Source organism: Rana temporaria, chromosome 13 (genome assembly GCF_905171775.1).
Source record: "Rana temporaria chromosome 13, aRanTem1.1, whole genome shotgun sequence".
Taxonomy (NCBI): Eukaryota; Metazoa; Chordata; class Amphibia; order Anura; family Ranidae; genus Rana; species Rana temporaria.
This window is the reverse complement of record NC_053501.1, coordinates 95,896,259-96,002,769: the sequence shown is the minus strand read 5'-3', so window position 1 is coordinate 96,002,769 and position 106,511 is coordinate 95,896,259. Positions and strand designations below refer to the sequence as shown.

Below are 106,511 nucleotides of genomic sequence, written 5' to 3'. Positions count from 1 at the left end.
TAGCCCCACTCTACAAGTGTGCAAAGTTTGTTATCCGAGGGACCTACAGCCGGGGAGCACCTATTTTTCAAAGCCGGGCACCCCTTCCATAGACTCCCATGTAAACAGTCATTACTCTGGTGACTTTGGGGACCTGGTACCAGCTGGTCATAGGTCCCCTGGACCCGAAACACACACTTGTAGCCCCATTTCTCCTCTACAAGTGAGCAAAGTTTGTTGTCTGGGGGACCTACGGCTGGGGAGCACCGATTTTTCAAATTTGGGCACCCCTTTCATAGACTTCCATGTTAAACGTCAGTCTAGTATAGTGAGGCATGCACACATTGAGGCATGGACATGGACACAGTGAGGAAAAGTGAGGCACAGTGAGGCATGCAGATGGACACCCTAGGTTTCTTCTCGAGTCAATAAGTTTTCCCAGTTTTTTGTGGTAAAATTAGGTGATTCGGCTTATATTTGGGTCATCCTATACTCGAGTATATACAGTATTTCTTTAAATGGAAAAACATCAAAGTATTTAAAAATAAAAATGGTGTTCCCAACTAGATACCAGCTTGGGACAGCAACATGTTAACTGCCTGGTATCACAGTGGCAGCAAGTGTGCAACCACATTCATCTCAATACTGCCCATATTGAAGCTTGCTTTGAAAAGGGTCCACTACCAAAGCACTGGGACTAGTTTTGGTGGACTTGGGCTCTTCAGGACCACGCTGGTCCAATACAAGGAGTATGCTGACATGTGGTGTGGGCTTGTGTCCCATTTTCCTGCCTACCCCTCCCTTGGCTGTAATTACACAGCTGGTCCATCTGTGATGTACTAATGGAAGAGGTCATTGATCCAGAATAAGGTCCATAACCAGTTCACCATGACTGCATGTTGTTGGGCTTCACTTTTGTAGAATATGTTATCGGAGAGAGCTGAAACTTGAGGATATGTCCCTCAGTCTGAGCAGTTGTGTAACAGGAAACTTTTATTCTTCTCGATTTGTAAAAGTCATATCACCTTCACATGGCCGACCTGTAAAGAAGATATTTAGAGCGTTACTCTTTAGAAGACCCAATGTGTGTGTATTCAATAGTACTACATATTTTGCTAGTTCAGATTTCCTTACTGTAGATGAGTCATTCAGAATCCATGCTTTTTTACCACTTCAATACTGGGCACTTTCACCCCCCTCTTGGTCACGCCACAATGTACCCAAATTTAATTTTCATATTTTTTTTGAGACAGATAGAGCTTTCTTTTGGTGGCATTTAATCACTACAGTTTGTTTTTTTTGCTAAACAAACGAAAAAAAAAGCAATTAAAAAAAGGGAGGGACACAGCTCACCACCAACCGCCGCTCTGTGCACCAAGAATGGGATGACGTTATATGATGTCCACCAAAAAAAAGAGTGTCACACTCATAGTAAAATAAACCGGGTGGGAACCGGTTAAACAAGTAAATGGGGTTGATTTATTTAAACCGGAGAGCGCAAAATCTGGTGCAGCTGGTGTAGCCAATCAGATTCTAACTTCATCTTGTTCAATTAAGCCTTAAAAAAAAAAAAAAAAAAATGGAAGCCGATTAATTTAGATTAGATCAGAGATCTCCAAACTTTCTAAACAAAGGGCCAGTTTACTGTCCTTCAGACTTTACAGGGTCGGACTGTGGACATCATGAGTCGAAATTGTCCCAGCGTCAGTAAACAATGCCCCATTTTTTGTGTCAGTGAGAGCAATAGTGCCCCGTTGTTCAGGTCATTGGGGGGAACTGTGCCCCATTGTTGGTGTCATTGGGAGGAACAGTGCCTGATCTTCGGTATCATTGGGAGGAACTGTGCCCCATCATTGGGAGGAATGGTCCCCCATCATTGGTATCATCGGGCCTCATTGTTGGTGTCATTGGGAGGAATGGTCCCCCATCATTGGTATCATCGGGCCTCATTGTTGGTGTTGTTGGAAGGAATGGTCCCCTTTCATTGGTATCATCGGGCCTCATTGTTGGTGTCATTGGAAGGAATTGTCCCCCATCATTGGTATCATCGGGCCTCATTGTTGGTGTCATTGAAAGGAATGGTCCCCCATCATTGGTATCATCGAGCCTCATTGTTGGTGTCGTTGGAAGGAATGGTCCCCTATCATTGGTATTAATGGACCTCATTGTTGGTGTCATTGGAAGGAATGGTCCCCCATCATTGGTATCATCGGGCCTCATTGTTGGTGTCATTGGAAGGAATGGTCCCCCAGCATTGGTATCATCGCCCTCATTGTTGGTGTCATTGGAAGGAATGGTCCCCCATCATTGGTATCATCGGGCCTCATTGTTGGTGTCGTTGGAAGGAATGGTCCCCTATCATTGGTATTATTGGACCTCATTGTTGGTGTCATTGGAAGGAATGGTCCCCCAGCATTGGTATCATCGCCCTCATTGTTGGTGTCATTGGAAGGAATGGTCCCCCATCATTGGTATTATTGAGCCTCATTGTTGGTGTCATTGGAAGGAATGGTCCCCCATCATTGGTATCATCGGGCCTCATTGTTGGTGTCATTGGAAGGAATGGTCCCCCATCATTGGTATTATTGGGCCACATTGTTGTGTCATTGGGAGGAACTGTGCCCCTTCGTCTGTGTCAGTGAAAAAAATACTGCCCCAAGGGCCTGACAAAAACAAGCAAAGGGTCGCATTTGGCCCCCTGGCCATAGTTTGGAGACCACTGGATTAGATAAACAAGGCAATGGGGTTAATTTACTAAAACTGGACATTGCAAAAAAAAAAAAAATCTTCAACATTTTCAGTAATTTTTTCATTTTTGTTAGCAAAAAGTTAAAACCCCAGTGGTGATTAAATACCACCAAAAGAAAGCTTTATCTGTCTATTTTTTTTTTATATAAAATTCCATATGGCTACAGTGATACACGAAGCCGCAATTTTTAATTTGAAGTGCGATAGCGCTGAAAGCTGAAAATTGGCCTGGGCAGAAAGGGGGTAAAAGTGCCCTGTACGGAAGTGGTTCATATTTTATTTAGAATTGCATATCCACTATTAGGTGCTAAAAATTATTTTATAAGTACTTACTTTTATTCTGGTTTCCTCCTGTTCAGTAAACACAGAAAAGGCAGAGATAATGACAGAATAATCAGAATGGGTATGTAGATGTACAATTGTATCCAACAGGTTAGATCTGTAATAAGACAAAAAGGATTCTCTGTAGAATTAAACTTGTTATGTACTTAACCAAGAACACAGATATAGACTTAAAGTGTTTGTAAAGTAAAAAATAAAAAATAAAGAAGAAACGTGTTATACTTACCTGCCCTGTGCAATAGTCATCCTTCTCTTTTCAGGTCCCCTGCTGGTGCTTTGGGTCCCTCCCCTTTGCCAAGTGCCATAAGACACAGAGAGTATGGTCCAGTCCTGCCCTGATCCCTTCCCACTGGCTGTGATTGACAACAGCATCTCAGCCAATGAGGAGGGAGATACCTGGGAGAGCCACTGCTCTCATGCACATCGCTGGATCGAGATTGGGCTTAGGTCAGTATTAGGCTGGATTCACACCTATGCAATTGTAATACTTTTTGCAGAATTGCACTACCGAACATGTTCCATAGGAAACCATGTTAAATGGACTGTAGTGCAAATCTGCAAAATGCAAAAAGAGCTAAAAATGCATAGATGTGAATCCAGCCTAAGGGGGGCTGAGCATGGATCTGCACAATGAAGGTTTTTTACCTTCATGCATATAATGCATATGTAACCCCCTGTCATCTGTGTCCATTGGGGGATTTGGGGAGATTTCCCTTCATTTCCTGTCCATGAGCCAAAATAGAAAGTGAGAGGTAAACACTCCAAAGTGGAAGAATCCCCGGGCTGTCACCTGAATTAGTGTCCCCATTTAATGATTTCCCCTCAATCCCTGTTCTGGTGACAACTTAATTATTTTTTTTTACTTTTACTTTTGGTGATAACAAGCTCCAGGACAAATAGAGCAGGTGACTCTACACAGACAGTACTAAAAACCTTGACAGGTGTTCAAATCTTTCTCCACTTTAACCAAAACTAAAAAAAAAAAGTTTTGCCTTTAGTTATACAATAAAGTGGCCCTTCACTCCCCTGAGTTACTAAGATCTAAGGGAGACAGACATTTAGCTGGATTCAGAGACGCCGCCGCAACTTTAAGGCGGCATAGCGTATCGTATTTACGCTACGCCGCCTTAAGTCAGAGAGGCAAGTACTGTATTCACAAAGTACTTGCCTCCTCACTTACGGCGGCGTAGCATAAATAGGGCTGGCGTAAGCGCGCCTTATTCAAATGAGGATGAGGGGGCGTGTTTTATGTTAATGGGGGGTGACCTGACGTGACTGACGTTTTTTACGAACAGTGCATGCGCCGTCCGTGTACATATCCCAGTGTGCATTGCGCCAAAGTACGCCGCAAGGACGTATTGGTTTCGACGTGAACGTAAATTACGTCCAGCCCTATTCACGGACGACTTACGCAAAATTTTCAAATTTCGACGCGGGAACGACGGCCATACTTAACATTAACTACGCCTCCTAGGGGACAGCTTTATCTTTACGCGGCGTATCTCTTACGGAAACGGCGTATCTTTACTGCGACGGGCGCACGTACGTTCGTGAATCGGCGTATCTAGTCATTTACATATTCTACGCCGAACTCAACGGAAGTGCCACCTAGCGACCAGCCTAAAAATTACACTTTAAGATACGACGGCGTAGGAGACTTACGCCGCTCGTATCTTAGCCTAATTTAAGCGTATCTGGTTTCCAGAATACGCCGAAATTAACGCCGGCATAGATTCAGAGTTACAAGGGCGTAACTCTCTATGAATCTGGCTAATTGTTTGTGTGTGGTGAGCATTACATACCATAAGCACATATTAACCGCTTAAGGACCGCCCCACGTACATATACTGTGGCAGGGCGGCCCTTAAGCGCAAAATCACATACCTGTACGTGATCCCTTTTTTTGACTCTGGGGTGTGCGCGCCGCTGGAGCTCAGCTCCCGATGTGATTGGACACAGCGGGAGCCAATCAGTGGATCCAGCGGACCCAATGTCCACCTTAAACCCGGCGATCATTGGGAGAGAGGCAGAACGGCGGTCTGCCTATGTAAACAAGGCAGATCGTCGTCCTGCTAGTAAGAAAGACAGACATTTTTTTGTATTTCTGCTAAGCAGGAACACTGATCGCTGTCTTTCTTTAGTTAAGCCATCCCCCTAACAGTTAGTAAGCAAACCCAGGGAACACATTTAACTCTTTGAACACCCTTTACAGTGACAGTGCATTTTTTTTACCATTGATCACTGTATTGGTGTCCCTGGTCACCAAAGAGTGTCACTTAGTGTCAGATTTGTCCGCTGCAATGTCGCAGTTCCGGTAAAAATCGATGATCGACGCCATTACTAGTAAAAAGAAGGGGATAAAACCTTACGGAGCTCAAGTGGTTATGTAATTCTATTTATGTTTTATCATTTACTGGTATTATGTATGGCCACCATTGACTGTAGTTGAATGTACTGTATGCATCACTGGGTCTCATTTATCAATCTTAAACTATGATGGTTTGGGTTTAGCTGATACCTGATTAAAGTTTTTAAGCCTTTAAAAGATCAATTTTTTTTTACTAATTATATAAAAAAAATATTTTACAGATAAAAGTTTAGAATTGGAGTGCCACTATCTAAGCAAAGGTTTCCTTTCAGACTCTCTCTCTGGTTAAAATTCTACAAATAAACAGGCAGTGAGATGGGAATGAGTCTCTGTAAAAATTTCAGCTTGAACTATGGAGCTCTGTAGACAAACATTTTCTATACAACAGAACAACTAATAATAGATATAATATACGAATCTAGAGCCCCACCTGCTGGGTGTATTTATTAATCTAACATATTCATATGTGATAGTTCATAGTTACCTGGCAAAAAAAAAACAATATTTTTATTATTTCTTCTTTTAAGTCTGAGCATAGAAAGGAAATAAGATAGAATCAGAAACACATCTTTAAAAAAACATAAACAAAAAAACTGTCTCAGAGCAACCAATAAGGTTTCATCCCGCAGTTGTACAACTGTTATATTCCTGTGCAGCAGTGGCGTACTAAGTGGGCGACTGAAGCGAAGACAGCGGGCGTGTTTAAGCAGTGGCACCTCAGCTGTGGCACCAGGAAGAACACACACGGTGATGGAAAGCCTGTAGTGGCTTTGCAAGGGGGGTGCAAGCCGTACCCGAGTGACACCGGGACCCGCAACGATCCACCTTCTCTCGTGGCAGCGGCTCTGATCAGTCTCGGCTGTCTTACACAGCTGAGCAGAGTGAAGCCGCCTCCCCCTCCTCCTTTATGTCTACACAGGGGGAGGGGACCCATCACCCGACCAGTTCTGTCACTGTGAATGTCCCGCACTGATCATCTGGAGGTGCATTATGGGTCTGAAGAGGGGGTCTATACTGTAGGGGGGTCTGTACTGTAGGGGTGGGTCCAGAGGTGCAGGGTGTAGTGTAATGTAAAGGGGTCCAGAGGTACAAGGGCTGTGTAATGTAAAGGGGTTCAGAGGTGTAGGGTGCTGTGTAATGTAAAGGGGTCCAGAGGTGCAGGCGGCTGTGTAATGTAAAGAAGTCCAGAGGTGCAGGGTGCTGTGTAATGTAAAGAGGTCCAGAGGTGTAGGGTGTTGTGTAATGTAAAGGGGTCCAGAGGTGCAGGCGGCTGTGTAATGTAAAGAAGTCCAGAGGTGCAGGGTGTTGTGTAATGTAAAGGGGTCCAGAGGTGCAGGTGGCTGTGTAATGTAAAGGGGTGCAGGGTGCAGTGTAATGTAAAGAGGTCCTTAGGTGCAAGGTGGTGTGTAATGTAAAGGGGTCCAGAGGTACAAGGGCTGTGTAATGTAAAGGGGTCCAGAGGTGTAGGATGCTGTGTAATGTAAAGGGGTCCAGAGGTGCAAGGTGCTGTGTAATGTAAAGAGGTGTAGGGTGCTGTGTAATGTAAAGGTGTCCATGGTGCAGGGTGCAGTGTAATGTAAAGGGGTCCAGAGGTGTAGGGTGCTGTGTGATGTAAAGGGGTCCAGAGGTGTAGGGTGCTGTGTAATGTAAAGGGGTCCTGAGGTGCAGGGTGCTGTGTAATGTAAAGGGGTCCAGAGGTACAAGGGCTGTGTAATGTGAAGGTGTCCAGAGGTGCAAGGTGGTGTGTAATGTAAAGGGGTCCATAGGTGCAGGGTGCAGTGTAATGTAAAGGGGTCCAGAGGTACAAGGGCTGTGTTATGTGAAGGGGTCCAGAGGTGTAGGGTGCTGTGAAATGGAAAGGGGTCCAGAGGTGCAGGCGGCTGTGTAATGTAAAGGGGTCCAGAGGTACAAGGGTTGTTTAATGTAAAGGGATAACGACGTGCAGGGTGTAGTGTAATGTAAAGGGGTCCAGAGGTACAAGGGCTGTGTAATGTAAAGGGGTCCAGAGGTGCAGGGTGCAGTGTAATGTAAAGAGGTCCTTAGGTGCAAGGTGGTGTGTAATGTAAAGGGGTGCAGGGTGCAGTGTAATGTAAAGGGGTCCAGAGGTGTAGGGTGCTGTGTAATGTAAAAGGGTCCAGAGGTGCAGGGGGCTGTGTAATGTAAAGGGGTCCAGAGGTGCAAAATGGCTGATAAGCCATCATGGTGTGCAGTGAACAGATCTTCTAATTATTGTTGTATAGGATGAAGCAGCTGTGTGTGTAATAGTAGACATGTGCATTCGTTTTTGTTAGAATGCATTTTCGTCCGAAAATCTTTTTTTTTCGTTATCGTTTTAACAAACGATAACGAAAGTGCAAGAAATGAAAACCGAAAGATCCGACATAAAAAATGCTTTATTTTCGTTTTCGTTGCGGTAAAAATTCGATATAGAGAGATTCGACATTATAGGGAAAAGATTCAAAATCATAGAGAAAAGATTTGACATTACAGAAAATGGATTTCGATTTATGAGAAAATAGATTTGACATTATAGAGAATAGATTCGTAATTAATACTAGTCATACAACATTAGAATTCTTGTAGGCGGAATATTCGAACGGAAATGTACGATTCGACGTTCCGTCGAATATTCTTTTGACCATTCGACAGAAACCAAAAAGATTCGACGTTCCGGCGAATATTCTTTTGACCATTCGACAGAAACCAAAAAGATTCGACGTTCCGGCGAATATTCTTTTGACCATCCGACAGAAACCAAGTAGTATTGGATTTTCGGACGAAAGCTTTTCCCCAACGAAAAACGAAATAAATCAAAACGATTTTCGGGAGTAACTAAATAAATTTATTTTCCGAACGAAAACGAAACAAAATATTCCAGTCTGCACATGTCTATGTAATAGTGATATATTCTGCCTCCCGAAGTTGTTTACATTTAAATTGGAGGATGTCCAATGAGCTCAATCCTGCCCAGATCCACCCAAGCACACACACATAGAATTTTCATCACAAACCCAGTTTTCCTTAGGGTCCTGTAACTGTTGCAAAAAGTCAGGGAATAGATTTATTATTACCCAATTTACCTCCAGCACTTTTGACGTTCACACTATGATCCAGGCAGAGATTACGTAGAGAAATATTTTTCATGTCAGCCTGGTTGTGTATGATACACAGGACCTCCATCTCCCTGGACTCCGCTTGCAGTGACATCTGGATTGTGTCTCCAGAATTCTTATACAGCTGATAATCAGAGCCTCCATGTCTGTATTTCCAGGTATAGGATAATGACGATTTGTTTGTTGGGACCGAACAACGAAGAGTCACATTGCACCAATCAGGGCTGTCCTTCCTCTCTTCAGCTACTATGGACGGGGTAGGAACAGGTTCTGTAGGAAAGAACACACATTTATGTTAGATGCCTTTTATGTATTATTAACCACTTCAGCCCCTGACCATTTGGCTGGCCAAAGACCAGGCCACATTTTGTGATTTGGCACTGCATCGCTTTAACTGACAATTGCGCGGTCGTGTGTCTCGGCTCCCAAACAAAATTGACGTCCTTTTTTTTCCCACAAATAGAGCTTTCTTTTGGTGGTATTTGATCACCTCTGCGGTTTTTATTTTTTGCGCTATAAACAAAAAGAGCGACAATTTTGAAAAAAAAAAACAATATTTTTAACTTTTTGCTGTAATAAATATCCCCCCAAAAATATATAATTTTATTTTGCTCAGTTTAGGCATTACACAGCACCCTACACCTCTGGACCCCTTTACATTACACTGCACCTAAACTTTAAACTGTAGTTTCTAAATAGTGTTATAAATATTGTAAATTTTTAAATGGTAACTCCACTTTTGTTGAAAAAAAAAAAAAACTCTCTGGAATGTACATTGTAGGGATTTTAACTAATTTTGTTACATAGTCCTTCCTTTTATAGCTGTTTGTTTCTATTTCCATATACAAAGTGAATCTGTATGGGAGTGTTTTTATGATTATGTATCAATCAGCTGCTGCACTTGCAGGGTTCTGATGAGGAAAGTGGCAGGGTCTACATCCAATTAGATGTGATTTTCCTTTTGGAGTATCTCGCCAAAAATGAAATTTTTTGTTGCAGGGGATGCTAAAAATCTGACTTGTATCATAGTGCAGACTTCTGGGAAACTCAGTGAGCCAATCACACAAGCAGGAAATTATATTTTTTGGGGGGGGGGGGGGTTGCGTTTTCTACACGCCTACAGTTAGCCATATTGCACTGGATTTTACAAAAAATTACAGCGCTGCAGATTGAAAAGGAAAGGTAATTTTTAACATTCAATTACAATATGATTTATGTAGAAATTGTATACGCTATATTATTTTTTATATTTGCTATTTTTTTACCCTTTAACCACTTGCTTACTGGGCACTTATACCCCCTTCCTGCCCAGGCCAATATTCTCACCCTTTGAATGACAATTTGCGTGGTCATGCAACACTGTAGAGCTTTCTTTTGGTGGTATTTAATCACCACTGGGGTTTTTATGTTTTTCTAAACAAAAACAAGTCCGAAAATTTAGAAAAAATATAGTTTTAAAATTTTAAAATGTTCTCCTCCATAGGCGGCATGGAGAGGTAGCACTAAAAGGCGGCACTGATAGGTGCGGCACTAATGGGCACTGATGAGGCGGCACTGGTGGCACTGATCGGGAGGCACTCATGAGGATGCACGGATGGGTGACACTGATGGGCACTGATAGGCGGCATGGAGAGGTGGCACTGATAGGCGGCACTGATGGACACAGATAAGCACTAATTGTGTGCGAAACGCGTCGGCTGTCCCCTTATGTGACTGTATTTTTGGATGTACATGTCTTACTTTTATTAATAAAGACAACTTCTTCAAGTTTATCTGGAGTGCGGCTGTCCATCGATTTCCATGTTTTCCATGATGGGCACTGATAGGCGGCACTGGTAGGCACTGATGAGGCACTGGTGGGTACCGATTGGCAACACTGATGGGCAATAATATGTGGCACTGGTGGGCACTGATAGGTGGCACTGGTGGACACTGATTAGCAGCATTGATGGGCACTGATTTGTAGCACTGGTGATCACTAAGGGGACCGATGTCCCTCTAACACAGTGGTTCTCAATCTTTCTAATGCTGTGACCCCTTGATAAAATGTACCAAGTTGTGGGTACCCCTAACAAGTACAAGACAAGTAATTTTGCGCCCCTAATCCACAGACATTTAGAACTCCCTGAGTCCCTTCCACTCGTGCTGTATTAAAACCCCTTATGGTACATTTTTGGATGTACTACTCTCTCTTTGTTCTCCTTTCTTTCCCTTTTATCTCTCTATTCTAATTTCTTGTTTTTTTCCCCATCCCTCTCTCTAGTCGTCTTTCTTTTTCTTTCTCTCCCTTTTTCTTTGTCCCTCCCCCTTTTTTCCTCTCCCTTTTATGTCTTCTCTCTTATTTTTTTCCTTCTCTTACTCCTTGGTGGGGGGAATGGGATGAGTGTCAGTGCTGGCAGGGAGTTTGGATATTCAGATGGGAGGTGAAGATGACAGGTAAGGGCCACAGTACCCCTCACCTGGAGCTTCTATAATTTGGCCTGTCAGAGATCAGGAACTTGTCACTCTCCACCTCCTCCCTGTAGGTCCAGGCCAGTCCCAGGGGCAGGAGCAGCAAGAGGTAGGTTAGGCACAGGCAGATCCTCTGGGCACCTCTCTCACACATTGGCTCCTGCACTGTTCCTGCCTGCTGGGTGAAGTCCTGCGCTGAACGTGCTACAGGGGGTGCTTGGGAGGCCGCTGGGCTGACCTGTCTGGGTTCGGGGCATCGCTGAGTTGGACGGCAGAGGAGGATCAGCCAGTGTATTAGGCTGGAGGTAGAGGGGTGCTGACAAACTGGCCCGACACCCCTAAGCAGCGCCGGTGTTCTGTCAAAATAGCTAATTCATAAAGATCTCCAATGACATCACTTCCGGTTACTGTAAACCAGGGGTAGGCAACCTGGGGCTCTCTAACTGTTGCAGAGCTACAAGTCTCATCATACCTCTGGGAGTGATTGTAACTGCCAGCCTTGCAATGCTTCATTAATTGGACATTTTTCGATGACTTGCCGTTTTGACACAACACCGGCAAGCGTGTAGACTCCGGTATAGACCTGTTTTGACACAACAGCAGGTAACGAGGTGGAAGTTGTCTCCACCGCGGAGGTGGCCATTTTGTTGGTTAGTATCAGAGCGGACTAACAATATCCGCTCATAATACCATGTAACGAAGAGTATGCGGTTGCAGGTGTTGTGTCAAAACAGCAAGACGTCCGAATCTCCAATACAGTGACGTAACTGGAGATCTTGATGGATTGGCTATTTTGACGGAACACCAGCCTGACATCTCCCCAATGTGTGGCACTTAGGGTGGACCGCTCCCCATTGGTACACCACTGGTGACAGCCAACCCCCTGATGGCCTACAAGAAGAAGATGATAGAACAGACTTGCACAAGGAGAGCAGTGTGGGAGAACAGGACAAAGCTGAATCTGCTGGGCTGGTAAGTATATTTAAGGCCTCGTACACATGATAGGTTAACCAGAGGACAACGGTCTGATTGACCGGTCCAAACCGATCGTGTGTGGGCCCCATAGGTTAAAAGAAAAACAACTTGCTTTAAATTTAACCTATGGATTCCTAACCGATGGGAAAAAAACGATCGTTAGTAGGCACAACCATCAGTTAAAAATCCACGCATGCTTTTCTTGTAAAAAAAAAAAAATCCACGCATGCTCAGAATCAAGTCGACGCATGCTTGGAAGCATTGAACTTAGTTTTTTTCAGCACGTCGTTGTAATTTACGTCACCGCATTCTGACACGATCGTTTTTTTAACCGATGGTGTGTAGGCACGACGGACCATCAGTCAGCTTCATCGGTTAACCTATGGCAACGGTCCATCAGACCGTTCTCATCGGATGGACTGATCGTGTGTACGCGGCTTAATGCCGCGTACACAGGGTTGTTTTTCGGCATGAAAAAAAATAAGACATTTTTCAGCATGTCCAAAAAATGAAGTTTTTACAACTTCATCATTAAAAACGATGTTGCCCACACACACCATCGTTTTTTAAAAATGATGAACAAAGCGCGGTGACGTACAACACGTATGACAGCACTCTGAAGGGGAAGTTCTATTCGCCTTTGGGCTGCTTTTAGCTGATTCCTTGTTAGTAAAAGACGATTCGCGCTTTTTTTGTCTGTTACAGCGTGATGAATGTGCTTACTCCATTACAAATGGTAGTTTTACCTGAACGAGCGCTCCCGTCTCATAACTTGCTTCTGGGCATGCGCGGGTTTAAAACGTTGTTTTAGCCCACACACCATCATTTTTTACAACCCGAAAAACGACATTTTAAAAAACGACATTAAAAAATGCAGCATGTTTGAATTTTTTTTTTGTTGTTTTTCAGAAGCCGAAAAACGATGTGAAGCCCACACACCATCATTTTAAATGACGTTTTTAAAAATGTCATTTTTTTTTATGCCGAAAAACTACCGTGTGTACGCGGCATTACAGTACCATATGTAGACAGCTCAGGATTTTTTTTTTTCAAACTTCCCATTAAATAAGTATAGTTAAACAAAAATGTAAATATATGCAATGTAGAACATTTGTTCCCCAAAATATGTAGAGGTTTTGCAAGCTGAACTTTTTTAGACTAATGTTAAGACATACATGTCTAGCATCAACCACAATGCAGACAACCAAAAGCATAGCATAAAAACCGGAAGCTTGTTTCACTGGCAGTAGGTTGAGAGAAAGGACAATATTAAAAATGAATATAATATGTCAAAACAAATACCGTATTTATCGGCGTATACCGCGCACTTTTTTGCCCTGAAATTCAGGGCAAAATCGTGGGTGCGCGATATACGCCGATACCCGCTTCCCGCGCCGAGTTTGAATTACTGCGCCGGCATATACCGAGCGCATTACCGTCGTGTATAGTCGGACAGGCTCTGCTTCTCTCGCAGTTACGTCCTGGATGTACAGGACGCACAGGACGTGACCGCGAGAGGAGCCGAGCCTGCCCGACTATACACAAGTGTACTGCGCTATGTTATATGGTATAACGACGCCGGACCCGACGAGGAGGACACCACCGAAGCCGCAGACGGACGCCGGACCCGACAAGGCGCCGATAGACGCCGCGCAAGACACAAAAAACTGTAAGTACTAAAATCTTTTTTTTACAGGAATTGCGGGTCCACTTTAGGGGTGCGCGCTATACGCCGGAGCGCGCAATACCCCGATAAATACGGTATGTTTTACTTGTACTAAGAATGTTGCCCATTACAATAATTTAGTAAAAATGACCCATGCGCACTGAAATTTCAAGAAATATAATTAAAAAACGAATTTAAAAATATTTAAAATTAAACGAAAGAAAAATAAATAAAAACATCAATACATACTGTAGATGTTTACCATAAATAAAAAAAAAACAATAGCACAAAATGTAAAGAATACAAATAATTTTCAGGACACATTGGTTCCTGAGAATTTGTCCATCTTCCTATAGGGTAATGGGTAAATAATACACAGACTAAATGGGGCTATCTTATATACTTGTGGCCTTACTAAATAGATGTGAGCTTTTAAATACATTGATGATGTTAACATCTGTGTTCTCCACAAAGAGATTGGAAATCAATGATAACATTTCAGCCAGTTAAACAAAAGAATACTCAGGTGATCACTTACCATACACAGTGAGGTTGTAGACTTTCTGATAGTTTGCGTTGTTGGTAAAAATTATAGTTGCAGTATACAGTCCACTGTCCTCCAGTCTCAGATGTCCAATCCTCAGCACTTTCCCATCATTCAGGATCTCCAGTCTTCCTCTAAACTTTTCATCTATACCAATAATCTGATTATTTGTGTAAGTCACCAATAGGGTTGTTTTGAAGTTCCAGCTTACTAGACGTACAGGATCTGATGGACCTCCACTCAGTGACATTGGGATGGATTGGTTTATAAGACCATTCAGTATGACAGGGACATCCTCTCCTCCTGTATACACAAAAAGGGTAGAAGTGTAAAGGTGACCATTCTATCCTGGATCTTGGATGGTAGATGATAACAGGCTTTACTAATTAAAACTAGAAAATGTAAAAAGTAAATTCCCTGCCATAACCCATGAGTGTAAGAACCATTGGCTGTGACCCCTTAGGGATTTCCCCTCACTTCCTGCTCTTGAAACAACAGTGAAGGCAAGATTAAATCTACTTAATGCAAGTGTAAATTTCAGATGTCCCCCTTTACCCATCACTTTCTATACTGTTACCTGAAAGTAAGGGGAAAGCTCCCCAAAGGGGACACATGTAGGCAGGCTTGGTGCTGCACAGGCGGTCAAGCCATATATTTCACCTTTATTGCCACAAAACGGCTATATGCCGCGGCATGACCACCTGGGCATAGATTATCTGGCATCTGTTCCATGTGTTATTGTGCTTTTTTGTTTTTTGTCCATGTCCATTGTGGTGTGTGTTGCCCTATCCATTGGCTATTTAGCACATTTTGTGCTTATCAATTTACCTCCAATGGAGGATGTCACAAGAATTTTATATTGTATATATATTTTTTAAATGCAAGAAATGTTGGTACCTGGATTGGACTTGTTTTTAGGTTTTTATAATCCATGGTACAGCAGAGCTCAAACTGGGAGAAGGAGAAACAGCACAAAGTGCCAATCACTACAGGGTGCATGAGCTAGTGGGAGTAACCGCTACATTAGGCAGGAGGAGCAGATATTTAACACCTTCACGCCGACCAAGCACAAATCAGCACAAATCACCCCGGTAGCGTTTTTTAGAGCAAACAGACGGCTTTCTTGTGCCAACCACCGATGTGGCTAAAAGCCTCCCACCTTCCTTGCCCGGGCTCTCCCGTCCCACCAGAAGGCACGAGCGACCAGCCGGCACGTCCGCCAGCTGGCCAGAGACCTGAACGAAGCCAGAACCGGCTTTGATTGGGTCTCGATTCTAGTAACCTGGAAGCCATTACATGACCTCACTTTCGGTTTACAGAAGACTTAAAAGGTGCCAAATTTAAAAAAATGACAGCATTCAAAACTGCCAAACTTGCCTGTAAATGCTTTTAAGTGCAAAGAAGGGATTTGGGGTCTTATAGACCTCAGATTCCTCCATAAAGAGTACCCGTCACTGACTATTTGTCACGGTCTGGGGTCAGGCTCAGAGGCCAGTAGCTATAGCAGCTGAGCAGGTCACCCTGGCTGATGACACGGGGTCACCTGAGGTGCGGAATCTAAGCGCTAACCGGTATTCACCAGAGCTCCTGAAGGTGGAGATGGATTTTGCTGCGTGTTAGCGCCAGGTCGCGGTCCTCAGGATTGCCCCACCAGGAGGTGAGAAAGCCGGGGTACAATAGCAGATAAGCAGGTAAGGATCAAACAGAAGCGTGGTCGGTAAACAAGCCAAAAGGTCAGTAATGAGTATTTGTAGATTGGGATCAGGCAGAAGCGTAGTCGATAACAAGCCAAGGGTCGATAACGAGTATTTGTAGGTTGGGATCAGGCAGAAGCGTAGTCGATAACAAGCCAAGGGTCGATAACGAGCAGTAGCAAATATGGACGGCAGCAGAGAAGACAGGAGCGAGATACAGGCTGGAGATAGCACAATATTCTGGCAAGGAGGAAGTGCAGAGACATGGCTTATATCAGGAAGTTGGTGGGAGGAGCAAGGGGTTCAAGGTTCAAGACAATCAAGACACAAGGCAGGAATGTTCAATGGATCAGATGGGTTTGTCCAGCAGATCAGACAGGGAGCTATCCAGCATCCCAGATAGCTCAGTGAGAAGTTTCACTGCCAGACACAGCTGAGGTCCCAGGTTCGAATCCAGGTCCTGACAGTACTCCCCTCCTCCCAGGACGTCCACTGGACGTCTTAGGGCCAGGTTTCTGAGGGAACCTCTGGTGAAATTCCCTTGTTAATCTAGGGGCATGGACATTCTTTGCAGGCTCCCAAGAATTTTCTTCTGGCCCATAGCCTTCCCATTGAACCAAATATTGCAGTTTGTTCCTAGAGATCCTGGAGTCAAGAATTTTTTCCACTACAAATTCTTCTTCACCCTGTACCTCAACCAGGGGAGGGCTGGCAGCCTTAAGCCTGGGGGGCAAGTCGAGTCGGGTGGCCCATTGTGCCACGAATCATCTCACCATCCATGCCCTCCGGGTTTTATAACGGATATTGATGTTATGAAGCAAGACAAATATGACACAGCAATGACAGCATGACCCTGATCTTGGTAAATAGCCGATGACACTGCTCTTTACCCATGTGATTGGCTGTGTCCAATAACAGCCAATCACATGTAAATGACAGCCTGTGAGGAGCGCCGATTAGGGGCATCTCCTCACAGGGGACACCGTACAAATAATTAGGGCATTGATTACAGTGCAGCCCCAACAGTGCCCAGCAAATGACACCAATCTGTTCTGCTTTTTAGTGCCACCCATTAATGCCCATCATTGCTACCCATCAGTACCGCCTATCTGTGCCCCCCATCAGTGAACTTCAGTGAAGGAGAAAAATGACTTACAGTGCCCTGAAAAAGTATTTATACCCCTTGAAATTTCCCACATTTTGTCATGTTACAACCAGAAAAATAAATGTATTTTATTAGGATTTTATGAATACTTTTTCAAGGCACTGTATTTACAAAAAAAAAAAACATACATTTTTTTTATTTTTTCCATGTTTTAGCAAAAAATAAAAAACCCCAATTGTTATTAAATACCACCAAAACGAAAACTCCATTTGTGTGAAAAAAAAGAACAATGTAATATGGTACAGTGTTGCTTGACTGCGCAATTGTCATTCGGAGCCCAGGTTCACACTGACATCGGGAATGAAATCGTGTGAGTTGAAGCTGAATTGAACGATTTCATACTCGCATTTCAGTCCCGACTTTGGAGTGCGATTTCAGAGACATCTGTGCGGGTTCCTGTACAAATCTCTATTGAAATCGCTCCCCGAAGTTGCCAAAAGTAGTACAGAAACTACTTTTGGGAATCGGTGCACCACCACAAATGGAATCGATGCAACGTTGCATCGATTCGAATGGTGCCATCGCTGGCAATTGTCACCGTTTTGGCATGCGATTTGACATGTCAGATTGCATGCCAAATCGCTCCAATGTGAACCTGGGCTTAGTGTAAGGGCTCTTTCACACGGAGCGGACCGCTTCTGTGTTCGCTCCGTGTGTCCGCCAAAGCTCAGCGGGGATCCCCGCTGAGCTGTCGGCGGATAGGGCGGTCCCCACACACTGTGCAGAGACCGCCCGGTCTCTGCTCCGCTCTCCCCTATGGGGGATCAGATGCAGACGGACCGTCTGTCCGTCTGCATCCGGTCCGTTCCGCCGAATGGAAGAAAAAGTGTTTCTTCCATTCGGAAAAGCGGATCCCGACTGACGCGGACGCTAGCGGATGCTCCATCCGCTAACGGACGCGTTCCCATAGGGATTCATTACAAGTCCGTTAACAGACTTGTAATGAACGGACGAACGGTCCGCTGGTGTGAAAGGACCCTAAGAGAACTGAAAATTGTACTGGGCAGGAAGGGAGTGAAAGTGCCTGGCAGGCAAGAGGTTAAATGATAAGGCTCAAGGGAGAGAGGAGTAGGAAAAGAGGGGGGAGGGGAGAGGCTGGTTACAGCTCACCCACTTGCACAGTCCTAGCAGGAGGCTCACTGTCACTGGCTCACTCAGCTTCTTCATGTTTAGAATATGATGACACTGTGGCTGCCGACTTCAAAGTTTCCCACCGGAATTTCTGCTTCACAGAAGACATGGTCTGCATCGAGTGTGTCGGTGTGGGCAGGCATAGGGAGAGAGGGGCGGGAGGAGACAGTGCTGATCGTTCTCCCATTAGTGGAGACTGAGGAGGGGGAGGGATGTACTCTGCAAGACGGAATACACTCACACTCACTGAGCCCTGTGCAGCTAACATTCTTGTCACAGGACACAGCACAGCTGCAGCACAGGCTGGATGGAGTGTGATCTTTCACTGCAATTCGGCCGCTAATTCACGATCCAGGGCCAGTGCAGGCTCTCTCTCAGACTCACTGATATTTCTCTGCAGGCAGCCCCAGCCAGCCCACGAGTCACAGATGTACGGCGCTCGTGCCTTAACTCTCCCCTGACGTGCCACATGACCTAAACTTCCTACAACTCCCACAATGCAGCACGGCAGCAGCCAGCCAATCGGCGGCCGCCGCTGACGATTTTTAGCAAAAAAAAAAAAACAGCGCTGCGGCCCTTTTTAAACATAATGTGAGCGGCCTGGGGGGCAATGTCCTCTTTTCCACCTGGGCCAGTCCGCCCCTGACCTCAACAGGTGGAGGAGGAGGATGAATTCTTCCAGAAAAGGCATTTTCATGAAAATGTTTGAGTAGTGATATATGAAAAACAGGGTGAATCTTCATATTGTCAGGAAGTTTTAGGCGAAAAGTGACAGGGTTGATTTGAGCAGAAATCTCAAAAGGTCCAATAAACTTTTGACCCAACTTAGCACATGGAACCTGAACCTTTAAATTTTTGGTAGATAACCAAACCTTGTCACCTACCTGAAAGGTGGGAATAGACCTACGGTGTCTGTCAGCAGCCTTCTTGTAATATTCCTGCGCCTCCTTCAATGTATCGGTCAATTTCTCCTGGATCTCATGTAATGAAGTTAGTCTGTTGGTAACAGCAGGAATTGAAGTTGGGATAGGGAGATCAGGAATAAAAACTGGATGATACCCGGTGTTTAGGAAAAAAGGGCTTTGGGAAGTGGAGCTATGTTTAGAATTATTATAAGCAAACTCAGCCGTAGGAAGGTAGTCCACCCAGTCGTCCTGGAGATAACTCACGAAACATCGAAGGTATTGCTCCAGAGTTTGATTGGTCCTCTCGGTTTGACCATTAGACTGTGGATGAAAAGCTGAGGACAGATTAATTGTTACACCCAAAGCTGAGCAAAAACTTTTCCAAAATTTTGAGGTAAACTGTACCCCTCTGTCAGACACCACATCATCAGGAATTCCATGAAGTTTAAAAACTTCTCTAACCATTACCTCAGCAGTATGTTCGGCAGAGGGTACCCCCTTCACTGGAATAAAATGAGCCATCTTAGTGAGACGGTCAACGACTACTAGAATGGTGGTCATTCCTTTCGAAAGAGGAAGGTCAACCACAAAGTCCATAGAAATTGACCCCCATGGTCTTGATGGAACAGGCAGTGGTAGAAGTAACCCCAGAGAAGAAGATCGGGGTGTCTTATTGCGAGCACAGGTTAGACATGAAGCCACATATCTCTTTACATCTTTCTTGTACCCAGGCCACCAAAAGGAACGTGATAAGAGTTCTTCTGTCTTAGAAACCCCAAAATGACCAGCAAGTTTAGAGTCGTGTACCAACCTGAGGGCTTCTACCCGAACTGATTCAGGTACATAGAGGCAATGTGATTGAGTCCAAAAACCATTGTTGTACTTGAGGTTAATGTCTTTAGGAGGATTATTAAGAAGTTGGTCATTCTCATACCCCTCCTTGAGGAGATTAAGAAATGTCTTTGAACTTGTGGCCCCTAGAAAGTTCTTTTGAGGCAGGATTGTACATTCAGAGTTTCTTTCCTGGAGGGGCCCAGGCAACATCCGTGATAGGGCATCAGCCTTACCATTCCTTGACCCTGGGCGGTACGAGATAACAAAATTGAACCTAGAGAAGAAAAGGGTCCAACGTGCTTGTCTAGATGACAACCTTTTAGCAGACCTAATAAATTCTAAATTTCTATGATCGGTGAGAACGGTTACAGGATGCTTAGCCCCTTCCAACAGATGCCTCCACTCAGAAAATGCTTCCTTAATTGCCAGCAGCTCCTTGTTTCCAATGTCATAATTCCTCTCGGCAGGAGACATCAGTCGAGAGAAATAAGCGCAAGGATGAAGCTGCATTTTTTCTCCAATTCGCTGAGAAAGGATAGCTCCCACAGCAGAATTAGAAGCATCAACTTCTACGATGAAAGGTAGTTCTGGATCTGGATGTACCAGGATTGGCGCAGAAGTGAAGAGAGTTTTAAGTTTATTAAAGGCAGTCTGTGCCTCAGGTGACCACAAAAGGGGCATCCCTTTCTTTGTCAGCTGTGTAATTGGAGCAATTACCTTGGAGAAATTCCTTATAAATCTTCTGTAAAAGTTGGCAAATCCAACAAATCGCTGTATCTCCTTAACAGTTCTAGGGACAGGCCAATCCACCACTGCTTTGATCTTATCAGGATCCATGCTTACCCCTTCAGAAGAGATTATGTATCCCAAGAACTGGATCTGAGTTTGTTCAAACTCGCACTTTTCTAGTTTGATGTAAAGTTTATTCCGCCTTAATCTCTCGAAAACAATACAGACATGTTTGCGGTGTTCTTCCAAAGTATCAGAGAAAATGAGAATGTCATCCAAGTATGCTATTACAAACTGATCAAGCAAATCTCGAAAAACATCATTAATAAAATGTTGAAAAGTTGCGGGAGCATTGCAAAGCCCAAAGGGCATGACCAAAGACTCAAAATGTCCATATCTGGTTCTGAAAGCAGTTTTATATTCATCCCCGGGACGAATGCGGACAAGGTTGTATGCCCCCCGTAAATCTAATTTGGTAAAGAGTTTGGCGGAGCGGAGTCTCTCAAGCATTTCTGGAATGAGCGGGAGTGGATAGCGATTCTAAATTGTGATCCTATTTAAATCTCTGTAGTCAATACACGGACGCAGGGTGGAGTCCTTCTTTACCACAAAGAATAAGGCTGCCCCAGCAGGAGAGGTTGAGTGTCTGATAAAACCCTTCTCTAGATTCTCATTAATCCACTCTTTAAGCACCTTCAGTTCAGTTTCTGATAAAGAATAAAGGCGCCCAAATGGTATTTCTGCCCCTGGAAGCAATTCAATGGGACAATCATAAGAGCGATGAGGAGGCAGCTGATCTGCACCCTTTTTATCACAAACGTCCCGAAACTCAAGATATTGTGGAGGTAGCTTGTCGTATGACTTAATGGTTGCCAAAGCTGCTTGTAAATCCTGGGTTGGTGAAGGGCTTATTTGATAAGATTCTTTGCAATGTCTTTTGCAGTGGTCAGATGTAAAGCTTAAAGAACGTGTCTCCCAGTTGATGGAGGGATTATGGATAGAGAACCAAGGAATGCCTAGGATAATAGGGAATTTGGGTGATGTGATCAGCTCAAAGCTGATGGTCTCCTGATGGTCAGTCTCAATTAAGAGCTTCAGTGGGATGGTCTCGTGGGTAACTGGTCCTGAAGACAAAGGTGAGCCATCCACAGTTTCCATATTAATAGGGGCGAGTTTATTTCTTATTAGAATGTTATTACTTTGGGCAAATTCTATGTCCATGAAGTTTCCCCCGGCCCCTGAGTCCAGCATAGCAGAGCAAGGTATTTCATTGCTTTCAACGATAAGCCTTATTGGGATAACAAAATGAGTTGATACGGAATTAACTTTATTTGCTTCCTGAATCAAAGGTGAGACGGACTGAGAAATTAAGTTTATTTGTTCAGATACTGTTACATCCGTTGCTGCAATTGTTCTTTTAAATTTATTGGGACAATTAACTGCATAATGTCCGGAGTCTCCACAATACAGACATAAGTTCTCTGAACGTCGTCTATCTTTCTCCTGAGTAGTAATAGACCTTTTAATAGCATCCACCTGCATAGGTTCAGGAGCGTCAGAATCAGGAAAAACTCTTGGACCCTTAGGCGAATACTGAGTAGTAGAAAAACGCATGCCACCATTACTGCCTAAGATTCCCAGTCTCTCCTTTCTCCTTTCAGTAAGTCTCTGATCAATTCGAATACATAATTTAATGAAAGCCTCAAGGTCGTCAGGACTTTCTACTCTGGCAAGCTCATCTTTTACTTGTTCTGAGAGTCCTTGACGGAACTGACTCTTTTGTGCTGCTGGATTCCAATTGGTATCTGAGATCCAGCGTCGAAATTCAGTTGTGTACTCTGCAACAGAGCGTCTACCCTGCCGTAAATTGTGCAATTTAGCCTCAGCAGTAGCGCAGCGGTTAGGATCATCAAAAACTTGGTTCATCGCAGTCACAAAAGAATTGAAATCATCCAGGACGACATCATCTTTCTCCACATAAGGGGAGGCCCAGGCTAAAGCTTCCTCAGTCAGGAGGTTGATAATAAACAGCACCTTTTTCCTTTCAGAAGTAAATGCAGCAGGTTGCATCTGAAAGTATATACGACATTGATTAAGGAACCCTCTATAATTGCGGCGGTCTCCGTTAAACTTAAGTGGTAGGGGCATTCGTGCATTAGAATCTACAGCAGCAGTATCTCGGGCACGAAAATCACGCAATTGTTTATTCAGATCAAGGATTTCCTCCTGTAGCGCTTTCAGTTCAATTTGTAACTCTGAAATCTTTTCCTGGGAGTTAACAGCATACGTCTGCAACTCACCGATTTGCATTCTGAGAGGGGCTACTGCAGCTGCTACAACGGCCTCCATGTTTTGGGCCAGAATATTCTGTCACGGTCTGGGGTCAGGCTCAGAGGCCAGTAGCTATAGCAGCTGAGCAGGTCACCCTGGCTGATGACACGGGGTCACCTGAGGTGCGGAATCTAAGCGCTAACCGGTATTCACCAGAGCTCCTGAAGGTGGAGATGGATTTTGCTGCGTGTTAGCGCCAGGTCGCGGTCCTCAGGATTGCCCCACCAGGAGGTGAGAAAGCCGGGGTACAATAGCAGATAAGCAGGTAAGGATCAAACAGAAGCGTGGTCGGTAAACAAGCCAAAAGGTCGGTAATGAGTATTTGTAGATTGGGATCAGGCAGAAGCGTAGTCGATAACAAGCCAAGGGTCGATAACGAGTATTTGTAGGTTGGGATCAGGCAGAAGCGTAGTCGATAACAAGCCAAGGGTCGATAACGAGCAGTAGCAAATATGGACGGCAGCAGAGAAGACAGGAGCGAGATACAGGCTGGAGATAGCACAATATTCTGGCAAGGAGGAAGTGCAGAGACATGGCTTATATCAGGAAGTTGGTGGGAGGAGCAAGGGGTTCAAGGTTCAAGACAATCAAGACACAAGGCAGGAATGTTCAATGGATCAGATGGGTTTGTCCAGCAGATCAGACAGGGAGCTATCCAGCATCCCAGATAGCTCAGTGAGAAGTTTCACTGCCAGACACAGCTGAGGTCCCAGGTTCGAATCCAGGTCCTGACACTATTACTGTCACAAGGGATGTTTACATTCCTCCTAACAGCAATAAAAGTTATCTGTGTAAAAATAAGAAAAAATGTATAAAAATTTAAAGCACCCGTCCCTCCGTACACATACGTAAGTCACGCCAGAAAATGTAAACAGTGTTCAAACCACACATGTGAGGTATGGCCACAATCGTTAGAGTGAGAGCAATTATTCTAGCACAATACCTCCTCTGTAACTCTAGACTAGTAACTAGTGTTGAGCGGAATACGCCATATTCGATTTCACGATATATCACGAATATATAGGCGAATATTCGTGAAATATTCGCTAAAATCGAATATTCGTGATATTTTATCAAAACATTTTTTGGGCGAAATTTCGCTAATGCGAATGCGAAATTGATTGCGAAATTCTGAAACATTCAATTTCACCTGCCCTTTGGAAAAAGTGTGGTTTTACGTAATGGACCCTGCAACTAACAACAAGGTATTAATAAAATAAATACATTATTATATAGATTTGAGGGTTTACTTTGACCAATTTGTATATTGATTAGTTTAATAAATATTGAATAACCATAGATTTGGAAAATACAGATCTCTCCTCTAGACTGACCTGTATTGAGTTAGGTAAAGATCAACTGCACACTGGGGCCCCTGATTCTGTTGAGTTAAAAAAAAGCCAAGTAAACCGTTTACGTTGACATCTCTTAAATGTCTTTATGTTAAACAGTTATTCTCATTAAAGAGGTGAAATGCAAATGATGACACGGGACAAAAGATGGAAAATTCTTTGAAGATGTGATACACTGGAAAAACGCACAGAAACACTCCACTCTCTCTAGCCACCTTGTGAATCTGCACTGAAATACTGCTGGGAGTGATCTTATATACTGGTCATGCAGGCAGGTTCCTATTGGTAGCTATGGACAACTGTGGTAGGAGAACTCTGATTGGCTCTGATGCAAAAGAAGGGCAGAGAAAGTATTCGCGAATAATCGTAATACGAATATTCGCGATAGCGAATATTCGTCAACATAAAAGGATCGCCTTAGCTTAGCTACTCGGCCCAGGGTCTCTAATCATACCAGCAATGCTTTTAGACGTCGATGGAGATCACTAGGATGTGATCTGTTTTAAAAATACATTTGAAAAAATGTGAATATTCGTAATAGCGAATTTTGGCCGCGATATTCGAGTTATTCGCGAATAATCGAATATGCAATATTCGCAATACGAATATTCGTGAGCAACACTACTAGTAACCTGTAGAATTTTTTTCTATGGAGATTTTTAAGTCCTGTAGTTTTCAATTGTGTGTGCAATTTCAAAGCATGACTTGTTAGGTATTTATTTACTCGGCATAACATCATCTTTCACATTATACAAAAAAAAAAAAAATTGGGATAACTTTAGTGTTTTTTATTTTTCTTAATTCATTAAGGTGTATTTTTTTCCCCAAAAAAATTGCATTTGAAAGACCGCTTCGCAAATACTGTGTGACATAAAATATTGCAACGACATTTTATTCTCTAGGATCTCTGCCAATTAAATATATATATATGTGTGTGTGTGTGTGTGTGTGTAGCACGCTATATTTAAATTTAGTGTTATCTGAGCTGTAGTTAGCTCAGAATGATTACTTAAATTTCTGGTTTCTGTGTTAGTTCAGCTGTGCGGTGTAATTTTTCCACTTGACCCAGTGCTAATTTTAAAGGCTTATATGCAAGTTATTGTCATAAAGTGTTTGAGGACCTGGGTCCTGTCCCAGGGGACATGTATCAATGCAAAAAAAAGTTTTAAAAACGGCCGATTTTAATAATGCTTAAAGTGAAACAATAAAAGTGAAATATTCCTTTAAATTTGTTTCCCATGCTTAGAACTGTCCCTGCACAAAGTGTCATTTCTGAAGAAAAAAAAGTAATTTAAAATCACTCGCGGCTATAATGAATTATCGGCTTCCGGCAATACAGAGAAAAAGCGAAAGTCATTGATAAAAACACCGTTGGGAAAGTCCTTTATTAAAAAAAAAAAAAAAGATTCCAGCGGTGGTAATCCACTCTCGGTCTCCACTCCAACGCTGTCGGTATCCTGCGATGGGTGATCTCCTCTTCATCCAGGTCCAGGATCCAACGATAAAAATGTCCGCAGCGCAGTGCATCCTGTCTCCACCGGAGACACCCCGAGAATGATGCGTTAGAGGAGCCAGTGACAGCTCTTATGTATCTGAGGGCGGGGCCACTCGTCACGTGACCCTGTCCCCCTTTGACGCAAAGGGAAACCCAGACTTTCCCAGTGACAAGAGGGTAACCCCGCCCCCTCTGAGGCAACGGGAAACCTGCGTTACATGGACGAAGAGGAGATCATCTCATTGCTGGACCTTGGAGAGGAGATCACCCATCGCAGGATACCGACAGCGTTGGAGCAGAGACCGAGAGTGTATTACCACCACTGGAATCTTTTTTTTAGTTTTATTTTTTCATTTTTAGGAACTTTCCTAACTGTGTGTGTTTTTTTACAATTTGTTACACTTTCTTTGTGAAATGGTAGAGGTACAATGTACCCCAATACCAATTCACATAGGGGGGGGGGGCAGGGGTCTTCCAGATTTCGATAAGCCCCCCGCCGGCAGACAACCCATAACCACCGGGCAAGGGTTGTGGGGATGAGGCCTTTGTCCCCATCAACATGGGGACATAGTGCTTTGAGGGGTCACAGACCCCCAAAGCCTCCTCCCCATGTTGAGGGCATGTGGCCTGGTACGGTTCAGGAGGGGGGGCATTCTCGCCCCCCTTTTTTCCTGCTGCCTGCCAGGTTGCGTGCTCGGATAAAGGGTCTGGTGTGGATTTTTGGGGGGAAACTCTACGCAATATTTTTTTTAAATTTGGGGTGAAGTTCCCCTTAAAATCCACACCAGACCTGAAGGGTCTGGTATGGATATTTGGGGGAAACCCCACATAATTTTTTTTTATTTGGGGTGGAGTTCCCCTTAATATCCATACCAGACCTGAAGGGCCTGGTAATTGAATTTGGGGGGGGGACCCCCACGCATTTTTTTTTTATCAATGACTTTCAATGCCTTTTCTCTGTATTGCCGGGAGCCGACAATTCATTATAGCTGCGAGTGATTTTAAATGACTTTTTTTCCTTCAGAAATGACACTTTGTGAAGGGACAGTTCTAAGCATGGGAAACAAGCGCTACTTTACAGGCATACTTTACCCACCCCCTAGGTAAGAAATTTAAAGGAATATTTCACTTTTATTGTTTCACTATATTGTTACAATAAACATTATTAAAATCACTGCTCCCAAAAAAATGCAGTTTTTAAAACTTTTGATTTTGCGTTGATACGTGTCCCCTGGGGCAGGACCCAGGTCCCCAAACACTTTTTATGACAATAGCTTGCATATTAGCCTTTAAAATTAGCACTTTAGATTTTTCATGTTCGAGTCCCATAGACTTTAACAGTGTTTGGATGTTCGAACAAATTTATTGCCTGTTCGCATGTTCTGATGCGAACCGAACTGGGGGGTGTTCGGCTCATCCCTACTGATGTCACAACGCTACTGGATGTGCCAGCCTCCAGAGGTGAGAGGAGAATGATGAGTGATCCCAGTTCCATAACAGCAAGTAGCAGAAGCATACCTCCCAACATTTTGAGATGGGAATGAGGGACACCTACTTGCAAACGTATGTAGGCATAGAACACGCCCCCTGACACACACCCTTAAGGAGAATTAACCAAAATAAAGCTTAATTAAATCCACAAGGACTTTTTTTTTACCACTCCTATTCCTTTATATTGGCTTTTAAAATGTACAAATGCAACAATTTAGAAATTAAATGAAAGGTTTAGCACTGGGAAATACCTGACCAAAATGAGGGGCAAAGAGGGACAGTTCCTCGAAATCAGGGACAGTTGGTAGCATGCAGAAGTGTTATGTTTCCTTTCAACTTGGATAGATATAATATCATGTAAGTGCTTTTAATCTTGTGTCCTAATAAATAGTTTTTTTTTAAACAGAAAGTGGTATGAGTATCTCTGATGTTTATTTTGGAGCTCACTTGCACCAATGACATTAAGTTGCATTAAGGGAATTTGAGATTAACCCCTAATGGGAAAGAGTGATTTTTGGACCTATGCGTTAGTGGGACCCATTTATAACTGTGAGAGCAAATCAGCAGAGCGGTGCATAAAGAAGTTGTAGTTTTGGGTGGAGTTCATCACTAAAGATTGATGGTGAAGTTGAAAGCGTGGAAGATAAATTGTTTGCTGCACTAAAAGATTATATTATTTATGCACTGGATATTTTTGCTGCAGTAGGGAACGAGAAACAAAAGATCCACACAGCATCTTTCCAAAATAACTGTTCTGTATATTCGGTGCAATTGAAGTTTTTTATACACGTGATTACGTAGGTGTCCCATTAATATTATAATTGTACTCTTATCGTAACAAGGGGTGTAACATAGGTAGGCTAAATTCTAATCAGGACTTGAAAGAATGCAATATGTAATGAAAACATTATTAGTGCAGTGTGCAATACATACAAAATAGAATACAATAATATACAGAATCTACAAATTTCATTTACAGTATTAAAGTGATTGTAAAGCTTCACATTTTTTTTTAATAACAAACATGTTATTATTACCTGCTCTGTGTAATGGTTTTTCTAGGGGGGGGGGGGATCCTCATTACAAAGATTTTTACCTTAAAGTGATTGTAAACCTTGTTTTTTTCTCTAATTAAAATAAAAAACATGTTATCTTTACCTGCTCTGTGCAATGGTTTTGCACAGAGCACCCCCCGATCCTTCTCTTTTGGGGTCCCCTGACAGTACTCCAGGCTCCACCACCCCACTGAGTGCCACCCCTTGCTGTGTAATGTGCAGGGGGCCAGAGATGGGGGGCTGTGTAACATGCAGGGGTCCAGAGATGTAGGGGTGCTGTGTAATGTAAAGGGTCTAGAGTGTAATGTAAAGGGTCTAGAGCTGCAGGGGCGTTATGTAATGTGCAGGGGCCCAGAACTGGGGGACTGTGTAATGTGCAGGGGTCCAGAGCTGCAGGGGGGTCTGTGTAACATGCAGGGGTCCATAACTGTGGGGGGTCTATGTAATGTGCAGGGGTCCATAGCTGCAGGGAGGGGCTGTGTAATGTAAAGGGGTCTAGAGGTGCGATGGGGTGTGTAATGTAAAGAGGTGCAGGGGGCTGTGTAATGTAAAGGGGTCCAGAGCTGTGGGGGGCAGTGTAATGTAAAGGGGTCCAGAGGTGTAGTTGTGGAGAGAGGGTACACAGTAGTGACAAACAGATATTGGGGGTGCAGAGGTACGCAGGGGGCACAGTGGGGTGTTTTTACATTTTAAAGTTGGGGGGGTGCCAGATATAGAATCCACCCCAGGTGCCAAATGTTTTACGTACACCTCTGCACAGAACGAGGCTCGGCCCCTTGTTACTGGCTCTAATTGACAGCAGCAGGAACCAATGGCTCCTGCTGCTGTATCTGAGCCAATGAGGTGCAAGATAGCCGAGTAAGCCTCAGCTCTCATGCACATTGCTGGATTGAGATTAGGCTCAGGTCTTCAGTTAGGGAGGCTGGGGGAAGATGCTCACAGAAGTTGTTTTACCTTTCTGCACAGAATGCAGTAAGGTAAAAAAAATCTTCTGCTTTTACAACCCCTTTGTGAAGGACTTTTTGCCTATATGCTTCAGTTTAATTCTCCCTGCTAGTAATGCTGTGTGTGTTAGAGGTAAAAGGTGATTTCATGTGTGACTCATTCTTCTGTGTAACAGACTGTTGAAATGTTAATGTCCCTTCCCCAGCCAGCTCCCTATTTTAAAGGCTAATTGATCTATTGTGTGTGTGTGAAGAAGACCTTTGTTTACCCTTAAGAAATGTGTCTACAGGGTCAGCTCCGAAGTGTCTGCCTATAATCTGTATGGGAGCCCCCACTGTGTGAGGGGGGGCAGAGATTGTCATTGTAACAGTTTTGTAACTACATATAAGCTAGGTGTTGTACCATTAAAGTCTCTCTGGTTCCAGCAGTAAGCTTGGCTCATGTGTGGATTATTGGGCGATCCCAGGAATATTCCTCCTCGTGGAATATTGGGTGATTTTCTTTATGGGAAGAAGGGAATGTTTGACGGGGATATCATTCTACTACCGTCACAACTGGTTGTCAGCAGCGGGATTTTCCCTTCTACTATCCTTTACACCAGGATTCCAAGCAGACACTGGGAACAGTGAATGGAAGGCTGGTACACCCTGCTTAAAAGAAATACACTGGAAGAACTACTGGAAGTTCGTGGAAGGATTGCTAGCAACAAAACCAAGCGGGTCATCAAAGCAGAATTAATGGAGCTAGACCAGGAGAACTTGGTTGCAGCAATGCCAGCAGTACAAGAGATGGAGACACCAGTGATTCAGGAAGAGGAATCACCAGCCAACAAGCTAATGAGAGAGAAGCTAGCATGGTTCGGTCCGAACCCAACGGCGGATGTGGTGCTGAAAGTGATGGACCTGTTAGCGGAGGAGGCTAAACAAATAAGAGACGCAGAGCTACAGGAGGCTAAACAAATAAGAGACGCAGAGCTACAGTTAAAACTGGCTGCAGTCCAACAAGCAGCATTCTCCAAACAGTGAGTACAGCACAGCAGACACAAGGAAGATTCCGTTTAGCGCTTTTAAAGCTTTTGATGAAAAAGACTGTGAAATTGATAACTACCTGGCAGATTTTGAGAGACAATGTAACCTGCACCGAATAGCTAGAGGAGAGTGGGTTGCAATATTGTCAGGCAAACTGTCAGGCAAAGCTTCTGATGCTTTCCGGACCGTGCCAGATCAGGATATCCATAGCTACGCCAGGGTTAAAGAAGTGCTCCTGGCTCGTTATGCAGTAACCCCAGAGTCCCACCGACAGAAGTTCAGGGACTCACGCAAAACCACGAAAGACTCTTACGTGGAATGGGCATGCCAGTTATCCCTGTCGGCCTCTAACTGGGTTAACAGCAGCCAGGCCACCACCGCAGAGGACATTTTGCAACTAATGCTCCTGGAGCAATTTTACAATCACATCCAGACGGATGTCAAAGACTGGGTAAGAGATCGCAGGCCCATGACTCTACCAGAGGCCGCTAAGTTGGCGGATGAATATGCGGATACTCGCAAGATGAACCAGGTCACACCACGGGTACAACCTCCACGACCAACAGCGCCCTCACACCCACCAGCTGCTAGATACCAACCTCCTAACAGACCGGTGACATCTAGCCCTCGCTATCCAAGCCAGGAGGACAACGAATAACGCTGCTTCCGGTGCAAACAGCTGGGTCACTTCAAGCAGAATTGCCCCATGAACGACAACACCAGGTCAAATTGGTCTCAACCTGGGTACCGCCCACCAGCATCAGCCCATTGTGTAGACTCAGCTTGGGATCCCCAGGAGCTGGGTCAGGAAGAACCATGGGGCACCCCTTACGAAGCCCTCATGGTACAATCTGTTATTACGGACAACAGGGAACACCATTGTCAGCTGGTCATGGGTAATGGAAAAACCGCCCGGGGATTAAGAGACAGCTGGGTGGGCGACAGCCATGAGCTGGAGGGGCCCTGGAGGGAGCTGGGCAGAAAGAGGCACCGCCGGCTACCCTCCAAGAAGAAGATGTCCTGGAAGCCGTATAACAAGCTGACCTGGGAGGAGAAGAAGCGACTGGAGGAGAGGGAGTTGCAGCGGGCGTCCAAGATGCGGGCCGAGATGTTCGCCAAGGGCCCACCGGTGGCCCCTTATACCACCACCCAGTTCCTGATGATGAAGTACCACGTGGAGAGCCTGCAGGACATGAGCAAGCAGGAGCTGATCCGTGAGTACATGGAGCTGGAGGAGTGCATAAGCCGCATGGAGGAGGAGAACAACCGCCTGAGGTCACAGCAGGCCGTCCCCCCCAGGCTCCATGAACTGGAGATGGAGCTGGAGAAGCTCAAAGAGGAGAACCGGCGGCTGCGGAGGGAGCAGGGGGTGGCTGACCCTATGGGGCACTGAAATCCAAAAAACCTTCAGGCTTGAAAACCACTTTAATGTAATACACTTGCCCACTGCCCTACTATATATGTATACAGTATATAAAAGGACATGTGCATGCAGTATATTCTAATTGGGTCCTAGTTCTTCTCCTCCATCTCTGTGAGTGCCACTAAGCACAGTATGACAGGAGATAGATATCAGGACAGATTCAGGTACTAATTCTGGCTGTATGTACAATACATAATAATATCTAAACACAAAAGCAATATTTACCAGCTCTGAGTACTGGAGTGTACTGGGGGGCTCTGTGTATTGGGTGGGGACTCTGTGTATTGGGGGATCTGTGTACTGGGAAGGCTCTATATACTGGGGGGAACTCTCTGTAATGGGGGCTCTGTGTACTGGGGGGGGGACTATGTACTGTGAGTTTGAGTACTGGAGGAGCTCTGTATACTGGGGGAGCGCTATCTACTAGGGGCACTATATACTGGGGGACTCTGAGTACTGGGGAGAAGGAGGGAGGAGTAGCTATGTACTGCTGGGTGGGTAGAAGGGGGACTCTGTGTACTGGGGAGAAGGAGGGAGGAGTATCTCTGTACTGCTGGGGGGGGTAGAGGGAGGTGGGGGAAACACTGTGTACTGAGGGGTGGAGGGGATGCTCTGTACTAAGGGGACGTGAGCTTTGTAGTGAGGAAGGGGGGGTCAGGGTTGAGTGAAGAGCTCTATACGGTGTACTGACCTGTAAGAAGTAGAGAAGGAAATATTGAAAGGACCAAGAAGCATTCAGGTAGATGTTTCATCATTGTCTGTAGAATGGAGTGTGATACTGAAGGACACAAAGCAAGAGAAACTACTGCAAAATTTAGAGCCGTGCATGGAAACCGCAGTTTCTGCACAGATGAATATATTTTAGAAGAAGTGTGAAACCACAACTACTGATATCTTAGGAGGAGTGGACTGTGTGTATCATAAACAGATATTTTAATCAGTAATCAACAAAACTCATTTGACTAGATGCAGTCTTTAAAGTGGTTGTATAGGGTGTTTTTTTACTTTTACCTACAGGTATGCCTATAATAAGGCTTACCTGTAGGTAAAAAAGAATATCTCCTAAACCTTTACGGTTTAGGAGATATTCCCCTCGCAACTAGCCGCTGAATGCGCGGGAGTGACGACATCGCGGCTCCAGCCACTCACAGAAGAAACGCCAAGGGGAAATGTCATCTCCCTCGGCATGGACCGGCAGCGGTAACAACGCCTCGTTCCAATTTAAGTATTTCATAATGAGCTAGTATGCAGTGCATACTAGCTCATTATGCTTTTTTCTTTACAGGTGCCAGGAAAAGGAAAAAAAAAATTGCCTATACAACCGCTTTAATTCTTCAGATTTCAACATTTTCTTATAGTCCGAAAATGTCAACTGTAATCTAAGTTTGGCTGGCGATGGGCTTTTAAAGTATGAATGAAAAGTAAATATAGAACAAGAAACAAAAAAAATAGCCATTTAACCACTTCAGCCCCGTACCATTTTGCAGCTAAAGGACCAGGCCACTTTTTGCGATTCGGCACTGTGCCGCTTTAACTCACAATTGCGCGGTCGGGCGACGTGGTTCCCAAACAAAATTGGCGTCCTTTTTTCCCCACAAATAGAGCTTTCTTTTGGTGGTATTTGATCACCTCTGCGGTTTTTATTTTTTGCGCTATAAACAAAAATAGAGCGACAATTTTGAAAAAAAAATAATATTTTTTACTTTTTGCTATAATAAATATCCCCCAAAAATATATAACAAAAGTGTTTTTTTCCTCAGTTTAGGCCGATACGTATTCTTCTACATATTTTTGGTAAAACAATGTTTTATTGATCGGTTTGCGCAAAAGTTATAGCGTCTACAAAATAGGGGATAGTTTTATGACATTTTTATTAATAATTTTTTTTTTACTAGTAATGGCGGCGATCAGTGATTTATTTATTTTTTATTGTGACTGCGACATTATGGTGGACACATAGGACACTTTTGGCACATTTTTGTGGCCATTGTCATTTTTACAGCGATCAGTGCTATAAAAATGCACTGGTTACTGTGAAAATGACACTGGCAGTGAAGGGGTTAACCACTAGGTAGCGCTGTAGGGGTTAAGTTTTCCCTATTGAGTGTTTCTTACCGTAGGGGGGATTGGGCTGTGTGTCACATGACACTGATCTCCCCTCCGAGTACACGGAGCGGAGATCAGTGTCATTGTCACTACGCAAACCAAGGAAATGCATTTTTACACAAGCATCTCCCTGCTCTATACCTCCATGAGACGATGGCGGGAATCCCTGCGGCGATCGAATCCGTGATGAAGGAGGCAGATTTCGAGGGACCGCATAGCAACAGCCATTTACAGAGTAAAAAAAAAATATATATATATACATCCAAATGTTTTTTTTTTTTATTTATTTCATGCACATTAATGGCATTTTTTTTTTAGGGCTCCACTTTAATGTTCATTTTCATCTCTATTAAAGCTAAACAAAAAAGTTTCCTGCCATGCGGTGGGGCTGTGCCCGCTATGCATGGGTGAACTGCTAGGTTTTGTCTACGGGATTGGAGAGCAGAGATATACTCACCTGATCCTCCCAGCACAAGACCAGTCCTTGTGGCTCCCCCCCCCCCCAGGGTTTAGAGGCCTTGTGCAGTGGACTGTTCCTGACGTCATCACTCCCATATACCAGCTCTGGATGTGAAGACATCATTCATAAATAGTCCACCGTTGGACATGGGGAGCACTGTTTTCTGAAGGATAGAAGGATCAGGTAAGTATAAGCGCTGTGTTCACCCCCAGACAAAATGAGAAGTTAACCCATGCAGTGTGAGTACAGCCCCACTGCACGGGAAACAACATTTTCAAACATTTTCAACATTTTTGGGCTTTAAAGCGGAGGTTCACCCAAATAACATGTATATAAGATCATATTCTTTATACTTCCACCATGTACAGTATGCCCTTTTTTTTGTCTCTACATACCTTACTATGGTTATTTTTCCACCCGGCTTCCGGGTACTGACTCCCACGGGAGTAGGCGTTTCTATGCAGAGGCGCAATGTCACCTGGGACTTCGCCCAGATCATTGACGTCCTTGAGAAAAAGTTCCCCCCCACGCCCACCTGTTTCGTAGGCGCGTCACAAGAGTCACAGAGTTTCCGAAAGTAGCTGAACTGCGAGTCAGCTCTATACGGCGCCTGCGCAGTCAGCTCTACACGGCTCCTAGTCGGTGCCCAGGGGCCGTGTAGAGCTGATTCGCAGTTCGGTTACTTTTGGAAACTCCGTGACTCTCGTGACGCGCCTACGCGGGGGGAACTTTTTCTCAAGGACGTCAATCATCTGGGCGAAGTCCCAGGTGACATTGCGGAAGCCGGGTGGAAAATAGCCATATTAAGGTATGTAGAGACAAAAAAAAAAGGGCATTCTGTACATGGTGGAAGTATAAAGAATATGATCTTATATACATGTTATTTGGGTGAACCTCCGCTTTAGGTTAAACTACAGATACAGTTTGTGTTCTAGGATTGAGCCAAATGAAAACATATGACTTCATTGGAAACGGGAGAATCTGGTGCCAGGATCCCAATGGTGGGAAGGGGTGTTTGTTAGGGGAAGAGGAACCTAAAGCAGGACAGGTGAGTATGCAAACAAGGAGTTTACATAAGGGATGGTTAGTGTGAGGATTAGTGTTAGGCCCCATACACACGGGAGGATTTATCCGCGGATACGGTCCAGCGGACCGTTTCCACGGATAAATCCTCTCGAGGATTTCCGCGGATTTCCATGCGATGGAGTGTACTCACCATCGCATGGAAATCCGCGCTGAAATCCTCTGGCGATGACGTGTCGCGCCGTCGCCGCGACTATGACGCGGCGACGTGCGCGACGCTGTCATATAAGGAATTCCACGCATGCGTCGAATCATTACGACGCATGCGGGGGATCCCTTCGGACGGATGGATCCGGTGAGTCTATACAGACCAGCGGATAGATTTGAGCAGATAGATTTGATAGCATGTCATCGAATATTTATCCGCTGGAAATCCATCCCAGGGGATAAAAATCCGCGGAAACAGATCCGCTGGATTGTACACACCATAGAATCTATCCGCTGAAACCGATCCGCTGAGATTTTTCAGCGGATGGATTCTATCGTGTGTACGGGGCCTTAGTGTTTGAGTTATAGGGAGGCTGTACTGGGTTACAGGAAGGGCTTTTGCTAAGGATACAGACAGGGTAAGTGTTAAAGTAACAGGTAATGACTAATGTTAGGGTTACAGGAAGGGTTAGTGTGGAGGTTGAGGTTACAGGAAGTTTTGTGTGACCGTGTATATGCAACACAAGTTTGAGCCAACATTCCGTAGGAAAAAAATCCACGGTTTTCTTGTCGGAATTTCTGATTGTGTGTATGTGGCATTAGATTTACAGGGAGGGTTAGTATTGGTTAACGGGAAAGTAAATGTGAGAGTTAGTATTACAGGGAAGGATAGTGTGAGACTTACATACATACAAGTGATGCCGCGTACACACGATCATTTTTCAGCATGAAAAAAACTTTGTTTTTCAAAAACGTCATTTAAAATGATCGTGTGTGGGCTTCACATCATTTTTCAGGTTCTGAAAAACGACAAAAAAAAAATCGAACATGCTGCATTTTTTAACGTCGTTTTAAACAATGTCGTTTTTGGGTTGTAAAAAATGATCGTGTGTGGGCTAAAACGACGAAAAATACCCGCGCATGCTCAGAAGCAAGTTATGAGACGGGAGCGCTCGTTATGGTAAAACTACCGTTCATAGAGGAGTAAGCACATTCATCAAGCTTTAACAGACAAAAAAGCGCGAATCGTCTTTTACTAACACGGAATCAGCTAAAGCAGCCCAAAGGCAAATGGAACTTCCCCTTTAACCTCCCTGGCAGTATGATTATTTCAGAAAAAAGGTGCTGAAAGCGGTACCATTATTTGCAAGGAAATTTGGCGTTTTATACTGTAGGCCTGTAATTCTTAGGAATAACTCACTTAAATCTGACCCAGATATGAAATTTTTTTTAAAAACAAAATTATAAATTATAATATAATAAATAATTATAACAAATAATAATATAATTATAATAAAAATTATTCAATAATGTAATCAACTCAAATAAAAAAAAAAAAAAAAAAAAAAAAAAAAAAAAATCACTGAAATTTGCTCAGTTGCAGAATTGTCGCTGTCATTACTTTTATTTTTTTATGACGAATTTCCCCACAAATCGCTATCGCACAATGCTGCAAGTGATTATAATTTATTATCGTTGTTTTCTAGCTGCTCTAAAACCATTTTTGACATAAAGGGACACTTTTGGTTGCTATGGACAATCTACAGTTTGCAGGGAGAAAGAAAGGTTTTTATTATATAAAATAACATGTAGGGCACTGGGCAGACCACTAGGGACAAGGGGGTGTGTATTTTTACATACAGTACTGTAATCTATAAGATTACAGTATACTGTATGTAATGTGTTTGTTTACGTTTTTGAATTTGGCGCCGTTCTCCGCTCCCGTGCGTCATAACGTCGCAGGGAACGGAGATCGGCGGCACAGGAGGACACTGTGTGAATCGAGCGAGGTCCTGCTCGCTCACACAGCGCGGTGGCATCACTGGATCCAGGGACAAGGTAAGTAACTTTGTCTGTGGCTACAGCGAGGCGAGCCCGAGTCTGACTCGGGGTTACCGGTTTTGGTATAAAAATCTCACCCCGAGTCAGACTCGGGAATACCGCCAGGGGGGTTAAAGTGCCGTTGTATGTGTTGTACGTCACCGCGCTTTGCTAGATAATTTTTTAAAAACGATTGTGTGGGCAACATCGTTTTAATGATGAAGTTGGGAAAACGTTGTTTTTTAGACATGCTGAAAAATGATCGTGTGTACGCGGCATAAGGCTTAGCATTCTGATTGAGCCTCTAGGGGAGTTGAGTGCGAGTGTTACAAGGAGGGTTAATGTTAGGATTACAGGTAGAGGGGATTTTGATTGGCCATTGGTCAGTATTACAAGGAGGGCTATGCCCCATACACACGATCAAAATTTTCGATGGAAAAAGTCAGACAGACTTTTTCCATCGAAAATTCCTACCGCGTGTATGCCCCATCGTATTATTTCCATCGGAAATTTAGAGGAATACCGTCGGAGTTTAGATAGAGAACATGTTCTCTTTTACTCCAATGGAATTCTGTCGGAATTCCGATGTGATTTTGGTCAAACAAAGGTCCGACCGTGCGTACGGGGCTTTAGTGTTAGGATTACAGAATGAAGGGCCTTATGATTGGCCATTGCTCAGAGTGCAGAACTGAAAGTTAATGTATTGCACTTTACTTGAACTGTGGTGTGCTCACGCAGTCTTTTCTTCGAGTCATTTTCAGTTTGCATGGAAATCCCCTTATAGTCCAACACATGCTCAGAATTGAATTCTTATCTCATTCACTTCCTGAGTCCTTAATTCCTCAGATTTCAGGAGAAAAAAAATATTAAGTGCTTCTTAGATAAGCATGTAAAAAGTATCTTAATACTTACAGAAATAAGTTAATTGTATGAAGCGTCATAAAGATATAAAATACACACTGCTTCTATGTTTTATACAAAGCAGCTGGTGTTCATGTAACTGATAAGGGTACTTAGCTTAACAACGGACCAAACCACATTTGTCTCTCGTTAAAAAAAAAAGAAATCACCAGAAATGTTCTAAAAAAACATCATAAAAAAGTCACCCAGTGATGGATCACCCAAAAACAAGCCTACATTCTCGTGGATATCCAGTAGCCCAGGTACAACTTTCATGCTCCTGCATACACTTCTTCAGGCAGTAGAGGGCACTATGTACATACAAGGAATTTTCCATTGATATTAGAGCAGACTTTCTCAACCTTTTCAACACGGAGGAACCCTTGAAATAACCTTTCGGTCTCAGGAAACCCCTGTTAAAAATGGCTATATCTACAAGTCATGATACATTAGTGGTATGGTCAGTGGAAGCGTGCTCCTTACATCTGTGGTCTTGGGGAAGAATTTCCTCCCTACAGATAGATAAAAAGATCATTGGTGTCACTGGTGTAGCGCCCTGCTCCCATTGAGTGGGCGCTATGTGTTAAATTATAGTTGCCTGAGCAATAGTTTTGGCTCAGAACAATTATTCTAAATTGTTGGCTCTGTTCAGTTCAGCTGGGTTGCACAAGTTTCCCCCCTGACGGTGGGTGTCACTGTCACCGCAGGTCACGGTTGGAAAGGCAACAGGCTTGATGTATTGGGTATCTCTCTCTCAGAAGTGGCTCAGGGGGCGTGGTCAACCCGCTGTGCATTCTGCCGTTTAGCGGGGTTCGTCTTCCGTTCTTGACCTGATGGCCCTCCTGGCCTCAGGGATGTTGAGCTGTTTTGTAGCCTTGGGGCCGGCTGGCAGGAGTTTCTGGGGCCTACTGACCCAGGGATGGTCCTTCGCTACCTTATCTATGGAAGGAAGCTGAACCAGTGGGATTCAATTGATGGACGTACCCTGGCGGATTGACCTCACTGTGCTGCCGGTCCGGCTGAAAGATTCTTGGCACCGTGAGTTGTGTAACATTTGTTGGCACTATATCGAGTGTGCAGTTGGTTACACGATCTTGTGGCAGAAGATTGTGGGACGGCCTGACACTTATCAAGTCTGTGGCAGAGACTTTGACAAGCTTCGCACCAGCTCCTAGGCCAGTGAGAGTAGGCCTATCTGGTGGTTGCTGAAATCCAGTGTGGAGCCGAGTTAATCCTCTGGATCTAAGTGGAACCCTGTGATCCGCAAAGCAAAAGTACCTGAGTATTTCCCTGTCCCTCTACCCCTCTGTTGGAGAACTTTGTTTAACAAAACCCTTGAAAGAGACTTTGGGCCGGATTCAGAAAGAGATACGACGGCGTATCTCCTGATACGCCGTCGTATCTCTGAGCCTGGCCGGTCGTATCTATGCGACTGATTCAGAGAATCAGGTTACGCATAGATATCCTTAAAGCGGAGTTCCACCCAAATTTGGAACTTCCACTTATCCCACTCCTCACCCCCTTACATGCCACATTTGGCATGTAATTTTTTTGGGGAGGGAGTGGGGGCTTCAGGAGGAGTGGGACTTCCTGTCCCACTTCCTCCTTCCGGGTAGACGATTAAGCCTAATCGCCTAGGCGATTAAGCTTAATCACCTACAGGAAGGGGTTGCTGTAGGCGATCGCCTGTCCAATCAGACGGCGCCGCGCCGCTCGCGCATGCGCAGTTGGTGCCTGCCCGTGAAGCCGAAAGCTGTCACGGCCGGGTGCCCACACTGAGCATGAAGACGCCGGCCGGCGAGGGGGGGCGAGGAGCGGAGCCGTGGAGCAGGTAAGTGTCGGTTTATTAAAAGCCAGCAGCTACACTTTTTGTAGCTGCTGACTTTTAATAAACTTACAAAATGGGTGGAAAACCCCTTTAAGATCCGCCAGGTGTAAGTGTCTTACACCGTCAGATCTTAGGCTGCAATTTCAGGCTGGCCGCTAGGTGGCGCTTCAGTATTTTTACGCGAGGAATATGCAAATGAGTATTTACGCCGATTCAGAAACGAACGACCGCCCGGCGCTTTTTTTTTACGTCGTTTGCATTTGGCTTTTTCCGGCGTATAGTTACCCCTGCTATTTGAGGGGTAGCTAATGTTAGGTATGGCTGTCGTTCCCCGCGGGCGAGTTTTGAATTTTTTATGTCGTTTGCGTAAGTCGTTCGCAAATACGGCTGGACGTAATTTACGTTCACGTCGAAACCATCCTTGCGACGTCATTTAGAGCAATGCACACTGGGATATTTTACGTACGGCGCATGCGCCGTTCCAAAAAAACAAAAAACGTAAAAAACGCGGGGTCAAGACACATTTAAATAAAACACACCCCCTACATCGCCATTTGAATTACGCGGCCTTACGCCGCAACACATACGTTACGCCGCCGTAACTAAGGGCGCAAGTTTTTTCTGAATATAGAACTCCCGCCCAAAGTTAGAGCGGCGTAACGTATCTCAGATACGTTACGCCGGGCGAACAGATACGCCAATGTATCTGAATCCAGCCCTTTGTGTTTGGTGCGTACATGCTTATGGGCAACTCTTCAAGGACAACTCCTGGAACGAGCGTATGGAACAGTAAGGTAACAGCAGCTCCTTCGGGGGTAGTGCTATACTGGGAACTTATTCGAGAGGCAAACATTGGTCATTGCTCAACCATTGTTGAAAAACCTTGTATTAGAGCAATAGCACTGCCTGAGTTGCAGGTCATACAATGCTTCAGACAGAAGAGGGCACTGTTCATCCATAAGGGACTTTACAATAGTAATATATAAAGCACTTATATATAACAGAATGCCAGGGAGCCCTTTCCTTATGTAGCACTACATCCGGAGGAGCTGCTGGTTTGTTTTGGGTGGCATGTTACCTCATGGCTCCTCCGCTGTCTTAGGAGTATATGGTGCATATAGCAGTAGTAAAGGAATGTCCACGACAGGTGTCTTTTGCTGTGCTCTTTATTACCCAGCCGGGTAATAACAATAAAACTTGTGGTGAGGAAGGTAGAGTTGAAAGGAGAAGAAGAATAGCAAATTCAGGCGTAGCAATAGGGAAACAGTCCTGCTCTCACGTGTAACACTTCTTGCGCCACTCCTGCTTGAGTGGGAATAGCGTACCCGGACAGGCCTCTCTCACTGACCTGGCAGCCAGAGTATCGCTCGAACCTTTAAGGAAAAGTCTCTGCCACGGACCCTCCTGGAATGAATTGGAACCTTTTGGGAGAAGTCTCTGCCACAGACCCTCCTGGAATGGATTCAGTGAGAAACCTCTGCCACAGGCCCTCCTGATTGTGGTTACGGAGATGAACCTCCTTGGTTGAATTACACCTGGATCTCCTTCAAGTTACTTTCAGGTACCGACTGACAGGTGACCAGCCTCTCAGTGTCTGGATACCTCGATCCCCAGTGGATTGTCGAGACCCTATTGGATCGTCAGCCTCTCATTGGCTCTCCTCAGATGGACTCCTCACCGAACAGCTATACCGCTTGGAATCTTCAGGATTGGAAACCCAGTCGACAACTGGGCTCCCTGCCACAGCTCAATTGTTCTGGACCAACTTGCTCCCGGAACCAGGAACACCGTGTGGCACGCACGCCCCGGCCCGGTAGGCCATAACGCCGCGGCGCCCTAAAGATGAATGCCGCACTTGAAGAAGACCCAGAACTAATGGCGTCTGCCCCATAAATACCTTCCCCCAGCATGCACAGCGAGGCTCAACCCTCCTGATTGGCTGCTGGGGAAGAGCACCCAAGTCTTGACTCTACTGCTGCCACCTACTGTCCCGGGGTGGGAAGAACACCCCAGCAACAACAGAATAAGCCCACAGCACAGCCAAGCTGAGACAGAGACCCAAATTTGAACACATTAACCAGATCAGAGTTTAACTAACACTCTGATTAACACTCTGATCTCCCTCTAAATTTAAATAGCACCGGTACTTCGAAGTAACCAGGCGCTGTTATATCTAGTTCACACTAAGATCCTAAAATGTCCTTGCAGATATACAGCTGCCAGCGGGAGAATGTTCCAGGAAGCTGACAGAGGAGACACCCTGTAAGGGTAATGTACTCTTACCCTCCTTGACGTGTACCCCCAATACAAACACGCACCCACTCATCCAGGTAAGCCCGAACTACAGGACTTCTATTACTGGCATGAAAGGGTGCCCAACTCGCCACTGCATTAAACAAATGAAAAATCTGGACAGCTGCACTTCTACGATCTTCAGAACATTGCTTGTATTTGTAGCAAAATATATCCATAAATGCAGCCAAATTACATGCTGGTCACCGACTGCCCTACCACTAAGTACCATCCTGCTGCTGCATGTGCTCTTCGTAGCTCTGCACTGCTATTTCTTACTGCTCTGCACTGCATGTTTACTTTTGTACTTCTTTAGCCCCATTAGTTCAGCTCTCTTATACAAGCTTAATTGTGTGGCACTAGATAAATGATAGGCTTCTTGCAAAACCATGCCCCTTTTAAAAATAAGGCTCCACCCCTAATTAACCACTTTCCGCCCGGTCAATAGTCAATTGACGTCCGGGAAGTGGTTTTGAAATCCTGACTGGACGTCTATTGACGTCCTGCAGGATTACATGCCAGGCGATCGGTGATGCGGGGTGTCAGTCTGATACCCTGCATCTCCGATCTCGGTAAAGAGCTTCCGGCGGAGGCTCTTTACCACGTGATCAGCCGTGTCCAATCACGGCTGATCACAATGTAAACAGGAAGAGCCGTTGATCGGCTCTTCTTCACTCGCATCTGACAGACGCAAGTAGAGGAGAACCGATGCGCTGATTGTTTATTAGAGCAGCCCCCCCTCGGATGCCCACACTGGACCACCAGGGAGTGCCCCCTGTGCTCAATAGAGATAAATAGGCAAAAAAACAAACAAAAAAAATCGAACACAAACGATGCCAATCAGTGCCCACAAATGGGCACTGACTGGCAACATGGGCACTGACTGAAATGATGCCCAGCAATGCCATCAGTGCCACCCCTCAGTGTCCATCAGTGCCACCTCTCAGTGCCCATCTATGCCCAGTGCCCACCTATCAGTGCCCATCTGTGTCACCCATAAGTACCCATCAGTGCCACCCATAAGTGCCGCCCATAAGTGCCCATCAGTGCCGCCAAAGAGTGCCCAGTGTCGCCTATAAGTGCCCAGTGCCGCAAAAGAGTGCTCATCAGTGCCGCCTATGAGTTCCCATCAGTGCCGCCTATGAGTGCCCATCAGTGTCGCCAAAGAGTGCCCAGTGCCACCTATGAGTGCCCATCAGTGCCGCCTATGAGAGCCCATCAGTGTAGCATACCAGCGCCGCCTATCAGTGCCCATCAGTGCCACCTCATCGGTGCCCAACAGTGCCACCTCATCGGTGCCCATCAGTGCCGCCATATCAGTGACCATCAGTGCCCGTAATTGAAGAAGAAAAAGTGCTTACCGTATTTATTGGCATATAATGCGCACTATTTCCCCCTTAAAATCAGGGGGAAATCGTGGGTGTCGGCTGTCTCAGAGCGCAGCCGACAAAGACCGAACCGAGCCGAGTGTACTGGGCACTCGGCTAGGCTCGGCCACACTCGGCTCCGCCCGCAACCACGTTAGAGGAGCCGAGAGAAGCCGAGTAGAGCCGAACACCGGAAATCCGGCTCTGCACAGCTCGACCGAGGCGCCAAACTCAAACAGACGGACTCCGGACAAGGCCGCTGATGGACGCCGGGCAAGACGGCAGACGGACACCGACAAGGCTGGACGGACCCCGTGCAAGGCCGCAGACGGACGCCGGACAAGGCCGCCGATGGACGCCGGGCAAGACAGCAGACGGACACCGACAATGCAGGACGGACCCCGCGCAAGGCCGCAGACGGACGCCGGACAAGGCCGCCGATGGACGCCGGGCAAGACAGCAGACGGACACCGACAATGCAGGACGGACCCCGCGCAAGGCCGCAGACGGACGCCGGACAAGGCCGCTGAAGGAAGCCCGGCAAGACATCCAAAATGTACGTTTTTTCCCTTAAAATTCCCTTCTGAACATGGGGTGTGTGTTATACTCCGGTGCACACTATACCCCGATAAATACGGTATTTACAAAAATATATAATAAAAAAAAATTAAAACTTAATTTTTTTCAAAAATTTCGGTCTTTTTTTTAGTTGTTGCGCAAAAAATAAAAATTGCATTACCACCAAAAGAAAGCTCTATTTGTGGGAACAAAATTATAAAAATGTAATTTGGATACAGTGTAGCATGACCGTGCAATTGTCATTCAAATTGCGACAGTGCTGAAAGCTGAAAATTGGCTTGGGCAGGAAGGTGCGCAAATGCCTGGTATGGAAGTGGTTAAAGTAATTATCCTCTTGCAAAGGCTTGCTGAACACAAATGAAAAAAAGGTGTCCCCTGGGTCTGCAACATATGTAGTGCTATTGATGTAATATTACCATTGGAAAGTCTCTTGTGGATGAACAATGCCCTCTACTGCCTGAAGATGTGTATTATCTTTAACATATGTGGTGCAAATGCTGTAAATGAGGAGGCAATATAATGCACAGATCACTCTTCAGTAGCCAATAACAGTGGTGGCCCGTCCATAGGGACGCATGGACGCATGGGCGCCGCCCCCCCCCCCCTCCCCCCCACAGTCACAAAAAAAAAAAACGGGCCCTTTAAGAACTTTTATTCGGTTAAAATTTTGACATTTTAACCGCAGTTCTGGTGGCCGTCTATAGAGGGCGCTGCAGCGCCACCCCCTCTCGCAAATAACACACATTCGTGCATAAATGCACGAATGTATGTTATTGTTGGTTGCCAGCTGCCTGGTCTATTCATATAACCAGACGTGGGTCGCGGGTTACCCGAATAGCGGCAACTGGTTGGCTGAGGGGAACTGCCTATCAAAGCCAGTGGCTCTGATAGGCTTTTCCAGTACCGCCCTCCGGCTCTCGGGTGTCTATACTCGGATCGCAGGCAATCTGCGGTCCTTGCATAAGACAAACGGCCGTTTCAGCCAATCAGGTTCCCGGATTCTGGTTATCAGGAACCTGATTGGCTGAAGCTTTACAACCGCGGCAGAAGACATCGAGGGAGGACATGGAAGCTTCAGGTAAGTGCTTTTTACAGGGAAAGGGGCGACAATGGGCACAGTGGCATCATGGGGCACAGTGGCATCATGGGGCACAGTGGTAACAAAGGGCATAGAGGTGACAATTGGCACAGTGGCCTCATGGGGCACAGTGGTGACAATGGGCACAGTGGCATCATGGGGCACAGTGGTGACAATGGGCACAGTGGCATCATGGGGCACAGTGGTGACAATGGGCACAGTGGCATCATGGGGCACAGTGGTGACAATTAAAGGGCACAGTGGTGACAATTGGCACAGTGGCAACAATTGAGGGGCACAGTGGCTGCGTTTGATGGCATGACACAGTGACTGCATTTGATGGCATGGCACAGTGGTGACAATTGATGGCACAGTGGCTGCGTTTGATGGCATGGCACAGTGGTGACAATTGATGGCACAGTTGCTGTTTGATGGCATGGCACAGTGGTGACAATTGATGGCACAGTGACTGCATTTGATGGCATGGCACAGTGGTGACAATTGATGGCACAGTTGCTGTGTTGCATGGCACAGTGGTGACAATTGATGGCACAGTGACTGCATTTGATGGCATGGCACAGTGGTGACAATTGATGGCACAGTTGCTGTGTTTGATGGCATGGCACAGTGGTGACAATTGATGGCACAGTGGCTGCATTTGGTGGCATGGCACAGTGGTGACAATTGATGGCACAATGGTGACAATTGATGGCACAGTTGCTGTGTTGCATGGCACAGTGGTAACAATTGATGGCACAGTGGCTGCGTTTGATGGCATGGCACAGTGGTGACAATTGATGGCACAGTTGCTGTGTTGCATGGCACAGTGGTGACAATTGATGGCACAGTGACTGCATTTGATGGCATGGCACAGTGGTGACAATTGATGGCACAGTTGCTGTTTGATGGCATGGCACAGTGGTGACAATTGATGGCACAGTGACTGCATTTGATGGCATGGCACAGTGGTGACAATTGATGGCACAGTTGCTGCGTTTGATGGCATGGCACAGTGGTGACAATTGATGGCACAGTGACTGCATTTGATGGCATGGCACAGTGGTGACAATTGATGGCACAGTTTCTGTGTTTGATGGCATGGCACAGTGGTGACAATTGATGGCACAGTGGCTGCATTTGGTGGCATGGCACAGTGGCTGCATGTGATGGGCACAGTGAGGCTGCAATTTTTTTTCTTCGTTTGCGCCCCCAAAAATGTTGAGCACCAGCCGCCACTGCAATACAATTGTATATGAGGCCCAACTTACACCAGGTGCCTTGTATAAAACTAAAATGATCAAGGGGTTAAAAAAGGGGAAAAAAAACTGCGCTAATCTGGAAATATAAAGTAAGCAGCTACACAAGCAATATGACAAAAATTGAAATGGAAACAGTGAAAAAAAAATATGCAGCGCTGAAAATTCTTACAAAGATACAAATTATGCGTCAATGTGATAGGATCACAGTGACCTGTGAATAAGTGTCCATTTGAAATGAAAAACACAAAAGAAAACATAAAACAAAAAGTCCATCAATAGGGGGTGTATGACCACATCCTCATCATTGGAAAAACTTTCTGCACGATAAAATCAGGAGTAGATGGAATACTCTTACCAGAAGACGTGGATCTGCTTGTCAGCGACAACAGATCGTAAACGCATGGAAGGACTCCACTCGAATCTGCTCGGCTGGACGATGGCACAATGGTAGACTCACCACGGGGTATCCTGATGGATGGCTGTAAGCCTGGACTGGAACCTCACCGTAGGTGTACTTGCTCCAACTCCGATTCGTGAACAGGAACGGAAGGTCAGCTTCTTTCAAGCGACAAATGATGATATGAACAGTGGTGTCCACTGATGCAAGGTGCACACAGACATGGAGTTTGAAAAACTTTGTATCCAAGCAGGTCATGCAGGGGAAAGAAAGAAAACAATGCTCCGGATGGTGCAGGTAAAAGATGATAGGTTTTATTGTAATAAAACCAAAAACATAAAAGTGATCACTTCAGTATAAAAAGAGAATAAAATCAATATGGGGTGCAGGTATAGCAAGCCCGACGCGTTTCGTCCAAGTGGACTTCAACTGGGGCATCTGATCACTTTTATGTTTTTGGTTTTATTACAATAAAACCTATCCTCTTTTACCTGCACCATCCGGAGCATTGTTTTCTTTCTTTCCCCTGCATGACCCGCTTGGATACAAAGTTTTTCAAACTCCATGTCTGTGTGCACCTTGCATCAGTGGACACCACTGTTCATATCATCATTTGTCGCTTGAAAGAAGCTGACCTTCCGTTCCTGTTCACGAATCGGAGTTGGAGCAAGTACACCTACGGTGAGGTTCCAGTCCAGGCTTACAGCCATCCATCAGGATACCCCGTGGTGAGTCTACCATTGTGCCATCGTCCAGCCGAGCAGATTCGAGTGGAGTCCTTCCATGCGTTTACGATCTGTTGTCGCTGACAAGCAGATCCACGTCTTCTGGTAAGAGTATTCCATCTACTCCTGATTTTATCGTGCAGAAAGTTTTTCCAATGATGAGGATGTGGTCATACACCCCCTATTGATGGACTTTTTGTTTTATGTTTTCTTTTGTGTTTTTCATTTCAAATGGACACTTATTCACAGGTCACTGTGATCCTATCACATTGACGCATAATTTGTATCTTTGTAAGAATTTTCAGCGCTGCATATTTTTTTTTCACTGATCAAGGGGTTAACTGTGTGTTCCCTCAGTGTGTTCTGAATGTGTAGGGATGGGAGTGACCAGTAGAGGAGACATATAGTTTTTCCTACTTAGTAGGAACAAACGATACATTTCCTCTTCCCTGAGTGCCGGTCCACACAGGGGCGACCTGGGATCCGACTTCAGGTCGCCCCAGGTCGCCCCTAGTCTTCTCAAGTCGCGCTGTATGAAGAAATGAATGTAAGTGAATGGAGCCGTCTTAATGTATACTACTGCAGTCGCTCCGACTTGAAAAAAAGTTCCTGTACTATTTGAATCCGACTTGTAGGTGACTTGTACCCATTGATTTCAATGGAAGTCGCCTCCAAGTCAGATCCCCATTCGTAGTGAGGCAACTTTACAGGAAGTCGCCCCAGTGTGAACCTGTTCTAAGGAAAGCCCCTCCCTCCCACAGGGGAACTCCACGCCAAATTTTATATAAAATAACTGCATGGGTTCCCCCTCCAGGGGCATACCAGGTCCTTAGGTCTGGTATGGATTTCAGGGGGAACCCCTACGCCGAAAAAACGGTGTGGGGGTCCCCCCCAAATCCATATCAGACCTTTATCCGAGCATGCAGACCGGCCGGTCAGGAAAGGGGGTGGGGACGAGCGAGCGCCCCACCCTCCTGAACCGTACCAGGCGGCATGCCCTCAACTTCGGGTGTGTGTGCTTTGGGGCAGGGGGGCGCCCTGCGGCCCCCCCACCCCAAAGAACCTTGTCCTAATGTTGATGGAGACAAGGGCCTCTTCCCGACAACCCTGGCCTTTGGTTTTTTCGGGGTCTGCGGGGGGGGGGTCGCTTATCAGAATCTGGGAGCCCCCTTTAATAATACCCCTACCCATTCACTTGTGGAATAAAAATGTCAATAAAAAAAAACACTACACAGGTTTTTAAAGTAGTTTATTAGACAGCTCCGGGGGTCTTCTTCCGATTTTGGGGGTCTTCTGACTTCTCCCTTCTGCCGGGCAGCACCGCTGTCTTCTTTCAGCTCTTTCACCAGCGGGAGCCCGGTCTTCTGCGTCGCCTTCTTCTCTTTTTCGATGTTGACTCGACGCTCCCTCCCGCTGTAATGGCGGGTGTGCGGTGCGCAACGATTTATATTGGCCTCTTATGATGTCACAGTCCCAGCATGCTCCGGGTGGTGACATAAGGGGGCGGGGTAACTATAATGTGCAGTGGGTGCGCGTGCGAAAAAAAGAGAAGGTTGTACCCGTACGGGATTTTGCAGAGAGGAGCCATTCTGCTGCAGTATATCTGCATGAGTCGGTGCCTTAGCTTTGTGCTGGTGTGTGGCCAATCATTTCCCTTTTGCCCTTAGCAGCTACATGTCCATGAGGGCCTCCAGGCTCTAGACCCTAGGCAGGAACCTTGATAAGGCTCCAATCACCCACCCCATAAAGGGGGTGATCCTCCAGCAGAGTAACCAGCTACATTTTGGCATAAATTCCCCAGGCCAAACTCCAAGGGCCCCTTTAATCTTGGTTGACTGCTAAGAGACGGTAGATCCCCACGCATGCGATACCAGGAAGAAACCCCCATTATCCCATTCACAAAAATGGCACGCTCAGTGCGCCTTCGCCGTTGTCTACGGCGTGCATGCGTCGTAGACATCGGTGCAGTGTTTTTGTGCAAATATCTCTTTAACTGTGTAGGTTAACCACTTCAGCCCCGGACCATTCTGTGGCTCAATGACCAGGCCACTTTTTGTGATTCGGCACTGCGTCGCTTTAACTGACAATTGCGCGGTCGTGCGACGTCGCTCCCAAATAAAATTGGCGTCCTTTTTTCCCCACAAATAGAGCTTTCTTTTGGTGGTATTTCATCACCTCTGCGGTTTTTATTTTTTGCGCTATAAACAAATATATAGCGACAATTTTTGAAAAAAAAAAGAATATTTTTTACTTTTTGCTATAATAAATATCCCCCAAAAATATATATAAAAAAATATTTTTCCTCAGTTTAGGCCGATACGTATTCTACATATTTTGTCGGAAAGAAAAACGCAATAACCGTTTATTGATTGGTTTGCGCAAAAGTTAGTCTACAAAATAGGGGATAGTTTTATGGCATTTTTATTAATTTTTTTTTTTTTACTAGTAATGGCGGCGATCAGCAATTTTAATTGGTACTGCAACCTTATGGCGGACACTTCAGACACTTTTGACACATTTTTGGGACCATTGGCATTTTTATAGCGATCAGCAGGGCTTTTTTTCAGGGGGAACTTGGGGGAACTCAGTTCCACCACCTCTGGCTCAGACCCTTTGGAGCCCACAATCACTTGTAAACACAGAAGTCTGGTTTCTGTGTTTACAAGTGACAGCTCTGCACTCTGTGTGTAACCCCCTGAACTCTGCACTCTGTATGTAATGCAATCCTGGTATTTAATGCCCCTTTAAGACCTTTCTACTGTTTGTGAAATCTGAACGTGGTCATGGTTGAGTTCCTGCACCTATTTTCTGAGAAAAAAAGCTCTGGCGATCAGTGCATTGATTACTGTAAAAATTTCACTGGCAGGCAAGGGGTTAACACTAGGGGGCGAGGAAGGGGTTAATTATGTTCCCTGTGTGTGTTCTAACTGAAGGAGGGGTGGGACTAACTGACAGGGGGAGAAAGACAGCTCCCGGTTCTCGCTCTGTAACAAGCGATCGCGGGTGCCCAGCGGTGATCGCGCCTGCCGTGCACGCGCCCCTATTGGCTGGAATGCAAAATGACATATAGCTACGTGATTTTTGTGCAGCCTAGCCGACCTGCCGCAGCATAACTGCGGCGGCTGGTCGGCTAGTGGTTTAGGAGATATTTCTTGCACCTACAGGTAAGCCTTAATCTAGGCTTACCTGTAGGTGCAAGTTGTGTGGTTGGGTTTACAACCACTTTAATGCCGCCATTATTTACATATTAATGCAAGTTATTTACATGTAAACACAGGGTCTGCAGGTGAGTCATCTGTACACGGCAATGGGCATAGTTGAGCAATATTAGTATCAGAACGTCACACTGAGATATCGGGACACAGCACGGGATTAAAACTTCAAGGGACAAGGGTATTGGTACTGGGATAGTTGAGGCAGCTGCTTTGGGCTGCACAATAATGATGGGGCCCAGGGCAGATTCCCCTTTTGCACTGCCTTAGGCTGCATTCACACCTTGGCGTACAAAATCGCAGCGTTTTGTCTTGCAAATTGCGGCGACAAATCGCTGCGATTGTGAATGCAGCCTTACCCCCTCTATGGAGATGGTTCACATCTCCCATCTCCTATGCCGAACGCCGAAAACCGCCTGAAAAAAAGGTCCGGGACTTGTTTTCAGGCGGCAGGCGTACGGCGTTCGGCGTGGAGATGTGAACCATCTCCATAGAGGGCAATGTGAAATCATCCCTCCAGCGTCTCAGGGGCGGCTGCGGCGACGCACTACAGGCGTATATACGCCTAGGTGTGAACGGGGGCACAAAGACAGCTCTGCCTATAGTCATGATGTGATGGAAGGAGTTCCTTTGGTTGTGGAGGTTTCCTTGTGAGGGAAACTCATCTGCCTTAAACAGCCTAATGTGAAGACTGCGAGTAGTTGCTAGGGGAACCCAATTCTTGCAAGGATCTGGAGACTCCATCTGGGCTTTTACATTGGTTAAAAATCCTGCACTGTTGAATAGTGGCCACCTGATTCCAACTAGGATGCTGACATCTATAAAAGCATGACAGAGGTTCTAACGCTTCCCCATTCTATCCACAATTAAAGAGAAACCATTTTGGTTGGAGTAACACTTTAAATTAAAATGCCAAAACCACCACTGCTAATTTCTTAACAATAGCTGCAGAAGTTTTTAAAAACATATACCGGTATATTTTTTTTTAAGTATTCAACCTTTTCTCCAACCTCGGGGCCCTGACCACACATATGACATACTTACTTAATGTGTAATAGTTTCCTAGCCCACGTGGAACAGCTACCTTACATCTCTCTGCAAAAATGAGTTGTGGTTTAACCATATTTAAAAAAATACTTCTTTGCACATCTAAATTACGGTCAGCTTCTCTATCAGCCATACGCCTCCTACATCATTCTGGGTTTGTAGGTGTTAACCAGATTACAAAAAGGCAAAATACTGTTCTGTTAGTACATGTAACACATTCAGAGCTGAAGGTACATTAAACCCACAGTGCATTTACAGTCCTTTTCTCTATAATAGTCTGTACCAAGGTATGTGTTCCATTATTATTTATTTGTACAGCACCATCATTTTTCTTCATGCCGTGCTAAATACATTGAAATCAATGTATGAATAATGCTGATAATCGATACAAGCTACAAAAAACATTTCTATAAAATATAATTATAATCATTTTTTTCCAAAAGTAATGGAAAATCTCTTGCTGTAACTACCCACAAAATATTAGTTGGAGTTGGGCTTTAATTTGCTTGTTTAGGTTCCATTCACACTTGTGCGACTCCAAAGTTTCGCCGACCTTGGAGTGCAACTTTGGTGCAACTTTATAAACCAAAAACTGGTAAAGCGCTACTTATTAATAAGGTAAATAAATAAAAAAATCTTCAAATATATTAAAACTAGTGCATAACCCACAGCTATCACTGATTATGAACACATAACCTCAGGGTATCAATTTGTGCAAATATACAAATATGTAAACAAATAATATGTGCAACAAAGCAAATAAATTCTAATTATATTTAATAAATCAATCCAGTGCAAGATATATATATATATATATGTAGCACTACCCCCGAAGGAGCTGCTGGTTTAGATTTAGGCCTGCCGTTACCTCACTGTTCCATACGTTCGTCTCAGGGGTTCTTTTAGAAATGTCTGCAACAAACACAAAGGGCCAGATTCACCAAAGAGATACGACGGCATTTCTCCTGATACGCCGTCATATCTCTGTTTCTATCTATGCGACTGATTCATAGAATCAGTTACGCATAGATATCCATAAGATCCGACAGGTGTAATTGTTTTACACTGTTTTACACTGTCGGATCTTAGGATGCAGTACCGCGGCCGCCGCTGGGGGGAGTTTGCGTCGTTAATCAGCGTCGGTATGCAAATTAGGAGTTGCGGCAATTCCCGACGGATTTTCGCGTTTGCTACGTCGCTGCTAGTCTAGTTTCCCGTCGCAAAGTTAGTCGTCGTTTGACCTGCCCTAACTTTACTCAGCAATCGTGTTGCTGTTTAAAGTATGGCCGTCGTTCCCGCGTCGAAATTAAAAATTTAACGTTGTTTGCGTAACACGTCCGGGAATACGGAAGTACGCTACGCGCGTCGCCGTTCGAAAAAATGACGTCACGGCGCGCAAAGCACAACGGGAATTGCGAAACTGAGCATGCGCAGTAGGTCCGGCGCGGGAGCGCGCCTCATTTAAATGGCACACGTCCATTTGAATTGGCCCGCCTTGCGCCGGAGGCCGCCGGCGTAGGTTTTCATTGCAAGTGCTCTGTGAATCAGGCACTTGCGATGAAAACTTGCGGTGGTGTAACGTATCTACAATACGTTACGCCGCCGCTCACCTACGTGAATCTGGTCCAAAGTCTCTTTCAAGGTTTTTATTGAACAAAGATTTCCAACAGAGTGGTAGAGGGATAGGGAGACTCAGGTACCTTTGCTTTGAGGATGAGGATGACGGGTACAAACCTAGATCCAGAGGATTAACTTGATTCCACGCTGGATTCCAGCAACCACCAGATAGGCCTACTCTCACTGGCCTAGCAACTGGTGCGAAGCTCGCTAAAGTCTTTGCGGGTCGCCCCACGATCTTCTGCCACAAGATCGTGCGACTACTCACGCACTTTGTAGAAATCTCTATAGAGTACACGACTCACAGTGCCAAGAATCTTTCAGCCAATCCGGCAGCACAGTGAGGTAACGCTGACAGGATAAGTCCTTCAAATGAAACCCAGTGGTTCAGCTCCCTTGACGTAGGTGAGACAGTAAAGGACCTTCCTTGGACTAATAGGCCCCGGCAGCCTTCGGGCCTACTCTCAGTTACGAAGCCTCGGGCCAGCCGGCCCTGAGACCATACACAGTTCACACATACCTAAGACCAGGAGGGCCATCAGGTCAGGATCGGAAGACCCCGCCAAAACGGTGTCCGTTCCTTAAGTTACCTCTCCCAGAATGCACAGCGGGTTGACCACGCCACTTCTGGAAAGAGGTAACCAATGCATCCAGCCTGTTGCCTTTCCAACCTTGACCTGCGGTGACAGCAACACCCACTGAACTGAACTGAAACAGAACCATCAATTTAACAGAATCCTTCTGAGCCAAACTACTGCTCAGACAACTATAATTTAACACGTAGCACCCCCTCAATGGGAGAAAGGCGCTACACACACACACACACATATATATATATATATATATATATATATATATATAGTGCAAAAAATGAAGTCCAATTCATGGAAAAAAAATATAAAGTGCATCCATATACAGTAGATTTCATGCAATAAATATATAAGGTATTTAAATTCCCATCAGAAATGGTAGTTGTGTGTATAATCCCACACACCACACAGCCTCTTCATTAATCCACCTCAGGGCTCCACGATCCCCTTTTGGATGGCCTCTCACCTGTTAAGGCCTGTACACACCAACCGAAAATCGGATGGAAAAATTCGTACAACGAGCTGTCTGCCGATTTGCGGATAGTTAGTACAGTGCTTTCGACAGCCGATTTGTTTTTTTTTTGTCAGACAACAGCTGAATTTGCGGACTATAACATTTTTGTAGAATGAACATAACGTCCGATTTTTGTTTCATAGTACGGTGTTCGTAGGAAAAAAGTCGTAAGAGCAAGACTACACATGTTCAGAAACGAAAGAATACATACAAAACTATTCAACGCATTACATCACTTCTGACGCTGTATTCAGTCCTATGAACATTTTCATATTGTGAGTAACCTCTTCACTTTCTACATGAGACTAGCATGCCACAAAAAACAGACGTTCGGTCGTCCTAAAATCTATGCGTGTGTACGAGGCTTTAGAATGGACCTCACCCAACAGGAAAGGTCATACAAGCATTTTATGTGAGGATCAATGAGCACACCACTTTTACTCCTGCAGCTCTAGTCTTCAACTCCTCAGCCCAGGGACACAGCATAGGAACACATATATGAGAGGCAAAAGGAAAATCTAATAGGAGCCTACACCTTTGAGGAAGCCTGGGAGGCACAACATGTGAAGTGGGCGATGATGGTATCATGCTAGGTGGAGCTGGGGCTGTGTCTCGATGCTACACTGACATGCTGTTTTGATACTGCCGAAATTTGAGTCTGTTTTTACTTCAATACATTTATATCTTGAGCGATCTATACTATTGGATCTTCTTTTTGCCTCCCATATATGTGTTCCTATGCTGTGTCCCTGGGCTGAGGAGTTGAAGACTAGAGCTGCAGGAGTAAAAGTGGAGTGCCCATTGATCCTCACATGAAATGCTTGCATGACCTTTCCTGTTGGGTGAGGTCCATTCTAAAGCCTCGTACACACGCATAGATTTTAGGACGACCGAACGTCTGTTTTGAGGTCCATTCTGACCCAAAAGTAAAAACAGACAGTTGTTCCACTTTTTTACACCCCCCTCCCCGCCGCCAAGTGGACATGGCAGCCAAATGGGTCTCTATATATGGCATGGTTGCAACAAATTTAACTTGGCTTGCCAAGTCTGACAGGCAGTACTACCTGTCAAATTCACCCATTTATGTCAAATGTTTGGCTTACGTTTGTGGAACTGTATTTAACCCCTTCCTTACCGAGTCATTGTAAAATGACATCGGCAGGAACCCTAACTCCGGGTGGACGTCATATGACGTCCTGGGCTTCCCAAGCGGCTAGGGCTAGGGACCCGGTGCGCGTGCGCGGCAGCTGCAATGTCCGCCGGGCACTCGCGATTGCCCACAATCACGGCAGGACCAGGGATCTGTGTGTGTAAACACACAGATCCATGTCCTGTCAGAGAATAGGCGACCGATGTGTGTTCCCAGTACAGAGGAACACATATCGGTCTCCTCCCCTTGTGAGTCCCCGCCCCCTACAGTTAGAGTCACTCATTAGGGAACATATTAACCCCTTGATCGCCCCTGGTGTTAACCCCTTCCCTGCCAGTCACATTTACACAGCGATCAGTGCAGTTTTATAGCACTGTAAAAATGTGAACGGTCCCAAAAGCGTGTCAAAAGTGTCCGATCTGTCCGTTGCAATGTCACGGTCACAATAAAAATTGCTCCTTAAAATAAAAAAAAATTAGCTCCTTTCTCTCCTCTATGTTATTGTGAGCTGCTGTAAGGAGGCTGGCCGTGTTTGGAGGTGTAGATCTGTGGGTTATTGGATCACATCAGGAACTTGTGTGTGTAAGCCTGCTGTGCATGTGAAATCAGGAGCTGGGACAGCAATGAGAAGAGAGCAGTAATCAGTCCTAAAGAGATATTGCAGCAAGGCTTTTATTTTAGCCTATTTAGGTGAGAGGCTGGGGGAAACTGTTTTTAGCACCTGCACTTTTGTAATCACCGTGATCCTATGAAGATTGCTTGCTTGCACTTTTGGAGTTTATTGCACATCAGTATGAAATATGAACTTTTTTGAAGACTTTTCCACTTTTGCACTTTTATACACATAGGGCCAGATTCACAAAAGAGATACGACGGCGTATCTCCTGATACGCCGTCGTATCTCTGTGATCCGCCCATCCTAACTATGCGGTTGATTCATAGAATCAGTTCCGCATAGATACCCCCAAGATCCGACAGGTGTAATTGACTTACACTGTCGGATCTTAGGATGCAATTCTATGCCGGCCGCTAGGTGGCGAGGCCATTGCGGTTGGCGTAGAATATGCAAATGACTAGTTATGGCGATCCACGAACGTCCGCGTTACCCGTCGCTCTAACTTTACGTTGTTTCCGTCGAGATACGCGTCGTAAAATTAGGGCTGAGCCCTAGGTGTTCTAAGCAATGTTAAGTATGGCCGTCGTTCCCGCGTTGAAATTTTAAAAATCACGTTGTTTGCGTAAGTCGTCCGTGAATGGCGCTGGACGCCATTTACGTTAACGTCTTAACAAATGACGTCCATGCGACGTCATTTAGCGCAATGCACGTCGGGTAATTTTCCCAACGGAGCATGCGCAGTACGTTCGGCGCTAGAACGCGCCTAATTTAAATGGTGCCCGCCCCATTTGAATTAGGCGGGCTTGCGCCAAGCGAATTTACGTTACACCGCCGCAAGTTTACAGGTAAGAGCTTTGTGAATCAGGCACTTACGCTGTAAACCTGCGGCGGTGTAACGTAAATGGGATACGTTACGCTGCCGTGGAGCAACGTAAATGTATCTGAATCTGGCCCATAGATTGTTGTCAGTTGCACATACCGTATTTATCGGCGTATAACGCGCGCCGGCGTATAACGCGCGCCCCAATTTTAAGAGGGAATTTTCTGGAAAAACTAATTTTTTAAGTCCAAATAGTAAATGCAGTTAAAATTAAATATAAGATAAGCAGCAATGTATAATGCATGGTTTACCACTGTCACTACCAGTTAAGCCTTTCCCCTTTACAAATATAAAATACAATCAAATATAGCAACTCAGAGAGCAGCTCCTATGTTCAAGGAGATTCAGATACACAGTACCTTAGCAGGCAGCGCTGACCGGGACTGAAGCGCGGCTTGGGGCTTCTATATGTTCAGCAGTCTGTGGTGAAGGGGAGGGTGAGGAAACCCTTAAACGCGGGCAGCGCTGGCTGAGACTGTAGCGTGTACCTATGGCATACCTCGGAAGGGAAGGAGGGGGACGAGCGCCTGCCGTAAATCACCACCGGAAATCACTGAGCTGTCATCTCCACTCGGCTGTCACGTCACACACACACAGTCCCGCCTCCGCCATCGGCATTAGACCATCTCCTGTGACAGACAGAACACTGGTTCAATGCTGGTGGCGAAGGCGGGACTGTGCGTGTGTGACGTGACAGCCGAGTGAGAGCCGAGAGGAGATGACGGCTCGGTGATTTTCCACCTATTTTCAGGGGAAAAAAGTGCGCGGTATACACCGATAAATACGGTATATATATTTATTTATTTATTTATTTATTTATTTATTTATTTACTGGATTTTTATCGACCTTATATGGGTTACTGATTGCCTATTTCACCTCTTTTTTTCACTTGTCCACTTGCACTGGAATTGCATGTTTTGATGTGTTTGGTTATTTTATGAATTGATCAGTTTTTATTTTATCAATTATCCTACTGCTCACCCATTAAGTTACATAGGGGAAGATTCACAGAGCAAGTCCGCCGGCGTATCTACTGATACGCCGGCGTACTTTCAAATTTCCCACGTCGTATCTTTAGTTTGAATCCTCAAACCAAGATACGACGGCATCTGGGTAAGATCCGACAGGCGTACGGCTGCGTACGCCTTCGGATCGCAGATGCAATACTTTGGCGTCCGCTGGGTGGAGTTTGCGTTGTTTTCCGCGTCGGGTATGCAAATGAGCTTTTTCCGACAATCCACGAACGTACGCGCGGTCGTCGCATTCTCTTACGTCGTCTGTAGTCGGCTTTTTCCGGCGTGTAGTTAAAGCTGCTATTTTGTGGCGTATAGATATACTTGCCATGTTAAAGTATGGGCGTCGTTCCCGCGTCAAAATAATTTTTTTTTTTTTTTGCGTAAGTCGTCCGTGAATAGGGATGGACGTAAGTCACGTCTAAGTTAAAAAAATTACGGCGTTGCGACGTCATTTAGAGCAATGCACGGCGGGAAATTTAGGAACGACGCATTTAAATGAAACCCGCCCCAACCGCCCAATTTCAAATACGCCGCCAGAAATACACTACGCCGCCGTAACTTATGGCACGAATTGTTCCTGGATTCGAATTTAAGCCAGGTAAGATATGGCGGCGTAGCGTATCTCTGATAAGCTGCGCCTGTCCAATTGTATGTGAATCTGCCCCTTAGTTCTTCAGTCAGTGAGCGCCCCCTACCTTCTTCTTTTTAATAAAAATCGTAGATCACCGCCATTACTAGTAAAAACAAAATATTAACAAAAATGCCATAAAACTATCCCCTATTTTGTAGATGCTATAACTTTTGCGCAAACCAATCAATAAACGCATATTGCGATTTTTTTTTTTTTTTTTTACCAAAAATATGTAGAAGAATACGTATCCGTCTAAACTGAGGACATTTTTTTTTTTTTTTAAATTGTGATATTTATTAAATAAAAAAATTGTCACTCTTCTTTTGTTTATAGCGCAAAAAATAAAAACCGCAGTGGTGATCAAATACCACCAAACGAAAGCTCTATTTGTGGGGAAAAATAAAAAAAGATTTAATTTGGGTACAGTGTTGCATGACCACGCAAATGTCATTTAATAGTGCGACAGCACTTAAAACTAAAAATTGGTCTGGGCAGGAAGGAGGTGAAAATTTAAGCGGTTAAATACAAAATCCCCCTTGGTATTGAAAACCAAAAAGAGGCAAAAAAAAAAAAAACACAAGCCTGGAAGCTGCTGCTCTATCTCTCTTGATAACACAGGCGTAATTGGCACATTTGTTGGGCTGAGTGTTCCTGCAAGAAAGTATGACATGTTCATTTAAACTTTTTTCATAAAAAAAAAAACAGAAGTTCAAGTGAAAGTAAAACCATACATAAAGAGATAATAAATTGGTGAGTCTGCGGCAACCACTTCCTAGGATGCTGGGTTATTACGTAAATCAGGTGTGAAGACATCAACCGCTAAAACTTTGATTTCAGGTATTGTTAATGTATTGAAGAATTAAAGCATCATGCGGTCGTTTTTTGTCTTGGAAAATAACGTTGTTTTTTATCATGAAAAAAAACGACGTTTTTCAAACTTCATTTTAAAAAACGACGTTGCCTACACACCATCGTTTTTTCAAAAAGCTCTGGCAAAGCGCGGTTACGTACAACACGTACGACGGCACTCTGTTCCATTCAAGCTCGCGTCATAACTTGCTTCTGAGCATGCGCGGGTTTAAAAACGTTGTTTTAAACATTGTTTTAGCCCACACACGGTAATTTTTTATGACACAAAAAACGACGTTTTGAAAAACGACATAAAAAATTGAAGCATGTTTGAATTTTTTTTTGGTCGTTTTTTAGAAGACAAAAAACGATGTTTTGCACACACATGATCATTTTAAATGACGTTTTTAAAAATGTTGTTTTTTTTCATCACAAAAAACGACCATGTGTACGCGGCATCACTCTGCAAAATTTAAGATACACAATTTATGTCATTTTAAATGGAAAAACAGAGAGAGCAACCGCGCTAATATATTAGATAGTAGACAAATCAATGCTACTGAAATGATGCTCATATGTGATTGGGTGAAGCTGCACCTTACTGCATACATAAAACAGTGATAACATAAAGGAAAAAACAAGATGCGCTACACTTAAGTGAAGTGAAAAATTATCCAAAAAACAAATAAAACTAATAAATGTCCATGAATAGTAGAATTGTGCATATGGAAAAATAAAATGTCCAAAGTCCTTGGAAGACAGAAGATCCTTTCACCAGTGAATGAAAAAATAAAAAGTCCAAATTAATTAACATAAATAGACGTGATAATCCAATAGAGAAGATCCTCCACCAAACGAGTAATGAATCTGCTTACCAGATTCCCAGTGGTCTCTTAGTTAAAAGAGGACCCCAGGTAGCGTGTGGACCTGGTTTCGCGAAAATTCGCTTCATCTGGGGCACCGTGCCCCAGATGAAGCGAATTTTCGCAAAACCAGGTCGGGCGAAACGTGTATTCACAGCGGCATCACCCCCCGTTGACTGCACCTATTCCACACCATTGATGGGTTGTCTGGTCTGCTTCCGGCCGGAGCTCCAGCTTGACAAGCCTTTCAAAACTACTATTTTGTAAGTGTGTTTTTGTCTTTATTTTTAATAAATATTTTATACGGTTTTACACTATTGCGGCTTCCTATGTGTCTTTCATGTGGTACGGTTACCGAGTCTTCCACTACGGGAATGTTACAGTGATCAACTTCTGGATATGCCTATACAGACTCTAAATCATCTACATTATTAAACCACACGCTACCTGGGGTCCTCTTTTAACTAAGAGACCACTGGGCATCTGGTAAACAGATTCATTACTCGTTTGGTGGAGGATCTTCTCTATTGGATTATCACGTCTATTTATGTTAATTAATTTGGACTTTTTCTTTTTTCGTTCACTGGTGAAAGGATCTTCTGTCTTCCAAGGACTTTGGACATTTTATTTTTCCATATGGACAATTCTACTATTCATGGACATTTATTAGTTTTATTTGTTTGTTGGATAATTTTTCACTTCACTTAAGTGTAGCGCATCTTGTTTTTTCCTTTATGTCATTTTAAATCCCCACAAAAAATCTATTAAATTAAATCAATACAAGTCTCAAAATATATTTTAAAATACAGTTAGTATAATTGTACAAAAATGTGTCTTTATATTAGCTTCCTGTTTCGTGGTTAAGCGGAGTGGTCCTATAACATCTGAGGCAGTTGCCAGACATCATATTTTCAAAGCATTAAAAGCAGGCAGAGGGTTACAGTGCCTTGCAAAAGTATTCACCCCCTTGGCATTTTTCATGTTTTGTTGCCTCACATCCTGGAATTAACATGGATTGTTTGATGATATGCATCATTTAATTTAGAACACGCCCACAACTTTGAAGATGCTTTTTTTTATTGTGAAGCAAACAACAAATAGGACAAAATAGCAGAAAAAGTCAATGTGCATAACTATTCACCCCCTCTAAAGTCAATACTTTGTAGAGTCACTTTTTGTGGCTATCACAGCTCCAAGTCGAATTGGATAAGTCTCTATGAGCTTGCCACATCTTACCACTGGGATTTTTACCCATTCCTCCTTGCAAAACTGCTCCAGCTCCTTGAAGTTGGATGGTTTGCGCTTGTGAACAGCAATCTAAGTCTGACCACAGATTTTCTATTGGATTGAGGTCTGGGCTTTGATTAAGCCATTGCAACACATTTACTTGTTTCCCCTTAAACCACTCAAGTGTTGCTTTAGCAGTGTGTTTGGGGTCATTGTCCTGCTGGAAGGGGAACCTCCGTCCTAGCCTCAAATCACACACAGAATGGTACAGGTTTTGCTCAAGAATATCCCTGTATTTAGCACCATCCATCTTTCCCTCAACTCTGACCAGTTTTCCAATCCCGACTACTGAAAAACATCCCCACAGCATGATGCTGTCACCACCATGTTTCACAGTGGGGATGGTGTTCTTTGGATGATGTGATGTGTTGGGTTTGCGCCAGACATAGTGTTTTCTGTGATGGCCAAAAAGTCAAATTTTAGTCTCAGACCAGAGAACCGTCCTCCATACATTTTGGGAATCTCCTACGTGCCTTTTCGCAAACTCAAAACTTGTAATTTTGTTTTTTGTTGAAAGTAATGGCTTTCTTCTGGCCACTCTGCCATAAAGGCCAACTCTATGGAGCGCACGGCTTATTGTTGTCCTATGTACAGATACTGTCTAGAAATGTGCACTACTGAAAAATTCTTTTTTTTTTGTTTCGTTTTATTAGTTTCTTTGCTTTTTTTCAGAAATTCGAAAATTCGTAATTGGGAAATTCAAAAATTTGGAAATTCAAAAAATTCGGAGATTAGAAAATTCGAAAATCCAATTTTCCAAATTTCCCATTTTCGAATTTTAGATTTTCGAATTTTGGAATTTCGCATTTTTGAAAATCTAAAACAAATAAAATAAAATCAGTAAAGTTTTAAATAATAACTAACTAATAATATAAAATTTAAATACAGGTATTGGAATTTCCTTTCAAATTTGGCTGTTAGTGAATGTAACAAATACAAATTTATCTAAAGATACAAATTATCCGAAATAACTAATGGAATGGAACAAATTAATAATAAATAATAATAATAATACATTCTTTTATTATTATTTTTATTATTATTTATTATTATTAGATCGTTACGTTCCATTTGTTATTTTGGATAATTCATAACTTCGGATAAATTCGTATTCGTTATGTTCACTAACAGCTAAATCTGAAGGGAAATTTCAATACCTAATCTCCAAAATATAGAATTTAGAATTTCCAAAATTTGGAATTTCCTAATTTTCAAAATTACCAAAATTTCGGTATTCCGACTTGTTCATTCCCAGACTTAGTTGGGGTGGGCGGTAAACTTTGGTGGGGTGGGTCAGCCAATAAAACTGCGGTGGCTGGTCGGCAAGTGGTTAAATCACCTTTGGCTTATTAAAAACAGCATTATTTCCAAATGGTACTCTATTAACACACATAGGGCCAGATTCGTGTTTTATGTAAATGTACTGTGACCCAACGTGATTGACGTTTTTCACGAACGGCGCATGCGCCGTCCGTGGAAATCTCCCAGTGTGCATTGCTCCTAATACGCCGCAAGGACGTATTGGTTTTGACGTGAACGTAAATTACTTCCAGCTCCATTCATGGACGAGTTATGCAAACTATGTAAAATTTTCAAATTTCGTCGCGGGAACGACGGCCATACTTAACATTGGTACGCCGCACTTATGCCACCATATAGCAGGGGTAACTATACAGTACGCCGGGAAAAGCCTAACGTAAACGGCGTAACTTTACTGCGTCGGACGGGCATTCGCGTATCTAGCTGATTTACATATTTTGACGCGTAAATCAGCGTACACGCCCCTAGCGGCCAGCGTAAAAATCCAGTTACGATCCGACGGCGTAAGAGATTTACGCCTGTCGGATCTAACAGATATCTATGCGTAACTGATTCTAAGAATCAGGCGCATAGATACGACGGCACAACGCAGAGATACGACGGCGTATCTGGAGATACGCCGTCGTATCTCAGTTGTGAATCTGGGCCATAGTCTTTGATTTCAGCATTATGTGTAGTTAGAATTTGACTGGAGTTCAATGTAAAATTCGATTAGAATTGCAGTCCGAATTTCTGAAATTCGGATGAGTTTCGTTACACTATTTGGAAAAATGTGTTTATATTTTAATTGGGGTATTCGGATATATCTGAATCTCCGAATAATGAAAAATTTGTCTGAATTTTAATTCAGAACGAAACGAACCGCACGTCTAGTGATAAACCTTTGCTGCAACTTAAGCCTCCTCACCGCTAGTAATTCTTTCCCTGTCTGTCTAGCATTCTAAATTATGACTAGATGACCTACAATGTATGCACTGGGCCTGCCAGTTCCTCAAAACTGCCAAGCTTGCCAAGCAATCAGCACAAAAATGCTTTTTTGAAAAATCATTCAGTTCTGACTGCATGGAGACAACATCATGGTCAGGTGTCCAACGTGGAGGATCACGAACCCTTGAGCCCCATAGAAGTAGCATATAGCACTATGGCAGTAGTTCTGGTGCTGCTATAATAAAATGTGAGCAAAGGCTTTCCATAGTGAAACAATGAGCAGTAACCAAGATTGATCTTTAACCACTAGGGGTCCGCTATATAGCTGAATGACTGCCACAGCGTGGACCCCAAATGCCACGAGGGTGTCAATAGACGTCCTCCCCTTTGCATGCGCAACATGCGCCCCCTTAAGGGCGCGCGACACATGCTTTGATCACCGAGTCACTGAGACTTTGGTGATCACAGATCTGTGTAAGGGGCCGATCCTTTGTTTACATCACATGATCAGCTGTTATTGGCTGACAGCTGATCACGTGATGTAAACAAAGGATCGGTAATCGTTTTGTTCCATCCTATTTCTTTTTTTTCTGAGAGCGTGAGGAGAAAAAAAAAGCCGATCACCGGCTTGTGTACATGGCACATCGGTCCCGAAGAGGAACAGGCAGTGCCCACAGTGCCACCTATCAATGCCTACGAGTGCCACCTATCAATGCCCATAAGTGACACCTATCAATTCCCACAAGTGGTGCCAATCAGTGCCTCATCAGTGCCACCTAGCAATGCTGCCTATCAGTGTAACCTACCAGTGCCGATCAGTGCCCATTATTGCCACCCATCACTGCCACCCATCAGTGCCCATCACTGCCAGCTATCAGTGCCACCTATTAGTGCCACTTCTCAGTGCCCACCAGTACTACCTATCAATGCCCTTCAGTGCCACCCATCAGTGCTACCTCTGAGTACCCACCAGTGCCGCCTATCAGTGCCCACCAGGACCGCCTTATCGTGCTCATCAATGCAGCCCATCAGTGCAGCCCATCGATGCCATCAGTGCAGCCTCATCAGCGTACATTAATGAAGGAGAAAAATTACCTGTTTGCAAAATTTTATAACAAAATATAAAAATACATACATATATATATATATATATATATATATATATATATATATATATATATATATATATATTTTTTTTATAATTTGTCTTTTTAATTTTTTTTAACAAAAAATAAAAACCGCAGAGGTGATCAAATACCACTAAAAGAAATCTCTATTTGTGGGGAAAAAATTATAAAAAATTTGTTTGGGTCCAGTGTTGTATGACCGCGCAATTGTCATTCAAAGTGCAACAGCGCTGAAAGCTGAAAATTGGTCTGGACAGGAGGGGTGGGGAGCGGGTTTAAGTGCCAGTAAGCAAGTGGTTAAAAAATGAAATTCAGAAAAAAAATGTTTTAGGAATGTACATACTTTATGTAAAAAATAAATAAAAAAAGTAATTGAAATTCAATTAGTACAGTGTGGGATTTATTACCAGGAATGCTTGGGACTTTCCAGTATTACAGATCTGTGGGCTTTTTCTGGATCACTATCATTGATATATATCACATAACAGTTGGCCTACAGATAACGATATTTTACTTATAAACAGCTGTGGGGGCATTTTTGGCCCCCTCACTAACCAATATATGTGCTAATTATTCCTTTATTGATAAGTCTGTATAGTTCATACATAAAATGATTGTGTGGTTGCTAGCTTCTTCTTTTACTATTCAGGAATTTTCTAACTCGTGTTGCTGGGGAAAAGTTTAAACGGCTGCCCTTGAGAAGAATCTTAAACAGTTGTTAAGAGGATTGGAATTTAGGAGCTTGGCAGGAAAATGGGCATCCAATTATGGCATTCTCTTACCTTTCTATAGTCTCCGTGTTATTTTTGAAGTTTTTGGCCTTCAAGCAAGTGTAGCGCACCCCACGTAGGACCTTCAGATGAACTTGGACCCCCCACTCCTGTACCGCCAGGAGTACGTTACTTTTTTATTTATTTATTAAGGGTTAATAACTTGGATAGGGATCTGTGATCACCCAAGTCTCAGTGACTCGGTAAACAAAGCATGTGTCGCGCGTGCCCTTCGGGGGGCGTATGTTGCGCATGCAAAGGGGAGGACGTCTATTGACACCCTCGCGGCATTTGGGGTCCACGCTGTGGCTGTCATTCAATGGGAATGAGATGCCCACTTGATTTCAGCAAAACTTCAACAACTTCAGAGACATCTTCCTATATACAGTCTCCTTCACTTGCCTCCTGCACAGACATGCTTCCTCTATCTGAATCACTGTAAAATAATCTGACAGGCGCACAGTTAGATCGTATAAATAGCCCTTTACAGGCAGGAACTCTCAGCCCCTTGTGGTGTAGCAAACATGTAGTGAACCAGCTTGTAAATCTTCCTCTGTGGCCACTGATCCTAGCACCACCACTTCAGGCACTGCCAACCAACATGGCTGAAGCTGCCCCTTTTATTAGCCCTTCAGGCTAACTCTCCACACCAGTCCACCTGGCTGACTCTTCACCAGCTCACCCGGGTGATTCTCAGTGTTTCTCAGCTCCAGTCCTCAAGGCACCCCAATAGGTCATGTTTTCAGGCTTTCCATTATTTTGCACAGGTGATTTGATCAGTTTCACTGCCTTAGTAATTACCATAGCCGTTTCGTCTGAGGGAAATCCTGAAAACATGACCTGTTGGGATGCCTTGAGGACTGGAGTTGAGAAACACTGGTGTAGCGGACTGCTCCTGTTGGGCTGGTGCTGCTTTAAATTTAGAAGGGACTCCGAGTGTTAGTTAACTCAGACACATATATTTTTGGCTAAATTTGGCTTTTGTTTCAGCCGTGGCTGTGCTGAGAGTGACCACCATTGTCTCCCCTCGGCAGCCAATCAGTGGGGGTTGTTCCCCCGCTGTGCATGCTGGGGAGGGGTACTTAAGGAACAGGCGCCACTGAATCTGGGTCGTCGAACCTTGGTCTGGTCTGTCGTCCCACCACCTCATGGCCCTCTTGGCCCGGGGGTGCGTGCTCCTGCAATCCTGGCTCCTGTACTACGTTGGTCCGCGGTTGTGATCTGTTGAGTAGGTCCAGTAAGCAGACTGGGTCTACGGTTTCGAGGTGATCCTGTGCTATCCGGCCTGGAGGGAGGAAGCAGCTTGATGAAGGACCTATCTTGGAGAGGACCGAGCATGAGGCTGGTATCTCGGGAGAGGCCTGGAAACTTCATCGAAGAATGCACCATGTACTAAGATGCTTGATGGTGATCGCCTATCAGACTTGAATTCTACAGAAATCAATCTGGAGAGATCCGGGTGCTGAATCCTGTGCTAGGGCATTCTGGACCGAAAGTGTCTCCATTCAAAGGAAGGTCTGTGGCAGAGACTATACTTTGTTCCGTGCGCCACTCCAGCTGCTAGGCCGGTGAGAGGGACCTATCCGGGTGCGCAAGACCCACTCTGGCTAGAGTGGCCATGAAAGCGGTGTTGCTGGAAGCAGGAATGTTTCTGGATTGAAGTTTTGCACCTGAACCTATCTACTTGTTTACCCTTCCATCCCTTGAATCACTTCTTCTTTCATTACCAAGTTCTACAAATAAATCTTAGAAAAAGAAGTGTAAAGTGTGGACATTGAACTTTTTCAACTCTCATCTACCACCCTGGACGGCAAAATGATAGAGGTAACATGCCGCCCGAAAATATCCAGCAGCTCCTTCGGGGGTAGTGCTACTATAACACATCAAGGTTGAACCACCTTTTGCTTTAATTACAGCCTTTAGTCTGTTGGGATTTGTCTCTACTAACTTTGTACATCTAGAGCTAGATTCAGATAGCCCTGCGTAATTTTATGCGGGCGTAACGTATCTCAGATACGTTACGCCGCCGTAACTTAGGGCGCAAGTTCCGTATTCATAAAGAACTTGCGCCCTAAGTTACGGCAGCGTAGCGTATGAGGTCAGGCGTAAGCCCGCCTAATTCAAATGTGGATGATGTGGGCGTGTTTTATTTAAATTTAGTGTGACCCCACATACTTGACGTTTTTTACGAACGGCGCATGCGCCGTTCGTGAAAGAGTCCCATGCTCGAAATTACGCCGCAAATCGTCATTGCTTTAGACGTGAACGTAACTTACGTACAGCCCTATTCGCGAACGACTTACGCAAACAACGTAAAATTTTCAAAATTCGACGCAGGAACAACATCCATACTTAACATTGCGTACGCCTCATATAGCAGGGGTAACTTTACGTCGGAAAAAGCCTAACGTAAACGACGTAAAAAAATGCGCCGGGCGGACGTACGTTTCTGAATCGGCGTATCTACCTAATTAGCATATTCCTCACGTAAATCGACGTAAGCGCCACCTAGCGGCCAGCGTAAATATGCAACTAAGATACGACAGCGTAAGAGACCAGTCGGATCTTAGCCTAATTTCGGCGTATCTTGCTTCCAGAATACAGAAAGGAAGATACGCCGGCGCAGCTTTGAATTTACGCGGCGTATCAATAGATACGCCTGCGTAAATTCTTTCTGAATCTAGCCCCTAGACTTTGCAATATTTGCCCACTCTTCTTTGCAGAACTGCTCAAGTTCAGTTACATTTGATGGTGACCTTTTGTGGACTGCAGTCTTCACGTCATTCGGCAGATTTTCAATGGGGTTTAAGTCTGCGCTCAGACAAGGCCATGCAAAGACATTCACCTATTTTTCCTTCAATCACTGTGTGGTCATTTTTGCTGTGTGCTTTGATTCATTTTCATGTTGGAAGGTAAACCTTCTTCCCATTGACAACTTTCTTGCAGATGGCGGCAGATTTTCCTCAAGAATTTGATGGTATTTTGTCCCATCCATTTTTCTTCTATCCTATGTAGCGGATGGTTGCTACTAGTTACTAACATCCACCATGTTCACCCTGCTGCCAGACCTCCACACATCACTCTCCAGTAGACAATGAACAATATTTGCTTTTTGTTTTGTTTTTGTTTATTTGAGGGATATAACTTGGTTGGGGAAGGGGTATGGGATGCCCAAAGAACAGCCATTGTTATTTAAGAATTGTTGAATGAATTGCACTTTGAATAAATGATGGACTCCAACATTTACAGTCTCTCCACTGCACCAACTCCTGCAGCCCATTACTCCTCCTCTGCACCAATCCCTGCAGACTGTTACTCCCAGGCAGGGTTGGACTGGGACAAAAATTTGGCCCTGGACTTCATTCCTGACCGGCCCAATTTAATTCAATAAAATGCTGCCCCCACCCCCCCCCCGAAAAATCACGCCCACCAAAAGGCCCCTACATCCATTATTGTATATCATGAGAGGGTGAGAGAGAGGGGAATGAGAGAGAGAGAGGGAGGGAGGGTTGAGGGAAAGGGGGTGGGTGAGAGAGGGGGGTGAGTGTAAGAAAAAGAGAGCGAGTGTAAAAGAGAGGGGGTGAGTGTAGGACCCCTTTTTACACTGAGGCGCTTTTGGGCGCCTGTAAAGCAACTGAAAAACACTTCCGCTGCAGTCCCAGTGTCAAAGCCTGAGTGCTTTCACACTGGGGCGCTGCCAGGGCGTTAAATAAAGTCCTCCGAGCAGCATCTCGGTTTTAAAAAATGGCCCACTGAGCCATCGGCCCAACGGGAAACTCCCTGTAGTCCCTATGGCCAGTCCATCCCTGCTCCCAGGACTCTTCTCCTCCTGCACAAACTTTACTGTACATTGTTAGAATCTCCACCCCATTATCTTTACACTGCACCAGGGATTACTCTGAATAATCCCAGGTGGTGGTAGAACTTGCTGAATTTTAATAGGCCAGGGGCCTGCAGTACCCCTTCTTGATGGCCTAGCTGTTTAGCAGCTTTAGTTAGTTGGTGGACTACTGATCCCAGCTAGCCGACTTGCAACTCCTGTGCCCGCAGGCCACATCAATTTGACACACAACTCCACAGTCTCTCCTCTGGCCTTGCACCCAGCTCCCCTGGCATGCCTCCTCTAGATATCCAGTGTACCTCACTCACTGAAGTTCTCCTGCCCTGAGTCCTTGGTGAAGACATGTGTACCGACCGCTTCTCCAGCTCCTCTGTTCCGGGACACCTCCTCCATGACTGTGTAGGGAGAGAGGCTCCCTCCCAGCTCCCAAGCTCCTCGGCACCCCCCCCCAGATGGGGATGGGCCTCTTGTGGCAGTCTAACACTCCATTATTCACTTCACCCAGCCGACAGACAACTACCCTCCAGTGGGCTGGACCTGAGCTTATGTAGGAGGCCTGCCCCTGCCAATTCCAATTGGGAATTGGTCACGGCTCCTCACATGAGCTCTCCGTCCCTCCAATTCCCAGCCCTGTCCCTCTTCCAGAACATTCTCCCTGGAAGCAGGGGAGGCGCCTAACAACTGAAGGACAGATGGTTACACCCACTGCTACACTAACCACTCCCTGCCCCTGGGATCAAAACAAGCAGGCCTAGCATGAAGCATAGGCCTGCCTAAAGTTACCTGCCTGGCAGATATCACCCAAAAAACCTTGGGCCAGATCCAGAAAGATTGGCTTAAGTTTAAGCGGGCGTATCATATCTCATATACGTTACGCCGCCGTAACTTAGAGAGGTGAGTACCATATTCACAAAGAACTTGCGCCCTAAGTTAAGGCGGCGTAGCATAAATGGGCCGGCTTAAGCCCGCGTAATTCAAAGTAGGCTGGTAGGGGGCGTGTTGTATGGAAATTAATCGTGACCCCACGTAAATGACGCGCCTAACGAACGGCGCATGCGCGAGCATGCTCAGTATCACGTCGAATTTTCTCCCTAAGTTACGTCGGCTCAATGCTTAGTCGACGTGAACGTAACCTACGCCCATCCCCATTCACGTACGACTTACGCAAACGGTTGGTTTGACTATATTAATTGTGTGAGGTGTGTTTACTCATAGGAGCTGCCAACTGGAGAAGGTAACAGTATTATTGTATCACCATTGCATGTTTTATGTATGCTATTGTGGTCCCAGCCCAGTAGGGGTCACAATACTATTGCATTTATCTGGTGTGTCAAAGGAGGGTTCGAGACAATTAAAGGGGGTGAATCGATTAATGAGAGTAGATCCCAAAATCTAACCAGCGGCTCCTGCGGGGGTAGCGCTACATTTGGATGGTGAGTTGTATTGGCCTTCTGCCAGACATGTGGTTTAGTGTTGAGGCTAAATAATTCAAATTTAGCCTAATCTGACCATAACACCTTTTTCCATGTGGCCTCAGAATCTTCAAGGTGCGTTTTGGCAAAGCTCAGTGATAACTTCATGTGGCCTTTCTTGAGGAATGGCTTTTTTCTTGCAACCCTCCCATACAAGCCACATTTGTGAATAATTTGTGATATTGTTGTCACATGCACACAATGACCAAAACTTTGTTATAAATTCCTGCAGCTTCAGAGTTGCTGTAGGCCTCTTGGTAGCCTCTCTGACCAGATTCCTCCTGGCTCTTCCATCCAGTTTGAAGAGATGGTCTGTGTTGTACCAAATACAGTACCTTCCACTTCTTAATAATAGACTTCACTGTGCTTCTAGGCATTGATAAAGCTGTAGCGCCCCCTTACTTTCAGTAAAGGCGCTACGCTAAAGTTAGTGGGAGAATGAGAGAGAGAATTTGCTCTCATTCTGAATTATGTCAAATTTGGCTGTCGCCAAATCTGGATTGTTCTGTGTGCTAGACTGTGTTCTAGTGATGAGACACCATCCCTGGGCAGCAGGTGGTGCCAGAGAGGTCCAGGTGGAGCCGCATTTCCCTAGCAACCATTTAGAGGAGTTTTCCCTCGTGGGGCATGCTGGGGTGGAGTATTTGTGTGGTGGAAGCCGTTGTTCTGGGTTCTTCGCAGGTTCCTGGTGCGGCACCCACCTTTAGGGTGTGCGCACATCGTGGGCCCCACCACTATAGCCTACCTGGCCTGGGGTCGCGCGCAACGCGAAGTTCATGACTCTGGGCCCTCCTGGCCTGGAGCAACTGATGCTACCAGGGGCCCAGTGACTTACTGGGTTCCCAACTCTACTAAAGAGATCCCAAGCTGCGTGCTGTGTGGTGGGGAATCGGCTCAAGGAGAACCAGGAGGCAGGTTGTCTGAGAAGCTTGAACGAACCATCGGGGATCTGGGTGACCGAATACTGACAGATAACCTTAGTACTGTCAGTCGGTGACCCCAAAGCACAAATTACTGGGAGGATAAGCTCAACTATTCCGCTCATCCAAGTTCCAGGCCTGTGGCAGAGGCCCCACTAGAGCCAGGCCTGTGGTAGAGGCCTGTTCCTCCCAGCCAACCTTAAAGTGACACTTTGGCTGCCAGGCTCGTGGCAGGAGTCTGTCTGGGGGCACTTCACCCACTCTGGCTAGAGTGGCGACGAACTGTATCTACTACTACTGAGAGCAGTTTTGCTCGTCTCTTATCCAAGGCCTGATACTGCAAGGTTCTCTTACTTCATCAACCTTTTCTGTCCTACCTCATGTTGATGTTGGTCGTGTTGGGCCGAGACAATAAAGCATTCAGAAAATCTTATCTGCTGATTGGACATTTGTTTACTGCTCTACTCACTACAATCACCCTAGACAACGATTGAAGGTAACTTATACGCCGATCCCAAAACATCCAGCGGCTCCTGAGGGGGTAGCGCTACAAAGCCTTTTATTTTTTTGTATCCATCTCCTGACTTGTGCCTGTCCACAACTTTATCCCAGGTGCCTTGCCACCCATAGTCAATTGCTTGCTTCAGTTGCACTACTACCAGGAAAGCTCTTTTCATGCTGAGCTAATCAAAATGACCACAGCTGGTCACAGTTGAAAGTCAAATAGCTTTCTGTACCCTTGAGAAAGTAATTAGCTACACCCAATTGAGTTTACAAGTCATTTTTAGGAGGGGTGATCCTTTTTCCAACTCAGTGATTCTGTTTTTGAATTATTATTTTTTTTGACATGTTGGTGTTATATCTTTCAATTGGATGTTATACGTTGCACTGAGTAAATACAGTTGGATAAAACAAAAATGGTGTCTGTCTTCATTTTGGGCTGCAAAGCAACAACAAAATGTGATTATTTTAAAGGGGGGGGGGGGGGGATTCTTTTCTATACCCACCAGGGCCGTGACAAGGGGTGGGCAAGAGGGAGGGTGCCCTGGCCGCAATTATTTGTTTATTACAGTGATAAGGGGGCCCTGACCCTCACCGTATGGCATCTTTGCCCTGGGCGCTGGATGACCTTGTCCCAGTACTGATACCCACTGTATCTACTGTAAAGCCCAATCCTTTTTTTTTAATTGCATGTGAAAGATTAGAAACTCTGACAGGATTATATCTGTCTGTGTCTGTGCGAGGAAAACTCACACCCCGCTGTCCTGTTGTCCATTGCTGTCAGGCAGTGGCGGCTGGTGCTCAAAATTCTTGGGGGGGGTGCAAAAATTGAAAATAAAAACATAAATTGCAGCCACTGTGCCATCAAATGCAGCCACTGTGCCCATAAATTGGTGCCACTGTGCTATCAAGCGCAGCTACTGTACCCATCAATTGCTGCCAGTGTGCCCATCAATTGCTGCCACTCTGCCCATCAATTGCTGACACTGTGTCCATCAATTGCTGACACTATGCCCATCAATTGCTGACACTATGCCCATCGATTGCCGCTACTGTGCCCATTAAATGCTGCCAGTGTGCATCCCCCGTCTGCCCGGCACTTACCTGTCTCGGTGGGACAATGGCTGATGGCGGCAGGTGGCGAGCCGTGTCCGGTGTCCTCCACATTCCTCAATGTCTTCTCCTGTCCTCTCTTCTCGTCCACTGCTATGACTGGACGCCTGATAGGCAGCGCCTGTGGTTTCAGCCAATCAGGTGACAGGTTACAGACTCAAACACCTGATTGGTTGAGAGGCGGTTTAGTGTTAGGAAAGTGAATATTCATTCGCTTTCCAAATACACAATGCTGAGTGAAATGCGAGCGCCCAGCATGGCGCCCGCTGTTCACCTTTTTGGACGCCTATTAGAGCGTCCAAAAAGCTCTCTCCTCCTATCAGCATTCCCCTTGCACTGAAGCCCCAATGATTGCCTCCTTGTGCTATTTCTCCCTCTACTAGTCTGATCTCTGCTGTGAGACCAGGGATGGACTGGCCATTGGGACTACAGGGAGTTTCCCGGTGGGCCGATGGCTCAGTGGGCCGGCTTCAGTGACAGCGGCCCTCCGCTCCTCTGTCTCTCCCTTCCCGCAGCGCTCACCTCCTCTCCCTTCCCGCAGCACTCACCTGGGGGGAACAAAGAAGCAGGGGAGGACCAGAGGAGCATGGGGGACGACAGAGGAGCATGGGGGGAGGGGACAGACAGCTGACTCAACAGCTATGGCCTGGGAGTTTCTCACTTCTGGCTAATCTTGTCCTATAAGGGGGAGCACCAAACTGAATATTTTCCCCACGGGGGAAATAATGTCTAGCTTCCCCACTGGTACTGCCTATAAGAGTACCAGTACCAGCTGTTCTACTCTAATAAAGTAGAACAGCTAGTGGCTAATGAAGGGGGAGAGGGGCTTGGGTGGCCCAGGGGGGGGGGGGGGGGGGTGCGGGAGTTGTTCGGCCGCCATGGGAGAGACCTGTCAAAGTGGGCCAGTCTGGATGAAGTCCAGGGCCAAATTTTTGTCCCAGTCCAGCCCTGTGTGAGACCTATACCAAGCGTGAGTTCAGATACCTACACTGTTTGTATATATTAAAAAAATGAATGTAAGTATGTTATAGTGAATACAGAGTTCATTTAAATAAAAAGTTGCATCATTTGTTATAAAAGACAAGAATTTGCTGCAAAACCAGTACTGTACATGTGAAATGAATAGATGTTTGCTCTAGCGGCAAAACAAAGACTTGATGATTTAGGCAGTTGGGGAAAAAACTGAACTTGAACTGAACCTGGCAGGTGCCACACAAATAGGATGCGTGGCTTATCATTGGATACAATTATTCAAATAGCTCAGGGAAATAATATATAAAACAGATGTTACTTCTGGCAGACGGAGAAGGCAGTTTGGATCATTATCCCCTCGCAGGAACTGATAACATAGAACATCAGTTATTGAACCATATGTAGACTGTTGATCCAGGGAATATCCAATTGCCGTAGGATGGAGGTTTTCAAAACTTTTTAACCACTTCAACTCCAGAAGGATTACCCCCCCCCCCCCCTTCCGTGACAAAGCCATTTTTTATACAGCACTGCATTACTTTAACCACTTAAGGACCGGAATTTTTTTTGCGATTCGGCACTGCGTCGATTTAACTGAGAATTGCGCGGTCGTGCGACGCTGCACCCAAACAAAATTGATGTCCTTTTTTCCCACAAATAGAGCTTTTTTTTGTGGTATTTGATCACCTCTGCGGTTTTAATTTTTTGCGCTGTAAAAAAATAAGATCGGCAATTTTGAAAAAAAAATAACAATATTTTGCACTTTTTGCTGTAATAAATATCCCCGATTTTTTTATTTTTATTTCTTTTAAAAAGCAAATTTTTTCTCCGTTTAGGCCGATATGTATTCTACTACATATTTTTGGAAATAAAAATCACAATAAGCGCGTATATTGATTGGTTTGCGCAAACGTTATATAGCCGGATTCAAATAGACTTACGCCAGAGTATCTAATGATACGCCGTGTAAGTCCATGGATGCGCCGTCGTATCTATGCGCCGTATTCTTGTACTAAGATACGCCTGAATTTTGGCTTCCTACGACCGACGTAAGTCTCCTACGCCGTCGTATCTTGGGTGCATATTTACGCTGGCCGCTAGGGGCGCGTTGAATATGCAAATGACCAAGATAGGCCGATTCACGAACGTACTTGCACCCGTCGCATGAGTATACGCTGTTTACGTAAGGCGTACGTCCGGTGTAAAGATAAACCACCTCTATAGGTGGCGCAGCCAATGCAAAGGTATGGACGTCGGAACAGCCGTCGTATTTTACGTTGTTTACGTAAGTCGTACGTGAATGCGGCTGGGCGTAGGTTACGTTCACGTCGTTGCCATTGAGCGGTCGTATCTTACGGCGTGAATTCAACGTGATTCTGAGCATGCGGGCGCATGCGCCATTCGATCGGCGCTTCATTTACATGGGGTCCAGTTCATTTTAATACAACACGCCCACTACCTTCCTACTTTGAATTAGGCGGGCTTACGCCGGCCCATTTACGCTACGCCGCCGTAACTCAGGGAGCAAGTGCTTTGTGAATACTGTACTTGCCTCTCTATGTTTGGTCAGCTCAGTGCATATGAGCTGCCCTACGCCCGCTTAAACATACGCCGCTCTACCTGAATCTGGCTAATAGCGTCTACAAAATAGGGGATAGATGCATGCCATTTTTATTGTTATTTTTTTGTTTTACTAGTAATGGTGGCGATCTGCAATTTTTATCGGGACTGCGACATTATGGCGGACACATCGGACACTTGACACATTTTTGGGACCATTGGCACTGATCACTAATGTAAGGGGCATTCTTCCCACTGATCACCAATGTAAGGAGCATTCTTCCTACTGATCACCAAATGTAAGGGACATTCTTATCACTGACCACCAATGTAAGGAACATTCTTCCCACTGACCACCAATGTAAGGAACATTCTTCCCACTGATCACCAATGTAAGGAACATTCTTCCCACTGATCACCAATGTAAGGAGCATTCTTCTCACTGATCACCAATGTAAGGAGCATTCTTCCCACTGATCACCAATGTAAGGAGCATTCTTCTCACTGACCACTAGGGATGAGCTGAACATACCCGGGTTCGGTTTGCACCAGAACGTTCGAACAGACCGTCCGTTCCCGCGAACATTTAGAACCCCATTGAAGTCTATGGGACTCGAACGTTCGAATTCAAAAGTGCTCATTTTAAAGCCCAATATGCAAGTTATTGATGGAAAACGTCATTGAGAACCCGGGTCTTGCCCCAGGGAACATGAATCAATGGAAAAAAAAGTTTTAAAAACTGTATTTTTTTCTTGAGCAGCGATTTTAATGATGCTTAAAGTGAAAAAAAAAAAAATTCCTTTAAATATGGTACCTGCTGGGTGTCTATAGTAGTGGCACATGTTTAGAAATGTCCCTGCACAACATTAGATTACTCTCAGAAAAAAGTAATTTAATACTGCTTGCGGCTTTAATGTAATGTTTGGTCCCTGCAATATGGATAAAAATCATTTAAAAAAATAGCATGAGTTTCCCCGCCACCACTCCCCCCCAGGTCATTACAAGACCCAGTGCCGATCCTGACCTCCCTGGGGCCCTAAGCAAAATGACATGGCACATTAAAAATGAGAATCGGGGGGGCGCTGACGACAGTGACATGTCACATTAAAGAAAGTTGAGAAGCGGGGTGAGGGGGTGTTCTGCTGTCGGAAATGACTCAGCCAGCGAGTTTAGAAGCGGGGTGAGGGGGCGAAAATGACTTCTCACGAAGCGGGGCCTCTAGTAATTTGGGGGGCCCTTTGCAGCTTTGCGGACCCTAAGCGGCTTGCATAGTGAGCCTATAGCGAGGATCGGCCCTGACAAGACCTTTTGGCCCTATATACTTTGAACAGCAGTATACAGGCATTGCAAACAAGATAAGGACTGTAGGTTTCTTAAGTAGAATCAGAACCATGTCATACTTTGCTCCTGCATATTGCACAATTTGCTTAAGAGACCCTCAACAAACTACATGACACTTGTGCCTGATGGGGCCATTGATGTTCCAGTGGTGGTGGCCCGTGAGACTGTCCATACAGACTTGGCCCCCCAAAGTGCATGTGCTGTGTGGCAACAATATGTCGATTATTTTAGGGGTGGGGGGGGCCATTACAATGCCAGATCTTGGCTCAATAAATTATTTTTTTGGGAAAGTAAAATTCTAGAAAAAAGGGGGGTTGCCATCCGGGGCCCCCTTTGAACAAATTCTGTGAAGAACTCCTGTTCTCTGAAGGCCTCCATTATTTCTGCAAGTCAAAATTTAGCAAAAAAAAATAATGTCAGTCAGTTAGCTTTCTCCCCATATCTAACCCACAAACTCATCCACTGATCATAAAGTCCAAAAATCAAGTTTTGTATTGTCGTACTGCACGATCGTTTTTCCGACGTTTTCTACCGACTGTGAACGATGTTCTCATTCACGCAATATCCCTTTATACACTGCGCATGTGAGAAGCTCTGCACGTTGCCATGCCCATGACGATCCTTCTAGTGATTGACACGCCCCATTTCAGTCGGTCAATGCAAGAGTCAGAAGAAATTATGGAGGGAAGACAGCAAGCTGCAACCAGGCAGGAGAGAGGCCAGGCACACACCAGGAGGAGCAGGAGGTACAAAGCCACCAACATGAGCTTCGAAGATATGGTAGAGAGGGTGGCTGTTCTTAAAAAGGAGGACTACGACGGCAAAAAAGGGCCTTACAAGAACCCCAATAAGCTCAAGGCCCAGATAATGGAGAAGGTGCGGAGGACTCTCCATGCGAAATTCGGGGTGCAGAGGTCCAGGGAGCAGCTGCGGAAGCGATAGTCCGATTTGAAAATCAGAGAGCCGGACCAGATGGAGAGAATTAGAAGAGTTCTCAGAAGACGTAAGTAAATTTCATGTGTACTCTGAATATTTGTTTTAATTATTTTGCGTCATTTGGTTTTCTTTCAGGTTGTGTATATAGACAGTCCAATAATAGATGTTTCAAGGTCCCTGTTTGTGGGCATAATTGGTTGTTCATTGTATTTAAGTTCTTTTTATGTGAGACCATTTTTTTATTTAATGTAGATGTGTTATTAACTAGATTTAAATAATCCAACTTAAGTCATTATACAGTAAAAGGAGAGTATAGCACAGCAGTTGATTACACATATGGACTCAGTAGCACAATGGTTGGCATGGCCGATCCGCCCTATAGGCTCGCTATGCAAGCCGCTTAGGGCCCCGCAAAGCTGCAAAGGGCCCCCCAAATAACTAGAGGCCCCGCCTAGTAAGAAGTCATTTTCGCCCCCTCACCCTGCTTCTCAACTCGCTGACTGCATGGGAGAAGAGGCAAGAAGTCAGCACCCCTTGCTTCTCAATTTAATGTAAGATGTCATTTCCGACAGCAGAACACCCCCTCCTCCCACTTCTCAACTTTCTTTAATGTGACATGTCACTGTTGTCAGCGCCCCCCGCTTCTCATTTTTAATGTGCCATGCCATTTTGCTTCGAGCCCCAGGGAGGTCAGGATCGGCACTGAGTGTTGGTCACAAGAACAACCTAGTTAGCGTGTCACAAGGAGGTGATCCAGTGTATACTTGTTGTTTTTCCATGTAGGAAACTTGTCCAAAGAAATGCAGCAGCTTTGGTAATGGATACAATCCTGTGTTAAGCTTGGAAGGATTGTAAAAGCAGACAATTGTACCACACTTTTTAAAAATAATGATTGATATTCCTCTTTCAGGCCTCTAATCTTTTTGATTCATCTATTCCTTTTTTTACAAACTCATAGGCCGCAATCAAGCTGCAGAAATGGAGCCGACCTACCCCACACAGTGCCAAGCCCCACCCTTTCCGGATGTACAGGAAGTGCAAAATGCCACCACATCAGGTCAGTGTTATACAGCACAGCTTCAGGTAATACATGTAGGCCTGCATAATTTTAATACATTTTTTCTCACAAATTTCAGGTGTACGAGCTGTTGGGGGCGGCTTAGACACTTACAGTGCCCAGGTGCTAATTGGGGAGATAATGTCCTGCAGGGCACAACTAGAGGACACAAACATCGCCCTGGAGAAGATCATAAGGAACAATAGAAAGGTGGACCAAAGCCTCAAGAATATTATTGATGTTCTGGAGAGGGTTTAAAAAAAAAAAAAAATAAATAAATACAAAAAAAATAGATGTAGACAAGTATTTAAAAGCAAAAATATAGTTATTAAAAAAAAAAAAATTATATTAAGATATTCAAAAAAAATATGAAAATGACACATTTTAAGTGTGATACAATAAATATTTTTGGATACTCAACAATGTCTGGCTTCTTATTATATCAATGCTGCCTAAAAGAACAATTCTAGATTTGTGGTGTTTACATTGACAATGATGAGTATTTAGTAAAGGAAAATAAACATGACACTATGATAACGTAGGAAAAAGCTAGAATGAACTCAAATTAGAAAAGAAGCAAACCAAGAAAATTACTAGAACAGGGGCAGAATAATTGGGCCTTAGGCACTGGTGGCGATGTCACAACACTGTAACCCCTCACAGATACTGTAATTGGAGCTCAGCAAAGAGACACATGCAAAGTATTGCATTAAAAATTGTTATTAGATGCCCCTGTTAAACAGGGGCAGAAACATTGGGCCTTAGGCACACCACAACACTGCAACCCCTCAGATACTGTAATTGGAGCGCAGAAAAGAGCCACATGCAAAGTATTGCATTAAAAATTGTTATTAGACGCCCCTGTTAAACAGGGGCAGAAACATTGGGCCTTAGGCACAGCACAACACTGCAACCCCTCAGATACTGTAATTGGAGCGCAGAAAAGAGCCACATGCAAAGTATTGCATTAAAAATTGTTTAGACGCCCCTGTTAAACAGGGGCAGAAACATTGGGCCTTAGGCACACCACAACAATGCAACCCCTCAGATACTGTAATTGGAGCGCAGAAAAGAGCCACATGCAAAGTATTGCATTAAAAACTGTTATTAGAAGCCCCTGTTAAACAGGGGCAGAAACATTGGGCCTTAGGCACACCACAACACTGCAACCCCTCAGATACTGTAATTGGAGCGCAGAAAAGAGCCACATGCAAAGTATTGCATTAAAAATTGTTATTAGACGCCCCTGTTAAACAGGGGCAGAAAAATTGGGCCTTAGGCACTGGTGGCGGAGCCCAGAACCAAAAATGTTCTTACTAGTTATCAGCAAGATCAGTGAGGAGGAAAAGAATATTCAATCAGCAGCATAACAGGACAGTCATTCATCATCAGCATAGGCAGTCTCCAAGGGATCTGTCATTTAAAAAAAAATATTCTGTTACATCTGCATCAGGTGCTTGGTAGCTGGTGTTGATCCAAGCCTGATTCATTTTTATAAAGGTCAGTCGATCAACGGAGTCGGTGGAGAGGCGCACCCTGTGATCGGTCACAAAGCCTCCAGCAGCACTGAATGTGCGTTCTGAAAGAACGCTGGATGCAGGGCAAGTCAGTAGCTCAATAGCGTACTGTGCAAGCTCTGGCCAGTGATCCATCCTCAAGACCCAGTATGCCAGAGGATTTTCGGTGGGGAAGGTGTCCAAATCTGATCTTGCCCCTAGATATTCACGCACCATGTAAATCAAACGCTGGCGATGGTTGCCGGAACCGGTCATACCTTGGGGCTGCGGACTAAAAAATTGTCTGAACGCATCGGTCAGACGGCCACCTTCTCCACCGCTCCTTCTGTGACTCACCGAAGCCTCAGCAACACGTTGTCCAGGACCTGGATTTGGTAATCCCCCAGGTTCTGGGAACGCGTTGCACAGAGCCTTCTGCAAGGCCTCCCGAAGATGTTTCATCTTCATCTCCCTCTGCGACGGCAAGATAAGCTCCGCAACCTTACTCTTGTAACGTGGATCAAGGAGAGTTGCCAGCCAGTAATGATCCCTCTCCTTGATACCACAAACACAAGGATCCTTACGCAGGCTTTGCAGGATCAGGGAGGCCATGCAGCGTAGGTTTGCTGAGGCATTCGGGGCACAGTCCTCTGGGTCACTGAGGACGACAGGATCCGCAGCCACCTCATCCCAGCCACATAAAAGTCCACGGGTTCCTTGGGACTGTAAGTGATCCCTCGAAGACTGCTGCTGCTGAGTGCTAGGCTCCACCTCCATGCTGCTGATACAATCCTCCTCCTCCTCCTCCACCTCATCCTCTTGCTGTGTGGTAGGCGGGCATGCAGGTCCACTGTCTGGATAAAGGGGGCCTTTAGAGGTAAGGAAGTCCTCCTCTTCCTCCCTCTGTTCTGCCTCAAGGGCCCTGTCCATTATTCCACGTAGAGTCTGCTCCAACAGGTGAATTAGAGGGACACTCTCACTGATGCATGCACTGTCACTGCTCACCATCCTCGTGGCCTCCTCAAATGGTGACAGGACAGTGCATGCATCCCTGATCAAGGCCCACTGGCTCCCCTGACCCAGTTCTGCTGCCATATTGGCACAGGTACTCATTGATGGCCCTCTGCTGCGTGTGCAGCCGCTGCAGCATGGCCAACGTAGAGTTCCATCTGGTGGGCATGTCACAGATTAGGCGGTTCTTGGGCAGGTTGTATTCCCTTTGGAGGTCTGTCAACCGAGCAGTGGCACTGTATGACCTTCGGAAATGCACACAGACTTTCCTGGCCTGCTTCAGGACATCCTGTAAGCCCGGGTACCTGCCTAAGAACTGCTGCACCACCAAATTGAGAACATGAGCAAAACAGGGCACATGGGTCAGTTTTCCCTGTCGCAGGGCAGAGAGGAGGTTGGTGCCATTGTCGCTAACCACCATTCCTGGCTTAAGCTGGCGTGGCGTCAACCATCTCTGAGCCTGCCCCTGTAGAGCTGACAGAACCTCTGCCCCAGTGTGGCTCCTGTCTCCCAAGCACACCAGCTCTAGCACCGCATGGCATCTCTTGGCCTGCATTCCTGCGTAGCCCCTCGTACGCCTACGGAGCACGGCTGGTTCAGAGGAAACATCAGCACAGGAAGAGGTCACAGAGGAAGAAGAAGAGGAGGGGGTGGAGGAGAGAGGTGTGTCACAACCAGTAGTAGTGTTTTGGAGTTGTGGTGGCGGAACAACCTCCAACACTACTGTACCTTGCCCTGCGTCCTTCCCAACTGCCAGCAGAGTCACCCAATGCGCCGTGAAAGAGAGGTAACGTCCCTGTCCATGCCTGCTGGACCATGAGTCAGCGGTAAGATGCACCTTACCACTGACCGCCCTGTCCAGCGAGGCATGGACATTGCCTTCCACATGCAGGTAGAGAGCGGGAATTGCCTTCCGTGAGAAAAAGTGGCGTTTGGGTACTTGCCACTGAGGTACCGCACATTGCACAAACTCACGGAAGGGGGCAGAATCTACCAACTGAAAAGATAGCAGTTGAAGTGCTAGCAATTTCGCTAAGCTAGCATTCAACCGATGGGCATGTGGATGGCTGGGAGAGTACTTCTTTCGGCGCTGCAGCAGCTGGGGCAGGGAAATTTGTCTGCTACCATCAGTAGATTTTCCGCATGTACTACTAGGTTGTGACACACCTATTTCTACACCTTGAGTCCTATCAGTGCAGGTTTCAGAGAGGACTGAGGGTCTTGTGGGGTTGGAGCTCCCAGCTGATGAGGGGCAAGGGGAGGTCCGCTTTGTTCTTTGGTGTGGGTCTTTCTGGTATGCTTGCCAATGAACTGAATGGCAGGTTGACATATGTCTGGTCAAGCATGTGGTGCCCAAGCGGGTGAGGTTTTGGCCATGCGAGATACGCTTGAGACATATGTTGCAAATAGCAACCGTGCGATCTGATGCACATGTCTCAAGAAAGGCCCACACCAAAGAACTTTTGCAGTACCGTTGCGACGCAGCAGCGCCCTTCACAGGCGTAGCTCTGCGATGAAATGCAGTTGGTGTGCTGCCCTTAAGCTGTCCCCTGGAGGGCATCCTGCCTCTTTGGAGATGTGCCTCTGCCTCTTCTTCCTCCTCCTCCTCCTCCTCCTCTTCCTCCTCTTCCTCCTCCTCTCTCCTATCAGGCACCCAGGTAGAGTCAGTGACCTCATCATCCCCTCCCTCCTCATCACTGTCGAAAACCTGGCAGTATGCTGCAGCTGGGGGAACATGACTGCCAGATTGCTGTCCCTCTCGGGCACCCGCTCTCTCTGGGCTCACATCAATGCCTTCCTCTATCTGTGTTCCGTCATCAGAGCCTTCAAAACGCTGCGCATCTTCATGTAGCATGTACCCAACACTGTGTTGAAACAGTTCGGGGGACTCCTCAGGAGGACATGGTGGGACTAGGGAAGGATTGTGTGATGCCATTGTGCACAAGGAAGAGGACGCCTTGGCAGCTGCTTTGCCAGATAAACTAAGCTCAGCCTGGGTGAGAGAGGATGAGGACGGCTTGGTAATCCACTCTACTAATTTCTCTGCATGTTGAGGCTCAACACGGCCAGCTCCCGAAAACAATGACGAGCGTGTCAGACGGCCACGTCCTGAAGAGGATGCACCGTGTCCACCACCAGCATTGCCTCTAGATGCAGAGCCTGCTTGCCCTCGTGACTCTCTGCCTTTCTTTGTTGTCCTTCCAGACATTTTAATAGCCTGCACAGGACAAAATCAGAAATAAACAGCACCTGTCCAGTAAGAGCAACTGCGTTTATGGGCAAAAACACAGCAAACTTATAGTAAGATCGACTGAGTTTATGGGCAAAAAACACAGCAAACGTGCAGTATGATCGACTGAGTTTATGGGCAAAAACACAGCAAACGTATAGTATGATCGACTGAGTTTACAGGCAAAAACACAGCAAACTTATAGTAAGATCGACTGAGTTATTGGGCAACAAACACAGCAAACGTGCAGTATGATCGACTGAGTTTATGGGCAAAAACACAGCAAACGTGCAATATGATCGACTGAGTTTATGGGCTAAAACACAGCAAACTTATAGTAAGATCGACTGAGTTTATGGGCAAAAAACACAGCAAACGTGCAATACGATCGACTGAGTTTATGCGCAAAAACACAGCAAACTTATAGTAAGATTGACTGAGTTTATGGGCAAAATCACAGCAAACGTATAGTAAGATCGACTGAGTTTATGGGCAAAAACACAGCAAACGTGCAACGTGCAGTATGATCGACTGCGTTTATGGGCAAAAACACAGCAAACTTATAGTAAGATCGACTGGGTTTATGGGCAAAAACACAGCAAACGCGCAACATGCAGTATGATCGACTGCGTTTATGGGCAAAAACACAGCAAACTTATAGTAAGATCGACTGCGTTTATGGGCAAAAACACAGCAAACTTATAGTAAGATCGACTGAGTTTGTGGGCAAAAACACAGCAAACATGCAGTATGATCGACTGCGTTTATGGGCAAAAACACAGCAAACGTATAGTAAGATCGACTGAGTTTATGGCCAAAAACACAGCACACGTGCTTTAACAGCGACTGCGTTTATGTGCAAAAAAATAACACACGTGCAGTAACAGCTAATGCGTGTATGTGCAATTATATAGCACACATGTCATGCGGTAACAGCAACTGCGTGTATGTGTGCAATTAAATAGCACACGTCCACTAACACTGAGTACTATGTTTCAGTTAAAACTAAACTGCATGCAGGCAATTCAACACGTTAGGCAATTTCTTTTTGCTAGCTGCAGTGCTCTAACGTGTTGAATTGTTGAATTGCCTGCATGCAGTTTAGTTTTAACTGAAACATAGTACTCAGTGTTAGTGGACGTGTGCTATTTAATTGCACACATACATGCAGTTGCTGTTACCGCATGACATGTGTGCTATATAATTGCACATACACGCATTAGCTGTTACTGCACGTGTGTTATTTATTTGCACATAAACGCAGTCGCTGTTAAAGCACGTTTGCTGTGTTTTTGCCCATAAACTCAGTCGATCATACTATACGTTTGCTGTGTTTTTGCCCATAAACTCAGTCGATCATACTATACGTTTGCTGTGTTTTTGCCCATAAACTCAGTCGATCTTACTATAAGTTTGCTGTGTTTTTGCCCATAAACTCCTACTTTTGTAGGGATGAGCTTTGTGTTCGACTCGAACATCGTCTGTTCGTACGTTCGACGAATTTCGAACAAAACGGGTCGTTTGCGCCAAATTCGAGTGACGCACGTTGGCCCATAATTCATTGCGGCATTGCGCGCTGATGATTGGTCAAGCATGCACCATGACCCTGCATGCTTGGCCAATCACAAGGCGCAAAAAACGAAGAACAATAATTGGCCAAAGCCAGGGTGGCTTTGTCCAACTATGGCTCAGGGGGTTTAGTACACGGCCCACACTATATAAGGCTGCCTGCAAGGCGGCCTCGTGTAGTGTGTTCCAGCTTTGTTAAAGACAAGTCAGACAGACAGTCAGTTAGATAGATAGATAGATAGATAGATAGATAGATAGATAGATAGATAGATAGAGAGACACAGTGACACAGTGTCTTTTCTACCAGATAGATAGATAGAGCAGGAAGGCTAGTCAGTATAGTTACATTTGCAGTGTGTAGAGGATATATATACATCCTTCCTAGGGTTGTACATATATTTATACACTGTATAGCTTAGCTAGATAAGCTATTCCTATTGTTAGGCAATTTCTTTTTGCTAGCTGCAGTGCTCTAACAATAAGAATAGCTTATCTAGCTAAGCTATACAGTGTATAAATATATGTACAACCCTAGGAAGGATGTATATATATCCTCTACACACTGCAAATTTAACTATACTGACTAGCCTTCCTGCTCTATCTATCTATCTGGTAGAAAAGACACTGTGTCACTGTGTCTCTCTATCTATCTATCTATCTATCTATCTATCTATCTATCTATCTATCTATCTATCTATCACTCTCTAACTGACTGTCTGTCTGACTTGTCTTTAACAAAGCTGGAACACACTACACGAGGCCGCCTTGCAGGCAGCCTTATATAGTGTGGGCCGTGTACTAAACCCCCTGAGCCATAGTTGGACAAAGCCACCCTGGCTTTGGCCAATTATTGTTCTTCGTTTTTTGCGCCTTGTGATTGGCCAAGCATGCAGGGTCATGGTGCATGCTTGACCAATCATCAGCGCGCAATGCCGCAATGAATTATGGGCCGACGTGCGTCACTCGAATTTGGCGCAAACGACCCGTTTTGTTCGAAATTCGTCGAACGTACGAACAGACGATGTTCGAGTCGAACACAAAGCTCATCCCTACAAAAGTAGGAGTTTATGGGCAAAAACACAGCAAACTTATAGTAAGATCGACTGAGTTTATGGGCAAAAACACAGCAAACGTATAGTATGATCGACTGAGTTTATGGGCAAAAACACAGCAAACGTATAGTATGATCGACTGAGTTTATGGGCAAAAACACAGCAAACGTATAGTATGATCGACTGAGTTTATGGGCAAAAACACAGCAAACGTATAGTAAGATCGACTGAGTTTATGGCCAAAAATACAGCACACGTGCTTTAACAGCGACTGCGTTTATGTGCAAATAAATAACACACGTGCAGTAACAGCTAATGCGTGTATGTGCAATTATATAGCACACATGTCATGCGGTAACAGCAACTGCATGTATGTGTGCAATTAAATAGCACACGTCCACTAACACTGAGTACTATGTTTCAGTTAAAACTAAACTGCATGCAGGCAATTCAACACGTTAGAGCACTGCAGCTAGCACAAAGAAATTGCCTAACAATAGGAATAGCTGATCTAGCTAAGCTATACTGTGTATTAATATATGTACAACCCTAGGAAGGATGTATATATAACCTCTACACACTGCAAATTTAACTATACTGACTAGCTCTCTCTCTCGTCATGGTGCATGCTTGACCAATCATCAGCGCGCAACGCCGCAATGAATTATGGGCCGACGCACGTCACTCGAATTTGGCGCGAACGACCCGTTTTGTTCGAAATTTGTTGAACGTACAAACAGACAATGTTCGAGTCGAACACAAAGCTCATCCCTACTGACCACCAATGTAAGGAGCATTCTTCCCACTGATCACCAATGTAAGGAGCATTCTTATAGCAGAAAGAAATGTTTGGACAGCCGCACTCTGGATTATTATTGATTTATTGATACAAGTTTTCAAACACCACACATCACAGCAAAGACAGGGGCATACAGCTGGCCTTTTCACACTACAATCAGTGCTTACTCATAGCTAGCATGTAAGAAAATGCACAAAAAATATATAGTATCAAACAAAACACCATGTAATCAACATCAACCAATAATACAAACTTCCCAATTGAATGGGAATCCATTGTGTGTATCTGTTGGTTGGATAGCACTTATGGGTGTGGACACACTTGAAAACCATACTACACCAGCTTAACCCTTTGAAACAAAGGACTGTGAACTAGATGTGAAAAGAAAGGAAAAATCCTTTTAATGTGTGCATGGGAAATGAATGGGCCACTTATGGGTGTGGACACACTTGAAAACCAAACTACACCAGCTTAACCCTTTAAAACAAGGGACTGTGAACTGAATGTGAAAAGAAAGGGAAATCCTTTTAACGTGTGCATGGAAAATGAATAAAATGTGAAAGTAAAGTGGTAAAATGAATGAACTGTGTTGATATTATAGTGACATAGTGTAATGAAATTAAATGAAATTCCGTTGAATGAAATTTAATTAGATCCAAATATATGTGATAGTCAATTTATACAAAAAGAGTATATATATGTAAAAATGGAGGTCTGTCCCATAGGGACAATATAGACACACTAATACTCGGAGAAGTGATACTTGTGAAAAGTCTATATATGTGTTTATTTATCCAAAAAAAAAACAATATGAATATAAATATAATAAGTGATGGTAAGAATGTGAGGAGATTTATATATCTGTGTGTGGCAATTAGCGGCAGTGCCACTATAGTTTATATGTAAGTGTCATCAAAAGCCTCTATAGATACAATAGGCGTGTCAATTTGTGAACTAAACTTATAAAAAGATATATGTTTATATAAGAAATGAATACATTTATAATGTATTGTGTGGGAGATTGGCTGGAAATTGGTTAGATGGCTACGTTTTTCCTGTGTATGTTTGCTATATGCAATGCATTATATTATATTATGTGTGGTATGGACAAAATTTCTAAAATACAATTGTTTTTGGTCGTAAACACTGGTATATAATTCATACATAAAATTCGTACATGAAATTAAAATAGGTACAAAGGAGTAAGATGTTACCAATATATTAATCTCTATATGATCAAATCACCCCATTAAGGTGGGTATCAATGATCATAGTGTAATTTCATTGTAACCATAAATTCTCCATTTGCATCCCAACTTTGGGATTACCTATGGGATATTAGCCAAATATCAATAATATATACATCAATCCCATCAGTTAATTAACTTATAGCATAATGCATATTCCTGCACATATGGATAAAAGTGCATAGAGAAACAACATATTGGGCTAGATTCAGATAGCCCTGCGTAATGTTGTGCGGGCATAACGTATCTCTGATACGTTACGCCGCTGTAAATTAGGGCGCAAGTTCCGTATTCAGAAAGAACTTGCGCCCTAAGTTACGGCGGCGTAACGTATGTGCTCCGGCGTAAGCTCGCCTGATTCAAATTTGGATGATGTGGGCGTGTTTTATTTAAATTTTGTGTGACCCCACGTATTTGACGTTTTTTACGAATGGCGCATGCGCCGTTCGTGAAAGAATCCCAGTGCGCATGCTCGAAATTCCGCCGCAAATCGTCAATGCTTTAGACGTGAACGTAACTTACATACAGCCCTATTCGCCAATGACTTACGCAAACGACGTAAGAATTTCAAAATTTGACGTGGGAACAACGTCCATACTTAACATTGCGTACACCTCATATAGCAGGAGTAACCTAATGTAAAAGACGTAAAAAAATCGGCGTATCTACCTAATTAGCATATTCCTCGCGTAAATCTACGGAAGCGCCACCTAGCGGCCAGCGTAAAATTGCAACTAAGCCGGTCGGATCTTAGTCAAATCAGTGCGTAACTGATCTTAAGAATCAGGCGCATAGATACGACGCCGCAACTCAGAGATACGACGGCGTATCTGGGGATACGCCGTCGTATCTCGTACGTGAATCTAGTCCATTGTGTTTAGTGTAATGGCCTCATAGTCGTATGGATACAAGCAGGGCAGGACTTAGGGTGGTGGGGGCCCCCGGAGCAGTTATTGTTTAAGGTGCCCCCTGGAGCCGTGAATTCGGGGGTGGTCGAAGATGTTGAGCGAGGGGGGGGATCATAGTTGTTGAGCGGGGGGGGCGCATTAAAGCATTAAAGTTGTTGAGCGGGGGGGGGCGAATTGAATTTGTTGAGCGGGGGGGGCGCATTAAAGTTGTTGAGCGGGGGGGGGTGCCTCTCACCTGTGCACGGAATGTGTCGGCTCTCTTCCCTTCAGCAGACATCCACACACCGCTCCGGTTCCTCCCCTGGGGGGGTTTTGCAGTTGTTGAGCGGAGGGGGGGGGAGTGCCTCTCACCTGTGCCGACAGCCGGGGCCACAGACTGTCATTAGCCCGGCTGTCAGCTTTCTTCCCTTCAGCAGCCACAGTTCTCCACACACCGCTCCGGTTCCTCCTGCTTCCGTGCTGCCTCCTCTTGCAGTGCGGGAAAATTAACCCTTTCGCGGACTGCGGGAAGAAGCTGTATGTGCGGGAAAGTCCCGCAGAATCCGTGCGTGTTGGGAGGTATGCGCAGGGCCGCCATCAGGAATTTTGGGGCCCCTTACTAGGGTTGCCACCTGTCCAGGAATCACCCGGACAGTTCGGGTTTGGGATCTTGTGTCCGGGTTTCAGTCTGCCTGAAACCCGGACACATTATTTAGACTGGGCTGTGGCTCCCCAAGTAACTGAGGTAGTCACACAAAAATCTGTTGCCATTCGGGAGATGCGGGCCGCTGTCTGGGGGCAGGTTTGGCATCACTGAGGGGGAGCCATGATGTCAGCAAGAGCAGTTTGGCCACACCCACTGTTTGCCGCAGCGCGCTGCATTACCACTCTCCTTGAGGCACCCAAAGGTGCCCCAGGTCATTTATAATCCTATTGTGTATACTACGGGAAAAAACGTGCCCTGTGCCGCTAAAGTGTTCGGGTTTGGCTTGAAGAAAAGGTGGCAACTCTACCCCTTACACAGCTTAAGGCATGGGAACCGGGGGGGGGGGGTGCTGGCGCCTGAAATTGAGAAGCGGGGGGGCTGCCGCAAATTGAGAAGCGGGGGGGCCCTTACAAAAAAAAGAAGAAATAAAGAAAAATATATATACAGTACAGACCAAAAGTGGACACCCCTTCTCAATCAAAGAGTTTTCTTTATTTTCATGACTATGACAATTGTAGATTCACACTGAAGGCATCAAAACTCTGAATGAACACATGTGGAATTATACATAACAAAAAAGTGTGAAACAACTGAAAATCTATTTCATATTCTAGGTTCTTCCACCTTTTGCAGCAGACACATCTCTAGAACTGGTAAGAGGAGACTGTGTGAATCAGGCCTTCATGGTAGAATATCTGCTAGGAAACCACTGCTAAAGAAAGGCAACAAGCAGAAGAGACTTGTTGGGGGTAAAGAACACAAGGGATGGACATTAGACCAGTGGAAATCTGTGCTTTGGTCTGATGAGTCCAAACTTGAGATCTTTGGTTCCAACCCCCGTGTCTTTGTGCCACGCAGAAAAGGTGAACGGATAGACTCTACATGCCTGGTTCCCACCGTGAAGCATGGTGGAGGAGGTGTGATGGTGTGGGGGGGCTTTGCTGGTGACACTGTTGGGGATTTATTCAGAATTGAAGGCATACTGAACCAGCATGGCTACCACAGCATCTTGCAGCGGCATGCTATTCCATCCATCAGGACAATGACCCCAAACACACCTCCAGGCGGGGGAAGGGCTATGTGACCAAGAAGGAGAGTGATGGGGTGCTGCGCCAGGTGACTACCTCTTGAAGCTCATCAAGAGAATGCCAAGAGTGTGCCAAGCAGTAATCAAAGCAAAAGGTGGCTACTTTGAAGAACCTAGAATATGAAATATATTTAAAGTTTTTTCACACTTTTTTGTTATGTATAATTCCACATGTGTTACTTCATAGTTTTCATGCCTTCAGTGTGAATCTACAATTTTCATAGTCATGAAAATAACGAAAACTCTTTGAATGAGAAGGTGTGTCCAAACTTTTGGTCTGTACTGTATATATAAAAAAAGGGGGTAGCCATCTGGGGCCCTGGGTACCTCTGGGCCCTTTAATAAAAAAAATAAAAAAATAAACATTTATAAAAAATACATAAAAAAATGGAGGTTGCCATCTGGGGGCCCTGGAGACCTCTGGGCCCTTTAATAATAATAATAATAATAATAATAAAGGGGGTAGCCATCTGGGGCCCTGGGTACCTCTGGGCCCTTTAATAAAAAAATAAATAAATAAACATTTATAAAAAATTCATAAAAAAAAGGGGGTTGCCATCCAGGGACCCTGGAGACCTCTGGGCCCTTTAATAATAATAAAATATATATATATATATATATATATATATATATATATATATATATATATATATATATATATATATATATATAAAAAATATATAAAAAAACATTTTTTTTAATAAAAAATAAATAAAAAAAGGGGGGTTGCCGTCCGGGGCCCGGGGGGCCTCCGGGCCCCTGGGGACCTCCGGACCACTAAAAAAATAAAAAAATAAAATGTTTTTTTTTTTTTTAAAGGGGGCCCCCTATTGGGCGGGGCCCATGGGCTTGAGCCCAGTCAAGCCCATCGGTAAGTCCGGCCCTGGATACAAGTCAAGATGCACAATGATCTGGCTATATGATATAAATATCCTGACATATATATATAAAGTCCAATGTGCCTAGTCTTTTGAGTTCCATTATGAAGAATGTAAATGCTATAATAGAAAAAGAAAGAAGACAGAACAGAAAAAAGGACTTAATAACAATTATTTTTACTCAATGTAGTTTCTATTCTGAGAACAAGGCCCTCAATGTTAGTATTTTTTTTGTTATGTTCAGAAGGCGAAAGAACATGAACAAGGATATACAAGGACAGATTGACAAATTGAAAAGAGATTTTTTGGGAAAACAGAAAAGCTGTGTGGAGAGGAAGGGAAGGTCCCATGAGGCAGGAGCATTCTTCCCACTGATCACCAATGTAAGGAGCATTCTTCCCACTGATCACCAATGTAAGGGACATTCTTCCCACTGATCACCAATGTAAGGAACATTCTTCCCACTGATCTCCAATGTAAGGAACATTCTTCCCACTGATCACCAATGTAAGGGACATTCTTCTCACTGATCACCAATGTAAGGGACATTCTTCTCACTGATCACCAATGTAAGGGACATTCTTCCCACTGATCACCAATGTAAGGAGCATTCTTCCCACTGATCACCAATGTAAGGGGCATTCTTCCCACTGATCACCAATGTAAGGGACATTCTTCCCACTGATCACCAATGTAAGGGACATTCTTCCCACTGATCACCAATGTAAGGAGCATTCTTCCCACTGATCACCAATGTAAGGGGCATTCTTCCCACTGATCACCAATGTAAGGAGCATTCTTCCCACTGATCACCAATGTAAGGGGCATTCTTCCCACTGATCACCAATGTAAGGAGCATTCTTCCCACTGATCACCAATGTAAGGAGCATTCTTCCCACTGATCACCAATGTAAGGAGCATTCTTCTCACTGACCACCAATGTAAGGGGCATTCTTCTCACTGACCACCAATGTAACCAATGCGACCAGGCACCTAATGGACCTCTTTCCTTTCCACCCCCTACATGCAGTGGATAGATAGCATGAATCTATCCACGGCCGCCGCAGCCACTCCCTAATCATGTGTCCAGCCCCTTTTCGGGGATTTGGGGACATGAAATACAGCGGCCAGAGATTTTTTTGAAGCACCTGATTAGAGCCATGGGCAGGTATGAAACCCATTTCCAGACTGGTCAAAACGTCATATTGGATGGCTACCCCCAGGAGGAGCAGAGAGGAGACGCACCGCAGAGAGGACCCTGCTGGAAGATGGCACAGCCTGCATCCACGGTAAGGACAGTGGGTGGTGGATGGGGGTTGTTTACCGCCCACCCCCCAAAAAAAAACACCAGCTGCCACTGGTAAAAAGTATTCTTCCCACTGACCACCAATGTAAGGAACATTCTTCTCACTGATCACCAATGTAAGGAACATTCTTCCCACTGACCACCAATGTAAGGAACATTCTTCTCACTGATCACCAATGTAAGGAACATTCTTCCCACTGATCACCAATGTAAGGGGCATTCTTCCCACTGATCACCAATGTAAGTGTAGCCATGCCCCCAGTTGCTGAATGTAGTGGTCCACCTGTCACCCTGCCCAGGCAGCCAAACATCCATCTCTCAGTCACTCAGAGACATAGAACAGTCCATAAGCTTTGTTTTTTTTGTTTTTTATCGAGGGGATTGAACTTGAATGGGAAAAAGGGAATTATGAGATGCCCAGGAATATTTAGCACAACTTGCTTGGGACTTCTATATACACTCTAGTATATACACTCCAGTCTTCTCTCCAGCACAAACTCTTGCTTAAGACCTCTTATCTTTCACTCCCCAGGACTTATTTTGCTGCATACCGTTACTCCTCCAGCACTTCACTTGCTGCAGACTGTTACTCCTCCATACTAGCTAGCACTGCATGGTCAGGCCTGAAAAAACTCAGCTAGGGCTCAGTGAACTGCCTTTTGCGGGCAGGGACCTCAGGCCCCTTTGGTTTAGAAATAGTTCAGGTGCTAACTGTCCTCTGCACAGCTACCAATCCTAGATAGCTCTCTCTAGACCTTGCCAGCCAGCCTGGCTGCAATGGTCTCTTTCCACTGCCCTTCCCACAGTCCTCTCTTCTGGTTCTGCATCCATCTCAAACTGCAATCTCCCAGTTCTCTCAGGCGTGCCTCCGCAGTTTCTCCGACTGCGCTTCACTTATCAGCCCTCCTAGCTGTGACCAGTTGTCCTCCCTGGAGTCTCTTAGCAGTGTTCTCTGCCGCTGTCCTCTCCTTGCTCTCTCATGTGCCTCTCCTTCCAGGATCTCTTCACTCCTCCTGGATGCATCCGAGCCCTGGCCCAGGGTCACCCCCAACAGCCTCCACACCTCTCACTCCAGCTCTTCCATCTGACCACCCCCCAGCTGAGCTGACCCCAGGTATTTTAGGTGGCCTGCCCCCTGCCAATCCAAGTTGGGAAATGGTCAAGACTCCTCAAGATACCCCAGGCAGCTCCACCTCTCCTCTCTTTCTTTTCCTTCTAGAACCTTCTATTCTCTTCTAAGGAGAGGGTGGTGACAGTGATGCTCCCTGTGAGTCACCCAGCCCTGCCCTGAACCACTCCCAGCTAGGCCTGTCTAAATTTTCCTACACTCCAGAACAATCCTCACTCTAGCACCTACCTAACTAGAGGGTGCTACATAAGAAGTATTCTTCTCACTGACCACCTATTTAAGGAGCATTCTTCTCACTGATGACCAATATTATGGGTATTCTTCTCAAAGACCTCCACTGTAAGGGGCATTCTTCCCACTGACCACCAATGTAAGGGACATTCTTGCCACTGACCACTAATGTAAAGAGTATTATTTACACTAACCACCAATGTAAAGAGCATTAGTCACACTGACCATCAATGTAAGAGGCATTACCTCTGATTTTCTATTTTTTAAAAAAGGGATTCCCCTAGACTTGAGCATTTTTTTTTAAAGGTTCAGCTGGGATTAAAAGATTGAGAAAAGCGAAATCACTGCATATAAATCAGTATTAAAGGGCCGAGGAATTTTATATTATTTTCTTATCCTGCGATTACTGTTGCTGTCCATCTTATAAAAGGTGTTTGGAATCCAAAGTCACCTACACAATGTCACAGTCTTCTAGGAAAGACTAGACAGAGTTCATTTTCTTTTTGCCCTGTAAAGAAACAGACAAAGCAATGATTGTTAGGGTTTTGTGGCGCCTCTGATGATAACAGTTAATGCCTCTGGAGAAAAACAGTTTTAATGTAAATAAATTTAATGGTTTTCTGTTGAGTGTCTGACATACGTTGTTATATCTAAATCTGCCTGAGGGCACCGTTAAGTTCTTAAAGGAGTTGTAAAGGAAAATTTTTTTTGCCTAAAATTAATGTCTGCAAGGTAGACAGACAGAATAGTGTAATGATTCTGTTAAAAAATGTGTAAATACCTATTAAATTCCCTCATCTATATCAACTCCGGCGTTCTAGTTTCTGTTCTCTCATTCACTTCCTGGTTTGCGGCGCTTGTTCATGTAAGAACTACATTTCCCAGTATGCATTGCGACACGCCCAGTAATTCACACCTCCTTGAAGTCTCTAACACGTAGAGAGCGTCCTGCCGCACAGATGTAGTTCTCAGGAGGGGGCGAGCACGTCACTGACCACCGCAGTAAAGCCTCCCTTCAAGGTGGTGAGTAATCAGACAAGCAGGAAGTGAACAGAACAGAGAAGAAATAGAGCAACTTCTGAGCAAAAACGAACAAGGAGGAAGTGAAAAGAGGAATGTCTGCAGGTAAAGGATGCTTATTATGAAAAAAAAAATTAATTTACAACCCCTTTAATTAATGTTAGAAAGCCAACATCAGACAAAGATTTGAGGAGGGACCTCACAAGTGTAGAGTCTGGCTTGCTGTGTAAGTTGTATTTTTTATTTTCTTCACCTACGACTTTAGCTGTGACTGTGATGGCCTGATACAGAAGGGAGGCTTCCTTTAGACACGAGGCTTCACCCCCTCTCTGAAAAAGTGATCCACAATGGTTTGCTTTCTAGAGATAATTTACTGTATATGTCACCTCCGCCAGGCTTGTGTTAATAATTAAAAGCCAACAGCACCACAACCGCATGCGCCACACACTGTAGCTGAGGGGTTGTGGCGAAGTCCCTTGTGTTTTTTGTATAATTTTAATCCTGCCACCCCAGGTTATGGGGTGGATAAACTATGGCCCAGATTCTCAAAGGGCTTACGACGGCGCAACACCATGTACGCCGTCGTAAGTCCTAATCTGGGCCGTCGTATCTATGCGACTGATTCTTAGAATCAGTTACGCATAGATATCCATTAGATCCGACAGGCGTAAGGCTCTTAAGCCGTCGGATCTTAAATGCAATTTTTTTTTGGCCGCTAGGTGTCGCCTCTGTCGTTTTCCCCTTGTCGAGTATGCAAATTAGCTAGATACGCGAATTCCCGAACGTACGCGCGGCCGACGCAGTGAAGTTTATGTTAGGTTTTTCCGGCGTAAAGTTGCCCCTGCTATATGAGGGGCAACCAATGTTAAGTATGGCCGCCGTTCCCGCGTCGAAATTTAAAAATTTACGTCGTCCGTGAATGGGGCTGGACGTCGAAACCAATGACGTCCTTGCGACGTCATTTGGAGCAATGCACCCTGGGATATTCTTCAGACGGCGCATGCGCAGTACGTTCGGCGCGGAAACGCGCTTAATTTAAATACTACACGCCCCCCTACCTGCCTAATTTGAATTAGGCGGGCTTGCGCCGGGTGATTTACGCTACGCCACCGCAACTTTACAGGCAAGTTCTTTGTGAATAAAGCACTTGCCTGTAAAACTTGCGGCGGCGTAACATAAATCAGATACGTTACGCCCGCCAAGTTTTACGCCATTCTACGAGAATCTGGGCCTATGGCTCTACTGCCTGTTTTTACCATCCCTCAGTCAACCATTTGTAGAAGTTTTGCAATAAACGTAGAAGACAACAGCAGTACTCTGAGTGTAAGCAGGTCTATAGCTTTTACAAGCTCTTGATACCCCGGTAGAAGGTCTTCTTCATTATAGGGTTGTCCAGGTTCCTAACAACTGCATTATATGCCATCTAGGGCAGGGGTCTCCAAACTTTTCAAAAAAAGGGCCAGTTTATTGTCCTTCACACTTTAGGAGGGCCAGATTGTGGCCAGCAGGGGCAGAAAATGTCACAGGCTCAGCATCAGTGAAAATAAATATGGCCTCAGGGTTGGTGGTCAATAGATGGAGAAGTAGTGCCCCTATTAGTACAAGGAATAGTATCCTATCATTGGTATCGGTAGAAGATATAGTACCATATTGTTGTGTCAGTGGGAGGAATAGTGCCTCATATTAGTGGGAGGAATAGTGTCCAAGGGCCGGATAAAGGCTAACAAAGGGCCACATCTGGCCATCGGGCCGCAGTTTGGAGACCCCTGATCTAGGGTATGGATGGTAGGTTGTAAACTCTTCATTACACCATCCCCCAGTACAAAGTAAAACTGATTTATACATGGTTAAGAGTACTCACATCCCAGGGCCCACATCCCATTTCTCTAAGGTTTCATATTATGGCTTCAACGATCTAGAATATGGGTCTTCAAACTACGGCCCTCCAGTTGTTCAAGAACTACAATTCCCATCATGCCTAGTCATGTCTGTGAATTTCAGTGTATTACAATGCCTCATGGGATGTGTAGTTCTACAACAGCTGAGGGGCCATAGTTTGAGGATCCCTGCTCTAGAGGAACACCTGGGGCCCAGGTCACCTGGGGCATGTCCCACAGAGGGGCTGCTCCTCACCACCAAGAGGGCAACCACATTTACACCACTTTCCTTCTGTTCAGAATCCTGTACACCAACATTCGTGTTGCTGTACCCAGTCCTGGGACAGGTTCATCTAGTGCCCAGATCTAGGATGCCGAACTGTGCCCCCCTCCATTGTTAATGCATGCCTTAAAGTGGTTGTAAACCCTTTTCAACCACTTTAACCTACAGGTAAGCCTAGATTAAGGTTTACCTGTAGGTGCTTGAAATATCTCCCAAACCTGCACGGTCTAGGAGATATTTGCAAATCGCCCTTACAGCGATTTGTTCTGCACGTGCGCTGTGCCCTTTCTAACTCGGGTCATGCCGCAAGTGGAGGCTCCCGCGACGTCGCGCGACTCCGGCCACTCACAGAGCCGGAGTTTCGCGGCTCCGGAAGGAAGAGGGGTGAAGAATGGCAGCTCGCTACTAGCGAGGAAGACGGGGACATTGAGGGCTTCTCCTGCAGGTAAGTGTCACATAATGGGCTACTATGCGATGCATAGTAGCCCATTATGCTTTACATTTGCAGGGAAAGAGAGAGGAAGTAACACCCATCAGGGCTTACTTCCTCTTTGAACTGGGTTTACTGCCCTTTGTCCTTTCTCTGTCGCCTTGCTCTGCTGCACCCAGGGCAGCTTCCCCTCTTGCTTACCCCTTTTCCCCACCCTGGTTGTACCATCTATCTGCCTGTGGCATAACCGTTTACTGGCCCACCTTATATTCTTCTACTCAGGTGTCAGGCATCTTGCTGCATAATATCTAGCCAGAAGCAAAGTCCATACTTTTTATTAAGCACTTGCAGCTTACATCTTAAAGTGATTGTAAACAATAACCTTGTAAAACTGCCCATTTGGTGTAAAATTGACTTTCATCAAAACATTTGTGTATGGATATAAAAAAAAAACATAATACAGTAAATAGACCTTTCCCCCCTTTTTAGAATTGATCACATCTCCTCTGTTCTCAGCTGCAAAAAAATATGGGGGGGAGGGACAGCAGCACACTGAGCTTTTCAGGGAATGGCTGTGCAGGGGGGAGGTGTCAGGGTGTCAGGACAAGTCTGATCATTGGAGGAGAGCAGGCTGATTACCCAGCACAGCTAGAGAACTGACCACGATGGGTTCTCCTGTTTTGTGTGGGCAGTTTTTAATAGGGAAGCAGATGGACTGGCAGGTAAACCTGGCACATATCAGGAATATGAAATTCTGGGGTAACAAACACTTTAAATGATGCAGACCCTGAACCTACGTTCACACCTATGCACTTTATTGTGCATTTTCCATTTTGCAGAAACGCACTACATTCCATTTAACATGGTTTCCTATGGTAAACGGTAAACGTTCTCCTGGAGTCGCAACAGAAATGTAAGTGTTGCATTTTTGATGTGTTTTTTTTAATGCGTTTTGTGTTTTTTTTTATCCTTTTAAAAATACTGCATAAAGCTGGTTGCTAAGGAGTGGGCCAGGATGCTGTAGGGTAGGGTTCCCTCCCAAAGCTATGGTGTGGGGGTCCACTCCAAATCCATATCAGACCCTTATCAGAGCATGCTGCCCGGCAGGTCAGGAAAGGGAGGAGACAAGCGAGTGCACCCCCCCTCCTTAACCATATCATGCCTCATGCCCTCAACATGGGGGAGTGCTTTGGCGGGGGGCTGTGCCCCTCCCAAAGCACCTTGTCTCCATGTTGATGGGAACAAGGGCCTCTTCCCCACAACCCTGGGCTGTGGTTGTAGGGGTCTGTGGGCGGGGGGATTAAAGAATCTGGAAGCCCCCTTTAACAAGGGGGTCCCTAGAGTCTGCCCCTGAAAGTCGCATGTCTAGGTGTCCTGGAGTGGTGAGTAGAGTGGCAACCTCAGCCTGGACTCCTACCAGGCCACACCCCTGCCCCTTTCACTCTGCCCCCCCCCATGTGAATAAGTATGGGGTACAGTTTACCCCTAGTCATTCACCCAAAAAAGTGTGACATAGAGGAAAAAACACAGACAGTTTTTGACAATTCCTTTATCAAAAATCAAAAAATAATGTACTCTGATGTAGATCAAACGTTAATCACGACGCCTGCCACATCGCTGAACCCGAAAAAAAAGGCTAACAACCACCAGTTTTGAAATAGGTAAGGGGCGGGGCAACTGTATCTATTTAAGAACTGTCAGACGGAAGAGCGGGCAGTCGGGACAGTTAGCCTTCAACGAGTGCGAAGCTCTTTTTTGGGGGGGAGGGGTTTCGGCAGGCATCGTGATTGTAGTTGGATCTACGTCAGTTGACATTATTATTTTTATTTTTAATAAAGAAATAGTCAAAAAAGTTTTTTTTCTGTGTGACACTTTTTCTGTTGAATGAGTAGGGGCACAATGTACCTCATACTGATTAAATTCACCTGTTATCGGTTGTTAGGGACGCGGCAGCCAGCTTCCTGGTCTTCTCCTTAGCAACCAGCTATATACAGTGGCCCAGATTCAAGAAGCACTTGCGCGGGAGCAAGTGTGATTTGCGCCGCGCAAGTACTTATTTTGCTCCCATGCAAATTTGCGGCTGATTCAGTAAAGCAGTTAAGCCTGAAATGCGGCCATATTCCCGCGCACGCAGCCTAGCTGCTCCTGCGCAATTTTCGCGCAATTTTGCGCGGGGTGTAAGTTGCGCCTTCATGGAATTCCCTCAGCGAATATGCAAATTAGGTACTGCCGATGATTCAGAAACATGCGCGTGTGATGCGCATCTTGCGCTGGAAGCGCGCAAGCTTTTTTCCCCGGGCAAACTTGCTCCTGCTAAAAGCAGGGGCAAGTTAGCAAAAGATGGCCAAATGTCATCTGAAGGAGCGCGCAACTTCAGCAGCACCTAGACAGACGAGCTGAACAAGCAGAGCACCCACATTTTAGGGACCTCACATCTGTGCACCAACATGCCAGGGGCAGCTATGGTTCTTGATATTCTATTGACTGAGCCGACTCGTAGGAGGGCACGGGAGAGGATTTACAGAGGGCGCTACAACCTTTTTCAGATGCTTGATAATGAGGTGTATCGCATGTTTCGCTTCAGCCCTGAAGTCATCCTTGAGTTGGTAACAATCCTGCAGGATGACATCAGCAGCCCGACCCATCGGGGACAGGCAGTGCAGCCACTGGTGAAGGTAGTGGCAACCCTTCATTTTTTGGCAAGTGGCTCATTTCAGCGCACAGGTGGAATGGTGGCGGGGATGTCCCAATCCAGCATGAGCAGGTGTGTCCACCAAGTGATCCCTGCAATACTCAGACGAATGGGCACACAATTTATCAAACCAACCACGGCTGACCTGCGGCAGAAGGCAATCAGTGATTTTTATGCACTAGCCAGATTTCCACGCACTGTGGGTGCAATAGATTGTACCCATGTGGCACTACGCCCCCCCCGGCTCCTCGAGCATATCTACTGCAACAGGAAACATTGGCATTCGATAAATGTGCAGATGATTGTGGATGCACATGGCCTCATATGGCATGTCCGTGCCAAACACCCAGGGTCAAGCCATGACAGTTTTATTTACCGACACAGCCCCATCCCAACCGAGTTTGACCAGAACATGTATGGAGACAGCTGGCTGATTGGTGAGTGACATGGGTGTCAGGTATGACTGCCCCCCCCCCCCCCCCATGATGCACACATCACAAGGGGCACATGCACGACTAACATCCTCCTTTCTTTTTCCTTCCAGGTGACTCTGCATATGCCCTGGGTCCTCACATGATGACCCCATTTCGTAACCCTCAAACACCAGGAGAGGAAAGATATAACGAAGCCCATGCACGTACCCGTGCGGTGGTGGAGCGCACATTTGGCATCCTTAAATCTCGATTCAGATGTCTGGATAAATCAGGGGGGACCCTGTTGTATTCACCCAACTTTGTGTGCCAAATCGTCGGGGCATGTAGTATTCTCCACAATTTTGCTGAGAGAAGGGGCATGCACATTGAGCTACGCAATGACCTTACCCCCGAACCACGCAACTCCCCCCCCCAAGAAACACTACCGGATCTTCTGAGGGAAGAGCCATCCGGAATGGTCTTGTGGAACGTCTCTTTGCACATTAAACACACCCTGATCTTGTCACAAGTATAATGCACACCACTGTAGTCCCTAGCACACACCCGACACATGCACCCCAAATTGGATTAGACCCAACAATACCCCATGGTATTAGGGAGCAGCAACGCCGCGTCAAGGCTCCAATTATGTTGCTGTCCATTCATACACCTTTCACATGGCAGAGGGTGACACCCCTTTTCCAGCAGGAGTGCCACCCCCCCCCCCCCCATTCACACACCAGTCACACTGTAGTATACACTCCTCACCGTGTGTAGGGACTACAAATAAATATAAAAGCTCATATCCTGAGCATATAAAAAATAAATAAACTCATATCCTGAGCATATATAAAAAATAAAAAAAAATCATATTCTGTGCATAAAAAAAATGTAAAATTTAACTTATTTTTTTGTTTTTTTCTTTGGGCCAAGGGTGCCCCGCTCTGGCTCCTCAATCTCCGTGGTGCGGAGGAGGCATGGGGTGGGGATTGAGGGGGGGGAGGAGCATCAACCCCTACTTCCACACTCCGCGCAGGTGGTGGCTGCATGCCCTCCATGGCGTTGGCCAGGCTGGCGAGGATGGTGTTGGTCTGGGCCAACATCCTCATTTGGCGGGTGGTGGTATCCCGCTGATGACGGCGGGTAACTCTCGCCTCCTCCCGCACTGCAGCGGTGTTGGCCTGCACAGCAGCGGTATTGGCCTCCACCGCAGCTGCCATCCTGCTTAATAAAGTGGGTGTGGTCTCCTGAGCCACCAAGCAGGTGACTATGGCCTTTGAGTTGCCACTAATTTCCCCCAGGCTCTGTGAGACATGTTTGTCCCGGTCCGCATGCAGGGTGAGGGCATGCTGCACAGAGGTGGAGGTGGATGCCATGCTGTCCGCCAGACGACGCACCTCTCCCACCATGGCCCCTATATGGCGGGTCTGCAGGGCCTGCTCCTCCAGCAGACCGTCACGGAGGGTGGAGGATATATGCCGCGTTTTGGACTGAGCCTTCCTGGGAGGAGAGGCTCGGGCACGGACAGAGGGAGAAGGGGAGGGGTCCACAATGGAGGGACTTGCCCTGGAGGGGCTTGCCCTGGAGGGGGATGACGTGCTGGGCGGGGGGGTGGTGGGTTGCCCAGGGATGGTGGTATCCTCCTGGAGGGAGCCAGAGTCCTCCTGGATGAGGATAAAGGAATCCTCCTCGCAAACAAGTTCCTCCACCATACTTGGCCCCGGTAGGATCTCCTCCTGGACCAGCATAGACAGAATGTCCATGGGGCCTGACTGGACCCCTGGCTCGGGTATGGATGGGCTGGGTCGACCCGCAGCCGAAGACGGCCCAGCTTCATCTTCCTCATCACCACCTGTGGATGACACCAAAATGAAATATTTTGCTGGTGCAACACACTTCTCACATGTTCACTTCTACCCCCTCCCATGATGCACAGCAGATATGAAACAAAAATAATACTTCCATCTTCACTTCTACCCACAAATATGTTCACTTCTACCCCCTCCCATGATGCACAGCAGATATGAAACAAAAATAATACTTCCATCTTCACTTCTACCCACAAATATGTTCACTTCTACCCCCTCCCATGATGCACAGCAGATATGAAACAAAAATAATACTTCCATCTTCACTTCTACCCACAAATATGTTCACTTCTACCCCCTCCCATGATGCACAGCAGATATGAAACAAAAATAACTTACCAGTCCCCAAGTTCCCAACAGTGGAGTCGTACCCTTCAAGTCCCTCCACCTGCTCCTGCACAAACGTTTGGGCAATAAGCTCCTCCTCCTGATTGAGGCGGATCTTACATTGTGGGCCACCTCCCGTGCCACCGGTATATTTTCGGATAAGAGCCAGTTTATCCCGGACCCTGCGCCTCATATCGTTGAGCTTTTTCTGGATGTCATCCCAGGTACGCTCTTCATTACCCAGGGCATTGATGTCCAGGGCTATGGCTTCATATATAGCCCTCCTTTTGGCAACGGTGGTGTTTGCCCGCTGGGCACCATATAGAAGCTCTTTATGTTGCTGGAGTGCAGCAATTAAGATGTCCATCTCCGCAGCCACAAAGTTGGCCTTCCTTTTTTTGGTCCCTTTGGGAGGTGCCATCTCTTGAAAATGGGCTGAATTTCCTTGCTCAGGGGGGGTAGGAAAAAGCAGGATGAAATTCAGCAAAGAACCTGCGCAAGTCTGCTCCTATTTATTTGCTCAGTGCAAGCAGCTGAGCATGATTTGCCCTGAAATTATGCTAGGCGCAGTTTGACGCATGCGCAGACGGCAGCGCTCTAACTGCGCATGCGCGCGCCCGGCGCAAACCTCTGCTGAGCCGAAAATTCCTCATTTACATAGGGGCACACCCACTTTGACTTGCACGGCCTTGCGCCCTCAGCTTTGCCTTAAACAGGAGCAAATTAACTGAACAAACGATTCCTGAATCAGGTGGCAATTTGGCAAAATTGCTCCAGCGGAGAGAAATTCAGCTGAGCAGCTCATGTGTAAGTAATGGGCAAATCTACCTGAATCTGGGCCAGTGTTTTCAAAGGGACATAAAAAAAACACACATGCATAAAAAATGCAGGTTAAGAAACGCAAAACGCACCACAAAACATGCCTGAAAATCACATCAACCGCAACCGCATAGATGTGAACCTAGACTGAAACCCCTGTCTATTAACCCCTGTCTATAAGAATGTTGAGAATGTTCCTAATTTTGGTGCCCCAAATGCTGATCTAAATATGAGCTTCTGGAAAAAAAAGAGCCTTGCAGCGTCGGTAACCGAGGAGGCAGGGTGGAGCCCAATTGCAGGGGTATTTTTTTCATTTCCCCAAAGTTTAGCTTTAAGCCACATTTTCTGAAGCAGCTTGTGTTTGGGGCACAACCATCAGCAAAATCCTCAATGCTCTTCTTGGCAGGGTTTAATAGGTTCCCCTTTTAGGTAGGCTCCTCCTTGTACTTCCCCAGGAAGTGACATCACAACCCCGCCCTTTCTGAGAAGACCCCTATAAATGATGGGTAGAGATTAGTGGGGTGTAGTTGAAGAGAGAGTGAAACAGCATCATGGGACAGAAGGACTGAGAAATGTTCTTCTGTTTCCCCTGGTGGGACATCCCTGGAGAGGGACACCCCTGGGGTTGGTCTTAATTTTAATTCCCCCCAAGTTAAAGTCTCCTTTTTGCATAGGGTACCCATAAAAAACACTTTTACTTACCTTTTCTCTAGCTCTCGTAGGCTCCTCCTCCATGCTACTGGTCCCATGAATCCTCCTCTTTTTTGACATACAGTCATTGGTCGCTGTTTCAGCATCATTAAATACAGCGCAGTAGAGACCAGACCAGTCAGGGGCGGATCCAGAGTCTAATCTCGGGAGGGGCACTACCAAAATATTTGCAGGCAATTTGTAGGGTGGATGCAGCCACGTGGAGAGGAGGACAGGGTGGGAAAAGCCAGGTGGAGAGGAGGACAGGGCGAGAGAAGCCAGGTGGAGGAGAGGACAGGGTGAGAGAAGCCAGGTGGAGGGAAGGACAGGGTGAGAGAAGCCAGGTGGAGAGGAGGACAGGGTGGGAGAAGCCAGGTGAAGGGGAGGACAGGGTGGGAGAAGCCAGGTGGAGGGGAGGACAGGGTGGGAGAAGCCAGGTGGAGGGGAGGACAGGGTGGGAGAAGCCAGGTGGAGAGGAGGACAGGGTGGGAGAAGCCAGGTGGAGGAGAGGACAGGGCGGGAGAAGCC

At 45.3% G+C, this 106,511-nt stretch overlaps 1 protein-coding gene across 1 annotated transcript; it reads right to left on the bottom strand.

Annotated features, from left to right (window-relative positions):
• Positions 1–3,031: 3,031 nt before the first annotated feature.
• Positions 3,032–106,028, bottom strand: LOC120920085 (SLAM family member 9-like). The gene is made up of 6 exons (XM_040331998.1): positions 105,996–106,028; positions 74,062–74,191; positions 32,456–32,542; positions 14,181–14,489; positions 8,518–8,820; positions 3,032–3,166 (listed from the first exon to the last, which is right to left on the bottom strand). Exons 1-6 carry the CDS (start codon positions 106,026–106,028, stop codon positions 3,063–3,065), a joined length of 966 nt encoding a protein of 321 aa, XP_040187932.1. The 3' UTR covers positions 3,032–3,062.
• Positions 106,029–106,511: the final 483 nt, after the last annotated feature.

What these genes read in the sequence shown, in the direction of transcription:
- LOC120920085 (XM_040331998.1), bottom strand. Translation starts at nt 106,028, where the DNA reads ATGGAGGAGGAGCCTACGAGAGCTAGAGAAAAG. An exon ending in CCATTGTCCCACCGAGACAG is followed by an intron (nt 32,543 to 74,061) that starts GTAAGTGCCGGG and finishes TGTGTCCTTCAG; the next exon opens with TATCACACTCCATTCTACAG. An exon ending in TCCTTCTCTACTTCTTACAG is followed by an intron (nt 14,490 to 32,455) that starts GTCAGTACACCG and finishes TTGTGTATACAG; the next exon opens with GAGGAGAGGATGTCCCTGTC.